The sequence below is a fragment of the Cervus elaphus genome, chromosome 20 (assembly GCF_910594005.1).
Source record: "Cervus elaphus chromosome 20, mCerEla1.1, whole genome shotgun sequence".
In the NCBI taxonomy this organism is placed as follows: Eukaryota; Metazoa; Chordata; class Mammalia; order Artiodactyla; family Cervidae; genus Cervus; species Cervus elaphus.
The window spans coordinates 125,854,200-125,974,994 of NC_057834.1; the positions used below are offsets into that span (position 1 = coordinate 125,854,200).

Below are 120,795 nucleotides of genomic sequence, written 5' to 3' on the forward strand. Positions count from 1 at the left end.
TCCATATAGCCAAAGCTATGGTTTTTCCAATAGTCATTATGGGTGTGAGAGTTGGACCATAAAAAAGGCTGAGAGCCGAAGAATTGATGCTTTCCAACTGTGGCGCTGGATAAGACTCTTGAGAGTCCCTTGAACAGCGAGGAGATCAAACCAGTCAATCTTAAAGGAAATCAACCCTGAGTATTCATTGGAAGGACTGATGTCATGAAGTTGAAGCGCCAATACTTCGGTCATGTGATGCAAAGAGCTGACTTATTGGAAAAGATCCTGATGCTGGGTAAGATTGAGGGCAGGAGGAGAAGGGAGTGACGGAGGATGAGATGGTTGAATGGCGTCACCAACTCGTTGGCCATGAGTTCAAGCAAACTCCTGGAGATGGTGAAAGGGAAGCTTGGCGTGCTGCAGCCCATGGGGTCACAAAGAGTCGGACACGATATAGTGACTGAATAACAACAACCTCTTAACACAGAATAAAGGAACATCAATCACAACCTCCCCCAAATTTTCAGAGGATTCTGGTTACCTCTTACTTGGTATGCCTGCTCTTTCTGAATTCGGGGTTTCTCTGTTCATTAGGTCCCCTCTTATGATTATTGACATCTTTGGACATTGTTTTGCTTAAACGCTTTCTTGTTTAATTCCTCAGTTCTCCCAAAATGTGCAGTTTTGTGCAGAAGACCTTTACTGAAAGTTATTTGGAGAGGTGAAGTGGAGAGGAGGGGTGATTACAGTAAAACACAAGAATAGATAACTAATTAAAATGATTATTAAGCATCATTGTCTATAACCACCCTTACTACAGAGTGGAGTAAGTACAGAATTTCTCAGTGGCTGTCCTTTTCTTTAGGGACCCATCTGCCATCTGGCAAATGTTTTTATTCACTCATTCATTCTTTCAATCACCTAATAAATTGTTACTGAGAAACTTCTAAGTATGAGGCACTGTCCTGGGGTGGGCTGAGAGGGAACAATGTGATTCAATTAGTGGTTTTAAGAGGTCAGTCTGGTTGCTATGGGAAGAGTGGATTTGGGAAGCTGGTAAGACCAGATGTTCAGAATTATCTCTAGTCAAATTCTCCTCCATCTCTTTGCTTCCCTGATGGCTCATCGGTAAAGAATCCACTTGCAATCCAGGAGACACAGTTTCAGTCCCTGGGTTGGGGAGATTCTCTGGAGAAGGAAATAGCAACCCACTCCAATATTCTTGCCCAGGAAATCCCAGGAAAGCCCATGGGTGGGCTACAGTCCATGGGGTTGCAAGAGTCAGACACAACTTAGTGACTAAACTACCATACCATCTCATCACTTTCCCCCCAAAGCAAAACTTTCATCAGAAAAAAACTAAAATTTTCTACTACTGTATTAATCAAACAATCTGATTCTCTGTCTAAATGCCTTTCCTTCTAAACCACTAAGGAGATTTGACTTTCATAAACACATAAGTTTATTAAGGTATTTTTCCTAAATAAATTCTCAGTTCTTTCTCTAGAAGAAATTCTGCCTTCCTCTGAAACTAATATTCTCAACCTATATCCCATTTGTAATCATTTTTCTTCCATTAATTTACTTAGATTTTCTTATTTTAACACTTATTTTACTAATGAGCAAACTGAGACTTAGAATAATAAACTCCTTCATCTAGGGAGTAGTAGAGCTGGGATTTTTAACCTAGATCTCCATGATCCCACAGCCTTAGTACTGTCAGAGTTTTTGCTTATGTTATCTATCTTAATCCAGAGAAAGCCCCAACAGGATAGGTAATAATATTAACATAACAATTTTTCCAAAAAAATGATGAAACAGAGTCTCAAATAGATGAAAGAAAGGCTCAGGATTACCTAGTAAATTGTGATCACTGTGCCTTAGTTCAAGTTCTCATTTTCATCCCAACACTATGCAAATAGACTTTTTGCTTTAGTCTCATTTTAGTCAACCCACTCCAGTATTCTTGCCTGGAGAGTCCCAGGGATGGGGGAGCCTGGTGGGCTGCCGTCTATGGGGTCACACAGAGTCGGACACAACTGAAGTGACTTAGCAGCAGCATTTTAGTTAATTTGATCCTTCCCTGTACTCTTTGGAGTAGTTGTTGTTCAGTCACTAAGTCGTGATCACTCTTTGTGACTCTATGGACTGCAGCCCAAGAAAAGAAAATCTGTCACTGCTTCTACTTTCCCCCTTCTATTTGCCATGAAGTGATGGGACCGAATGCCATGATCTTAGTTTTTTGAACGTTGAGTTTTAAGCCAGCTTTTTCTCTCTCCTCTTTTACCCTCAAGAGTCTCTTTAGTTCCTCTTCACTTTCTGCCATTAGAGTGGAATCATCTTCGTATCTGAGGTTGGTGAGATTTCTCCTAGCAGTCTTGATTCCAACTTGTGATTCATCCAGTCTGGCATTTCGCTTGGTGTACTCTGCATATAAGTTAAATAAGTAGGCTGACTCTATGGAGAGAGGTTTCTAAATGGCAAATCTGGTTGACTGTCTCCTGCTTAAAAACCCTTTAGCGCCTCTCCATGACTTATGGCAACACTTCTCAAAATTTCCCATCTTGAGAGAGATTGTCTAGTCTAGTAGTTAAGCACATAGATTATGGGACCAGAATGACTGGGTTTAAATCCTGAGCTTTACCGCTTACTATCTATATGACTTCCACCAGGTAACCTAACCTCTCTGTGCCTCGATTGTTTCATATACAAACTGTGAACGACAGTGATATTAAACACCTCTTTCACAGGATTTTTGTGAAGCTTAACTGAGATAATGCCTGTAGTATACTTAGAATAGCTCTTGGCACACAGTGAGTGATAGACAATCAATGCTCTTCACTAAATATTTCTGGCCTTCTGCCTTCTGGGCACATGGTAGGATTTTATTTCCTGGCTCTCTTACCGTTGGGTGTGGCCAATGAGTTTGAGCAGAAAGGTTATGTGTCCTTTCATGCCTTAAGCATTTAATCACTGCTTTCAGACTCCTCAGATTCTCTTTCCCTCTGACATGGAAACCATCAACATTCAAGATGGCGTTTGTCTTAGTACCATAACAGAATACCATAGACTGGGAGGCTTATAAATAGAAATGTATTTCTCATAGCTCTGGAGACTGGGAAGTAAAAGATCAAGGTGCTGAAAGTTTCTGAGAGCCCACTTCCTGGTTCACAGCAGGGGATTTAACACTGAGTTCTCATAAGGTGGAGGGCTTCCCTGGTGACTCAGAGGTTACAGTGTCTGCCTGCAATGTGGGAGACCTGGGTTCGATCCCTGGGTTGGGAAGATCCCCTGGAGAAGGAAATGGCAACCCACTCCAGTATTATTGCCTGGAGAATCCCATGGACGGAGGAGCCTGGTGGGTCCACGGGGTGGCAAAGAGCCGGACACGACTTCACTTTCACTTTCAGGAAACTAAAATCCCAGGCGATGCAGTCAAAAAAAGAAAAAAAAAAATGCAGAGGGAAAGTGAATGCATATTCCAGGGTCTCAGAATACAGCCAAAGCAAACTTCTTCTCTTCCCAAGTACACATATTTGTTTTGAAGTCTTGAATTTTTCCTTGACAATTCTTGCAAAAATGTTCCCTCTATTACATACTGTGACTGTGTTATCTTGTCATTAAACTGTTTCACATTAGCTACCACCAGAGAGGAGTTTCTAATCTGTCTCAGTGGCTACTGGACACAGTTTGGTTGCATTATACCTATGGAGTTCAGAAAACTGGGATAAATTGAAGAGACCTGACACCACATATACTCAACTTCCAGGTGATTTCTCCTCTTGGTCTTTATATCAGAATATTTTGAAACCCCAACTCACATAAATACAAGTACAAAATAGAAACTTGTTTTTAAACTGTTATATTAGAACAGTCACTGTGGTAAACTGCCCAGAATACTACGCCCAAAAAAATGATATGGTGAATATTTGGGGATTGTTGTTATTGGAAACTATCATTAGTGTATCTTCTTGCTAAGAGATCAGATCTCCTGAGTCATATACTGAAATAAAGCAGTTTCTAATCTGCTGGTCAGACACTTTGCCTATTCAAGGTAATACTCAATAAAATGACCTTAGTCAAGAAAACTGAGATAACCAACCAGGACCCACAGTATAGGTGGGAACCTGGAACTCTACTCGGTACTCTGTAATAACCTATATGGTAAAAGAATTTGAAAAAGAATAGAAATATGTGTATGTAAAACTATATCACTTTCCTATATACCTGAAACTAACACAACATTATAAATTAATTATACTCCATTATAAAATGGTGGTTTAGTCAGTAAGTTGTGTCTGACACTTGGAGCCCCATGAATTGTAGCCTGCCAGGCTCCTCTGTCCATGGGATTCTCCAGGCAAGAATACTGGAGTGGGTTGCCATTTCCTTCTCCAGGGGGTCTCCCCGATCCAGGAATCGAACTCAGGTCTCTGCACTGCAGGCAGATTCTTTACCAACTGAGCTACAAGGGAAGCCCTCCAATATAAAATAAAAATTGAAAATGAAGCTGGATAATTAGGTTTCCCACTTTATTACCATGTTATCACATGTAAATGAACTCAGTGTCTCAAGTGAACTCATAATCTATTCAATAGCTTTCTTCAGTCAACTCTCAATTTTTTCTCAGTATAGAGAACTTGTGATTATTTAAAAGCTTCCGCTGCCTTGCAGACATATGTCTGCTCTGTAGGCCAACTCTTTGAGCTCTGAGGCTGAGGTGTGTGCCCTCTTCTGTTGCTCCAGTTCCCATTTGTCTATTTCCACAGCCTGAGACTCTAAGAAGAGTCTCCATTTTCTGTTGTTCATGGGATGCTCTGTGAGAAAGCCATGTCTCTGTCAACAGCACTATTTCTTGCTGTTCACAGCACTTTTCAGGACTCCAGGTGATCAGCTGTAGTCCCCTGCAAGGACAGAGAGATGGCTCCTCTCCAACTCCTTCACACGTTGTCATCTGGGCCCAAGTGACTGGTGTGAGTCCTACAAGGTCTTGCTTAAAGGCAGCTTAGCTGGTGTTTGAACCTCTCCCTCTCACCTAGGGGCTCAGGCCCACTGTCCAGAGATCCAAGGAGTCTGAGGGGCACAGACTTCAATGCTGTGTATCAACCCACCATTTTTCTCAAGACAGCTTGAGCTTCTGACCTCTGCTAAACGTCTCAACCGCTCTTCTCTCTCTAGATGATGGTGGTGGTTTAGTTGCTAAGTCGTGTCCAACACTTGTGACCCCATGAACTATAGGGCTCATCTATCCATGGGATTTCCCTGGCAAGAATACTGGAGAGGGTTGCCATTTCCTTCTCCAGGGGATCTTCCCGACTCAGAGATCAAACTCGCATCTCTTGCATCTCCTGTAGGCGGATTCGTTACTGACTGAGCCACAAGGGAAGCCTCTTCTCTTTCTTAGTTTCACAAGAAAACTTCCCATGACTATCATCAACCACTAATAATCTGGGAGAGGAGGCAGAGCCCTCTGTACCAGCAGTGTCTGAATCCCTGCCTAATTCACCATCACAGCCTTCTTGCTATGTTGCTCGCAGGTGCATAATGGTGACCAGACATCACATGTGAGCAGTTGGATTTGCAGCTATGGAATGATGCAGGAGAGTGGGCACCGATATTTGTATTTCTTGCATTTTCAGGGCCTAGGAGGAATTGAGCAAGTATGCCTAACCTTGCCTGGCCTACTCTGGGGACCCTGTTGTATGATAACAGAAACTTAACCCTCATCAAAGAGCAGAACACTGGGGGGAAGAGAGGATCCTAAGTTTCCAGAAAGGAAAAACGAGTCATACAAAAAGAATTCAAGAATCAGAATGGCACAGAGTTCTCAAGAGCAACTCTGGAGGCCTGGGGACAATGGAAATTGCCTCCAAAATCCCAAAGGAAAAAGAAATGCCAGCTCAGAATTCTATACTAGCAAAACTATTGCTCTAAAGGCAGCACTGAGTAAAGACACTTTCAGATACTCTAAATTTAAAAATTTTGCTTCCTATGCTGGCTGTGCCTCATTGCCTCCTCCTGCCCCCACTCTCCACCCTTCACACTGCATTGTGCCCCAAGAAGCTCTGTGCCCAGTATCAGCTCTTCTGCACACTGACTTCTGGTTGGATTCAGCCAACTGGAGGCATGAGTAGAATATCAGAGGGCAGGAGCAAATAGAAGCTGAGTCATTCGGGGAATTCCCTGGTGGTCCAGTGGTTCAGACCCCACATTGTCAACACAGGGTGCATGGGTTAGATCCCTGGTCAGGGAACTAAGATCCCACATGACATTGCAACATGGCCGGAAAATTGAAAAAAGAAGATGATGAGTTATTTACTTTCTCTGCTTTCTCCCTGCTGACAGAACTACCACGTTCCTAAGTGACGGCCAGAGTGCCTATGAGACAGCCCTCTCCTGTAGCTGTGGTTCTCGCCATGTTCTGGGAACACCTGCTCCCAGGGTAAGAGCTTCCGGTTGTTGCTAACCCCAGGGTACATCATGCCCCTTGATTTTTTTTTTTCTAAACCCTGCCCACATTTTGTAAAATGATTCCTTCTTTAAATTCTCTTCAGTTGCCCTCTTTGTGTTGGCCATATGCTTCCTGTTGGAACCCTAACTAATTCATCTCTCAGAACCCTTACTGATGCATACTTTGTCCAAAATGACAGAGTAAATCAAGAAAAATGAAAACACTAAGTCCAAAAAGGAGAATATTTAGGAGGACAAGGACAGAGGCTATTCCCACGGTGATGGTGAAGGGAAATTCCAAGGTGACAGTGATACAACAGAATGGCCACCCTAGACTGCAGCACTGAATGGCCAGGGCCAAGAAAAGTGAAATTCAGAGATTAGCTGGAGTGAATCTATCATAGATTCATAGAAAATTAAACAAATAAAAATGGAGCAGTTATTGACTCCAGAGGGGAAAAATTAGCCAGAAAAATGTAATCAATGAATACAAGACTCAACTGTCAATAATATTTAGTCATAATATGAGAGAGATTGAGTATTAACTGAACAAAACATTGTTATTTAACTACACTGGGGAAATGTTGGACAGGAAGCATGTGGCGTGGAGTAGGGAAGGATATAAAGAAAGAAATCTAAGTGCTCATCTTCCACAGCAGGACATGAATAAACAAAGCCCAAAAGGTATATAATTGTAGTATAAGCATGTCATTTAGGTAAACTTGTAAATTCCAGAAGAAACAAGAAGAATTGAAAATGGTTGCCTCAAAGGAGTAGGGACAGGATGGGTAGGGGTGGAGCAGGGCATTCTCCTCTGTCATTATAAGCTTCATAAAATCAGATTTTTTAAATTCTATACATGTTTTATTTTGATAAGAACATTTTTAGTTAACATAATATTTTTAAAAACCCACAGTCTTTCTATGATCAATACCCATGAACTCTGAGAGATGTTTCAAAACATTTCCTGTTGAAGCGGTTTTTACTCCATGCTAAATTAGCCTCAGATAAGCATCCGCCTGGATTTTTCTCTCCATCTGCCCTCCTCACAGAGTTCCGCTCTCTGTAAATTCAGAATGCTTTTGAATGTGAGTCACAAGAAATCCAAATAACCATGGCTTAAACAAATAGTGGTTTATTTTCTCACAGAACAAGAAATCCAGAGGCAGGGCAATTATTTACATTGATTCAGCTGCCTGACAAGGCCATCAGCACCCACACTCTATCTTTCTGCTGTGCCCTCATCAGGCTATTGAATTTTCACCTTCATGTTCAGTGGTTCTCAAGGGTGGTCCCCAGCTCAGTAGCATCAGCATCACGTGAAAACTTACTAACCATGCAAATTCCCAGGCTCATTCCAGACCTAGGAATAGGTCTGGGATAGGTTCCAGCAGTCTGTGTTTTAAGAAGTCCTCTGGGACTTGCCTGGTGGCCCAGTGGTTAAGAATCCGCCTGCCAATGCAAGGGACACAGGTTCAATCCCTGGTCCAGGAAGAGTCTACATGCCTCGGGTAAACCAAGCCTATAAACCACAACTAATAGACCTGTGCTATAGCACCTGTGAGCCACAACTACTGAAGCCCGTGGGCTCTAGAGCCTGTGCTCCACAACAAGAAGTCACTGCAGTGCACCTCAGGTAAAGATCAGCCCCCAGCCACCACGACTAGAGAAAGCCCACGTGCAGCAGTGAAGACCCAGCATGGCCAAAAACTAATTAATTAATTAAAAATTAAAACAAAAGAAGCCCTCTGGGTGATTCTGGTGCACAGTCAAGTTTGAGAACCACTCTCATGTTCATCACCTCATGGTCACAAAAGGGTTGTCACAGTGCCAAACATCACATTATCTTTGAAGATGGAAAGAGGGGGAAAGAATGCTTTAAATTCCTTTTATCAGGAAAGCAAAAAATTTCCCAGAACTTTCCAGCATACTTTCCCTTAAGACTCCTTAGCCAGAATCAGGCTACATGACTCAACCCCTAACTACAAAGATGATGGGGAAGGCATGTATAGTTTTCTAGGCCCTAGACTTGAAGGCAGCAGTAGAGAAGAGGGCTGGGAATGGCTGTGTACAGGAAGCAGACAGCATCTGCCACAGGGTTTATGATGGTCAGGGCGATAGACAGCATCATTCCTGACCCCATTATGGAAAAGCAGCAGAAGATCTTGTCACTCTTCTGCAAAAATAGCTTTCTGTGTGTGCTCACTCAGTCATGTCCCGCTCTTTGCAGTCCCCTGGACTGTAACCCACCAGGCTCCTCAGTCCATGGAATTTTCAAGGCAGGAATACTGGACTGGGGTGCCTTTTCCTTCTCCAGGGGATCTTCCCCACCTAGAGATGGAACCTGCATCTCTTGCATCTCCTACATTGGCAGGAGGATTGTTTACCACTAGTGCCACCTAAGAAGTCCCCAAAATGGCCTTAGAACTTGGCAAATTCTTCAGATGGGAGAATCTACAAGACATAGAAATTGAATTCTTATTAATATTATCTGCTTCTCATGGCATGGTGTTTCTTACCATAATTATGCAGAAAGGATCCCTGCCCAGGGGAAAGAGGGGACAGAAAATCCTGTCCTGCCACACTGGCTGAAAGAAACACTGTTTTTACATGTCAACATGGAGATTTGACAAAGTGACTCCTTTGATACCAATGATCAAACAGCCCATCAAGATGCCCTATTTTGGTACACATAACATACAAAAAGGAGTGCTTAACTCTATCTTAATAGAGTTAGTTTCCAGGCAATCAAGCAGAACAGTCCAGGCAGGAAAAAAAAAAAGAGTATTCCTGAAAGAGCAGAGGTGGGAAAGGAGAACAGTGAATTGTTAGAAAGAGTCCAGGTGATGAGCATTAGGAGAAGCTGGAGAAAGAGCAAAGGGCCATATTATAAAGGGCCTTGTGTGCTGTGCTGAGGAGGTTGAGCTCTACACTGTTCCTAATATCGTTAAAGCTTGGAGGATGTCTTAACCTGGGCCCACAGATGGACTTTAAACCTTGTCAATCCTGTGAAATTAGAACACGGATTTCATTAGAACATGGCTGTGCAGGATGTGTTCACTTTTCTGAGCAGTGGGCCCTAAATTTTGCTAAGATATACACAACCCAAATGAGGTTAAGAATCACTCCTTTGAGGAATCAAAGAATTAGTCATTAGATTTTGTATTTATCACCAGAATAAATTCAGACTCCAACCAGATTCGAGGTCCAGGTTAACTAGAGAAGGACAGAGCTCAGACTAGCACCAGAGTTCCATTTTCCTGTCCAGAGTCCTTTCCTGTGAAATCTCTGAAATGAGCACTCTCCAACAGATACCCAGAGAGATGGGTATTCCTCCAGTGTGGGAGAAACACCTGCTAGGTCCTACAGTTCCTCCTCTTTCCACAAACCTCTCAGTCCTGCCCTCTATTGCCTCTTTCAAATGATGAGAAAGGAGGAGATGGAACATCTACAATGTAAGAACCACTGCTATCCATCAAGGCTAGGACAATCCAGAATGGCACCCTTTGCACCAAGAAGTCACCAGAAAAATAGAACAGGAGTGAATGTTTCCAAGGCGAGTGGAATAAGTGCAAAAGAACTTGTCACCTGTGACTTGTCCCTGTGATTCCCCATAAACAGTAGGCTTAACTGGGGACTTGCATGGTGGTGCAGTGGGCTGAGACTCCATGCCCCTAATGCATGTGCTGCAGGTTCCATCCCTGGTCAGAGAACTAAGATCACACATGCTACAATGAAGATTGAAGATCCTGGGTGCTGCAACTAAGACCTGGTGTGGCCAAATAAATATATGTACTTTTATTTTTTTTAAAGAGTAGGATCAGTTGGATCTCTCCCCTCCCTTGTGTCTTCAGAAGTCTTTCAACTCTGGCAGTTTACAACCATTACTTAGGATGAATGAACCAGCATAGTAGGGCAGAATATTATTACTTATGTTTCTTAACTCAGAGAAATTACTTTATAAAAAATGTTTTAGAAGATTATACAGAAACATTCTTCACAGGACTAAACTGTTTGACAATGGTGTTCTTTTGGTTCTTTTCAATCAGTTCCTGAGTTTAAGCAGGCTTTTAGGTTCTTAGCCCTCAAGTACCACATCCTTAAAACATTCATCCAGTAAACTCAACAGACCTCCAGGTAACTGTCAGCACCCTTGAGCCGGGTGGGAATCTCCCTTGATCTAGCAAGGCGGGGTCCTATTACCCAAATATATTGCACAACTAGTGCCTAAACAGGAAGTAGCCCAGATTTGCGAATTGCCACACAAGTTCAGTTTTGCACCAGTAAAACAATCTTCCTCTTGGTTTTGTCTCTTGCCAGTAAACAGATGTATCACCCTTTGTTGAACTTTGGTCTGCTCTTGAAGTGCTCACTGATTCCTGGACCTCATCTGGCCAAGCTCTTATGGTGTCATAGGCAGGGATCTCAGATTTGTGTGTTGCCTTCTGTGCCTTTTGCTGATCTTCAAAACAGTGTGATGGGTCTGACCCGATTCCTATATACCCAGTGCTGAGGTAGCCTGAGGTTCAGCTGGTTCTGTTTGGGTACCCTGCTGAAGGTCATGGCTGGGGGATCTCATGACTTTTCTTCTGGCTCCTCTGGCCTGGTCTCTGGTACTGGATCCAGCCGGGCAGCTATTCCCTGACTTCTTGAGACGGGAATCTCATGACCAGACACCTGCTCCCCCTTACTGGTGGGGAATTTACCCCCACATCCTCTGAGAGGACCTGTGGGGAGTACTGTCCCCCCCACCAACCTGGACTCTCTGGAAAGGTTGGAGAAAATTCTTGCTGTCTGTCTGACTCACCAGTCCTCTTCTATTTCCAACAAGTGCCTGTGAGATGCCGTAATGGAAAAGGTGCTCCTGTGAGTGACCTTAGAAAGGATGGAAAATGGGTGTTTGAATTGCAGAGAAAATAACACTGCACATGTTGTCATGAGGATGAGAAATAATGAAGAGCTTTCCACTTACTTTTTGCTTGACTGCAGGCAATCTACTTAACCTCTATGTGCCTTGGTGTCCTCATCTCTAACATGGGATAAAAGGATGATTATGGGACTTTCCAAATTAGAGATACCAAGGGAAAATTTCATGCAAAGATGGGCTCAATAAAGGACAGAAATGGTATGGACCTAACAGAAGCAGAAGATATTAAGAATAGGTGGCAAGAATACACGGAAGAACTGTACAATAAAGATCTTCACAACCCAGATAATCTCGATGGTGTGATCACTCACCTAGAGGCAGACATCCTGGAATGCAAAGTCAAGTGGGCCTTAGGAAGCATCACTATGAACAAAGCTAGTGTAGGTGATGGAATTCCAGTTGAACTATTTCAAATCCTAAAAGATGATGCTGCGAAAGTGCTGCACTCAAGACGCCAGCAAATATGGAAAACTCAGCAGTGGCCACAGGACTGAAAAAGGTCAGTTTTCATTCCAATCCCGAAGAAATGCAATCCCAAAGAATGCTCAAACTACCTCACAATTGCACTCATCTCACACGCTAGTAAAGTAATGCTCAAAATTTTCCAAGCCAGGCTTCAACAATATGTGAACCATGAACTTCCAGTTGTTCAAGCTGGTTTTAGAAAAGGAAGAGGAACCAGAGATCAAATTGCCAACATCCGCTGGATCATCAAAAAAGGAAGAGAGTTCCAGAAAAACATCTATTTCTGCTTTATTGACTATGCCAAAGCCTTTGGCTGTGTGGATCACAGTAAACTGTGGAAAATTCTGAAAGAGATCAGAATATCAAACCACCCGACCTGCCTCTTGAGAAATCTGTATGCAGGTCAGGAAGCAACAGTTAGAAGTGGACATGGAACAACAGACTGGTTCCAAATTGGAAAAGGAGTACATCAAGGCTGTATATTGTCACCCTGCTTATTTAACTTCTATGCAGAGTACATCATGAGAAATGCTGGACTGGATGAAGCACAAGCTGGATTCAAGATTGCCAGGGGAAATATCAAAAACCTCAGATATGCAGATGACACCACCCTTATGGCAGAAGGTGAAGAAGAACTAAAGAGCCTCTTGATGAAGATGAAAGAGGAGAGTGACAAAGTTGGCTTAAAGCTCAACATTCAGAAAACTAAGATCATGGCATCTGGCCCCATCACTTCATGGCAAATAGATGGGGAAACAATGAAACAGTGGCAGACTTTATTTTCTTGGGCTCCAAAATCACTGTGGACAGTGACTGTAGACATGAAATTAAAAGATGCTTGCTCCTTGGAAGAAAAGCAATGACAAGCCTAGACAGCGTTTTAAAAAGCAGAGACATTACTTTGTCTCCAAAGGTCCATATATTCAAAGTTATGGTTTTTCCAGTATGTGGAGATGTGAGAGCTAGACAATAAAATAGGCTGACCGCCAAAGAACTGATGCCTTCAAATTGTGGTGCTGGAGAAGACTCTTGAGAGTCACTTGGACAGCAAGGAGATCAAATCAGTCAATCCTAAAGGAAATCAGTACTGAATATTCACTGGAAGGACTGATGCTGAAGCTGAAGCTCCAATACTTTGGCCACCTGATGCCAAGGGCCAACTCATTGGAAAAGACCCTGATGCTGGGAAAGACTGAAAGCAGGAGGAGAAGGGGACAACAGAGGATGAGATGGTTGGATGGCATCAGTGGGACATGAGTTTGAGCAAACTCCAGGATACTGTGAAGGAGAGGGGAGCCTGGTGTGCTGCCATCCATGGGGTTGCAAAGAGCTGGACATGTCTGAGTGACTGAACAACACAGTATTCCACTGTATGTATGTACCACACCTACTTTATCCATTCATCTGTTAGCAGACATTTAGGTTGCTTCCATGTCTTGGTTATTGTAAACAGTGCTGCTATGAACATTGAGGTGTATGTATCTTTTTGAATTAGAGTTTATGAGAGCTGATTTCTAAGCCTATTTCTGCCATTTATGGTACAATTTTGGATAACTCATTGGAACTCTGGAGGAATTGAAAGTATTAGCTCTGTAAAACCCTGGGTACAATTCTGATTAAAACATTCATATTCATAAACATAGAGTGAAAATGTCAACTTCATCAAAATTGTGTCATTGAAATGTCTGGCACAACCTCCCTACTAATAAAAAGAAAAGCAATTACTTGGCTAGAGCATGTTTTTCCTATCACAGTAGCAAACACATGAAAGATAGATAAGGTCTGGTGTTGGTGAGGGTGTAGAAAAATGGCCAGGCTCACAAACCATGGTGGGAGCATAAAAGGGGCTACAAACTTTTTGGAAAGTGGTTTGATACCTTTTTTGGAGTGATATTTAAATGCACATACTACTGAACAAGGGAGTCCTCATCTGGTGATGGATCCTACAGAAATAATAGTAAAAACACCTTAAGAAGCACATTCAATGGTATCCACTGCAGTATTGTTTGGTAATCCTCACACATCCAAACAGGCCAGTCTTTACATGGAGTCACATTCAAAGATGCTCAGCAATCATGGATGAACCTGGAAATCATCATACTTATGAAGTCAGACACAGACAAATATTATATGATATCACTTATAGGCAGAATCTAAATATGATGCAAATGAATCTATATACAAAACAGAAACAGACTCACAGACATAGAAAACAAATTTATGGTTACTAAAGGGAAAGGGGAATGGGGGATAAATTAGGACTATAGGATTAACAGATGCACACTGCTATATATAAAACAGATAGACAACAAGGATTTACTGTATAGCACAAGGACTATACCCAATATCTTGTAACAAACTCTATTGGAAAAGAATATAGGAAAAAGAATACAGATATATACATATTAATGCATGTGTATAACTGAATCACTTTACTGTGCACCTGAAGCTAACACAAGATTGTAAATCAACTATATTTCAGAAAAAATGCTCAGCAATCCAAATTAAGTGCCAGTTCATGAAAAGATGTTCAACATCACTAATTATTAGAGAAATGCAAATCAAAACTACAATGAGATATCATCTCACACCAGCCAAAATGCCTATATCTAAAAAATCCATGAACAATAAATCCTGGAGAGGGTGTGGAGAGAAGGGAACCCTCCTGCACTGTCGGTGGGAATGTAGATTGGTGCAGCCACTATGTAGAACAGCATAGATATTCCTTAAAAAACTCAAAATAGAGCTACCACATGACCCTGCAATCCCACTGGCATATATCTAGAGAAAAACATGATCTGAAAAGACACATGCACCTCAGTGTTCATTGCAGCACTGCTTACAATAGCTAAGACATGGAAGTAACCTAACCTAAATGTCCATCAACAGAGGAATGGATAAAGAAGATTTGGTACTTAGATACAATGGAACATTACTCAGCTGTTAAAAAAAAAAATGAAATAATGCCATATGCAGCAACATGGATGGACCCAGAGATTGTCATACTGAGTGAAGTAAATCATACAGAGAAGGAGGAATATCGTATCACATTTCTTATATATGTGGAATCTGAAAAGAAATAATATAAATGAACTTACTTATAAAACAGAACCAGGCTCACAGACTTAGAAAACAAACAGGGCTGCCAGGGAGAAGAATGGGGGTAAGGGATAATTAGGGAGTTTGGGATGAACATATACACGCTGCTATATTTAACATGAATAACTGACAAGGGCTTCCTCTATAGCACATGGAACTCTGCTCAATGTTATGTGGTAGCCTGACTGGGAGGAGAGATTGAGGGACGATGGAGACACGCACATGTACACCATGTCCTTGGCTGTACACCAGAAACTATCACAACATTGTTAATTGGCTATACCCCACTACAAAATAAAAAGGTTTTTTTTAATTAAGAAAATTAAAAAAAATCAAGTTCCAGTAGAAAAAAATTTCAATGCTTTATTTCCCAAAGGGCGCTGAAGGGAAGCCGCAGCCACACTTCATCCCCTATTCTCCAGGCCTCTCACTGGCCAAACCTCCAAAAGCCTCGAGGCTTCAACCTTTTTCTCTGACCTCTTCAACTTCCTCTCTCTACCTGTACCTGGTTTGGAATAAAAAACCTGGGAAAGGACAGAAATTTGTGTAGAAGGCAAGATAGAGGCAGGGTAAGAGGAGAAGCTGAGCAAAAACAGATTTGAATTTGGTTGGGGATGGATTGTTCCTAAGGTTCAGATTGAAGAACAACATTGGTAACTGCAAAAAACAATAATTGGAATCCACAATAGTGTCCTTCATTTGTGGAATATGGTTTTAACATTACATGATTGCATACAATAGATGCAGGCATTAAAAAAAGAGTATGTACTGATCAATGAAATCCATGATATGTTGATATGTTGAAGAAAAGCAGATTACATTTGTGTGTCTGTGTATGTGGAGAGAGAGAGCTTAAGAAAGAAAGAATTTTTAAGAGGTGGGAATCTGGATGTTACTTACTATTTTGTTTTTCACAAAAAACAAAATTAAAACAAATAAATGGGAACTTTTAGAGTTGAGAAGTCTCCATTCCATCAGCAGAAAGGAAACTCCTTGAATATTCTGGGGTGCGACAGCTGGGGCTGGAAGTGTTGCCTTCTGAGCTGGGAATCAGCAGCAATCATTAAAGAGGCAACAGTCTGGCCACCCAACACTCTCACTTCTGCCTCTGTCATTCAAAGCTCACATCACTCCCACAAGCACGGTGACTGCCTTGGACACCTCTGCCAAAATCCTCCAGCATACCCTGCAGTGGAGTTCACAGAACAGAATGTGTGAGCTGGAAGGAATCGTGTCCATCACTTCTCAAAGAAAACTCAGGAAGAGCCTACTTCACAATGAACCTTAGCGGGACCACGCAGAGAGGACACGGCAGCCGGGCAGGCACAGTCCCTGCCCTCACAGACTTACAATCTAGAGGGAGACACTGAAAAGTCCACGGGTCACTCCAATGCCATAAAACACATCCTGCCTTGGGAAAAGTGCTGGAGGGTGTTGCAGGGGGACACCTAGCCCAGGGAAGGTCCAGAAGAGGATGATGCTCAACTGGACCTGACACTGAACTCGATGAACAGTGACCGCGGTCATGGAACTGTGTAGCCGCAACAGCCCAGTGTAGCTGTCTAGTGGGGTGCTTGAGGCTGGACAGAGGGGGAAGGTGAGAGTATCCAGGAGATACGGATGAACAGATTGCAAAACGTTGCTTTATAACAGCTACAGTAGGAATCTGATCAGTAACCCGAAGTCTGTGCTCAGTCCCTCAGTTGTGTCTGACTCCTTGTGCCCCATGGTCCTGCCAGGCTCCTCTGTCCATGGGTTCTCCAGCCAAGAATACTGGAGTGGGTTGCCATTGCCTCCTCCAGAGGATCTTCCTGATCCACGGATCGAACCCACGTCTCCTGCCTTGCAGGCAGGTTCTTTACCACTAGCACCACCTGGAAAGTCCATCCCAAAGTCTACAGGGAGCCACCTAAGAGGTTTTTTCTATTGTTGGTTTTGGGTTTTTAAATTGGGGGTATAATTGACATATAACGTATTAGTTTCAGGTTTACAGCATGTTTTGATATTTATATATATCATGGAATGATCACCGAAATAAGTCTACTTAGCATCCATCACCATACAAAGTTTCAATTTTTTTTTCTTGTGATAAACAATATTTAAGATTTAGTCTCCTAGCAACTTTCACTTATGTAATACAGTATTATTAACTATCACCATCATGCTGAACTCTACATTTCCAAGGATTACTTATTTTACAACTGGAAGTTTATAACTTTTGACTGCCTTCACCTATTTTACCCACCCCACCATCACCAGTCCCTGCCTCTGGCCACCACCAATCTGTTCTCTGTATCCATGAGATTTTTTGCTTTTCATTTTTTGGTTCCACATATAAGTGAGATCATATGGTTGTTTTCTTTCTCAGTCTGGCTTCTTTCACTCAGCATCATGCCCCCAAGGCAAAACTCATTTTAAGAATTTTAAACAGGAGACTAACATGATCGAATTTGTCTGGGGAGGCCATGCTGGCTAAAATTTGCATGGGTGTGGTGGTAGGCAGAATAATGACCTCCCAAACATGTTCACATCCTAATCTCTGGAATTTATGAATATGTTACATTATGTGACCAAAGGGATTTTGCAGGCATGATTAAATTAATGCTCCTGAGATGTGGAGACTATCCTAGATTAAGCAGATGAGTTCAATGTAATCACAAACATTCTTAAAAGTGAAAGTGTGGGGTGAGGAGCAGAAGACAGAGGGAGAGGAGTTTTTGCTATGGAAGAATGGTAAGAAAGATGTAACACTACTGGCTGTGAGAAATGGAAGGAAGAGACTGTGAGCCAAGGAATGTGGGAAGCCCTTAGAAGGTAGAAAAAGGAGACTTCCCTGGCGGTCCAGTGGTTAAGACTCTGTGCTCCCAATGTAGGGAGCACAGGTTTGATCCCTGGTCAGGGAACTAGGATTTCACATGCCTCATGGCGTGGCCAAAATAAAAAAAAAGAGAGAGAGAAGGTAGAAAAGGAAAGGAAAGGAAATAGACTCTCCGCTAGAGTCTCCAGAAAGGAAAGCAGCTATGCTCAGCTCTTGATTTTAGCCCAGTGTTGGACTTCTGACCCACAGAATTTTGACATAACAAACTTGTGTTGTTCTAGGCCACTAAATTTTGGGTAATTTTTTACAACAGCAATAAGAACTAATAACATCTGCTGTAACAGATACCTAAACAAGTGGAAGTGACTTTGGAGTTGGACAGTGGGAAGAGGCAGGAAAAACTCTGAGAGACATGAAACAAAAAACCCTGGATCACCTTGGACAGACCTTAGGAGAAATATGGGTGGACTGCCGGTGAGGACTCAGAAAAAAGCACGGCCAAGAAAACATAAACGACTGGAAGAATACCTAAAGCACATGAATATACTTGTAGCAATACGGGTGCTGGAGGCGCTGCCTCTGAGAGCTCCCGCTCCGCTTGGAGGAGATGAGGGACATGTCACTGGAAACTGGAGGAAAGGGTGATACTCAGGAGCTCCCCACCCTTCCGCCCAAATTAGAACTGTGTGCCTGAGTTCTGTGGAAAGCAGAACTTAATCAACAATGAACTCGGATATTTAGCTGTGGAGATTTCCAGGCAAAGAGTTGAAGGGTGTGGCCTGGTTTCTTGTTACTTTTGGTAAAATGAGAGAGGAAACAGATAAATTGAGGGAAGAACTGACCAACAAATAAGAACCAGGACTTGATTTGGGGAGTTCTCAGCCTATCTAGATTGCATATGATGTTAACATGAAAAGATTCACTGCCAGGAAAGCTCCTGGAGGGGAAAAGCTGAGGATGTATTTGACAATCTCTTATTAATTTCTCTGAAAGATCAAAAGACTGGAGTATTCAGTCACACAAGGTGTTCTGGAGAGATAAAGTATGTAACCCACAGATTCCCCTCAGGTATCTCAACAGAAGCCAAAAATAGAAATGAAATTATCTAGGGAAGATCTATGGATCTTCTTGTCTAGTGGAGTGCATTCTTGGGACGTACATGAGAGATCTATAAAGTTCTTGAGAATTTTACACCAGGAGAAACAGTGGAACTTGGGCTGAAAGGGACAGAGAGAATGAAATAAAAGACTACACAACTCCCAAAATTCTATAGGCAAGAAACGGGCTGATAAAACTAGCCTTGAGGGACTTCCCTGGTGGTGCACTGGATAAGAATCCGCCTAACAATGCAGGGTATCTGGGTTCAACCTCTGATCTGGGAAGAGTTCACATGCTGCGGAGCAACTGAGGCCATCTGCCACAACTACTGAACCTTTGGGCTGCAACTACTGAATCACATGCACCTCGAGAATGCGCTCCACAAGAGACACAACCGCAATGAGAAGCCCACGCGCCACAATGAAGAGTAGTCTCTGCTCGCTGCAACTAGAGAAAGCCTACACACAGCAACAAAGACCCAGTGCAGCTTCACATAATAAATAAATAAATATTCAGTTCAGTTCAGTCTCTCAGTAATGTCTGACCCTTTGCGACCCCATGAACCCCAGCAGGCCAGGCTTCCCTGTCCATCACCAACTCCCAGAGCTTACTCAAACTCAAGTCCATCAAGTCGGTGATGCCATCCAGCCATCTCATCCTCTATCGTCCCCTTCTCCTCGCACCTTCAATCCTTCCCAGCATCAGGGTCTTTTCTAATGAGTCAGTTCTTCACATCAGGTGGCCAAAATATTGGAGTTTCAGCTTCAGCATCAGTCCCGCCAATGAACATTCAGGACAGATCTCCTTTAGGATGGACTGGTTAGACCTCCTTGCAGTCCAAGGGACTCTCAAGAGTCTTGTCCAACACCACAGTTCAAAAGCATCAATTCTTCAGTGCTCAGCTTTCTTTATAGTCCAACTCTCACATCCATACACGACCACTGGAAAAACCATAGCTTTGACTAGGTGGATCTTTGTCGGCAAAGTAATGTCTCTGCTTTTCAATATGCTGTCTAGGTTGGTCAGAGCTTTTCTTCTAAGGAGCAAGCGTCTTTTAATTTCATGGTTGCAGTCACCATCTGCAGTGATTTTGGAGCCAAAAAAAATAAAATCTCTCACTTTTTTCCATTGTTTCCCTATCTATTTGCCATGAAGTGATGGGACCGGATGCCATGATCTTAGTTTTCTGAATGTTGAGTTTTAAGCCCACTTTTTCACTCTCCTCTTTCATTTTCATCAAGAGGCTCTTTAGTTCTTCTTCGCTTTCTGTCATAATGGTGGTGTCATCTGCTATCTGAGGTTATTGATATTTCTCCCAGCAATCTTGATTCCAGCTTATGCTTCATCTAACCCAGCATTTCGCATGATGTACTCTGCATATAAGTTAAATAAAGAGGGTGACAACATACAGCCTTTTCATACTCCTTTCCTGACAAAATGTGGTCCACTGGAGAAGGGAATGGCAAACCACTTCAGCATTCTTGCCTTGAGAACCCCATGAACAGTATGAAAAGACAAAAATAAATGTTAAAATATATATATAATAAAATCTTAAAAAAAAAAAAGTCTAGCCTGAAAAGTGAAAGTGAAGTCTCTCAGCCGTCTGACTCTTTGCGACCCCATGGACTGAAGCCTACCAGGCTCCTCCATCCATGGGATTTCCAAGGCAAAAGTACTGGAGTGGGTTACTATTTCCTTCTCCAGGGGATCTTCCCAACCCAGGATCAAACCCGAGTCTCCTGAGTTGTAGGCAGATGCTTTTACTGTCTGAGCCACCAGGGAAGTCTGAAACAGGTGCTATCTTTAAAGAAAAAGGAAAAATGACTCAGAAGGCAAAGCTGTAGGCCCAGAGGGCTGAACCTTGAGCTTCCTAAGCCTTGAAATCTAATGGAGTTTGTCCAACTTAATTTTGAAATTGCTTGGGACTGGTGATTCCTTTATCTTTTCTTTTTCTCTTGTTTTGCATGCAAATGTCTATAACTATTGCCTTATGCCAGCACCACCATTCTATTTTGGGAGCAGAAAACTTGTTTTCTCGTTTCACAAGTCCACAGATGGAGAGAAACTTTGCCTCAGGATAGATTATACTGAGTGTCATCCAATTTCTAACACAGATAATTTCAATGATGAGATTTGAGACTTTTGAGCTTGAGAGATTTGGATGAGATTTTTGGACTTTGAGTTGATAATTTAAAAGACTGAGACTTTGAAGGAACTTTTGAATAGGTGAATGTATTTTTCATGTAGGACAGACACAAATGTTTCAAGAGCAGAGAGAAGACTATGGTAGGTTGAATAATAGCCCTCCAAATATGTCCATTGGAAGGACTGATGTTGAAGTTGAAACTCCAATACTTTGGCCACCTGATGCGAAGAGCTGACTCATTTGAAAAGACCCTGATGCTGGGAAAGACTGAGGGTAGGAGGAGAGGGGGATGACAGAGGATGAGATGGTTGGATGGCTTCAACGACTCAATGGACATGGGTTTGGGTGCACTCTGGAAGTTGGTGATGGACAAGGAGGCCTGGCGTGCTGCGGTTCATGGGGTCACAAAGAGTCAGACACGACTCAGCAACTGAACTGAACTGAAAGATGTCCACATCCCAATCCCCAGAGTCTGTGAATCTGTTAAACTACATGGCAAGAGGGTCTTTGTAGGTATCATGAAGGTAAGGATCTTGAGATGGAGAGATTACCCTAGATTACACCAGTGGGTCCAATGTAATCACAAGGAAATGTGATTTAAAAAAGAAAAGTAGAAGAAGAAAACAGAAGACAGAAGCAGAGAGGAATCTATGAAAGAATGGTAAGAGAGATGTAAGTCTTCTGGCTTTGAAGATGGAGGAAAGGGGTTATGAACCACGGAATCGGGGAAGCCTCAAGAAGCTGGAGAAGACTAGGAAATAGACTCTGCCCTGGAGCTTCCAGAAGAAAACACAAGAAACAAACAAGGGGCCAAACCTAGGCAAAGAGTCAAATTCAGACAAATTCAAACAAAAAACTCAAATTCAAGCAAAAGAGAATGGAGTCTAGGGTTGCAGCGGGAATGGACTGATAAACATATAGTCCATGGGGTCGCAAAGAGTCGGACACAACTGAGCGACTTTCACTTCACTTCATAGCTCAGGGAAATCCAGCACTGCAGTTTATCAATGTCATACCAGAACTGAGAAAGACTCAGATGGAAAAAAATAGGGGGAGACATGGAACCAGAACCAGAATTTGGCAGGTCGCAGGAATTTGGAGGAGATTTGTTGAAGCTTGACAAGGAAGTATGATGGTTGGCATTTTCTGTCCAGTTATATGTGAGGACTGCCAGAGTCCAGGGGAGCAAACCTGCTTAAGACGGGGGCTCAGCTTAGAATACACAGCTGATTCCAGGAAGGGCTTCCAGCTCCCCCCATTTGCTGTGGCTGAGAGACCTGTGCCCCCCACCCCCACCCCACTCCAGCAGGGAAGAGGGATCATGTCATCTACCTGGTATTCTGAACATTCATCCGGTTCCCTGCCTTTGCTTACAAAGTTCCTTCTACCTAAAATAACCATCCAAAGCTTGCTGGGCGCTATGCTAAGCACTTCTTGGCCATCAAGAGGCAATGAGTGTTCCCTGCATTTACAAATGAGGAAACAGGCTCAAAGAGGCGACATGACTTGCCCAAGGTCACACAGTTTGTGGTAGAATCACGACCCAAGTCTAGCTGAATACAAATTCTAAGTCGCAGTTCCCCAGAAGTCGTGGTCTTTCCCGTGTTTTATCTTCTCTCTCCTTTCCATCTCCCTAGAATTCTTCTGCCTGAGAAAAAGGCTTTCCATTCACCTTGTTTTCAGCATGGTGTGATGCGGCCGATAACCACTAGGTGGCGGCAGAGTACCAGAAGCCTGATGCCGGCAGGCCAGGAGCGCGGAAGAATTGATGCTTTTGAGCTGTGGTGTTGGAGAACTCTTGACAGTTCCTTGGACTGCAAGGAGATCAAACCAGTCAACCCTAAAGAAAATCAATCCTGAGTATTCATTGGAAGGACTGATGCTGAAGCTGAAGCTCCAATACTTTGGCCACCTAATGCGAAGAGCCGACTCATCGGAAAAGACCCTGATGCTGGGAAAGATTGAAGGCAGGAGGAGAAGGGGATGACAGAGGATGAGATGGTTGGATGGCATCACTGACTGAATGAACGTGAGTCTGAGCATGCTCCGGGAGATGGTGAAGGACAGGGAACCCTGGCCTGCTGCAGTCCCTGGGGTCGCAGAGTCAGGACTGAGCCACTGAACAACAACGAAGGAGTTGGGCTCTCCCAGGGAGGGAGGAATGGGTGGGGAAGGGAGCCTGCCTTTTCTTCTGGACCTCCTCCCCATAAAAATGCAGAGAAAGGATCAGGAGATTGGAAGCTTAGAGGTAAGAGGTCTGAGGATTGTAAACTTGAGTGCTCCAGGCCTTAACTCAAAAAGAGTTAAGAATTTGCCTCTAAGGAGAGCAGTGCTGAAGCTGTCTCTCAGTCATGTCCGACTCTTTGCGACCCCAAGGACTGTAGCCTGCCAGGCTTCTCTGTCCATGGGATTCTTCAGACCAGAATACCGGAGTGGATTGCTATTCCCTTCTCCCAGGTATCTTCCCAATCCCAACCCAGGGACTGAACCCACGTCTCTTGCATCTCCTGCATTGGCAGGAGGATTCTTTACCACTAGCGCCATAAGGACTGGGAGGAGCAGTGAAAGCAATGTCAGGCTTGTGGCAGGGACGGATTTCATTCCACACCTTGTTCTGTCATCCACTTTTGTGCGGAGCTCAAATTGCACAGCCATACACTGTGATCTCAATGGAAAAGGGAGAAAATGCACATTCCTGGTACCTACCATAAGGCAGAAACTGTGGGAACCCAGCTGAGCATTCTTGGGCAAATCACTTCTCCAAGCCTCAGTCTTCTTTTCATGAAATGGGAGTAATCAAGGGACCTATCTCATTGAGGGGTTCTGGAGACTTAACCAAATGCACATAACACACGAGTGCAATGTCTGTCTTATAGCAAGTGCTTTGTATATTCTTATAAATATATATTATTATAATACAAATATATACATGATGAATGTTGTTCTTAATAGTCATTTCTAGCTACCATTTTTATGATTTTTGTCATTTAATTAATTCCTCACACTTCAGGCCTGACACATAGTAAGAAGGTCCTTGGGAAATATTAGTGAAATGAACATTTTTTAAAACAATGTTCATGTTCTCTGGGCTAATCCAGGTTGTAGAGGCTTAGTTTCTGGGGGTGGAGTCTTTAAAGACCAGCTAAAGATAACCACACCCTCTGTAGCGTACAGAACAGTGTCTGTGTACAGAGATAACATGCTGTGAATATTTTATTTTACTTTTAAACATTTATTTATTTATTTATTTTTGGATGCATCAAGTCTTAGTTGTGGTGCACAAGCTCCTTTATGTGGCACACGGACTCTTGTAATTTGCAGAGCACAGGCTTAATTGCCCTGGGGCATGTGGGGCCTTAGTTTCCATCCAGGGACTGGAACCTATATCCTCATTTTGGAAGGCAGATTCTTAACCACTGGACCACCAGGGAAGTTAGTATTTTAGAACAGTGAAAGTTGCTCAGTCATGTCCGACTGTTTGAGCTCTCCAGGCCAGAATACTGGAGTGGGTAGCCTTTCCCTTTTCCAGGGTATCTTCCCAACCTAGGGATTGAACTCAGGTCTCCCACATTGCAGGTGGATTCTTAACCAGCTGAGCCACAAGAGAAGTCCAAGAATACTGGAGTGGGTAGCCTATCCCTTCTCCAGATCTTCCCGACCCAGGAATCGAACCAGAGTCTTCTGCACGGCAGGAGGATTCTTTACCAGTATTTTAGAAAGAAGAAAGTAAAAGAGGATGAAAGGAAGGAAGGAAAAGAGGAAGAGCATAATGAAAAACGCAAGGAACTTTTTTGGTTGTGCTAAGCACATCTGAGAAGGAGCTATAAATAGGATCCCTAGTAAAGTCTCCACTAGAGTTGACATCAATAGTCCGTGGGCCTCCAGAGGCCTCCAAGTTTCCCTCACACCGCCTCCAGTAGGCTTCCTTTTTATCTGAGCTCCCAGCCCCAGGTGTGAGCTCTGTGAAGTGTCTACCTTGTTCAGTTATACCTACCCAGTATAAAGCAGGTGTTCACTAAATAGTTGTTAAATTCCTAAAATGGGCTGAGTTTCAGTTCTGGTAACAGTGGATGCCAAAATATTTAACATAAAAACTGAACTATGTAACAGGAAAGTGACCAGAAGCAGGCATAAACTGAAGGAAAAGTTTAGCATTTAAAATAAGGGAGGGACTTCCCTGGTGGTACAGTGGATAAGAGTCTGCCTGCCAATGCAGGGGACATGGGTTCGAGCCCTGGTTCGGGAAGATCCTACCTGCTGAGGAACAACTAAGCCCACAAGTCGCAACTACTGAGCCCACAGGTTACAACTACTGAAGCTTGCACACCTGGAGCCTTCGCTTCACAGGAGAAACCGCTGCAATGAGAAGCCCATGCACTGCAGTACAGAGTACAGAGTACTCCCTGCTCTTGACAACTAGAGAAAGCCCATGAGCAGCAATGAAGACCCAACACAACCAAAAATAAAATAAATAAATAAATTTAAAAATAAAATAAAGGAGCTACACTGAATATGGATTTTCTGCTGAAGGTATTCCCCAATCTTCACAGCAAAGCGAAGCTAAATTTCAGGCAGAAATCCAGAAATCTATTGTTCGATAAATCAGAGGACAAAGTTAGGATTATCACAGTGTCTAAAATTGAGGGGAAAACTCCAAAACCGAAAGAGCCAAAAGGAGAGACGGCCAAAACTCTATGCATAAACTCCCCTCTAATCCTTCATTGCTGTTCAGTCTGTCAGTCTTGTCCTACTCTTTCCAACCCCATGAACTGCAGCACTCCAGGTCTCCAGGTCCTTCACCATCTCCCAGAGCTCGCTCAAACTCATGTCCATTAAGTTGATGATGCCATCCAAAACATCTTGTCCTCTGTCATCCCCTTCTGATCCCGCCTTCGATCTTTCCCAGCATCAGGTCTTTTCCAATGAGTCAGCTCTTCGCATCAGGTGGCCAAAATATTGGAGCTTCAGCTTCAGCATCAGTCCTTCCAATGAATAGTCAGGGTTGATTTCCTTTAGGATTGACTGGTTTGATCTCCTTGCAGTCCAAGGAACTCTCAAGAGTCTTCTCCAATACCACAGTTCAAAAGCATCAATTCTTTGGCGCTCAGCGTTAAGATCAAACTCTCATATCCGTACGTGACTACTAGAAAAACCATAGCTTTGACTATACAGACCTTTGTCAGCGAAGTGATGTCTCTGCTTTTTAATATGCTATGTAGGTTTGTCATAGCTTTTCTTCCAAGGAGCAAGCATCTTTTAGTTTCATGGCTGCAGTCACCGTCTGCAGTGATTTTGCAGCCCAAGAAAATAAAAGTGTTACTGTTTTCATTGTTTCCCCAACTATTTTCCATGAAGTGATTGAAACGAGATGCCATGATTTTAACCTTTTGAATGTTGAGTTCTAATCCTTAGCTAACGAATAGCACACGCATGAACAAGACTCCAAGTACCCCACGGGGAAATCAATAATGAAGGATGAGAGAACTGAGCAAAGATTTCAGCTACTGCCCAAAGTAAGAATGACAGTTTGGAGTTAAATTATGCCAAGTTAGAAATCCTTAGTAAATACCCAGGACATTCTATTAAGGTCTCAAAAGGACCACACCTTAGGAAAAAGCTATATATCCTATAACTAAGAGTTAGACCCTAGAACTAGGAGCAAAACCAAAAGTAGACTTATTTTAACAAAGAGTAAAACTAAACATCCAAAATTCAAGATGATCTTCTGGTAATTTAACTGTTGGCCGAAAAATATTTGACATTCTTTGGAGGAATATTACAAAATTCAGAGTCTCTATAACACATCACTCATATTCAGTATATGTACATATACAACAAAATCAAGAAAATGTGGCTCATAGTCAAATAGAAAAATAAATCAATAGGAACAGAGCCATAGGCAACTCATATACTGGAATTAGCAGCCAAGGACTTTAAAATAACCATGAGAAATACGTTTAAGAGTCCACAAGAAAGGATGATTACTTACATTAGGTTAAAAAATGAGGAAGTTTGGGGAGACTTGGAAACAGTTAAAAAAAAAAAAAAAGAAGAACCACATGGAAAGCCTAGAAATGAAAAAATAACATCTGAAATTTTAAAATGTATTGGATATATTAATAACAGATTTGACACAAAGACATAATCCATAAATATAAAACAAAATAATAGGAATCAAGCAACCTGAATCACAAAGGAAAATAAAAGATTGTAGAAAAGTAATCACAAACTTCATGACCTATGGGACACTATTGAAAGCTCTAATATGTGTATAATTGGAATTTCAGAAAAATTTGAGAGAGATTATGAGGAATAGCAAAATTTTGAGGAAATATTGCTGACAAGCTTCTAAATTTAATTTTTTAAAAATGCAGCAATCTATAAACTGGAAAATTCTGAAAGAGATGGGAATACCAGACCACCTGACCTGCCTTTTGAGAAATCTGTATGCAGGTAGTCAGGAAGCAACAGTTAGAACTGGACATGAAACAATAGACTGGTTCCAAATAGGAAAAGGAGTACGTCAAGGCTGTATATTGTCACCTTGCTTATTTAACTTATATGCAGGGTACATCATGAGAAACGCTGGGCTGGAAGAAGCACAAGCTGGAATCAAGATTGCCAGGAGAAATATCAATAACCTCAGATATGCCGATGACACCAGCCTTATGGCAGAAAGTGAAGAAGAACTAAAGAGCCTCTTGATGAAAGTGAAAGAGGAGAGTGAAAAAGTTGGCTTAAAGCTCAACATTCAGAAAACTAAGATCATGGCATCCGGTCCCATCAATTCATGGCAAATAGATGGGGAGCCCAGATATTTCTGGGCTCCAAAATCACTGCAGATGGTGACTGCAGCCATGAAATTAAAAGACGTTTACTCCTTGTAAGGAAAGTTATGACCAACCTAGACAGCATATTAAAAAGCAGAGATGTTATTTTGTCAACAAAGGTCGGTCTAGTCAAGGCTATGATTTTTCCAGTAGTCATGTATGGATGTGAGAGTTGAACCATAAAGAAAGCTGAGTGCCGAAAAATTGATGCTTTTGAACTGTGGTGTTGGAGAAGACTCTTGAGAGTCCCTTGGACTGCAAGGAGATCCAACCAGTCCATCCTAAAGGAGATCAGTCCTGGGTGTTCATTGGAAGGACTGATGCTGAAGCTGAAGCTCCAATACTTTGGCCACGTGATGCGAAGAGTTGACTCATTGGAAAAGACCCTGATGCTGGGAGGGATTGGGGGCAGGAGGAGAAGGGGACGACAGAGGATGAGATGGTTGGATGGCATCACCGACTCAATGGACATGAGTTTGGGTAAACTCCAGGAGTTGGTGATGGACAGGGAGGCATGGTGTCCTGCGGTTCATGGGGTCGCAAAGAGTTGGATACGACTGAGTGACTGAACGGAACTGATAGATCCAAATTGTGTTTGGAGGTTGAAGCAAAAATTGTAAGACTTTTTGATGTGGTTCTAGGTGTATGTCAAAAAAACGTTTAGGATAATTAAGGAGGATAAATGAGGGAGGCTAAAAGGACATAAAGGGAGATAAGTTTTATATATTTCCCTGAAACTGATAAAATATGATGTTATTTATTTATAATGTAATATCTCTATAGTTTTGCTTTCAGACCAATGGTAGCTTCCTAAAGTGAACTGAAAAGTGTTTTCTCCTATTTTCTGGAGAAGATTGTTGAGTTCTTCCATATTCTTGCTGATTTTCTAGCTGTTGTATCAGTTGTTGAGAGAAGGATGTTGAAGTCTTCAACTCAAACTGTGCATTTGTCTATTTCTGTTTTTCAATTCTATAAGTTTTTTAAATAACAGTTTTGTTGAGATAGAATCCACATTCACACACCTCATCTACTTAAAGCATATAATTTAACAATATCTAGTATTTTCACAAAGTTGTACCATCATCACCACAGTTAATTTTAGAATGTTTTCATCATCTCAGAAAAAGAAACCCTGTACCTATAAGAGTCACAACCCATTTCTCCTCAACCACTTCTTTCTCTCAGCTCTAGTCAATCGTTGATCTGCTTTCCGCCTTTACAGATTCACCTATCAATCAGGAACATTTTGTATAAATAAAATAATAGAATATGAGGTCCTTTGTGACTGGCTTCCTTTACTTAGGATGTCTTCATGGTTCATTCATGTTGTAGCATGTATCAGTACTTCCTTTAATTGCCAGTTAATATTACATTATATGTATATGCCATTGTATGTATATATTACATTGTACTTTATTTATTCATTCATTAGTTGATGGACACTGGGGTTGTTTCCACTTTTTGACCATCGTGAGTAATGCTATAATGGACATTTATGAACAAGGAACTGCCAGGCTGTTTCCAAATTGGCAGTACCATTTTACATTCCTCTTAGCAGTGTATGAGGGTTCCAATTTCTCCTCATCCTTGCTAACATTTTCATTATCTGATTTTATATTATAGCCACACCAGTGAGTGTGATGTAGCAGCCCATTACTAGTGGTTTTGATTTGCATTTCCCTAACTGCAACCCACTCCAGTATTCTTGCCTGGAAAATCCCGTGGACCGAGGAGCCTGGTCGGCTACAGTCCATGGGGTCGCAAAGAGTCGGACACGACTGAGTGACTTCACTAATGACTAATGATGCTGTGTCCAGGCTCTGCGCACCCACTGGGAGAGATGAGGGTGAAAGGGTGTGATGTCATTGTTTCCCTCTGGTCTGGTATCTGGCTTCTTGGGCCCCCGTTTTCAGGTTATTCTTGCAGAGGTAATGACTATGGCAGGTGGAAAGACAAGAGCAGACATTTGAGTTTCTTTTTTTGGCATTTTGAAATAATCTTAACTTCTTTAATAATGTGGTGAATCACATTAATAGGTTTTCTAATTTTACACCCGGTATAAAACCAACTTGGTCATGATGTTTCCTTTAATAGATTGCTATACTCAATGTGCTAATATTTTAAATAGGATTTTTCCATCTGTATTCATACAACAGATTGGCCTCCAATATTCCTTTCTGTTACAGTCCATCACTGCTTTGGATATTAAGGTTTTATTAGCCCCATAAAATGAGCTTAAGAGTATTACTTATTTTTCCATTCTCTAAATAGCTTGTATAAGATTCGAATTAGATAATCCTTTGAAGTGTTTGTCAGGGTTTGTTTTATTGACTTGTAAGAATCTTTTGCATGTTATTCAAATTAAGTCTTTGATAATGTACATGATGAATATTTCCTTTTTTGTTTTTAATTTTATCTAAACATGTTTAATATAAAGACATTTATTTACTTATTTATTTATTTTTATTTAAATTATTTATTTATTTTACTTTACAACATCGTATTGGTTTTGCCATACATTGACTTGAATCCGCCATAGGTGTACATGTGTTCCCCATCCTGAACCCTCCTCCCAACTCCCTCCCCATCCCATCCCTCTGGGTCATCCCAGTGCACCAGCCCCGAGCATCCTGTATCATGCATCGAACCTGGACTGGTGATTTGTTTCACATATGATAGTTTACATGTTTCAACTTAAAAAGTGTTATGAAGTCAAATTTAAACATCTTTTCATGGTTTTGTCTATTGCTCAGAAAAGTATTCCTTACTATAAAACTGACTTTTTTTCTGACTATATATCCAATTGCTTCAAAAATTTTTGACTAATCTACCCTTTCCTCAATGACCTTAAATTTAACATTTATCATAAACTAAATATATAGGCCTTTATCATAGATTAAATGTGTGTGATGAGTGTGAATATGTGTTCTCTCTCTTTCTTCTATCCTTGGGCTGATAAAACTCTACTTGCTATGGAGTATGTTTTGATCTCTGGTGGTAAAGGTGTTTCTCATTTACTTTAAAACTTTTTTTTGGCTATTTTCATGCCACTTCTCTCCTAGAATCTCTTTAGAATCAGTTTGTCAAATTTCATAAAGACTACATTCCAGGGTTTCCCTGGTGACTCCATGGTAAAGAATCCACCTGACACGGATTTGAACCCTGGTCTGGGAAGATGCCACATGCCACAGAGCAACTAAGCCTGGAAATCACAACTCCTGAGGCCATGTGCTGCAGCTACTGAGGCCTGCACGCTGGAGAAGCCATAGCAATGAGAAGCCCCTGCACCACAATGAAGAGTAGCTGCAGCTCGCTGCAACTAGAGAAAAGCCCGCACAGCCAAAAAGAAATAAATAAAATTATTTTTTATAAACCACATTCCAATTTTGATTGGGATGGCATGGAATTCATAGACTAAGCTGACCTCTTTGCAACGTTGAGTCTTCCTATCCAGGAATGTCAAAATATGACTCTCCATTTATTCCCTGCTCCTTAATAGCTATATGAGATTGGCTGGAACCTCTGGTTCATGACTTGTGTCTAAGATTTCTCTTGATTAGCTCCTGCTTGGAGCTTAAGCTTCCACTGAATTGGTTCATTTTATAAGCCCAAGTATGGTAGATTGTATTTTCCAAAAATAGCTGAACCAATATATGTTCTATCTTCCATGCTTTTTTTTTTTTTTTTTTTGCTTAAACAACAGAAGTTCATTTTCTCACAGTTCTGGAGATTGGTAATTCAAGGTCAGGGTGCTGGCAGGACTGGTTTCTCTCGAGACCTCTCCTTTCTCATGTTGCAGTGGCTGCCTCATCACTGTGTCTTCACGTGGCCTTTTATGTATGTGCATTCCTCGTGTCTCTGCTTCTTCCTGTTGGTCTTGGAGGGTCTCCTGAGGAGGCTGCGGCTCTCTCTTGAGACATAAAAGCTGGTGGCGAGCATACCCAGGAATACTCACCCAAAGGCTAAGATCTTGCTTGGGCCCCCATGCTCTTGAAATGTGTCAGTGACACTCTGTCAAGAGGTGGGAGTCCCTGTTCTCTCCCCTTGAAACTGGGCAAATCTTTGTAATTGCCTGGACCAAAAAAATGCAGTGAAGCTGACGCTGTGTGACTTCCAAAACTAGCTCCTGGGTGGCAATTCTGCTACAGTCTGGTATCGTCCCACTATCTCTGAGCTGCTATGTAAGAAGTTCAGATACACACATGTAAATCCATGGCTGATTCATGTCAATGTATGGCAAAAACCACCACAATATTGTAAAGTAATTAGCCTCCAACTAATAAAAATAAATGGGGAAAAAAGAAAAAGAAGTTCAGATACACTGAAGCTGCCACGTGGGAGACACCCTGTGGCAAGCCCACCAAAGGATCAAGGAGACAGCCACCCAAGAAATTCCACTTATTCCAGCCCCAGCTATTGAAGGATTCCCAGTACAGATACCAGACACGTGAGTGAAAAAGCCTTCTAGTGACCCCAGCTCCAGCCACCATCTGACTGCAACCTCAAGTCAGACCTCAAGTCAAAAACCAACCAACAGAGCCATTCCTGAATTTCCACGCTAAGCAGTGGTTGTTTTAAGCCACTCAGTTTTTAGATGGTTTGTTATGCTGCAATAGACAATGAATACACTCATGTGTGCTGTTCAAAGATGAAGCTCCATCATTTCCACACACAGGAAAAAAATAGTACTTACTTTTGTGTGTTCAGCCCACAAAGAGAGGAAGAAATGAACAACATGAAACCAATAACTTTGGACATCTTGTCACTTAGACATCCTTTACATATAACTCCATGCACCCAGGCAGTGCCCATCAGCTCTCTCTCTCCTCCTCTCATCTTTCTTCCTACAAACTCCAAATTCCCCATCACTCTGTTAGGCAGAACAATTCAGTTCTCTCAAACCCTTTCTCCCAAACTCAGGAACACTTTTCAAAATCCACGGCCCTTTGCCAACATGCCCAATGGAGTTGAACTTTCCCGGGTTCCAGACAGTATTCTCCTTCACTATTTTAGCTGACCTGCTTGTGATCATCTTCCTCACACAACAGGACTGATACAGAGAGTCCTGAATAAATCATAATGAAAGCAAAAATGTAGCAAGCACCTACTATGTGCTGCTTGTTAGGTTAAATACTTCACATGCATCATCTCATTCAATCTTCACAAAACCCCATAAGATAGGAACTACTATTGTCCCCTTTTACAGAAGAGCAATCTGAGACTTACCAAGTGGCTCAATGGTAAAGAATCTGCCTGCCAATGCAGGAGACACAAGTTTGATCCCTGGGTCAGAAAGATCCCCTGGAGAAGGAAATGGCAACCCACTCCAGTATTCTTGCCTAGAGAATCCTATGAACTGAGGAGCCTGGCAGGCTACAGTCTATGGAGCTGCGAAAGAGTCAGACACAACTTAGTGACTAAATAACAGCAGCAGCAAAGACTTCATACAGTTTTAGGGCCCGTGGTCATACTTAGTGACAGAGTCAGATACCAAAGCATTAAACCAACATTGCTTACGTGAATGAAAGAGAAGGCAGGAGGCTGGAGAGAGGCTATACTTGACAAGTAGGTTTTGGAAACTCTGGTAAATAAGGTGTGGGTTGTTTCTGTGAACATGGAGGATATCACCTGGAGGTAGAGGCATGGTCAGTCCTACAGACCCTGGTGTTTAAGGGAGCTGCAGAGAAAGAAAAGCAATAGAAGAAGAAGGGCTTGGGATTTGCCTGGTGATCCAGTGGCTAAGACTCAGCGCTCCCAATTCAGGGGACCTTGGTTCAATACCTGGTCAGGGAGCTAGATTCCACACAATTCAACTAAAGATTCCACACACTCCAGCAAAGATCAAAGATCCGGAGTACTACAACCAAGACCCAGAGCAGCCAAAAAAAAAATTTTTTTTTCTTTAAGAAAGATGAGTAAGCCGAAGGAGGAGGAGGAGGGTTGAATGGTGGACACCTGGGCAGTGAAGACTTCAAGGATAGAATGGCCAAGGCAGACCCAGGTGCCAACAGCTTCATGACTGGAGGACTAAAGAGCCTCACTGGTCTCCCAGCTGGGGTGGAAGCAAAGAGATGAGAGGGAGATGAGGAAGTTTAGAAATGGGGTGCAGACAGGTTGGCTAGTATTAGCAGTGAAGCCAGGGGGAGAGGGTGAAGGAGTATTCATAGCATGGCTGATCCAGGAAGGGCCTTAGTTGTTGTTCAGTCGCTCAGTCTTGTCCAGCTCTTTGCTGACCCCATGGACTACAGCACACCAGGCTTCCCTGTCCTTCACTATCTCCTAGAATTTGCCCAGACTCACGGCCATTAAGTGGATGATGCCATCCAAACATCTCATCCTCTACGGTATGTTTTAATAGGGACGAGGCCTGATTGATCGTACCTGGAGAGAAACGAGGTGGATGGAGAGCTGGGCAAAGCCTGCTACAAGGTCGGCAGAACCTGCGGTGTCCTCGGCCTGGGCCCTGGAGTAGGGCACCCAGGCCCGGGCTCTCAGGCTGAAGTGGCTGAGGACAGGCGCAAGTGATGGAAGGCAGACTGCGGGTCGGGAAAACGGGCTCCCGGACCCGGAAAACTGGGTCCCGGAGATCAGGCTGGACAGGCAACGCGGACGGCCCTCTTCCTCTTCATAGAGGAACGGAGCTGTGGTCCCGGTCCCGCATCCTGGCCACTCTTCGGATCACCCGGCCGAGGCCTCCGGGGCCCAGGGAGAGGATGGAGGGTGGGCGCTGGAGGCTGGACAGAGCGGGGCGGAGCTGGGCCGGGAACGCCAGCCTCCTTCCCCGGGTCCTCTCAGGTGACAGACCCCGCGGGCCCCCCGCCCCGCCCCGCCGCATATTCAGGAGGCCCGGCCCGCGGGGTCCGAGAGCAGCCGGAGCCGTCGCGCCGGGAGCTTCAGCCGTCGGTGCGTGCGTGGTGCCCGCCTCAGTCCACCTCGAGCCCGACACCCGCCATGGCCCCCGCGGCCGCCCCCCGCAACCTCCTGGTTCTCCTGCAGGTGCTGGGGCTCGCCCTGGCGCAGATCGTAAGTCCTGCGGCCACTCCCGAGCAGGGCTCCGGAGTGCGGGGTCTGGGCCTGGGGTTCCGGATCCTGGGGTCTGGGGGAGTGTTCGGCCTGACCCCCACCCTCTATTGACACCCCCTAGCCTGAGGGGCAGCCGCTCACGTCCCTTCAGTAGGGGCACAAGTGGGGGTAAGAGGTTGGATCTCGGCACCGTGCTTAAAGAGGCGGACGAGCCGGAGAGCCGGAGGGACCCTGTCCGGAGATGCTCGGCCTTGCCCGGGCCCGGCGGCGTGGGGCAGGAGCTGGCGCCGGGTCCTGGCAGCCTGGAGAGCCCAGGTGGCGGGGGAGACAATGGTGCCCATTCACGGGGCTCCGGATCCTCCGCCCCCGCCGCCTCCCAGGGGGCGCCGGCTCCAGCCAGACGCCGCTCCTGCTCGGCTGACGCTCTCCGTCGGGCTCGCGCGCCTGCGTCTCACTTCCGAGGGCCGGCTGGAGGCAGGGGGCTTCACGGGATGCGGGCGCGGACGGGCAGGGCCGGGGCGCCGTCTGGGGCCTTGGGCGGTTCGCAGCTCGCCCGTGGGGCGCCAACCTGGCACTTCTCGGTCTGGAGGTGGGGGTGGGAGCGCGGGCACCTGGCAAACGCCGGACCCCTGCCTGGGTCTAGGATGGATCACATAAGAGCGCCATGCAACCGAGGACGGAGGAGGGGTGCTGGGAGAAGGGTGCTCTGAGTAGGAGAAGAGAACAGGCTTGCCCTCCCTAGACACCTCGCCCCCTAACGGCCCCATCTCTCTGCGCCTCCCCAACTTTCCCGTCGGGCTTTATCCGCACCAGGGGGAGAAGTAGGGGGTACCTATCCATCTTCAATATCTGTCGTCCATCTAAAAATAATCCAAGCAACCAGTCATTGAGGATCAAGCATCTCTAGGTACCATCTTCCTTAGCCATCCGTTATTTGAGTCATCATCATCTCCTATTCTCCACCCACGACCGCGCAGCGGCAGCGCGGTACAGTGGAAGGAGCTGGGCAAACCTAGGACGGAATTGCAGCTCCACAGTTTACCTCCTGTGATCATGGACCCCTGAATCTTACGGAGCCTGTTTCCTCACCTGCAAACTGGGGCTCCTTAGTTTCGGCTCACAGTTCTGAGCCAATCAATAAGATAATATATGTAAAGGTCCACAGTGTGTTCTCAGTGAAGGGGAGTTCACGGCTCCTCAGGGGGGAGGTGCGCCTCTGGATGCCCAGTTCCCTGCAATGTCTGAGGGCTGCCCTCTTTGTGTTTTCAGAGAGGTCCGCCAGGAGAGCCGGGGCCTCCGGGTCCCCCAGGGCCACCGGGAGTGCCTGGATCCGACGGAATCGACGTGAGCTCTCTAACCCGGGATCGGGGTTGTGGGGGGTGGGGCGCGGGGGGCGAGAGGCTGCGGACAAAGGGGAACTTTGTGAGCTCTGGGAGTGGAGGCAGGGGGTGGCGGCGGTGAGGTCGGTGCCTGGAGCTGCAGTGCCCCCTGTTGCCAGTAGGCAGCGCCGGCCCGCCCCACAAGGAGCCCGTTTGTTCTACAAAAACCTCAAACCAGCTTGGAGCGGCAGCGCCCGTTATAGCTGCCGGTTGACAAGGAGCTGCTGTTCGGTCTACCTGCCACAGCTCACAGCGATTCCTCACCCCCCGCCCCCTCCTCCCTTTTTTGGGGTGGGAGACGCCTTAACTCCTCCGGGCACGTCTGGATGCTTCTTCAGGGTAGCTTGGGAGGCTTGGCCAGACCGCTGTCCGGCCGGGGCCAGACTCCAGTCTCTTCCGTTTACATTTTTCTTCCCGATTTAGAAGCAGCTGGGCTGGTTCCGTGCTCTCCCCACCGTGGTGAGAGTTAAATACCTCATTCTGGATGCTCCCCCATATTTACGGGTCAGCCCCATATTTACCCATCTCCACAGCTTTCTATTCAGTTTGGTGCCCCCACCCTCCAAACAGGGGCGCTGGGACCCTGCCAGGTTCTCTGGCCGCCTTGGGCCCTGAAATGCCTGGAGGCCTCTCTGGGGCAGAATGTGATTCCACAGGCCACGTCTGTTCTACACCGGGGATCCTTTGTCACAGGGGAAGGAGGTCCTTCCTGCCTTGGGGACACATTGAAGCTGCCCCCTTGGTCCCTGCCCCTGCCCAATCTCATTCTCCTGACCCCAATCCACCACTGCCCCCTTCGCTTACCTCCTCTTCGTGTTTTCCTAAAAGCCCCAGAGTTTCTTCCCACACTTGCTTAAATCCAAGAGGCACCGCTCTCCAAGGCAACCCATTCACAGATCTCATGACTGGCACCATCCAATGCTGGCATATCTAGAACTCACTTGTATGTTGATATCACCCTCTCCAGCCTGCATGGGGTTGGTCTCAATCCACCTATGGTTTTCTTGAAGGAAAGGGAGCTATTTTCCTAAAAAACACGAGGTTTGAGAGGACCCAGGACAGAAGAGGAGAGGAGCAAGTGGGCAGGTCAACCGGGGCTTGTGTGTGCCCATCTGGAGTAGCACAAGCCATGGTAAGCTTTCTCAACAACTTATATCTTGCAGGGTGACAAAGGGCCCCCTGGGAAAGCTGGCCCTCCGGTAAGTGCTTTTTCCCCGTTGACCTTTGATGCTTCTAGGTCTCTCCTACCTGTGGCTAATATTTGCTCCACCTCTGTTTTCAAGGGACCTAAGGGAGAGCCTGGCAAAGCGGGGACAGATGGACCAGACGGGAAGCCCGGGATTGATGTGAGTACCTACTGAGCGTCAGGTAGAGTAGGCTAGGGCTCCAGCCCCTGACTTCCGAAACCTAGTTTAGGCATCTTCCCTGATCTGCTGTGCAGAGCAGGATGGAGACTGTACAGCTGTGAGCTCCCCTTACTTTCATGTGACTTGTGACCTCACACCCACGCCAAGAACACTGAATCAAGGGCAGATGGGGGTCCAGAGGGCTCAGCAGCAGTCAGAATTTAGCCGCACATTTCTGGCCTCCAAGTATGACACTTAATTCCCTGGGCCGAGTTGTCCTTTTGCATCCTCTCCTTTCCTCCCCTTTTCCCTTCCCCACCCCACCCCCTTACAGCCCCAAGCACTACTCAGGAGAAGAACATCGTTTGGCTGAGAGCATGCAGTTCCAGGGGTTCATGGGCTCAAGGTCACAGGCTCCTGGACACAGGCTCCAAGGTCACTGGCTCCTGGACAGGGTCACTGGGAAGTCATCTGGTTGGGGAGACACTTGAGTCAATCACTAAAAGATGGGAGGAAAAAGTGGCCCCCCATGAATGGCCTGCTGGCTCAAGAAGTGCCCATTAGGGCTGTGAGTAGCCACAGGGTCACTCCAACTCATCCACACCCTGCAAAGATTACAAAGCATATTGCCTTACACATCGATTTTCATAACCACCCAGAGAAGCAAGCACTGATTATTAGTCCATATTGCAGATGAGAAAACCAAGGCTCAGAAAAAGTTGTCAAGGGCAGACATTAAGAAAATGGCTAATCCAGACCCATATCTATCTAGGTTTTCTAGACTTCTAGACTGGAGATGTGAGGTCTGGGCTGACAAATCATTGGGCCTTGGTTTCTCATCTTTCAAAAGAGGATAATCATCAAGGGCTAGTGTGGGAACTGGAAGAAAGGAAAGTGAGGTGTTGATGCCCATAGGCCCTCCCAGAGTGTGGTGAAAAGCAGCCTGGGCACAACGAGGAGAGACCTCTGGACCCACCCTGCCCCATGGGTCAGGGAGCAGGTTTGCCCCTCACAGATGTATCTTCTCTTTCTTCCCCAGGGTCTAACTGGAGCCAAGGGTGAGCCCGGTCCCTCAGGGATCCCTGGAGTCAAGGTAAGTGGCCTGCTAGAGGGTCAGCATGGGCAATCTAGGCACCAGAGTCTGGGAGGGGCTGTGGCAGAGAGGAGCAGAAATGTAGGAGACCCCGGCCTCTGAGCCTCTCCCATTGCTTTTGCAGGGCCAGCCTGGGCTCCCAGGGCCCCCCGGCCTGCCAGTGAGTATAACCTGTAATGGCTTTAAGGGACCCTTTGTAGGTAGGGGGACTTGTAAAAGGAGCCATGAACTTAATCTTTCCTTCTGTTTCAGGGCCCTGGCTTTGCTGGACCTCCTGTAAGTCCTCAGGGATGGGGCAGGGTCCCTGGGACTCTCAGAGGAGGAGGGTAGAGAAGGGCTTCCAGGGGACTGGCCAGTGTGGGGAGGGGCCAGCATACTGTGATGGTGTCAGAAGTGGGCAGACTTGTCAGAGAATCCTGGGCCTATCCACTGGCTCTGAGATTCTCTGGTCCTTAAAGCCCTAATTTGTCCTAATTTGTCAGCTTCTCTGGGGCTGGTTGCAAGGTGAAAGTGGGGAAAGGGGCTCTGGGCCCCTGTTCCTATCTTTGTGGCAGGGCTGGGCTAACCCTCTGAGGCATCCTAGCCACTGATGTCTCTGCTCCTAGGGACCACCTGGACCTGTCGGCCTCCCGGGTGAGATTGGACTCACAGGCCCCAAGGTGAGCCCCAGACACCCCTCTGCTCACTCTGTCTCCTGCCCTCTGCCTTCAAGCGCAAGCTGAGCACCTCTCCAGGAGTTCCTGGGCCTGCTTCTGGCCACCAGGAATCTCCTCCAGGTCTGGGCAGAAACCCCTCCTGCTGAGCACACACCAACCGCAGGGCGTCCTCTGTAGATCAGGCTTTGATCTCCCCAGATCTCAGGAGGGGACCTGGAGGGCAGGATGGACAGGGCAGTAGCAGGAACAGGAGCAGGGGGCAAGGGTGACCTAGCCAAGGATGGACAAGGGTATGATTTGGGCCTCTCTTGCTTCCAGGGGGATCCTGGACCAGAAGGACCATCAGGGCCCCCAGGACCCCCTGGGAAACCGGTAAGTGTCCTCAGTCTTCCCACATGGCAGGGTGTGGCTGGGGAAGGATAAGGGTCTTCGGCACAAGCCTGGGGTGGGGACGGTTCGAGTCAGGTGCCATCTCCATACATCTTTTCTCAGGGTCGCCCTGGAACCATTCAGGGCCTGGAAGGCAGCGCGGATTTCCTGGTGAGAGGCGGGGCCTGGGGCGGGGCTAGTCCGGGGAAGGGGCGGGTCATCTTGAGAGGGGCGGGCAAGGAGACAGGTTCCTTCGGAAGGTAGGGTCCCTGGGAGAAAGGAGCGTCTGCAGCGGAGAGGGGCAGCCAGGTACGGGCGGAGAAGCGGTCTTAGGAAGCACTGCCCTGTTGGCCTGGGGCAGGCCAGTGACACAGAACCCTGCGGAATTTCTCTTCCAGTGTCCAACCAACTGTCCAGCGGGCGTGAAAGGGCCCCCAGGGCTGCAGGGCGTGAAGGTGAGCTTCTGGCCCAAGTCTTGGGGGGTGGAGCAGGGGAGCGGGGGACAGGACGTACGCTAAGCTCTCTCCTCCCCCGCAGGGGCATCCAGGCAGACGCGGGCTTCTGGGAGATTCCGGCCGCCAGGGGAAGCCGGTGAGTGCGAGGGCGGAGGGCCCTACTGGAGCCACCCCGCATCCTTCTCCCTTCCCTTCCCCTCCCCTGTGGGGCTCCGGGAATGAAGCCTTGAGCTGGGAGGCAGGAGGCCTAGGCTCTAAGTCAGTGTGTCCCTGGGCAAGCTCCTTCCCTTGCTGTGCCCTCATTTCCCTATCTGTCATCCCTGGGACGCTATGCTTTCCAGGACGCCTTCCTGTCTGCTCTTGCTGAGAAGAGGATGTTGTCTTTGGTTGTTTGAATATTTGTCTCTCGATCTGCCTGCCTATCTGATCTCTCTTTCCTGGCCCTTAGGGTCCCAAGGGAGATGTGGGTGTCTCTGGAGAGCAAGGCATCCCTGGACCACCGGTAAGGAACACTTTCCCCGCCCCCCCCCCCCCCCCACCTCCGTCCGCCTAGGAGACCTCAGTGGAGTTATTTCCTTGCTCTGGCCTCTAACTGGTGGAAGAGATACCTGTGTCCAGCTGGTGAGGCTCTGGATGAGGCTGGCTGTGAGACACTGGGGGACTGGAACCAAGGCTGCTGCCAGCCAAAAGGCTCAGCTGAGGGCCTTGTTCTGCCACTGTTCCTTTGAGTGACCCTGGTGAGTCCCTGGCATCTCTGAGCCTCACTGACCATCTGTGACAGGGACTCTGTGCCTGCCTCAGGAAGACATCAAGAAGGCTGGGCTGGGGTTCAGGGAAGGTGTCATGACGTGGGCCTTCTAGTTGCCATCACTGTCATTCTTCTGTCTTGACAGGGTCCCCAGGGCATCAGGGGCTATCCAGGCATGGCGGGACCCAAAGGAGAGACGGTGAGTGGGTCTGGGGGGTGTCCTGCAAGAAAGAGCTGCCGGGACCAGCCCTCTGGCCCTGGGGTCCAACCAGGACTGACCCACAATCTCTCCTCTCCCTAGGGCCCTCAGGGGTACAAAGGCATGGTGGGCTCCATCGGCGCTGCTGGGTCACCTGTGAGTCTGCTCCTATTCCCTGCCCCCACCTTCCTCCCCTGGACGCAGCTTCTGGAGCTGCAAAAGGTGTGACTTCCCCGAGCCCATGTAACTTGGATTTCTGTCTGTCCTTCTTGCCAGGGTGAGGAAGGTCCACGGGGACCACCGGGCCGAGCTGGAGAGAAGGGTGATGTGGTGAGTCCTCAGTCATCCCTATTGCAGTCAGGGCCCTGGGGGGAGAACTGGGTAGACTCAGCTCCACCCAAGGCTCAGGTGTGTATATTGAGGTGCACACGTGTGTCTGAGTGTGTGCACATGTAGACGCCCGTGCCCATGTGTTATTCTGTGTGTCTCTGCATGTGGGTGGCTGATATGAGGGCAGAACATCTGTTCCCGTAGCCCAGCTAGCTCCAGCAGCTCCTTCCTCCAGGCCCCGCCTACTGCTGGTCAAATTCAGGCTTAGGGAGAAGCTGTAGGATCCAGTCCCACGGTCACCAGGCCAGACAATGAAATTCCAGCAAATCAGTCATGGGGCTAATGGGATTTGGCTCAGATCCCAGTTCTCTTAACTCTCTCCTTTTTGAAATTAATAAGAGAAAAAAAATAAAATAAATAAAATTAATAAGAGTATTTCTTTTGAGCAATTTTGAGTTTACAGAAAAATTGAGCAGAAAGTAAAGTTAGGGGTTTTGTTGTTATTGTTAGTTTTTTTTTAATTATGCAAGTTTTTCAGTTCAGTTCAGTTCAGTTCAGTCGCTCAGTCGTGTCTTACTCTTTGCAACCCCATGAATCGCAGCACGCCAGGCCTCCCTGTCCATTACCAAGTCCCTGAGTTTACTCAAACTCAGGCCCATCGAGTCGGTGATGCCATCCAGCCATCTCATCCTCTGTTGTCCCCTTCTCCTCCTGCCCCCAATCCCTCCCAGCAACAGGGTCTTTTCCAATGAGTCATCTCTTCGCATGAGGTGGCCAAAGTATTGGAGTTTCAGCTTTAGCATCAGTCCTTCCAATGAACACGTAAAGGGCTCACTATATTATTCTCCCTACTTTTGAATATGTTTAAAAACTTTTGAATATGTTTAAAAATGCAAGTTTTTAAACATATTCAAAAGTAGGGAGAATAATATAGTGAGCCCTTATGTCCCTCTCTCCCCAAATTAATCTTTTGCCACACTCACTTCATCCATCTCCTTCTCCCCTTCTTTCCTTCATTGCTTTGCTCTGATATTTTCAAGCAAATTCTTAACATTATGTCATGTTACCCATTTCACTTCTCAATGTATCTCTTAAAAATAAGGTTCCTCACATAGCCACAATATCACTATCACACCAGCAAAATTATCCAGTTACTCCTGAACGTAATCTAATCATCAGCTTGTGCTCAATTTTTCCTAATGATTTCAACAATGTCTTTTCAGGGTTCTTGTTCAAATCAAGACCCACACCAAGTCCACACATTGTCTTTGCTTGCTGGGTTTCTTCACATCAGTGTTGCTCAGGGCCTTGGTGGGTCACACTGGCTCCTCCCCTGTCCTGCCGCTGCTCCTGCCCATCTTGCTTGGTGCCCAACTCTACTCCCTCCCACAGGGTCCAGGGCAAAGTCACACAACTGGAACCCTCTCCACCAGCCCCTGCCCAGCATGGCCTGTGCCACGGGGACCCTGGGACTCGGAGGTCACTGTTCTCAGCAGTTCTCTGAATAGCCAGACCGGGGTTCAGCCTGCTGAGGGTGGTGTGCTCTCTGTCTACTTTGCAGGGGAGCCAAGGAGTTCGAGGACCCCAGGGAATAACAGGCCCAAAAGGAGTAACCGTAAGTGGGCAGAGGGCAGGGTCCAGGGGGGTCTCCAAGCCCCCAGAGGAGCAGGAGCCTGGGGTTCCAGACTGCACTCTGTTGCCAGTGGGCTGGCTCTGTCACCTCGGGAAGTGCCCTCTTTCTGTGCCTCAGTTTTTTTCACCTGTAAATAGAGTGGTGATGTAGGAGGGGTCTTGGGACACTCATCACCCACACAAGGGAAGGACTGTCATCCATCCCATGAAATCCCTTCCTACTTCCATTCCCCTCCCCCAGTTAGCTGCTGGGGCTTCCCAAGATGACCAGGCCCACTTCCCACCTGCATACTGCCCCCCACAGAGGGACATGGGTGGGGGCCCTGACCCCAGGCATCTCCCCATTGTGAATCTCCCTTCAATTTTCCTGCTGAGCAGGGACCCCCAGGCATTGACGGCAAGGACGGGACCCCAGGCATGCCTGGAGTGAAGGTAGGAGTGGGGACGGCCCCCGGGATGGGGGTGAGGGTTAGGGGTCCTCCCAGCTGAGGCTCTGGGTCCCATTGCACTGAGCCTGGAGGCCTTGGAGCCTGGGATCCTCAGGTGTGTCACCAACACGTTCCTGCTTGCTTCGGGGCCTCCGTTTCCCTGCCTGCACTCGGGTGGGGCCCATGGACCCCCGGCTGGAGCTCTCATTTGTGCCTCTGCTTCTGTCTCTCGCAGGGCAGTGCAGGACAGGCGGGGCGGCCGGGAAACCCAGGCCACCAGGGCCTAGCGGTGAGTACAGGGTGGAGCCGTGGGGGCCGCCACAGGGCACGTCGCTTCTCCTCCACCGAGAGGCCAGGCACTCTGCGGCCCACTTCCCCAAAGTGGTGTGAGTGGCTGATGAGGTGGAAGTCATACCCAGGACTCGTCCTCTGGACCTTGTCCCTGCTCAGCTCAGGCCTTCTCACCAACTCTGGCCTGGCTTAGGCCTCATCATTTGGACAGCTGCCCCAGCCTTCTCTTAGATTTTACCAACCCTCCATGTTTGCTAAGTGGAATCTGACCATTTCCCTGCTAAATACCTTCCATGGTGCTCCACCCTCCCTGTTCCCCAACCCCCCACCCCCACACCACTGCCTCCAGGAAAATGTCCTTCTGTCCAGTCATTCGGCAGAGTCACTGAGGTACAGAAAGTGGCAGGGGAACAGTATGACCAGGATAGCTACATTCCTCATCCTCACAGCTCATCTCAGCATCCAAGGACCACCGTAATCTGACCCGTCGGCCACTGCCCCTCTTCACCCTCTCCCTTCTCAACAGAGCCTCAGCCTTTCTACCGCCGCACCTTCAGGCCTTTACTGGTCCCCCTTACTGGGATGCCCTTCCCATATCTGAGTCTTCTCACAGTCCAGGCCCACCTCCATCCCCCACCTTCTGGGAACCCCCATCCTTCCCTGCCAGGGATACTTAAGTTGAGGACTGCTAACATATCCAGGTGCAGACTGTGTTCCTGTGTGTACTCGCGTGTGCTCCGCTTCTCCCCGTGGACCACAGGCCTTGGAAAGCAGGTCCTTCTGTCTCTGTGTCCTGTCTCACCAGGGATTCAGGGCTGGGCACAGTCAAGTTCATGGCTGGGCCTTTTGCTCTTCAGCTCCCAGAAGGCGAGGGAGGAATCTGGGAGGCAAAGTAGCAGATGCTCGGGGCTCCCCACTGCCAGGGGAGAAACTGACATCAGCTTCCTTCTACAGGGAGTGCCTGGTATGCCTGGGACAAAAGGAGGCCCTGGAGACAAGGTAAGGTGACCCCAGGTTGGGGGCAGAGAGTTGGCTTCATCTGAGCAAGGGAGCCTGAGGGCAGGGACCAGGGGCATGGCTTAAAGACTGCAAGGTCCAGGCCTTCTCAGGCTCAGAGACTGGGTCACTGGGCCAATGACCCAGTGAACACAGGTTCATTGGGCCTAACCACCTCCCTCCGGTCGCCTCCCTTCCACCTCTCATCCTGGCTAAGAGAACAGGATGGCATGGCTGCAAATCAGTGGAGTCCAGAGAACCTGACTAAGAACCCACTCTGCTTCTCAACTCATTTGCTTCCAGAGTCTGTTTAGCGTTCACCTGGCTTCTCCAAGGCCAAGCAAGGGCCTAACTAGGCTACACAGACTGACCTTAGAACTCTTTTCCTGCAGGGTGAGCCGGGCAGGCAGGGCTTCCCTGGAGTCTCTGGTCCCCCCGGGAAGGAGGTAAGTTCCCCCTCCTCTGACTCAAGGGCTCTTCTTGCTTTCCTTCCTCCCCATCCCTCTCTCCAGGCCTGAGGACTCTGCTTTCAGCATACGGGGCAGAGTGAGACTGTGGGGTGGAGCCCTAGCCGCAGAGTGCCCTTGGGGCCACTCAGGGCTCTGCTGCTGACCCAGGAAAGCTCTCATCTCTCCCTGCCCCCATTTCCCTTTGTACAGTGCAGAGAGGATGGGGCTGCTTCTGTCCTGGGGTATGACCTCTCCAGATGACTGGGGCTGACAATCCAGCAGACAGAATCATTCACTCATTGCATAAACATTCACCAAATATCTGCAACCCACTAGACACTGAGATAGACAGTCTCCTATTTACATAGAGCTTACAGATTCATGAGAGAGACATTGAATTAAATAAAGACCCCAAATGTATTGGGTCTTATGAAAGAAAAGGACAGGGACCCAAAGAAAGAAGGTGAAGGAAGTCTTCCCTGATGAAGCAAATTAGCTGAGCCCCAGGGGTGGGTAGAGGTTGGTCAGGTGTGGAAAGGAGGGACCCTCCAGGCTACTGCTCACCTCCGGATTTCTCTGTCCTCCAGGGAGAGCCAGGGCCTCGAGGAGAAATCGGTCCCCAGGGCATCATGGGGCAGAAGGTAAGTGCCTGGCACAGTGGTCCCTCCCTGGGGGTCTCTGCAGCAGCTGGCACTGCTGGACCCAGAATCTGGGTCCTCTCAAGGCTCCATTGTGAGGCCTCCCCAGCCAGGGCCTCAGTTTGCTGGTCTGTGAAGTGGAGCCAAGGACCTCCATGGTGGTGACAGCAGGAACAGAGGGCACTCTGACCATGCAGGGTCTGGGATCTGGCAGGGAGATGCTGCCCTGGCTGGTGGCTGGGGTGTGACCTTCACTTTCCATTTCAGGGTGACCATGGTGAGAGGGGGCCAGTGGGGCAGCCAGGCCCTCAAGGCCGGCAGGTAAGTACAGGGCAGCTGAGATGGGCTCTGGGAGTATGTCTGGGCACCTTGTCTGACTTATTCCTCTGGTTTCTTTTCTCCTCAGGGCCCCAAAGGGGAACAGGGTCCCCCTGGAATTCCAGGGCCCCAAGGCTTGCCAGGCATCAAGGGAGACAAGGTACTAACTGGGACTGAAAAATACCAGGGAAAGAGGGCTTCAGATTTGAGGGAGGGGTCAGTGGAGCTCCAGTGCCTCAAATCCACCTGGAAAAATGACCCCCTGCGGGTCCCCAGGAGCCCTGGGGGGCGAGGTGGAGCCTGGGAGGGCGCTGTGGCTGGGAGTCCGGGTTGGGGGAACCTGTGGGCCCAGCCTGCCCTGGATCGGAGCTCACCAGGCTCTGGACTCCCCAATTTCAACAGGGCTCCCCAGGGAAGACCGGGCCCCGCGGTGGAGTGGTGAGTGCCAGCAACCTGCCTTCCCGGCACCACCCCCTGTACCTGCACCCCCCACCCCACGTCATCAGGGCATCTCTCTCATCGCATCGGGGTGGGGGGGCGCGGGTGTCACAGGCCAGTGCAGCCTCTGTTCCCATGCCATGCGGGGCCACCGCGATCTGACTGTGTCTCAATCTGCAGGGCGACCCGGGGGTGGCTGGCCTCCCAGGAGAAAAAGGCGAGAAGGTGAGCGGGCTGCGCGGGGTGGAGGAGGGGAGCAGCGGGCGGGCCCGGGTACCCCACCGCCTCGGGACAGCACCTTCTTGTGCCTACAGGGAGAGTCGGGCGAACCAGGACCCAAGGGACAGGTGAGTCCTGCAGCTGTGACGCCACCTTCCCCCGCTCCTGCCGCCCCCCCGCCCCCACTTGTTGCCTCGGCGCCGCTGGGGACTAGGACCGCGACTCCCCCGGCTTCCCTGCACCCCACCCCATCCTTCCCCTACTCCTGCATAACCCCCCAACCCCCACCCCTGCGCTTGCGTCCCCTGATTCCCACTGGGAACCCAACCCGCCCCGCAGCAAGGAGTCCGCGGAGAACCTGGCTACCCTGGCCCCAGCGGAGATGCGGGCGCCCCGGGGGTGCAGGGCTATCCGGGGCCCCCTGGCCCTCGAGGACTGGTTGGAGACCGAGGCTTGCCCGGACAGCCCGGGAGGCAGGGCGTGGCGGTGAGTTGGCCTCCAGGGGAGGAGGAGTCGTCTCTTTGGATTGGTTGCTGCTTATCCTCTCAAAGGCTGGGAGTTCCTTCCCTGAGGCTGGTACCAAGCCCCGAGATCAGAGGGGATGGGTGTGGGTGCCGGAGGGGTTTCAGTCAGATGCTGAAAATACCTCGGGTGAGAAAATGGGAAAAGGAAGGGGTCATAGCACCGGAGCAGTCAGACCTGGCAGCCAGGGGCTTCTTCCTGAAAGACCTCCTCTGCTTTCAGGGCCGAGATGCCAGTGACCAGCACATCGAGGACGTGGTTCTGAAGATGCTGCAAGGTGAGGGGGCACCAACTCCTCCTCCTCACCTCCAGGGCATCGCCACCCTTCAGAAGACTCTCCATGTGGCCTTGTGGGAGAGTCACAAGTCGTGGGTGGCCATTCCAGCTCTGCCTCCAAGGGGCTGGGGGTCTTACCTATGTCCTCACCCACTCAGGACCTTTGATGTCTGCAGAACAGCCTGAGGAAGGGGGAGTTGACCCCCTGTTGTTCTGTGTGCACACCTAGTGGCCAGAGGCCAGGATGCTCTGCCTTCCCGGTTTTACTGAGCCACACCCATCTTACAGACTTCTCTGTCTCCTCCCTCCCTCCAGAGCAACTGGCAGAAATGGCTGTGAGTGCCAAGCGGGAGGCCCTGGGTGCGACTGGGATGATGGGTCCCCCAGGACCCCCTGGGCCTCCTGGGTACCCAGGCAAACAGGGACCCCATGGGCACCCTGGCCCTCGGGGCATTCCTGGCATCGTGGGAGCCGTGGGTCAGATTGGCAACACCGGGCCCAAGGGTAAGTGCTGTTCTGTGCTGGTCGGGAGGTGGGACCACTGTGCTCAGTTACACCAGCTGATGGCTCAGCCTCCTGTTTTTATCTTTCATCATTCCCCTTCCTAGGATGAGGCTCTCCCATATAACTCCTGGGCTTGCTTTTTCAGTAGCAAATTGATAGAAACAAATGTACTAATTTATAGCCTGGGTTTTTTTTGGGGGGATGGGGGGAATGTTGTTTCTGTTTTAAATTGACTTAGTGGTACTCCATAAACATCCCTCCATGTCTCTAGAAGTGGGGAGGCAGATGAATAAAACAGTAAAGAAGGCAAGCTCGAGTCAGAGCAGGTGTTGAGTCCAGACTGTGCCACTTTCTCATTGTGGCTCTTGGACAAGTTACCCATTAATATTCCTGGGTCTTAGATTTATCATCTGTGAAATGGAGTTATTTATAGTAATCTCATAATTGCCAGGAGGATTACATTTAGAGGTAATTTACATGGAGTTGGTAAATGCCGACTATTGACATTACCAGACACTTTCCTGTAATGAACTTTATCAGCTTTATAGTCTTCCATCCTTTGGACTTGCCTTTACTTAATCAGTTCTGCAGTCATTTCCAACTGTCTCCTATTATAAACTAGCACAAAATAGAAATAATTGTGTGTGAAATAGAAATTAAATATCAAGCCAGGAAGAAAAAAAATTTCCTATTCTTAAAAACTAAGGCTCGGTTCTTTCTCTGCAGGAAAACGTGGAGAGAAGGGCGATCAGGGAGAAGTTGGCCGCGGGCACCCCGGGATGCCTGGGCCCCCCGGGATCCCAGGTAAGACCTTGGCCCTGCCCAGTAGCAGTCCTGTCCCTCAGTCCTGGGATTAATGACCTGAGACAACTCGGTCTCTTCCATGGAGGCCTCCCTCGTGCTCTCACAACATGAGGCCAGCTCAGTCCCACGCATCCAATTTTTGCATCCCTTTGGAGCAGCCAGGAGCCTCTGGGTCAGGTCTGGCTGGGAATTGGACGGCTGGGATTCCGAGGGTTTCCTGGGTTCCACAAAAATCTGCTTCATGGAGGGAAGGGAAGGGGCATTTATTCCCCCGACTCACTGGGAGTAATGGACCATGAGACATGACTCTCTTAGAACCTGTGTCTGGGGCAGAGTCCCTTCTTTCTCTGGTGTCCTTGACTTCAGTTTCCCTGAGAGACTGAGGAATTCAAAGGCCGAGATAGAAGGAGGCCTTGATGTCTTGACCTCTTTCCTTGCATAGGACTGCCTGGCCGGCCTGGTCAGGCAATCAACGGCAAAGACGGAGATCGAGGGGCTCCAGGGGCCCCAGGAGAGGCAGGTCGACCTGGCCTGCCAGGCCCCATGGGGCTGCCAGGCTTCTGTGAGCCTGCGGCCTGCCTTGGAGCCTCAGCCTACGCCTCTGCACGCCTCACGGAGCCTGGATCCATCAAGGGGCCATGAGCCAAGACAGAGCCCAGTGGGCATCCTGGGGGGGAAAGGACTCGGGCCCCTCTGGGTGGACATGCACCCCATGCCTCAGTCCAGGAAACTAGCTTTTCCAGGACCTTCCATCTGGGATCCAGGAGTCCTGAGGAAAAGGAAATTCTAAAACATGGGGGAAGGGAAGGGAAGGGAGGGCATCAGATGAAAAGGTGACGCCAAGAGGGCACGTGGCACTGGAGAGTCCATGGTCCAGAGAGGATGAGGTGGCCTTTGTTCCTGGAGCACCACTCAGATGTCATCAAAACAAACGTGTCCTTAATCTGCATCATCCTCCACTGGCCATCTTGTCCTTGGGGCAAGTGGACTGAGGCCTTTGCTAGTTCCTGATCCCATTTTCACCCCCAGGCTTACTGGGTGACTGCCCAGAGGGGGCCATCCTTAAGCCAGTCCTCTACTTCCTACCTGCCTTCCTCCCATCTGAGTATTTAAACACCCATCTCCCTTCCCTTCCTGGCATCACCCTTTCCCATCAAACCCTAGATCCACCCAGGCCTTTCTGTAAATAAAAACCCTCAACTTGGGTACAAGCCAAGATGTGAGTGCTGAGCTTAATTTCTCATGGGTTAGGGGTGGGCCCCCACGACCTGAGCAGGATGGTCAGGGGTTCTAGAAGGGGGAGGGTGGAAGGTGGGGTACTTTCCCCTGGGCACATCCTGAACTGTGAGAGTGGCCTGGCCTATTTTAGGAACGCCTGTGCGATAAACCTGCAGGTAGAGTCAGGATGGTGACCTGCTGTCAAGGTGTGGGCAGATCCCTTCCCAGCCTTTGTACAGCTGGGCAAGGACCCAGCTCGCCTCATTTATCCTGTAGAGAGTACCCAGTGTCTCGCCAGAGCCCGGCCCACAGGAGGTACTCTGTGAGTTTTGGCACTCAGCGTGTGCTGGCCTTGGGGCAGGAGCTGGCAGCCAAAGATGGGAGGACCTGGCTCTTGCCTTCCAGGGGTTACCAGGTCCGTGAGACAAACAGACCTGAACCTGGATGATGAGAACAGAAGTGACATTCAGTCACGCCACTTTCACTGAGGGGACATCCAGGGGAGACTGGCTCGGATGTGTCCGTCTGGGGGCTCCCAGCCTCATTAGCTGTGTAGGCCAGCAAGGCTGCTCCAAGCAGCAGGAGCAGGAAAGGGTGTGGCTGGTGCCTCTGGCCCATGTGACGGTGGGAGCTGTTGAAATTCAGTGAGTGACCAACCCCTTGGCTCCATTATTGATCTGGGCATTTATTCCCCAAATGAAGAGTTCTGCTGGCTCCCTCCAGGAGACATAAGAACTCCAGCCTGAGGTCCCAGCATCTGATGAAGTCTGGGCCCTCCTACACCTCACCCTAAACTTGGCTGTATGTCCCCATTTGTACTGAAGCAGCTTTCTCTTCCCCTGGCCAGCAGAGGCCGGGACTCCCCTAAACAGCCTTCCCTGCCTGCATGCACACACACACCATGGGTGACTTCTCAGCTCCATTACCCCTCCAGGGACAGAGGGCTACTCCTAGGTAGCCCTAGGGCCCACAGAGGTGGCTTTACCCCCAGTGCTTTTGCAAATCCTGAATCACAGCATCCCAGGCCCCATGGAAGGCCCTGGTGCTGCCGTAGGCTGCTGGGGGAATGCTTGGAATGCAGAGAGAATCAAGCGTTCAGTGCAGGGGAAGCGGATGAGGGCTGCAGGAGGCAGTGAAGACTGGCCCCGAGCTGGCTCCCAGGTCTATCATACCTGATGGGGAAGTGTTCTCCTTTCCAAAGCCATGGCTCTTTACTTGTCCTGGTGCCTGAGACTTTGGACTTAAACAGCCAGTCTACTTAGTCCTTGAGGTTTCCTGGCCTCCTTTCTTGTCCCTCTCTGTGACTTTCTCTGAGTAGGTCCACTGGAGGATTTGAATTACATGATTCACAGGTCTTAAGCAGGGTTACACTTCATTCCTTATGACTCAGAGGCATTTGAAGGAGCCAAAAGGAGGCTGACTCCCAGGGACTAGTGGCAGGGAACCTTTCTGATACTTCCTGGAGGGTGGTTCACTCAGGAAAAACCCACATCCTTACTGTGATCTACAAGCCTCTCTGATCTCATGTCCGTGCTTGGACCCTGGTCCGTTTCCTTCCAGCCACTCGAGCCCCTGTGCTGCTCCTCAAACATGCTGTACCACATGCTTGCTATTTACACTCTGAACCTGGAAAGCTCTTTTCCAAAATATAGTCCACGATCTCAGGTCAGGTCTTTACTCAAAAGTGACCTTCTCATCCCTACCCCAGTGTTGATACTCATCTTGGATTTTACTATTTTTCCTTAGCACTTACCCCTATTCAACATACAACATATAACATATACAGGCAGAAACTCTCGTCTCATTGGCCACTCCATTCCCCACCACATAGAACAGTGCCTGGTAGGGAGCTTATGTAAAACATAAGTGACTATATAGTTGATAAGACTATATAATGGAAATTTGCTGAGAGTAGAATTCAAATGTTTCACCAAAGATACATATATGCATACATACTCTATACATATGAAAAAAATCATGTGTAAAGAGAAAAATAAGAGTTTCAAAGACTAAAACAGTGCCTGGCACATATCACTTACTCAGTAAAATAGTGATTAAGTGAAGCATAATTATGTTCAGGATGCTCAGAGAGGACTCCACCAATCATCAAGCCAGGAAGGGATTTGGTCTCAGCTTGTGTGTGGCTGAGGCATTTCTTAAGATGGTCCAGAGCAGCAGTCACCAACCTTTTTGGCACCAGGGACTGGTTTCTTGGAAGACAATTTTTCCACAGACTGGGGGGATTATGGGGGGTGGTTTTGAGATGATTCTCATAAGGAGCGAGCAATCTAGATCCTTCACATGTGCAGTTCACAGAAGGGTTCATGCTCCTGTGAGACTATAATACCACTGCTGATCTGACAGGAGGCGGAGCTCAGGGGGTAATGTGAGTGATGAGCTTGCATTTAGTCTCTCAGTCGTGTCTGATTCTTTGTGACCCCATGGACTGTAGCCCGCCAGGCTCCTCTGTCCATGGGGATTCTCCAGGCAAGAATACTGGAGTGGGTTGCCATGCCCTCCTCCAGGGGATCTTCCCAACCCAGGGATTGATCTCAGGTCTCCTGCAGTGTAGGCGGATTCTTTACCAACTGAGACACCAGGGAAGCCCGACTGATGAGCAGCAGCTGCAAATACAAATGAAGCTTTGCTTGCTGGCTCACCGCTCACTGCCTGCTGTACTTCTGTGGGTGGAGGACCCCTGGCCTAGAGCATCCAGGTTATTCCCTCCACCACCAAGAGTGGGTCTCAGTATGATGGCATTGGGTGGGCTCAGAAGCTAACAAAGACTTCTGTCGGGTAAGCACTGGCAAGAGCAGTAGAGCAGCAGTAGAAAGGCTACCCTGTTTCTGGTAGGGGCAGAATTAGTTCAGTTTGTTCAGTTCAGTTCAGTCGCTCAGTCATGTCCGACTCTTTGTGACTTCATGAACTGCAGCACACCAGGCCTCCCTGTCCATCACCAACTCCCAGAGTCTACCTAAACCCATGTCCATTGAGTTGGTGATGCCGTCCAACCATCTCATCCTCTGTCATCCCCTTCTCCTCCTGCCCTCAATCTTTCCCAGCATCAGGGTCTATTCCAATGAGTCAGCTCTTCCCATCAGGTGGCCAAAATATTGGAGTTTCAGCTTCAACATCAGTCCTTCCAATGAACACCCAGGACTGATCTCCTTTAGGATGGACTGGTTGGATCTCCTTGCAGTCCAAGGGACCCTCAAGAGTCTTCTCCAACACCACAGTTCAAAAGCATCAATTCTTTGGCGCTCAGCTTTCTTTATAGTCCAACTCTCATATCCATACATGACTACTGGAAAAACCATATCCTTGACTAGATGGACTTTTGTTAGCAAAGTAATGTCTCTGCTTTTTAATATGCTGTCTAGGTTGGTCATAACTTTCCTTCCAAGGAGCAAGTGTCTTTTAATTTCATGGCTGCAGTCACCATCTGCAGTGATTTTGGAGCCACCACTCTCATGCTGTTCATGAGGTTACAATCAACTATAGTGGATGAAGAGAAATGTGTCCTGTGCCCCTTTGAATACCTTTCTGCTAAGCACCTCAAACTCAACTCATCCAAAACTGGTCTCCCCCTGCCCCTAACCAGCTCCTCAGGGTCCCTTATCTTAGTATCTAGTTCTACCATCCACCTAGTACCCAGGACTGTGAAACCTGCATCATCTTTAACTCTATCTGCCTTCACCTTGTCTTGCAAATTCATCTCCAACCCCGTTGACCACCTTTTCACTCATTTGTTTAGCAAATATTTATTCATTCATTCTTTGAGTGCTGTTCTTTGTCTCCTCAACAAGAATATAAGCTACGTGAAACAAGGGATCTTGTCCTATTCCCTGATGTACCCTCAGAGCCTACAACAATGTATGGCATTTGGCAGGGATTTAATACATATCAGCTAAATGCCTGATTGTATTATTCAGGATAATATCCATTTGCTTTATTATGGCACACAGGTCTTTACACGTGGCCCTCTTCCTCTCCAGCCTCGCTTCCCACTCTAACATCTCATAGTCCCCCAAGTGCCCCATGTTCTCATAGTTTTGTACCCCCTTGCCCTTGTCTACCCGATTCCTTCTCTTTGAAAACTTAATCATGTCCTCTAGTAATCCTCTCCTCACCCCAACTGCCAGCTGCATTAGGCACTTCTGTTTTTGTGCTTATTTACACCATAGCAATTATGATGAAATTAATATCATTATCACCATTATTAATCAGCTGTTGAGCTCTTATCATCTGTTGTGCTAAACATCCTGCAAATGTGATCTCGTTCAACCCTTAAGACAGCTCCGAAAACCAGGTATTATCCCCATTTGTCATGTTAAAAAATGAATCTCTCTCAATCCCATGTCTCCTTACAGCTACATCCCATATTGTTGCTCCTTTGTATGGGAATAAAAAGTTGTTTGAAAAAAGTCAAAACAAACTTTGGCTGCTAGCTCACCACCTGTCCTACTCAGATTCCTCTGCTGGATCTCTCGTCTCCCCAGCATGTGAAAGTCAGAGGACCACATGGCTGGGACACATCTTTTTCTCTCACTCCTCTTGTGGTCTCATTCAGTTTAGTGGCTTTAAATTCCGCCTGTAACTCCCAAGGTTGAATCTCTCCCCTTAATTCATTTATTGGACTGCCCACTCAACATCCCCCCTTAGATGTCTAGTAGATATCTCAATTTTTTTTTTTTTAATTTTTCCCCGCCCCCCACGCCGACCAGATATCTCAATTTTAACATGAGGAAAATGTTAAGATGCTCTGCCCCTCCAAAATCCCCCTCCTCGCCATCGCAGTTACTGGCAACGCCATTCTCTCTGTGACTTAAGCTAAACATGCTGGAGGCATTCTCTCCTCCACTCTTTCTTGTACCTCGGTCTGATCCATCAGCAAATCCTGTTGGCTCAGCCTTCAAAATATTTCCAGAATCCAACCACTTCTCATCACTTCCCTACCACCCTAGTATCCATTTTTACTTTTTGCTGTTAGTATTCCAAGAGCTTCCCAACTAGTCCCCGGCTTGTACCTTTGCTCCTCAACCTAGTAGCCAGCGATCCTGTTAACACTTAGATCATGTCATTCCCTGACCGCAAGCCCTCCAATGGCTTCCCCTCTGCAGTCTAATCAAAGTCCGAGTCCCTCCAGTGGCCTACAAGACCCTCTAAATCTGCTGCTTTTCTAACCCTCAGACTTTATCTCCTACCATATCTTCTTAGAACACCCCATCCCAGCCTCTCCGGCCTTGTGGTGTCTCTTAAACGCCAGGCTCAGTCCCACATCAAGGCTTTTACACTTGCTGTTCATGTTCACTCTTCCTGGAATGCTCTTCCTCCAAACACCTGTAGCGAGCGATCACTCCCTTACTCCAAACACCTGTAGCAAGCGATCACTCCCTTCCTCCATGCCTTTGTTCAAACATTACCTTCAGTGACACTTTTTTCAACCATCCTGTTTAAAATGACAACTGTCACAAATTCCCTCCTACTCCACAAACACCTCAGGCCTTCCTTTTTCTCTAAGACATGTATCACTATTGAATTTCTATTTTGACTGTCTGTTTCTCCACCCTAGAATGTAAACTCCACGAGGTGGGGCTCTTTCTATGGTTTATCTGCTCATGCATCTTGCAGCACCTAGAGCAGAGCTTGGTACAGCGTGGGGGCCCCATATGTGCTGACTGAAAACAGACGAGAGACATAAAAGCTCAGTCAGTTTCTTACCCAAGGTCTTCCTAGTAAGTGGTGTGTTACATTCTAGAGCCCTGCCCTGGATCTTAAGCCTAAGTGAAGCTTCCCTGTTTGTCACTCATCAGGCAGAGAGCCAGAGGGGAGCTCTCTCCTGAAGGTGCAGGCTTCATCCTCCTCACCAGGTGGGAACAGTCCTGGCTTCACAGGGTTTTTAGGACACATGGAGGTATCTTCCTATCTGTTCAAATTGTTTGGGAAACCCTCCTCCCTGGAAACCACCCTGGATAATAAGAGAAGAGCAGAGGTCTTCCTATCCATATCGTCTGAATAGGGCTATACCATCCCACTGTGAATTGTTCCAGCTCATCCACCAAACTGTACAGAGCCTGGCACAGAAGTTACTTGCTCACATCATCATGATCCTGAATCAGGAGTTTTAAGGAAGGGGTTCTCTGTACTTTTTCTTTGCATGGCATCTAAGACAGAACTTAAGGCCTTCAAGGTAAGCTTTCTGCTCTGGGAAAACTTTTCTGCAAACGATGGTAGAACTCTCGAAACAATCAAAACTACATGAAGTACATATGCACAAAAGAATCCAAAAGATGGATGACAAAGACCAAGTGGAAGAAGCAGTCCTCAGGGAGCGGAGTTACCACACAAAGGATTGGGGTGACCATGAGGATATACAGGTTAGAGGGCAAGCTGGGACCAGCATTGCTATTAAAATCACTAACTTGATCCCAGCTCCTGTCCTAAACAGAGGTATCATTTACTAGTAGCTCTCAGACTTAGGCAGAGGACCAAGTCAGACAAAGGCAGTATATACACACAACAAGGACTCTGCCTCAGATTCAGAAATCAACCCCGCTGAGGTCATGCCATTTTATCGGAGGCCTTGATCTACTTCATTCTGTCCACCAAGTATTAGGGTATATAGTGTAACCTCCTTCCCTTCATGGCTGGCCTTTCTCCCTCCCTTGATTGGCCAATACCTCAGGAACTACCCGTAGTATCCTCTGGCCATCCCTAGGCCTCCCATAAACTGTAGGGGACCAGGTCAAAACAATCACATATTAAAAAGCTAGTTATTGCTGCCACATGAAAGGAAGACCGAAGAGGCAGCTGGAGTAGACCAAACAGACCAAGACAATGAAAGGTTATGGGAATGGAGAAGGAATGGTTCTGAACGACGCGTCTGAGGAGACATCAGCAAGAACTGGTGATGCTCTGGAGTGGCGCAGGAGGAAGGCAGTGAAGAGGGCTCTGAGTGAGGTACAGCCATGGCCTGCCACCACGCAGCACTGCGGCTGTTCCTTCACCTGCTCGTCACCAGTGGCGCTCAGCTCCCCGAGGGTAACACACACATCCTAGGTAACAAGTGACAGGCAGATGTTGTCAAATCAAAGACAAAGTACACAATCTGCATCAGCAATTTTTAATGTTTCACTGGTGTAGAACTGAAATTTGTACTTAAAGGCAAGGAAAGAAGGAAAGGCAGTTATCATGAATTCATACATAAAAGAAGCTGGATAAAATCATAGGACTGTTCCTTAGGAAAATAAATAATGTGGTACTAAACTAGAGGTTTATTTTTATTATGTTTCCATGTAGAGACATCATCCAAATATCAGCTGAGCAAAAGACTTTCTGGCCAGAGGCCAAGCGCACACAGTTGATCCCACTTTGGAATAAATGCCTAGAAGGTACACATCACCAGTGAGTGGGACTCTGGGCACAAAGTTGGGTCTCATTCAGAAAGTGAACAGAGGTGTGAGTCAAACATGCAGCTTCAAAAACTGTAAATCTTTCATGACATTTGTTTTGAAAATAAAAATTGCCTGCATATCAAGAACTATAATTTTCTAAAATGGAATTAGGCCTGATTAAATAAAATAGTACTCATGACTTACTAATAAAAATTAGAAAAATAAAAACAGAAACTCTGCTGTCCAAAGAGATAGAAAATTATATTTCTTCCTGAAACGTCATAAGAGAATGATCAATATTTCACCATTAGGTCTCTTAAAATGTCATTTCTTCTTCTTTCCACATTCTCCCACTTTTAACAGCAAAACCTGTTCAATATGGCAATTTCTGCTAAGTAAAAGGATGCACTATTTATTGAATACTTAAGAGTATGAATGAAAAAAGCTGAATGTTTGGGAAAATACTATATTACCCCTAATGGGATCATACCCACCAGGTGGAAAGAAAGATAAAGACTGAGATTTTCTAAAAAAGAAAAACAAAACCCAAATACTCTGTACATAATTTCTAATTTTAAAACATTATTAGAAATTCCTGATCAGTGTATAATAAGAGAGGGAACAGAGAAATTTGGTAGAATAGTAGACAGCGTATTTCTAACTACTTTTAGTTATATAACATCAGCCTTATGAATTATTATCTTTCTTCCTTATTTAAAACACTGATTGGCCAGCTTAAATCATAACAGCTTAAAAGTAGAAATAAGTTTCAACTTAGGTATGAGCACAGTGATTCGGGACCAGTTTCTGCCTTACACAGAGAATTCAGAGGTGGTGTTCCCTTTTAAACATATGCCCCCAAATACCTTATATGCAGGTTCCATATAAGCATGTAAATAAAACAAGTTCTGTATTTCCTCAATTTTACAAGTTGATGGTAAACTAGATTTTAAAGATAAAACTATGCCTTTAAAAACATTAAGCCTCAAAATTTCATCCAGTGTTTTCTTTAAGAAATGGAATATTAAAATCATTTTTGAAATGAGATATTAAATGTATTTAAATCTTGGCTTTTCTGTACTTAATCATTTTTCCTAAAAAAAGAAAAAAAAAAGTTAAAAACATCAAGAGCCAGAACATGCTGCCAGGATGGAAAATAATCAGAAATGTCTTCAGTTGCAGATCCTGGGCAACTCAGTCTTGTTTTGAATTTTTCAGAGCTTGAAGTCTCTCTAGTAGTGGAGGATGAGAATAATGCCACATGGAAAACAACCAGTCAGAAACAGGGAATCCCAAATTGTCTTTGTTTAGTTTGATTAAAGCAGAATATAAGTCTTTGGCCTTCCCAAGTTTCTTTGCAAATGCATCGGCTTGAAACTCAAATCTGCGGCTGAGGACTGTTAGGCAAAAAGAAAGAACCTGAAAAAGGAAATAAAAGCATTTTAACCACTTCCCCTCTTTGTTGTCACTAAAGCTTTCATGAGCCAATACTGCAGGGGAAGTTCAGCTCAGGATAAGAGAAACAGCAAGCCAAAAGAAACATCACTTGTATTTTGGAGACCCTAGGGTGGAGGAATTATTAAAAATTGAGCCTTTCCCCCTCTAAGCAAATAGATCAGAAACAGATATATATCCAAAGACATGTCAATCTTAATGAAGAGATACTGACTTCTGAGAACCTGTCATGGGCCAGGCACTGAGTTGGCATTTTACATTCTCCAGCAATCCTACAAGGTGATTACTCTTACTCCTGTTTTACAGATGAAGAAGGCTATCTCAGGAGTGAGACAACTTGTTCGTAGTCACACAACTAGAAGGCGGTAGTGCTGACATTCTTGATGACTCCAAAGCCCATGACACCATCTTTCTCAGAGGTAAGATGTGGGGATTTATATTCAGACTCTTTTTTTCATTTAAAAAAAATACTTGCTCACTTACCCACCTTTAGATGTTAACAACAGTCTTCACTGAGAATATTCTAATATATATATATATATACAAGTATACATGTATAGGTGTATATACATGTATACACACACACTATAGCCTCTAATGATGGCCTCAAAATAGAATTTTCTAGAGTGTTCTGAGCTATGGTAGCTTCATTAGAATATTCAGTCTCCAAGGGTGACTACTATGAAAGGGACAAGTTTCATTTGAAAATAGAAATTTCTGAGGGAAAAATAATTTGTTTGCATACTGACGTATTAATATTACAGGTTGGATGACATGATGTCTATCTCTTACCTTAAAATACATCAAGCAATAAAGCAAAAAAAGGTTTAAGTCTCTCAACTGTACCTCATATTGCCGTCAGCAAATCCAGAGCTTCAACATAAAGTCTGGGAGCTCCTGATATCTTCTTAGACATGTTCAAAGCTAATATCTGGCTCCTACCTGAAATTTCTTTCCAAATCTTGCATGTACTTTTTGGGTTATAATCATTAACTAATCTCTCTGTCTATGTGTCTCCTGATTTCAAGTGTCTCAGGGCAGCTGTCCCTTGAACCTCACCGTGACACAAATAAACCCTGAGCAGACACTAGCCCGCATTCATCTGCTCCACTGTAGGTTTTCAAACCCTTCTCAATAAGGCATGTTTCCCATTTCCCAGGAAAATATCTCTTTCTCATTATGACCTCTTAAATGCAGACATTAAACGTACAGTTCTCTGTTTAAATACTTCAGTTCAGTTCAGTCACTCAGTCTTGTCCGACTCTTTGCGACCCCATGAACCGCAGCACGCCAGGCCTCCCTGTCCATCACCAACTCCCAGAGTCCACCCAAACCCATGTCCATTGAGTCAGTGATGCCATCCAACCATCTCATCCTCTGTCGTCCCCTTCTCCTCCTGCCCTCAATCTTTCGTTTAAATACTTAGTCTTTTTGAAATGAGTACCCTGGGCTCATTGAGGTTTTTAAAACTGTTGCTAATATCTCTAAATTAATTATATTTCAAATCACTCTAATATCCCTAAGTAAATATCTAATTTACTTAGCTATTTTTTGAAGTGAACTCAACTACTCAAAATAGAAGGAGATAAAACCAAAAACTGAGAGGCCAAATTAGATGCCCAAAGCAGACTAACATTACTGGTGCCTTATTTATCAGAGGACACTTACACTCAGTCAGAATCCAGTAACTTTTACCTAATGAGTTTGATTATCTGATTTCCCAGTCTATAGTTGGTTGAAGAAGAAAATTAGAAAAAAATAATGACCATATCAGAAAGTTACACTGACATTAGCAAGGATTATCAGCCTGGCAGTCAACGAAGAGATTATAAGAAAATTAGTTATATAAATAAATAGCATGACTGCATAAAGAGCAGAGGATTCTGGGGCATTTCATACACACAGCTCAGTGTCTTTAAGGCATTCCTGAATTGTGACTGAAGACAGAAATGACAATATCATTATGATGGTAGTTTAGCTGCTAAGTTACGTCCCATGGACTGTAGCCTGCCAGGTTCCTCTGTCCATCGGATTCTCCAAGCAAGAATACTGGAGTGGGTTGCTATTTCCTTCTCCACGATACCATTACAAGTGGTTCTATAACCTCTTTAAGAAGTAACAATCAGCATACAGCACTTTATAAATATTCTCAACAAAAGTTAAAAAATTAAAACATTTAGAGTTTAATGATAATAAATCTTATTTCTCTGGAAAATGAATGTAGATTCTGTGGACAATGCTATACAAACATGATCTCTTCCTCCCCGTTTTTCTTTCCTGGTGCCTTATACCTCATCCTACCCCCACCTTTTAAGGAGAAAGTTAAAACCTAAACTCTACAACTTGACCCAAAGAAGAATTCTTCTGAATGGAGATATCTCAAGATCCCTGATCTCTTGGCTTACTCTGGAAGCCTAATCAAGTAGTATGTTGCCATCACTGGATTTATTCAGACATAGTCTCAATCCATGTCTTATCACATATATGGCATTCCCCTACTGACCAGTCATGGAGCAGTGGTTCTCAAACTTTGCTTGCCATAAAACATGCAACTTTGCTTCAGAGGGTCTGGAGTGGGATGCTAAGTCTGTTATGAAGCAGGTGGTCAGGAAATGCAACCAGAGGAACAGTCTTACAATCTCTCTTATCCAGTCATACACACACTCAATTATCAGTAGTTTTGTCCCCTCACACACAGATTTTCACCAGTACTTGGAGAAATGTGGTCTAGGACATAGTGTTCCAATAGTTAATTTCCATCTACCAAGTCTCTGAGGTACATGCTACATTGAGGTTTTCACCACTAAAGTCTCATTCTCCACTTTTTTTCCCCTAACAATATAGAAGCACTTATTATTTGGGGCTGGGTTTTTCTGCCACATTCTTATACTGGCCAGTAAATAAAGGGACTAAAACTTTGTTTTATCTGCTTGTTAAAACTATAGTTTTGTTTCTTTTTTCACTACTCTCAAGGTACTAGATTTGAAATAGACAAGAGCATAGGTGAGATAATTTTAAAGATTATACATTACCTCGTTATAAGGTGAAAAAATAAACTGGAAGATGATCAACAGTCCAATTAGAGTGGGCTGGCTGTCATTAAAACCAAATGCAACAAAAAGCTCCTTTCGACCAATTAACACAGCAAACAAGAAAAAACACAGGAAAGAATTCATCTAGAAAGAAGGACACAAAATTTCTAAGTTATTACTAAGCTAACTTCATTGTGGGATCAGTAGAACAAGACATCATGATGTGATTTTAAGAATGATGTTAGCGTGACCACAGAAAAAGTTACTTAGGTGGTTTTACGGTTTTGCTTTTATTCTAGAAGTAGAGAGGGCCTGAGTTGAGGATATACATATATACTAATTCATTATTAGTGAGCAAATAATGGTTTAGCTGGATGATTAGGGCCTTGGAACAAACTAGAGGATGGCTAACAAGGAGATTTGGAAAAGAGGTATGTGGGAAAACTTCCAAAACTAGCCCAGAGTATGATAATACTTAGGTCTAATGTGAACCTTCACCGAAACTATTCCACAGCAGAGGCGGCTCTCTCAATGCTCAGATGGAGAAGATACCTGCTCTGTGGATGTAAGCCAGCTTCTTTTCCCAGCCACTCTAGGACCTGGTCAATTGCTCATGAAAAGAGTGGCCATAGTGACAGGGATGGAGTCAATGCATTAATCAGCAACACAGACATTCCCCACTGGCTCTAGCTGAAGTGCCCAATCTATTAGAAGAGGCAATCAACTCCAGGCCCGATGAGGCACCTCAGGGATCAGCCACTACCCTCACAGTAGGCTACTGGACCCCTTCTTTCATGAATGGACCAGTGATTTTCCTTATTAAACTGAGTACTTAAATAAACTTGGATTTGGACTTATTTAATGTCTTACTCACTGCCATGTATCCATACAACATAGCTTCCAGCCAAGGCACTAATTTTTATACCTACAGATGTAAGGCAACAAAGAAGTGCCTATAGGAGCAGGTACATAACTCTTCCCATGCAATCCACCACCCAGAACCAGCTGACCTTTTAGAAAGCTACAAAGACCATTAAAGATGCAACTGAGACCATACATGCTCAGAACCAGTCAAAAAAACAGAGTGCTATTTCACTCAGAGCCTGAAAACTATGGTCATTCTGTTGGTTTAGTGGTATTAATACCCAGAAGAGGAATGTTACCGAAAGTATTTTCTTCTTTATATTTACTACTTTTTGCAATTTCTTTTCAATGGTTGTACAATGACTTTTTTAAAAGAGAAAAAATGGTTTTTAAAAAGCATTTTAATGTCCAACTTATCTAGGCTCACTCCTTTTGATCTTCATAGCTCCTACAGCTGAGCAACTGATAACAACAATAAATATTTATGTTTTAAAAAGCATTTTAATGTCCAACTTATCTAGGCTCACTCCTTTTGATCTTCATAGCTCCTACAGCTGAGCAACTGATAACAACAATAAATATTTATGTAGTATTTACCACATTTCAGGTACTACTCCAAACTCTTTACATGTATTAACTCATTTAATTCTTTCAGTCTTATGAGGTATCATCACTCAACAAGGGAATGGAGGCAGAGGGAGGCTCAGGAACTTCAAGTCAGCAAGCTGTGATGTGAAGCCTGGCTACAGAGTTTGTCTTCACTTCTCTACTATGTGAACTCTCATGCCTGCTATACTTATTATTTGACTCTCCTGCCATAAAAAGAGAATTGTTGGGACTTCCCTAGTGGTCCAGTGGTCAAGACTCAGTGCTTCTACTGCAGGGGGCATGGATTCAATCCCTGGTTGGAGAAGCTAGCGGTGTGGCCAAGAAAAAGGGGTAGAGAGAGAATTACTCCAGACTTACCTGGCTAATAATGATATTTTTGACTGTGTGTCCCAACTTCCAGTGCCCCAGTTCATGGCCTAGTACAGCAAGCACCTCTTCATTTTTACATCCTTGTTTCTTATTCTGAATCAAAAAACAAATTGAAAATAAACCATCAAGAAGCTTCAAAAAGTTTATACCTTTTAACCAAGTAACAGCCCTTCTTAGATTCTAACTTAAGGAAACAATCAGACTTTTGTGCAAAATTGTTCATTCACTGAACAAAACATTATTCCCCCAGCCACTCCACATTAGATACTGGGTTAAGCTCAAACATAGAATCATGAAGAAGACACACATATTCTGATTACATGAGTCTAATTTAGGTTAGAAAACATATAAATCTTTATCAATAGGAAAAGAGTTAAATAAATCATGACAAAGTCATGTAACAGTCATACTATAAACCCACTAGAAATTTTGCTTTTAAAGATTATGTTATAACATGGGAAACTGCTCATGATAGTGCCAAACAACATTTATATTATACATCCATTAGAAATGTTTTGAAAGATTATGTTCTGACAAAGGGAAAATGGTTCATTAGATGAAGAAAGCAGGAAACAAAACTAAAAATAAATAGTATGATTCCAATTATGAAAAGAGACCAATGTGTATTTAAGAATACACAAATAAAGAAAACAGACTGAAGTATATCAAAATGTTAACAGTTTTTTCTGTATGGTAGAAATACAGTGATGTTTAACTATCTCAGATCATTCCTATTTTCCAAATGATCTACAAATAAGTACATGTCACTTGTGACCTCCAAAAACATCATGAATTGCCGTTTTAAAAACTGAGACCTCCAAGTTAAAATGGCAGAAGGAACATTCACATCTAATTTTATTCCCTCCAAAAACCCCAGTAAAACTACAATCAAGAGTTTTTTTGTTTTTTTTTTTTAAAGACATAAACAGGATAGAGAAAAGGATAGGGAAAACAGGAGAGCTGGCAATAGTAACAGGATTTTGGAAGCAGAAAAGCAGACAGACAAATAAAAATGGACTAGGCAGGTCAAGAAGAATCATAAGCCAGCAGTGGAGAAAATATATAGAACCAGTCTGATTTACACTACAGTGTCTTCAAAGGACTCGAATACTAACAGTAACCAGGTATTTCTGAAATGGGCGGAACAGGAAGGAGGTTGTGGCAAATATAAGAATTGGGTGAGAGCTGTTTGAGAAATGGTAGATTCCTCTCCAACTCCACACTTGAGCAAAAGGCAATTGCTCCTCCCTCATCCTGGCAAAAGCCTGAAAGCTCATTTTGGACAGGGCAAAGAAAAGGACACTTCACCTGGAAGTTCGGCATAGTTGAAGGCCTGGGTACACCAGCAACAGACCATGGATTTGCTTACCTAATGGTATGGTGCACTGACTACTGAGCACTCCCTCTCCCAAGCTAGCCCTCTCCCCATACCTGGCTCCCAAAACACTCCCCTCCAGGCAAAAGACTGGAAGAGTACTCCCCGGGAACTCTGATCCCTCTACCAGGAAAGACCAGGAGATACTAACGCAGGAATCCCCCAACTGCAAGCACCCCTAGGACACACCACAGTGAAGCTCAAAGTTGGTAAGCCTTATCTACAGGCTCAGAGAATCAACCAGGTTTTTAGTCCCATTCTCTTACTAAAATGAAAAAAAGTGAAAGTTGCACAGTCGTGTCTGACTCTTTGCTATCCATGGACTGTAGCCTGCCTGGCTCCTCTGTCCATGAAATTCTCCAGGCAAGAGTATTGGAGTGGGTTGCCATTTCCTTCTCCAGGGAATCTTCCCAACCCAGGGATTGAACCCAGGTCTCCTGCATTGCAGGCAGATTCCTTCCCAACTGAGCCACTAGGGAAGCCCATTCTCTTACTAAGGAGTAGACAAACAATTATATATATTATAAGATATACAAGGTAAGGGTCAAGATGGAAGACCAGATACAGAAAAAATGCAATATGGAAGAAACAAATTACCTAAGGAGAAAATTGAGAGACACACTGCTTTCATGGGAAAATTGAAGATACTACAAAAAAAGGGAAATTCAGGACTTCCCTGGTGGTTCAGCAGTTAAGAATCCAACTGCCAATGCAGAGGACACAGGTTTGGTCCTGGGAAGATTCCACACATCTCAGGGCAACTAAGTCTGTACACCACAGCTACTGAGCCTGTGCTTTAAAGCTCATGCTCTGCCGTAAGAGAAGCCACTGCAGTGAGAAGCCGGTGCACCACAACCAGAGAGGAGCCCCCGCTGGTCACAACTAGAGAAAGCCTGCGTGCAGCAACAAAGACTTAGAGCAGCCAAAAAAAAAAAAAAAAAATCTAAAAATAAATTATAAAAAAAAGGACATTCAGAAAAAAATAATTCTTAGAAATTTAAGCTTAATAGAATGATTGGAAGATGATGGTATCACCCAGAAAATAGAAGAAAGAGATAAACAAATGGAAAAGCAGGGAAGAAAAGGTAAGAAAGTTCAGTATAAGGAAGCCAACATTCAAATAACAGGAACTCTGAAAAGAAAGAATAGAAAAAATAGAGAGGAGAAAACCATCAACAAAACAATAAGTCTCCTAGAACCAATGAACCTCAATTTCCAAATTAAAAGGGCCAAATACATACCCAGCACAACGGGTAAAAACAGACTCACAAGGTTGTACACTGGTAACTAGTATAATATTGTATTATCAACTATACTTCAATTTTAAAAAACAAAAGGCACACACCAAGGTATGTGAAATTTCAGAACACAGAGAAAGGATTCAACAATTTTCCAAAAAGAGGAAACTTTAGAAAAAACACAAAACAATTTTCCAGAAGAATAAAATTAAGGTAACATATTAAGGATCAGGAATTTGAATGGTTTCAGACACCTCACCAGCAATGTTGGAATCAAGATGGTGATGAAACAGTGCCTTCACAATCCTGAAGAAAAAGTATTTTCAATCTAGAAATCTAAACCCTAGTCAAAGTGACAGGAAAAACATGTGACAGAAAAATGAAGGCATTTTGATGCAAGAACTCAAAAACTTTACTATGCAACCTTTCTCAGGAAGGTGCTGGAGGATGTTCTTTACTAAAATGAAGGAGTAAATTAAGAACAAAAAGTCATGGAACACAGAACACAGGAGACCCAGTGAAGGAGAGAAGTGAAGGGAATCTCTAATGGTAAAGGACAACCACAGAACGACAAGTGTACACCAGATAAAAGAGGAAAACCCATTCAGATTTGAACAATGTGGCCCAAAAGACAAATCTGCTGAGGACTGCCATGATCGCATTCTTTCAGTCACCATAGCATCTTTTTAACCTGAAGAAATCTGTAGAAGATGTACACTACTGAGGGAACACAGTAGATCAACATGGATTTCAACCTAAAGAAAAGGAAAAGAAATATCAAGAATGACCTGGTGGTCCTGCAGCTGAGACTCCGTGTTCCCAAAGCAGGGGGCCTGGGTTTGACTCCTGGTAAGGGAACTAGACCCCACATGCCACCCCATACGCCACAACTAAGACCTGGCTCAGCCAAATATAAAAGAATAACCACAGGGGAAGTCTACTGTGAGAGCCGGAGAGCAGGACTTCAGAGAAACGCCCCAAAGAAAGAGAACAGAAATCTCTCCCAGGTGTAAGAGGGATGAGGGGGACTAAAGCTAATAAGGTTAATCATGCAATTAACCTTGTAGGAAGTTATATTGAGAGATAGCAAAAGTTGTGAGAAGAATTAGCAAAAAGAAAAAGGAACACTAAGCACATTTTTTTTAAAAAAAAAGCAATTATTAAGCAAGAGGGGAAAAAAAGGTAACATTCTCAGCAGTGAAAAGGTACAATATTGTTTAACAATAATGTTTTCAATAATGTTTTGATACTGGTTGAGAGACAGACAGAGAACAGACTTATGGACGGGGTGGGGGGTGGGGTGTGTGGGGAGGGGTGGAAGGAAAGAGTGGGATGAATGGAGAGAGTAGCATGGAAACAGTACACTACCGCATATAAAATCAGACAGCCAGTGGGAACGTGCTGTATGGCTCAGGGAACTCACACTGGGGCTCTGTGACAACCAGAGGGATAGGATGGGGCGGGAGGTGGGAGGGAGGTTCAAGAGAAAGGGGACATACGTATACCTACAGCTGATTCATGTTGATATAGGGCAGAAACCAACACAATATTGTAAAGCAATTATCCCTCAATTAAAACTAAATAAAATTTTAAAAACCCACAAGAACTGTAACTGGACTATACTGGAGGAATTGGGGGAAGGTAGGAGCAGAGCACATGTTAGGCAAGAACTAAATCCTCATCTACCATAACTAAAAGTCAAGATACTGTCAGTAGATAATAGTATACATATATTGTATATATAAATGATATGCATAAATGTCAGAAGAAGCTAACAGAGCTGAAATATGTAGGGAGAGGAGCCTGACGGGGTGAGAGGCATAGAGAAGGGAGGAACATGAAACTACTATATTTCATTATATGCTTTTTTGTACTCTTAACTTTTAAACAATATGTTTACATTACTTCAATTAAGTTAAATTTAATGTTAAAATTTATTGGCGTTCTACTTCCCTAATTTTATCATAGCTCCTCAAACCAACATTAAAAATACATATATGTAAATACATATATATGTATACACAAAAATACATATACACACATGCATACATATATTTTTTCTTTCAACATACATGAAGAATAGGCCAGGAAAGATTTAAAAAATAACAACAAAAGTTGCTAACATGTATTAAACACTGACCATGTACCAGGCCCTCTGTGCTATATACTGTATTATTTATACATCATAATCATGATATGAAATAAGTATACTTATTACCATTTTACAGATGAGAAAATCTAGGTACAGAGAGATTAGCTAATTTTCCTATGGCCACACAGCCAATAAATAGAAAACCTGGGATTTGAAGCCAAGTAGTCTGATGCCAGAGACCTGTGCTTTCAACTTTCACACAACTATAGATAGAAAAATAAATTATTCAACATTTATTAAATAAACAATTTTTAGTTAACAGATATGTAATCATTTGTATATTGTTATAGTACTGCTTTTAAAATAAACATAAATGGTAGGTGGTCATATGAATGATACAACATAATGTTTACAAAACCAAATAAAACTCTCATTGTTTATAAACTTTCCAGGTTCAATTTAAATAGTGCAAGACACAATGAACAATTTCTTGTACACACACTCACATGTGCCTACCCACATTCACTCACCAATACACACACACTCTGAAAAACATCTAAAAAATGCTTAATAAGGTAAAACAAATATCCTTTTAAACATACAGTTTAGTTCATTCTAAAGTAAGGAAAAGCTGAGGAGGTGAAATTAACATTCCTTGTATAAAACTATGAACAGCTATACTCTGAGTCAAAGAGTGAGCTAGGGGGAAAAATGCTGGCAAAATAACCCAATTGTGTCAAGCTCACCTGAAGTGGAGAAAAAGAAAAGTCTCTTATTGAAATTAAAAAACACGGGACTTCCCTAGTGGTCCAGTGGTTAAGACTCCACACTTCCACTGCAGGGGGCATAGATTCGATCCCTGGATGGGGAACTAACATACTGCATGCCCAATGGCATGCACGGCAAAAAAAAAAAGAAAAAAAAATTCAAAAACATTATCTGCCTGGACCAGAAAATGCCAAGCTGGCTTGCTGGCACTAGGGGCAACTGATAGAAGCAAATGCATATGCTCTATTGAGGAATGTACCTTAAACCCAGACCCTTCAAGATTCCTGAAGATTAAGATTACTGAACTATTATGAATTTACAGTAAAAATTATCAAATACTTCAGAAAACAAGCCACAGTAAATAAGAGTTAGCAGAAACAATACAGAATTGCAGTAGTTCCTTAAGACTTCAGATAACGGAACCATCAGATATAGAATATGAAATAAACATGTTTTATACAAAGAAGGGTGGGCTTCCCAGGTAGCACTAGTAGTAAAGAACCTGCCTGCTGATGCAGGAGATGTAAGAGATGCGGGTTCAATCCCTGGGTCGGGAAGATCCCCTGGAGAAGGGAATGACTACCCACTCCAGTATTCTTGCCTGGAGAATTCCATGGAGAGAGAAGCCTGGCAGGCTGCAGTCCACGGGGTCGCAAAGAGTCGGACACGACTGAAGCGACTTAGCACACACACATACAAACAAGGAACTAAAACCACGAGGAAGGAAAAGAGGCTACCAGAAATGACTGATTTGAAAAAGAACCAAACAGATCTTTAAAACACAATGGACTGGTCAGAAAACAGACTAAACATAGCTAAAGAAAGAACCTATGAACTGGAATGTGGAGCTCCAAGAAACAAATTTAAAAGTGTCAGTACCTGTGGGAGACAGAATGAGATGGTATAACATTCATCTAACTAGAATTCCAGAAAGATAAACTGGGGAGAATGGGAAAGAAGCAATACTCAAAGATATAATGGAAAAAGTTTTTTAAACTTCAGGAAAAGACATGAGTCCTTATAGGGGCCAAAATATATCCCAAGCAGGACTGGGATAAAGTTCATACTTGCACAACACAAAAATCAAAGAGAAATCTTAAGAATAACCAGAAAGAACTAAAAAATAAATAAGTAAAACACAACTAAGCTTAGAGCAGACTTTTTCAACAGGAACAAAGGAAACCAGGACAAAATAGAATAGTATCTTTAAAGTGCTAGGATGAATAGTTGTTAATCTTGAATTGACATCAAGAATGAGAGCAAAATAAAAACAAAACCAGAAATTCCCAAAGAAATTTCTAAAGCATATACTTCTGGAAGAACCAAAGTAATTTCTAAAAGGAAGGTGTGAGGGACTTCCCTAGTGATCCAGTGGTTAAGACTCCATGTTTCTGCTGCAGGGGACGTGGGTTTGATTCTCAGTTGGGGAGCTATGATCACACATGCTGCATGCAGCCAAAAAAAAAAAAAAAGAAAAGAAAAATAAACAAGATAAAACTAAAATATAACATGAAAGGAGTAATTAGATCAACTGTTTATTAAGGTTCCTGGATTGTTTAGGAAGCAGTGAAGATACTGTATATTTTAAGATTTTAGGCTTTGTGGGCATGATTTATTTTTAACAGCAACCATAAAAGAATAGTCACATATGAACCTTCAAACCTAAATGAAAACTCAAATATACTTTTTTAAAAACCTTCCATCAGTTCTAAAAATAAAGCAGAAGGAGGTATGTGTATGTTTAGGGTAGTGGTGGGGTGGGGGGATATAAAAAGGATAAAGGGGAAAAAGGCCATAAAATAATATGGCAGAAATAATTCCAAATATGTCAGTAATCACAATATATATGAACAAACAAAGCTCATCAAAAAAAAGATAGTGTCAGTTTGGATTTAAAAGCAATCATAAGAACAAAGTATACCTGTGTATGAGACAAAGATACATGGTAAGGTTAAAAGTAAAAGGATGAAAGTGATATGGTGATATCCATATCACCATATTATGGTGCAGCCATAAAGTGATATGGCTGCACATTAAGAATATACTTTAAAAAACACTAAATTGTACACTTTAAAATGGTTACAATGGTAAATTCTATCTCAATACTATTATTAAAAAGTTAAAGGATGACATCCAGCAAATATTAACCGATAGGCATCTGGTGTCACTGTATTAACACCAGACAAAATCAACTTAAAGGCAAAAAGGATTACTAAAGAAAGTCACAAAAGAATGATAAAAGATTCAATTTACCAGGAGGACACATAATTCTAAATTTGTATGTTCCTAATACTAACACCTCAGGATATAGTCATTCAAAATTATCAGATATACAAAGAAAATCTGACAAATGTATCATAATAGAGAATGTTAACACATCATTATCAATTAAGACATCAAACAAATAAAATGTCAACAAAGATATAAAGATTTAAACAAAATAATAAAAAAGCTTAAAAAAAAGCTTCATCTATGGGAGACATATCAGTTCTGCAGCAAACAATGAGAGAATATATATCCTAGAAAGTGAAGGCTAATGGTTTTGAAATAAACTCCAGCTACTTAAAAAAGTGAAGTACAAACAGATGAACATGGAACTGATTTTGTTTTATACACCTTAGAAAAACACAACCTAATGGGAACACAGGCAGCAAAATACTGGAATCTAGATATTCTACCAGTTTTCCATTTCTTCACCAATTCCTAATTTTTAAGGAAAATGATCACTTAAAAACGAGGCTGGGTAGATGCATGAAAAAGAGGGATAGATTAGAAGTGATTGGCAAGACAGCTTTTACATTCACTATCTCTTTTCCTTTTAAACATGAGAATCTAGGTCAGAATACATTTGGTAGAGAAAGTAAAGAATGAGCTAACTCACACAAAAAAAAAAACAAAAAAAACAAACAAACAAAAAAGAATGAGCTAACTAGCCTAGTTTCTTAAATGGCTCAGAGACACGTGTACCTGTACCTTCAGGCAATGGCCATCAAGAGGGGAGAACAAAGCACTAATTAACAGACATCTATTCTAAGGGGGGAATTAAGAGATGCAACTGAAGATTTCCATACAAAAATATTCATTACAAGAATATTTTTAACAGCAAAAAACTGGAAACCCATATACCCAATAAGAGGAAAAGTGATTTTTAATTAAAAAAACAGAAATACATATAGCAAGATGTTTATGGCTAGTTGGATTATTCATGTTTTCTAATTTATCTATTACTTTAGTAATAAGCAAAATAGGCTGCTATGTTTAATAATAATGGTTAACAGTTTCCATTCATTAAAAGACCTATGTACCAGACATTGTATTATTAGATATTTTACAGTTAATCTCCACTACTGCAAGGCAGCTATCATCAGCCTTAATCTGAACTATGAATTAATTCTTTTATAAAACAAGCAGGTCTCTATTAGAAAACATAGGTTCTTGTATCTTGGTTTGACGTCTGCATTTAGGAAGCTATTCAGAACTCCACGGAGTCATGTTCAAAGATATGGAATAACAAGAGCTTAAATAAGGGTCATTTTTTGCAAAAATGAAACCTGTTTATTTGGGGTAGATTCTTAGATAAAATTGGATTTTCTTTTCCCATGTTAATTTCACATATAAGAAAAAAAAATAAGTATCTTTCTTTTTTCTATAGCACTTTCCTTTTCATAAAATAAAATTCACATGCTGATTCATTTGATCGTCACAACAGCAAGCTGGGCAAGATGGGAAGTATTATCTTCATTTTAGAGATGATGGATGCCAGGAAGTTAAAATATCTTAAGATTATCATGCTGATAAGCAGTGGGTAAAACCCAAACTCATACCTCTGGATCTTGTCCTTTTTCTATTATACTTATCACCTGGGAAGACATCCACATGACCCTAGCTCTTGCTGGGGAAATACTTGTTTTCTTCTATAAAAGGACAGTTTTTATATATTTAAAATTTTCCTTTCACTTAAAATGCTTTTGAGACAGGTTGTTCTAATTACTGAATTTGTCTTCTGAAGGACAAACTGCTGGGAGAAAGTTTCCTAGACATCTTTTAAAATGTGAATAGCCAGTATGGAGATACTCATTGAATTGTTAATAATAGTTATCTCTAAGAAGAGGGATTTATTTTTTTTCTTTAAACATCTGCTCAAATTGAAACACTTCATCTTCTCTACACTATCCAGACTTAAAACCATTTCTGCATTCCCCACTGTGTTGTATCAATACGTAGTAGGTATACAGTAGCAAGTGCTGAATAAACCACCATGTCCTAAACTTCTGCCACACTTGTGTATTTGCTGTGTAATTATTTAATATCTTTTAAAAAATAAATTCACTTTTTAAAACTTAGCCTTATCCCAAACGACAACTTTCATGAAATCATGATACACTAGTTTGATCTTTTTCCTAATATACATTAATACACATATAGCCATTCAAATTTCAAATATTGATATCCTACCAAAATCACCTCACCTGTATACATGCAATGAAAAGCAATACATGAGATTTGGGTCAATCTTTGACTTTCTCCTTCAGTCTCCATAATAGCAATCACCGTAAGTCCATCTTTTATTACGACTTCTCACTTATTCTGACCTCTCACTCTGGTGTAGGCCTTTATTTCATGCCTATCTGGGTTATCTTGATGCAGTAAGTCCCTAGCAGTCCCCTTTGCCTCTAATCTTTGCTCTATCATATATGTTGCCATCAAATCTTAAACTTCCTAAAACAAACTTTGGACTCTTTTTCCCAAGGGATCTTCCTGACCCAGGAATCGAACCTGGGTCTCCCGCATTGCAGGCAGATTCTTTACCATTTGAAACACCAGAGAAGCCCCTTGGCCTTTACCCAAATCAGTTGAAACTTTCCAGGTCACTGAAAACAACCACTAGAATGTCTTCAGGAAGAAGTACTTTACAAACTGGTCTTGGCCTACCTTTCTATCCCCTTCTACAAGAATCCATTTATTCATTAGTCTTAGAGTAGCCATTGTGCAGTTGTTTTTATAGCTTTATTCATTATATATCTTCATCCTGAAAAGCTCCAGCCCCAAATCAAAATTCTGCCTACTTCAAATATCCTCTCTTTTAAGAAATCTGTCTGACCATTAGAATCTGCATTCATTTCTGAATTTCTAAAAGTCACACAATTTCAGCCACTTATTTACCACCCCCTGCCTTAAACTATGAGCCAAATCTAGTCTCCTCTACTACAGGTTCTCTGGGGTAGGACTATGTAATTTATATATAGACGCTAAAACATTTGCATCTGGACTTCCTTGTGGTACAGTGGATAAAAATCCGCCTGCCAAAGCAGGGGACACCGGTTCAATCCCTGCTCTGGGAAGATTCCACATCCTGAGGTGCAGTTAAGCCTGTATGCCATAACTACTGAACCCACGTGCCACAACTACTGAAGCCTGTGCTCCACAACGAGAGAAGCAATGAGAAGGTCGCACACCACAGCAAAGAGTAGCCTCCACTCACCACAACTAGAGAAAGCCTGCATGCAGCAATGAAGACCCAGCACAACCGCAAATAAAATGATTTTTTTTAATTTAAAAAATAAAATTTTTGCAGGTATCAATGAAATAAAGCAGGCTCTTCAAGAAGCTAACAAAATAATTCAAACTCCATTCAACACAGTTCAAAAGACTAACCTTTTCTAAGATCTAAACCAAAGAATACTGTTCTCATAGATACTGTGTTATGCACGTAAGTCACTTCAGTCATGTCTGACTCTTTGTGACCCCATGGACTGTAGCCCACCAGGCTCCTCTGCCCATGGGATTCTCCAGGCAAGAATACTGGAGTGGGTTGTCATTTCTTCCTCCAGAGTCTCATAGATACTAAAGGTCAGTAATTTCATTAGATTGCTTGAAACCAGCAGACCACTATCTAACACCCAGGTCGACTATAGTCATCTACCCTGTATGTAGATACCACTTCAGCAGGTTGACTTGCTGAACGTGCATGATTCCCCAGTGTTCTTACTTGGTTACTCTTTCTGGGCTTCAGTTTTCCTATCTATAAGATGACCTTAAGAGCTCTTCCTAGCTTAAAATCCTATGATGTTGGTCAGATCAAAATGACTTTTATCACAGTAGCCTGATAAAATAAATCTACTTAAAAAAAAAATACAATCCAAAGAGTTAACCCTCATCCAGTGCTATTTAACCCCTTCACATTTTGTGATATTTATAACAGTCTAGATATTTATAACAGTCCAGGCACTCTATTAGACTGTCTCTTTAAAATCAAAACAGATGCTCAATGATAATAGTTTTTTCCACTGGTACTCAGAGTACACAGGTTTTTCACATATATTATTTCATTGAATCTCCACAACCCTAAAAGGTAGGCATCTTTATCTCAGTGTTTTTCAATTAGCAGTGATCTTGCCTCTTCTCTCCCAACCCTGGGGACATCTAGGAATATCTAGTGACATTTTCCATGGTCACAATTGCTGGGAAAGGAGGGACTGATACCCGCACCTGGTAGGGAGAGGCCAAGGATGCTGCTAAACATCTCATGAGGCACAAGACAGCCTCCCACAGTGAAAAACTATTTGGTCCAAGATGTCAATAGTTTCAAGATGAGAGACCCTGCTGGCATTGTCTATCAGTTAAGAAATCAAAGCTTTAGACAGCTTAACTTATTTGCACAGTTACACAGATCTCAAATCATTTCTGAATGCCATCAAAGCCAATGGCACATCCCATCACATATGCAACTACTAGAGACTGTTTCTGATTAAACATGTATTGTTTTCTTATCACTGTCTCCCCTTCCCCATTTAGTCTTGGTATACTTTAGATTTTGCTAATTACCATCAGTTGACCTCATCTAGGAGAAGATTCAGAAGAAGCTTTCTCAGACTATAAGGTCAGATTAAAGAAATGTCTTCTCTTAGGCTCTCACTGCATTTCTTATGCTCTCACAAGTATATATAGCTTCGCTGCAGCACCCACCATATGGAGCTGTGCTTGTATGATTTTCTCCCCTTTAGACTATAAGCTCCTTGACAGCAAGGTTTCCCTCTTCGTTTTTGAATTCCAAAGAAAGTATCTCAGCAGAGTTTACAATTCATAAATGTTTGTTAAGCAAACAAAAGAAAACTGACCAAGTTACACAGTATACACTCCAAAATGCACAGCTACTAAATGACAACCAGGATTCAGATTTAAGTCTCCATCACCAAAGACTATAATTACTACATCTCAGTGAAGTTAAAAATGAGATGATTATTATCTCCTCTTTGTCTTGTCTGTGGGAATTCTTCAATCATAAACATATCAGGAATTATATATAAAGTCCCTGTTTTTAGACAGTTTATAATCATACAAATTTTCCTGTCTTATACTTGTGCACATTCTGTGAAAACTTGAAAGCTAGTTAACATGTAACAACAGTGATATTCTTTCCCAAATACCACAATTATAAAGGGGCAGTTATATTTTTATTTGATAGTCTCCCTGAGTTCAACACTCACTACATAGAAATTAATATTATTTTGAGTTGTCATAGAAACTGTTTATAAAAACTAAGCCAGGGTCTCTTAGGAAAAGAAGAACTCACTTTAACTTTAGCTTTTATTTCTTCACTGTCCCCTTCTCCATCATTGCGGGGTTCCATGCCAGACTCCTCCTGGATGTCTTTGTTTAGTACAGAATACTCTTCTAGTAGAGTGTCAAACAAAACTATTCGCTTGTTCTTGAAGAAGCCATAAAAATAAGCATTGCTGTGGGAAGAGCGTTTAGATCCTGAGGAAAAGACAGTTCAAAGCACGGAAAATAATTAAAAAGCCTGGGGTCTTTTGGAGAGATGCCTAGAAACTGAATTACTAGCACGGACGTTAACATTTTCAAATTGTTTAATACCTGAAGAATATTATATCAGCGTAAATCACCACCAGCAGTGGAGAGTGTCTGTTTCTCTTCAGTCTTAACAACAAATATTTAAGCTCATTGCAGCTTTCTAACAACAAATAAATAAATAAAGCCTAAATATCCAATGGTCATGGAATGATTCAATTATGATAAAGCTATGAGTTGGAATTTTAGGCAGCCAGAAAAAAACTATACTATTGAAATATTTTAACAAGATTGGAAAAGCTCACCAACATACTGAAAAGGATATAAAACCTCATGTATACAAAGTCCCATTACTGTTGTGAAAAAATGTACATGTAAATAGAAAAGCCTAACACAAGCCTATTAAGAAATATATTAAAATACTGAAGTGTTTATCACTGGCTTATAGAAACATGGGTTTTTGCTCCCTCCTTTATACTTTCTTCTCTTCCAAAGCTTTTAAAGTATACTTATTTAATCAGAAAAAATTAAAACTATCTTAAAATCAACTGGAAAAAAAAAAGCTCTAAATTTTTAGCAGTGGCTAACAATAGCTAAACTATGGTTGATATTTATTTTCTTCTTTATATTTTTCTTTATTTTCATTATATTTTATGTCCTGCCATGTGCAGTGAATTAATTGGTTAATGATAAACTTTAAGTTCAAATCTTGACTCTGCCATGTATTATTCATATAAATGCAAGAAATTTTCTTAATTTCTTTAAGCTTTATTTTCATGTTTATGATATGAGGCTAGGACTTTTTGGTTTGATTGCCTGGAAGTTAAGAGCCAAACATGTGGTCCAATTTTATCAATGATATAGGATCTTAGCATCTGCAAAGTTGTGTATCTGCAAAGTTGTGTATCTGCATCTTATATTTCTATCTCATTCCTATTTTTTCAAAATTTTTAATTAATTTAAAAATATTTCTTAGAAGTTACCTGAAGTTATCTATGGAAGTAGGCAGATAAGCAAAACGAAATTAATGTCTTAGTATCTCCCACTGGCCCAAGGATCTCAAAGTATGGCCCAAAGAATGCCTACACCAAAACCACCTACAGGTACTTGTTAGATGTAAACAGCAGAAATATCCAATAAGTCAAAATGTCTGGGAATGGGGCCAAGGAATCTTTTAACAGATTTTCCAGGGAATTGTTATACTCACTAAAGTTTAAGACAATAAGCTCTTGTATCACTGTGCCTTGCATGTAGCATTTACTCAATAATGCTTGTTTACTGAATAGATTTATCGTACCATTTGAGGTATGAAGTAATGTATCTGAGAATTCTGAACACCAAAATGTCCTATGTGACTGTACGGCACTGCCGGCTGTCTCTTCATCTTTTTTTAATGATGTCTTATCTTAATCAACCTCTCAGCAGCATCTGACACAGTTGGCCATTCCCTCCTTGAAACACTTTTTTCTCTTATCCCAAAAGAAATACCATCTTCTCCTCATTTTCTTCCTACCTCAGTGGTCTCTCCTCCTCAGCCTCCTTTGCCTGCTCTTTCCCCCTCTGCTGACCCTGACCTGAGCCCCCTTCTCCTCTCTGAACGCCCTCATCCATGGAAGTATCTACATGTCAGATACTTTTCAGACCACTATGTCCAGCCCTGGCCTCTCCCTAGAACTCTGGAGTCATATATCCAGCTGCCTATTTGACATGCTTACATCTCCACAAGAATGTCTATAGTACATCTTTCCTGTTTATATTCTCACATGTCATTTTTTCCCTGACCAGTATTCAAACCCCCTTGCAGAGTTTAGGGAATTTAGCATCATGCAAGACTTGTGAGAGACTGCTTCTCATTTAAGAAATCGAAAAAAGCTAGATATCTGCTTCCCCAGCACTCCTGACAGTTAGTCCAGTGCCCTGGCTCAGTCCATCAGATGCACCCACTGGGGACTCTGAATAGTAGCTAATTACATGAGGAAGCAAGGCAGTGAGAAATTAATTCTGCAGGTACTAGTGGGAGGGATGTTAGAGATGTAAACTGCTAAATTCCAACAGCAGTGTCCTCACCAGACTGGTTCTTCAGGGTGATTCTGAGTTCCTAGTCTCCCGGGGAAGAGCCCATTTCCCAAGTTTGGCAAATTTAACTTTCCTGTGACCTTGTGAGTTATAAAATATTGTTTCAAAAGGAATTTTTCATGTTAAATTAGCCATAGTTGGTTTCTATGGCTGACTTACAACTAATTATTGCTTGTTGAACTCCAGTATGATATTCAATAGGTATCTCAAATTATAACACACCTAACAGAACTCCAACTCTCACACACTTGTTCTTCTCCCAGTTTTCTCCCATCTCAGTAGCCTACCATTTATCCAACTGCTTAGGCCAAAAATCTAAGTCATTATCTTTAAGGTCTCTAGCTCCCTTATTCTTTTACATGTCATCTATTATCAAATTCCATCAACCCTACCTCTAAAACACATCCTTGATACACCCACTTCTCTCCATCAATTACTACTGTTGTGGTTCAGTCGCTAAATTGTGTCCAATTCTTTGCAACTCCATGGACTGTAGCCCACCAGGCTCCTCTGTCCATGGGATTTCCGAGGCAAGCATACTGGAGTGGGCTGCTACTTCTTCCTCCAGGGAATCTTTCTGATCCAGGGATGGAACCCAGGTCTCCCAGGCTGGCAGGTGGATTCTCTACCACTGAGCCCTCAGGATAGACTGCTCTGGCCTAATTAACCTTCTCTCCTGAATGGCACCAGCCTCTAACTGCTCACCCTGCTTCTGCCCTCGCCTCCCTACCACCTTCTCTGTATGGCAACCTGAGATAGGTTAAAAAGTAAAAACCCAGGCCATGTCACTTTCCTGCCTAAAACCTTCCACAGCTTATCTGTGGACTGAAAATTCAAGATTCTCACCCTGATTTATAAAGGCCTGTGTGGTCTGACTCTGGCCTATGTCTCAGATTTTATGTCAAAACACTTTTCCTGCCATGCGGCAGCCACACTCAACTTTTTTCTGTTTCTTGAAGATACCAAGCTCTGGATAGTCTCCCCATGGATGTCTCCTTCCTTCAGATCTCAGTTTAAATTCATTTGCTTGGAGAAGTCTTGTCTAATGACCTAATCTAAAGTATCTACTCAGTCATTCTTCGTCACTTCACACCAGTTTAATTCTCTGTGCAGTACTTGCTCCCTGATATTTTCTAAGATCAAGACTATTAGTTTTTCACTTGGTTTTTCCTTTCAGTTTACAAATCCATTATATGTGTTGCTGTTAGTGACAACATTCATTCACTCAAAATATTTTTGAGGACTGTTACCATTATTAACAACAACAAAAATATGCATTACAGATGAGTAACTTCTGTTTAGCAGAGGTAAGTTCCCCAAAGTCAAAAAGGGACTGTGTGATAGAACTAGAATTTAAATCCAAGCCTATTGGCTCTACAACCTGACCTCTGAAATGCTATCCCCACCTACTCAAATCTTGATTTTCCCACAAAGTCCCAAATAACCTTCCATAAAGCCTTCTCTATTTCAGCTAACATCATATAGTACTGATAGTATATTTCACATATCTTCTCAATTACCTCTATTGTCATAGTATTAGCATTTACATTTTCTGATTATAACTTAAGTGGCCAGCAACTTAGGTTGCTCCCTCAGTAAAAGTGCCTCAGAGATTGTTCTACTACACTCATCATTGTGCTACTGGTTTAATATTAATTAAAAGAATAATAATCTCAGAGGCTAAAGAAGTAGTATGCATTGGCTTATTTTTCTACCATTTCCCCAAAGACACGTTCCAATTGTGCCTTCAGTTGGCCACCAAATGTCTAAGATTTCTTTACTCTTCTGGTTACTGTTAACTCATCTTTCCTTGATGAAAGACTCCTTGAGAATTTAGTAGTCTTACACAAGCTAACATAGATAGCTTAACTCTCAAAAGTAATCATCAGAAAAGCAGAATATAACTAACATAAAGTATTCAGTGGTACCAGCCTTGGGTAATTTACAGGTGAAATCAGAGTCTAGCAGAACATTGGAAGTCTTCTTGGGGGAGATAAAGCCAATAACACTGGTTTTGTTTCCAAGCCCCCAAACCAGTGCCAAATGGAATCTGACAAAGCAAGAGTCCAGTTCAATTACCTAAAGAAGCCAGGTAGGTAACAGAAGTGAATAAATCAGTCTAGTATCATGACATAACAAGGACTGAAAAAGGCCTTGACCCAGAATTAACAATACTGTAAAGCCAAACAAATGCAGCTAGAGGCAAGAGCAGGATTTGGCATCAGGCCACCAGTTTCTATCCCTGGACTATGTTATCAATTCTCATAAATCTTCAAAAGCCAAAATGGAAAATCCTACTCTTGAAAGGACAAAAACAAACACCCACCCCCCAAAACCAACTGATGTGCTCTTTTATTAAAGTTTTAAGAATAAAGTACTCAACTAAAACAAATTACTCAAATAAAACCTTCTTACCCCAGGGAGCCTTACCTTCAACAACATACACCTTAGTCAAAGGGAAGTCAATACTCTTCGCCATGACTTCGATTTCTTGTTTCAGCTTTCCCTCAGGAAGCGGGGTGAATTTGTCAAATAAAGGGGCAATGTAATCAGCATAGATGGTGACAAGCACCTGAAAAGCAAATGTTAGATCAACCTGATTATGTCCTTAAAGAGAAACAACTCACTATACAAATTCAATACAAAAACAATTATGTAATTCCAAGCCCTGAAAGCAGGGACCTTATCTTATTTGTTCTGGTATTCCCAGCCCCAAATAGTATCAGACAGTAAGCATTTAATATGTGTTTGATGAAACAAATCAAAATGAGTAGTCCCTAGATGATAATAATTAAGAAGCCAAGTGGTCTGCTCAAAACTATCTTGGGTATTTCTGACACTTCATAAGCCCATCATAACTTGGAATTCTTTCAGGGTAATCATAATAGACTTGAAGTGTTTGCTAAAAAAAGAACTACTAGAGCTTAATTTGCCTGCTAACACTAATGACCTGCAGCTCACAAGCGTACACACTGGCTGAAACAGCACTTCTTTAAGCATCTTGGGAGCATTTCTTGTGCTCTCTCTCCTCTCATTTCAATTAGCCATACAACATATATTTGTAAGTCCAACTAACACCCGTTTTGTAGTTATAATCCACTGGCTGGAAGTAAAGCAATGAGCACCATAGTAACCTCATCATGAGTGCAGCTGATAGGTGGCATTTTCTGGGGGCTGTTAATAGACCATTTTGATTCTGTTGTAGTAGTGTTTGTACCATGAAGCAGTTTAGAATTTGAGAAAGAGAAGAGGAAAAGAAGAGGTGAGGCAGGGATCATGGGGGAGAGGAGAGGAAGAAGGGGAGGGAGGAGGATGAGAAGGAAGAAAAGGGAGCTGCAGGGGAGAGAAGGGAGGAGACAGGGAGAAGGGATGGGCACAGGGGACGGGGAAGAAGAGGTAACAGGAAAAGGGAAGGAGGAGGAAGGGAAAGGCGGGGAAGGAGGGCAGAAGAAAGCAAATGCAGTTATGCTTTCTTCTTCTCATCCCACTTACATCTGTTCTCTCTTCAAAATATCCACAGTGTTTAGACACTGGAGCTCAGTCAAGGGTCATCAAAATTGTCAGTCATCACTCTGGTGGCAACTCACAAATGCACAGCCCCAAACTGCCTGACAACTGGATAATTAAAACTAACTAACAACTAGCTTCTAGAATCTGTAAGAGTCAGTATAAGGAGAAGAAAATCTATGGTCAGAGTCAGCTCTCCTATTTCTATAGCTAAAAGCAGAAAATAAAAGGGGAATTTATATGAGCACCTATTTATATTTCTTCTGCTTCTTAAGGACCGTATAGATGCTAACAAAGATTAAGTCACAGTTTTCTCACCAAGGTACGCTTTGTAAAAGAAAATCAAAACAAAGATTTCACTCACCAGAGATACAACTAGCGTAAACAGCCAGGCATAAATAAAAAAATAGTCTCCCCCAATTTTAATAATGTAAAGTAGAAGTGAAGATACAGGTAATAAAATGCACTGAGTCACAACAAATTTCTTGATCGCATCTTTCATGAAGAACCCCAAAGTCTGAAAAAATAAAAAGTCATCATAAGAGACTAAGAAACTGCTTTTAAAATAATGAGTGAATAGCAAAGGATATATCATTAAAGCAAGTTTAAAAATGAAAAGGCAGTCATATAAAGCCTATATGACAACAGGTAGCCTAAGACAATAAGTCAATGCCTTGCATTTTACAGTTTAAAATAAACTTATTTAAACGTTATTAGCTGAAAAACACTAGACGTTAGTAGTAGAAGAATTTATGGCAAGACCTTAAACTATGATCTTTACCATATCTGCAGTTCCTTTTTTCTAGATTAATTCATGCTCTAAAATAGCAAATTATTGTTGTTGTTAGTCACTCAGTCGTGTCCGACTCTTTGTGACCCCATGGACTGTAGCCTGGCAGGTTCCTCTGTCCATGGGATTCTTCAGGTAAGAATACTGGAGTGGGTTGTCATTTCCTTCTCCAAAATAGCAAATTACGTTTTAATTATTACTAGCAGAGGACAAAAGCACAAAAGATCTTCGCACTGAAAAGACAACATTTGCATTCTCTATTTTACCTGTTGATTGAAACCATGTTTTTCTTCTATCACGAAAGTATTATAAAGACTCCATGGCAAACCAGTCAACGCACTGAAAAGTGTAGCCAACAGCAGAAACACCAAGGATTGAGTGATCTAAACACAAGAGAAAAAAAGGCAGTTTTTAAATATTAATTCGTTCTTCAAACAAATTACTAGGGAACAAATCAATGAGTATACACTAAGTACTTACTATAACTCAAGCAATGTGCTTGATTCTATGGGTAACACAAGGTCTAAAACATCACCTCCACCCTCAGGACTTATTTGTAAGATAGGGAGGCAATAAAATACTTCTTTAATTACACAAGCACCATATGAAAGTTAACTTGAAGTCATACAGACAAAATGGTTAAAAGAACTTAAAAATGAGACACAGCCACATACGCTAATGAATTCAAGAGGTTTATAAAGCTGATGAGACTTGGAGTGCTACTCTCAAGAAAGAGATAAATTAGTGGAACAGAAAAGACAAAGAGGAATTCCACACAATTTGAAAAAGCAAGGAGAAAGAAAACAGCATCCTGAAAGTGAAAGATGACAAGATGATGGGCCTGGTTGTGACCAGGTGGAGAAACATAATGGAGCATCAGAAAAGCTGGGCCAGGGCAGGTGGGGCAGAGTGTGCTGAAACTTTCACAGAGCCCAAATCCAATAGAGACAATTGCTCTCAAGGATTCCTTTCATTGCTTTTACAACAGATCCTTAGGAAAGAAAAAGCTAAGAACTGCCTCATTTTTCTTCACAAACATTTTCCTATGATAGTGGAGAACAAGGACTAATTAGCATAAAGGGACTTGTAGGGAGGGGGAAAGGGCAATGGAGCAAACAGAACCCTCTCCTTCCCTCCCACCACATTATCACTCTCCCTCTTACTCCGCAGTGGACAACTGAATTCTTTCTTTTTTTTAAAAAAATCAATTAACTTTTTGCTGTGCTGGGTCTTCACTGATGTATGGGTTTTTCTCTAGTTGCCGTGAGCACGGGCTACTCTCCAGTTGCAGTGTGTGGGCCTCTCAGTGCAGTGGCTTCTCTTGTGGAGCACAGGCTATAGGACTCGCAGGCTTCAGCAGCCGCGGCAGGTAAATCAGTAGTTGCAGCTCACTGGCTCTAGGGTACAGGCTCAATAGTTGCAGTATATGGGCTTAGTCACCCCAAGGCATGTGGGATCTTCCTGGACTAGGATCAAACCTGGGTCTCCTACACTGGCAGGCAGATTCTTATCCAATGTGCCACCAGGGAAGCCCCTAAAACTGAATTCTTTTAAATGGGAGCATACCACCAAAGCATATTTGATTTGGTAGTAAAGATGCAGCCACTATGTTTCTAAACGTAGAAAAAGGGAGAAGGGAATAGGAAGAAAGGAGATTTGGCTACAACATGCAGGTGATTTATTTTAGTATTTGTCCCCAAATGGAAAATGAGATATTTTTTAAAACAAACAAACAAACAAAAAAAACAGATTCCAGGACCTTCTTCAAAACTACTGAGTCAGAATCCCATCTTCAAAAAATATAACCATATTATGGAATTTAGAAAGATGGTAATGATAACCCTATATGCAAAACAGAAAAAGAGACACAGATGTACAGAACAGACTTTTGGACTCTGTGGGAGAAGGCGAGGGTGGGATGTTTCGAGAGAACAGCATTGAAACATGTATATTATTTAGGGTGAAACAGCTCATCAGCCCAGGTTGGATGCATGAGACAAGTGCTCGGGCCTGGTGCACTGGGAAGACCCAGAGGGAGCGGGTGGAGAGGGAGGTGGGAGGGGGGATCGGGATGGGGAATACATGTAACTCCATGGCTGATTCACGTCAATGTATGACAAAAACCACTATAATACTGTAAAGTAATTAGCCTCCAACTAATAAAGATAAATGAAAAAAATTAATAAATAAATTAAAACCAAATTGCAAGTTAAATATTAAAATGTAAAAACACCCCCCCAAAAAAAAAAATATATATAACCATATTAAATAACAGAGCATAATGTAATGTTGGTATAGGATATGCTTGCTGCAACTTCTGAAGCCCACAAGCTCCAGAGTCCATGTGCCACAACTAGAGTCTGGGTGCTGCAACAAAGATCCCACGTGTGATGTAGTCAAATAATTAATTAATTAATAAGTCTAATTCCCTAATCACTGAGCTTATATCCCCCTTAAACACTAAGATTCCAAGGGTGTTTTAAATTATTTTGCCTTAAACACTAAAACAGCCAGCATCATTCCCTGCCAATATCAATCCCTCCCCTTCCAATCCATCCTACATGCACACCAGATGAATCTAAAACGCCACTTCTCTACTTGAAAAACTTGTAATGGCTCTAAAAGACTGCAAACTCATTACGCTTTTAACGATTTTCATAATCCAATCCCAAAGTGCTACTTTTCACTACTCTTTTCTAAGACCCTTCTACTTCTAACAGATAACTGTAAGCTAATATTTAAGGAAGATGATTGAGTTAAGGGAGATATTAATACTCTAGTTGAAAAAAGGAGGTGTGACAGTCACATTGGGAAAACTGGAGAATACACAAACGCCCAGGACCTTTTCTCAGAAGAACCCTAATTCTAACTCAGAAAGGAGAAAATATCTTAGAAACAAGATCTACTGGGCAGTGAGGGGAAAGGGTTTTGACTTATAGCCTCTCAAAGGCAAAAAGATCTGGGCTCTAGCCCCATAAGTGAATAACTTAAGGTTCCAGACACAGAGTATTATAAAGTCCTGCGCCATGAGGGTGGAGTGATCCAGACCAAAATGGCCTGATGGCACACTTCACCTCTTGTCTGAGATGAACCTACTCATTCCAGCTCATATTCATAATGTGGCAACAGAACTCTGGAGCATTCTGAGTCTTTAAGTTGAGCACTTGCTGGAAAAGGCTGGGCCAAATCTCACTGTCAAAAAGTAAGGACACTAATTATGAGACCACTTGTTGGTATTCTGGAAAGCAGAAAAGTGAATGCAAGTCACTGAGTCGTGTCTGACTCTTTGCAACCCCCTGGACTATACAGTCCATGGAATTCTCTAGGCCAGTTTACTGGAGTGGATAACCTTTCCCTTCTCCAGGGGATCTTCCCATCCCAGGGATCGAACCCAGGTCTCCCACAATGCAGGTGGATTCTTTACCAACTGAGCTATCAGGGAATCCTGGAAAGCAAAAAGTCCTGCAGAAAAACACACTACCTATGCCTAAGGATAGGTTGAGGTCCACTTTGTTCTCTTCTTTTTTTAGTGAAGAAATTGGTTTTCATTATATAAGAAGTACATGCTCATTACTGAATTTTCTTAAGAGATAGGCAAAAATAAGGCAATAAAAATTGCCAAAATTCTCTCCAGAGGAAACTACTTTTCTAATTTTGGTATGTACTAGTTCAGGTTTCTTATAGATTTGAAACCTGTCTACAACAATGGACACCTCTATATGCAATCAAGAAAAATTGAACTAACTTAAATATTCATCACTAGGACACTAGTTATATGAAAAATCTGTATGGATATTCACACATACTTTTATTTTCATATGCTGCTTCATTACTGACTTTTCCATTCCACAATAAGTTATATGAAATAATAGTACAATAATATTTTCTCCCTGTCCAAATGGCAAAAATAAGAATATCATGTATATAATAAGTACTGTCGGGACCCAAGAAAGAGGCATTTTAGTACTTCATACACTATGAAAAAACATAAACCAAGAAGAGCTGTTTCAGGTAGAAATTTGGTCAGCTATTTCCTCTATACCATGTACATTAGATGTGAATTTCAATACCAATGTTATCATCTTTCATTTCTTTACTTTCTTTTTTTTTTTTAAGTATTTATTCATTTGGCTGCATTGGGTCTTAGCTGCGGTACACAGGCTCTTTGTTGCAGCCTGCAGGCTCCTCTCCAGCTGTAGCACATGGGCTTCAGAACACGCGGGCTCTCCAGTCATGTCACGCACAGGCTTAGTTGCTTTGCGGCACGTGAGATGTTCCCGGAGCAGGGATGGAACCCACGTCCCCTGCATTGGAAGGCAGACTCTTAACCACTGGGCCACCAGGGAAGTCCCTATGCTTTCATCTTTGTTGGCCAATTCCCTCTTTCAATGATCCATCTTTGTAAAATGTCATGTGGGTTTATAGCTGGGAGACAGGAGACAACACAACTGCACACTCTGAACCACTGAGCAGCAGTTGGGCAGTGACCAGTCACTGGCAGAATTTGAAGAGTGATGTGATCAGTCACTGTGTGAGCATCTGTTATTTGCACAGCGATTTATGAACTGAAGAGCTAGCAGGGAACTTGTACTTTATGCAGTTACACATATAACATATTTTGGTAAGTGAAATTTGAAACTGCTGAGGGGCTGGTGTTATTACCTAAACCAGGGAAACTGAAATGTGTGTCTATCAGAATGGCGCAGAGTGAGGACTGCTGCCAGTACCATGCACCCATCAAAGAAAATGAAGATCTACATACACAGAAAGAGAGCTCTAAAACATTGTTAAATGCAAAGATAACATCTAAGAACATTATATAAAAAACTTCCTGTTAAGGTAAGGAATATTCTTATATGTATGTATATAGATTGGGTTCATTAACTCAACAAATATTTATGAAGTACCTACTCTGTAACTAGCATTGTTCTAGGCACAAGTCACAGCAGTGAAGAAAATATGTAAGATCTCTGTCCCCTTATAACCTAAAAGTTTTGTCAGGGTGATAGATCAAAAGTAAACAAATAAACAACAAGATAAATGGAGGGCTTCCCTAGTGGCTCAGACAGTAAAGATAAATGCAGACAGTGGTAAATGCATTTGTAAAGAAAATAAAATAAGGTGATGTGCTTCACTAAAGAGTGATAGAGGGATGCTATTTTAGCTGATATTGGTCAAAGAAGGCCTCTTAGGAACCAGTTATGTTTACAGAAAACCACCTTAAACTGTTTACAAAACAATGCAGAGAACAAGCAAGTAAACAGCAATAGTGCAATGGCAGGTCAGGACATGTCTACAAAGATACAGAGATATCACAAGAAGAAGAGGTCTTAAGAGTTTGGCTTCCTTAGAAAATGGTATACAAAAAGTGACTCAGTATGAGCTGAATTAAAGCCCAAGGTACCTACACATGTCATGTTGAAGAGATGCATCATTTCAAATAAACAGGAAGGAGAGAACAGACTAATTACTGAGAAAAAAAGTCAAAAACAGTGTCCCAGCATCCACTACAGGCAAAGTCTCAGGTCTAAGGCTTTGATTCCAACACCGTTCCTAGAATTCCCAGAAGAGTGGGCCGCCAACTCAAGGAGCTCAGTGGAGATACTAGGAGATATATTTTGTCTCTGTTCAAAGTATCTGCTACACATGTGTATCACAGGGATCTGCTTAGCATTAAGTTCAACAAAATTCATGCTTCACTTTTCACTGATTGCACAGAGTGGTTTCTAAGAATCAGATGCCTACCCAGAGGCTACATTACCTAGCTCCCTTGCATCTGAGACTAAATGACTGGTTCACCAGTGAAACGTGAATGCCAAGGACAGGTATCACTTCAGAGCCAAGGGAGTTAAGAAGGGGATGCACTTTCTCCACCCTCTCATCCCTTTTGCCTGTTGGATGCAGAGAACATAGGGGAACTTAGGGAATGGCAGAGCCATATAAGAAAAGACTGGGTCTCTGGCTTACCACATAAAAGGATGTCACCTGTTGACTCCCAAAATACTCACACTGGACTATTATGTGATTGAGAAATAAACTACTGTGATAAGCCATTGAAATTCAGGAGTTTACTACAGTAATGTGCATTATCTTAACATAAGTGGATGAGAACTACACAGAGAAGCCTTCATTAGGTAGATGCCAAAAAATTAACTTGAGCAGAAAGCTGGCCAAGGAAGAAGAAAAGACTGACAAATATATGCTAATGAATGACATACCTCATACTCTGGTCCAAAGCCAGCATAACCACAGAAGCACCCAGAGAGTCTCCAGAGGTACGGAATTCCTCCAAAGAGAAGAATAAGCTGTAAAACAAAGCATATGTTGGTCACATTTAAGCAGTACTAGAAACTACCATATGAGAGATGTTAAAAAAAAAGAGAGAGAGATCTATCTTATTTAGGATAAAATACACATTTAGACAAATACAAACCAACTGATATACTAAGGTTAGACTGTTAAGCAAAAGTTTTTTGCCTATACATTTTATATGGATGAATTGTATATGTTATTTTATCTCAATAAAGCTGTTTAGAGAGAGAGAAAAAAAAAAAAAAACTGTTGTCAAAAGACCACAAAAGACCTTAAGAATCAGGAACTAAGCTTAGAATGACTGAGTCAACTTATCAAAAATCCTATGAGTGACAGAAATGGGATTTAAGCCAGGCTCTATGGCTCCATAACTGGCTTCTCCTTGAAAGGAAACAGCTCTCTTGGTTAGGACAAAGTATTAGTATAGGTGTAACTAAACATGTCCACCTACCAAACCTGGGGACAGAATAGGCTATCAGAGTCATCTTTCGATAAGGAAAAAGTGAATCCTGAGGTGGGAATCAGGGTTTCACAGGAGTAGGCCCCTTTCTCAGCACCGCCCTTTGTCTTGAGCAGATAAAGTGAACAGAGATATCCACCAAACCAACAGGACATATGAATGAGGGAGCAGCTCTTAAAATGTGAAAAGGATATATGCTTACGAAACACGACTTCTCACAACAAATACCAAGTCTGTGGAAGCACTTTGGCCAGAGTCGTCAGTATATTGTTTCTTCACCCATGGATGCTTGGAAACACAATGATCACACTCCTTGGTTAGAAGCACAATATTCCCATCCATTCAGACATGGTTCCTTGTGGCTTTGAGAGTTTGGGGCATTATTATATATTGCACAGGTGTCCTTCCAACCCACTTTCCATTTATATATCCATAAATAACACAGTGGTTTGGCGCTACTGGTATCGTTTTGTTGCTAAGTCATGTCCGACTCTGTCTGACCCCATGGACTGTAGCCTGCCAAGCTACTCTGTCCATGGGATTTCCCAAGCAAGAATACTAGAGTGGGTTGCCATTTCCTTCTCCAGGGGATCTTCCCAACCCGGGGATCAAACCTGCATCTCCTGCTTGGCAGGAGGATTCTTTACCACTGGAGCCACCAGGAAAGCCTAACATAATGGTTTACCTATGCCTTTTAAGAATATATATAAATGAGATCATATTGTATTTATTACTCTACAACTTACTTTTTACACTCTACATCTTTTTAGATACATACATGGTGAGTTTTAACTTTATTTGGCATCATCAGCCTGTTCTCTAAAGTGTTTATACCAAATTACACTCCCATTAGAGCATTCCTGTTTTCCCCACTATCTCACTCATACTTGATCTATTCATCTTTCAGATTTTTAAAAATATTTATTTGGCTACCTCAGGTCTTAGTTGCTGCACGTGGGATCTTTCGTTGCGGCACATAGGCTCAGTAGTTATACTGTGTGGACTTAGCTGCCCAGCAGCATGTGAGATCTTAGTTCCCCAACCAGGGATCGAACTCACATTCCCTGCACTGCAAGGCAGATTCTTAACCGCTGGACCATGAGAGAAGTCCCCATCTTTTGGAGTTTTACCAGTATGCAGGGGATTGATATAATACCACAGGTTTCAAATATGGTCTCTGGACAGCAGCATCAGCCTTGCCTGGGAATCTGTTAGAAATACGTCTCCAGCTCCACCCTAGAACCAGAATCAGAAACTGGGAGAGGGGCCCGAGAGTCAGTCTCCAGTTATATGTGATGTACAACCAAAGTCTGAAAATCACTATTTTAATAAACTGCTTTTTAAAAGTAAGGCCCCCCCAAAAAAATAATAATAATAAATAAAAGTAAGGCCCCCTTAACTCTACATCCAGTCATTTCCACTTTGACTAACTCAATCTTGGATATAAACTATTTTCCCAGAGGACATGCTTTGGCAACATTTTATATGGTATATGCTCCACTTGTTGAACTAATTGACTTGGAATGGCATTTCCTTCATCCTATTCTCAATACTAATAAATAATGCAGAATTAAGAATTTATAATGCTTTGGGGGAAAGGCTGGAACACCTATGATTAAAAGTCCAGCTTTTAAGTAAGTATCAAGGGTAGCTTTAATATGAACTCTGAATGCATTTGGAAACAGCTATTGCTAATGTTGTTTAGCATGCTTTGGGGAATGAAAAACCAAACACAGCCAACGGTAATGTTTCTCTGTATAGATAGGATGTCCTTTAAAAAGAACTAATGATGCCAAGAAAAACAAGTCACCTGCTTTCACATATATTATTTCACTAAAGTCTTGAAAAGCAGCCAGGCTAGGGAGCACAGTAATCTCTATCTTATAGATAAGGCGACTGACACTCAGAAATGTTAAAGTAACCTGCCCAGAGAAACCCAATGACTAAGTCATTGCTTTGTGTTGAGTACTGTACTAATTGCTTCATTTATATTACCTTACTCAGTCCTTGCCACAAACCATATGAAACACGATATTAATCAATCTGCTTCTCATCTTAAAAGAGGAGGAAAAATGAGACTCAAAGAGGATGAATTGCTCACTCAGAAGTGATCAGAAATTAGAGAAGCTACAGTTTGAAATTCTTCCACTCTACCCTACTCTACTCCCCAACCATTCCATTTCTTGAGAGGACTCTTTAGTGACACCTATGAGATATCAGGAAAAGTTTGTCTCAGAGAGGGGGGACATTTTATATCTGGGTGCTCTGTCACATTTATGTGAACAGCGGCATCTGTAACTGGTCACACGTGCCTCTTACGTTCCCTTGGGTAGAAAGTAGCACAGCAAAAAAAAGTCTAATTTAATCTTTGTACTTTTTCTTTGTGACCAAAGCTTACAAACCAATTAATTTTAATCAACACAAAATGGGAACTAATGAATTTGCTTTCAAACAGAACAGGATTTCAAAGTAACACAAAACGCTTCTTATCTAATGGCAAATATAGTTTGCTAATTTCCCAAGGGTAAATTTACTATATCCATGTTGCAGTCCCAGGAGTTTCAAGAATGGTTTTTTCTTTAGATTCAGAAGAATAGAGTCTGAAACTCCATTCTCTCATTTGGCAGTGAGTGTCACCTGGCCATTATATGGTCAAGCTGTTTAATTTCTCTGAGCCTTTGCTTTCTCATCCATAAAAAGAGAATAATAACGTCTATATACTTTCAACCTCAATGTGTGTGTGGCTAACTCGCTTCAGTCATGTCCAACTCTGTGCGGCCCTATGGACTGTACCCCTAGGCTCCTCTGTGCAGGGGATTCTCCAGGCAAGAATACTGGAGTGGGTTGCCATGCCCTCCTCCAGGGGACCTTCCTGACCAAGGGACTGAACGTGTGTCTTTTACGTCTGCTGCAATGACAGGCCAGTTCTTTACTAGTGCCACCTGGGAAGCCCTTCTAGAACCTCAGAGCACTGTTGTAAACATCAAACAAAACAATAAATATAAAAGCAATATATGAAGTGAAAATCACAACCCATACAATTATCATGAAGATGACTGTTACTGTTCCCAGCTTTAGCCCATCAGTACAGCTTCTAGTTTGAGCCGTAGCACGTTACAAAGGTCTCTCCTTCTATATATGGATTTTCCCTACCTCTGTCATCTCCTAGAACAAACTGAGCCATTCTCTTGGCCACTAAGCATAATAAACAAGCTACCACGCATCTTTCCTAGAACCGTTTATGTGACAGCTAAGGAGACTGAAAATATTTTTCCTGTCATTGTATAATGGCCTTGTAGGGGATAAGTGAATGAATTTCAAAGAATCAAACATCAATGAGGGAAGAGGACAGTGTCTAAATTCTGCCCCTCTACTTCCATCTGAAGGCAGATTTCCTACTTGGACCATGTCTCTAATAGAAGAAATGCTTCAGTTAAATTAGCCAAAACCAGATACAATCCACATATATCACACATGTATACCTTTCCTGGCTTAGCTGGAAGGGACTGAGTTTTAATATTAATCCTCAATATCTCAGTAAATAAACGTGGCTTGGACTAGTAAAAATATAATAAAAAGTCAATTCTGAAAAGACTAATTACTAGCAATCACTCTGTACCCTAAAAGGCAATATAATTTTATTTTTCAGACCATTTATTAATTTTTCTAAAATGCCAAGATTTAACTTTTCCAGAATCTTTGCCATTTTCCATACTCTTAAGGAAATTAGAGAGGTTCCTAACAACTTGGTTCTAACCATACTAGTCTTAACAATACATACTTGTCAATGCAAATTTTGTGACTTACTAGGCAATTCCATAATCATTTAACAAAGCCACAAACAGCTGGTTTCTTTAACTGATGAAACAATTATGGTAGCCAATCTCAATTACTTTCCCATGTCTGTATTTTTGCCGTAAGCTTCTTTGCCTTAAAAATGTTGCTGCAAACATTTTCACTGCATAACCAACTGGCTGTAAGTGAAATTTCTTGTGAAAGATTAAACAACTGGTTGACAGTTTGGTTTCAACTGCCTAAAATTAGTTAGCATAACCTGAAGTTAGTGATGTTATTGATGGTTTTACTGAATTGGCTTCTTACTTTGAAACACACTACTTCACAGGAGAAAGAGGTATTGAGCGTCTCAAAGGTGCACAGTTGAACCCATATTTTCCATAGAATTTTGGAACATCTATCAGTGGACATATTACAATACACCAGATAAAATACAGTATAGAGGCTTTAACAAAGCAATACAGGGCTCAATTACAAATATGCATCCTAGTATTTGTAAACCAATACTTCTCTTAACAAAGGAATAAGTTTTAGTGAAAAAGTGCGATACTAAACAATGAAACAAATCAACAAGAAAAAAATGTATACAATACTATGAACAAAAGACTTAGAAGACAAAAATGCTTATGTACAATTCACAGAATAATATTAGTTCTTACACAGTATTGACATGAATTCACACACATTTTAAATGCATTCAAATGTTCTACATTTTGCAATAATGTCTTCTTAATTTTGGTATTAATTTTACATGCTTCGTTATGTCTTTTTTAATGTCTCTCTTATTTTTCATTATTTTATATTTTATGGCAAAAATGCCTTACAGTCAATTGGTTATGTGAAGAAAATGTTTGCAGCAAAGATGCTTACAGTGAAAGTACCTAAAACCTTATTTTCAATTTAGGAATCTTTCTCTTAGTGATACTGAGGGATCTAAAAGAGTTCTGGAGAAATTATAACAGAGTATTCTCTCAAAAAGAATATAAAATCAAGCCATGAAAAGACACAGGAGACTTAGTAATAGGCACTCAAGTAATAGGCACTCAATCTGAAAAGGTTATAAGCTATAAGATTCCAATTACATGACATTCTGGAAAACGCAGAACTATGGGAATAATAAAAAGATCAGTTGTCGCTGAGGATGAGAGGGCAGGCAGGGACGAACAGGCAGAGCACAGGCCAGTGAAACTATTCTGTATGGTACAGTAATGGTGAATATTTGTCATTATACTTTTGTCCAAACCTACAGAATGGAAAACACCAAGGGCAATGGTAATGTAATGATGGATTCTGAGTGATAGCGATGTGTCAGTGTAGGTTAATCCATTGAAACAAACATGTCATTGTGACTCAGGATGTGGACAGTGGGAGAGTTCTGCACATATGTGGGGGCTTGGGGTGTATGGGGATGTCTGTACTTTTCACTCAGTTTTGCTGTCAACCTAAAACTGCTCTAAAAAATAGTCTAGTCTATTTTTTAAAAAAGAATATGTATCCTTTTTTCATGAATATAAACTTGTGGATTCTATTCATGCATGTATCACTCTATATTGTACTATTTATCAATAGTAGCTCTTAAAAACATCAACAAAATTTAAGTTTTATAACTTAATTTTGTGCCTAATGAAATAAGTAGAGTATGGTGTTTTGGCTCAGTTAAATATATGATAGATACATAGAATGAGTCACATTTCAGAATAACAGAATGGTGCTGAGTTTTAAACTAAGTTTTATAAATGGATAAAGAGTCGCAGATCTGTCTTTAAAAAAAAATAAATAAAAATAATAAAAATGTACATAAAAGAGCTCTGGGGGCACAGTGATAACCATGACTATGATGATAAAAAACACAATAGACAACACTTATGGAGCACCTTACAGTGGATCTGGAATTGTTCTAAGCATCCTACATATATTAAATAATTTTCAATCCTCTCAACAACATATGAATGAGGAACTATTATTACCATACGATTTTAATGGAAAATTTTAGGCACATAAATGCTGAATGACTTGCTTGAGGTCACAAAGCTAGTGTGATTGAGCTGAGATTCAAACTCAAGCCACTGCAGTTCAGTCAGCTCTTAACCTCAACAGCATGCACTTTCCATTGTTCCTACTGTTTACTTGCTCAGACATGTCCAACTCTTTGTGATCCCATGGACATAACCTGTCAGGCTCCTCTGTCCATGGGATTTTCCAGGCAAGAATACTGCAGTGGGCTGCCATTTCCTTCTCCAGGGTGCATGGTTCTCAGGGGTGGAAAACCAAGAATCAGTCTTAGGATGCGGTCGTGAAAAAATCTTACTCATTTTATGTGTAAAGCACAGTTTTATATACACAGACAGTACAGAAACAGACACACAGATATCTGTGGAGGGGCAGTTAGGAAAACTGGCTAATAAAGTACCAGGGTCAGGGGCCAGGAAAGATCATAAGAAGAAGACAGAGAAACGGCTCGGTACTGTATAGCCTCTCTTCTTTTGGTATGGGGAAAGACTGGCCCTGTTTTACTAAGTAAAAACTATCTGTCACTCATTACTTTACTCAGTAAATATGAATTATATGCTTACTATATGTCAGATACTAGGTATAAAATGATGAACAAGACTTTAAAGTACCCTGTCTTTAAGGAACTACCAGTCTGTAATCGAAACAGGCAAATTCAATACAATGTGCCAAGTAAGTACTCTGATGGGAATAATAATGGGATGCTGCCTAACCCAGACTTGAGGGATGGGGAAATTTCAAAGAATTTCTTAGAAGAGATGATGTCTCAGCTGGATTCTAGTGAAAGAATAGGGATTAATCAGGCCCCAGTGCAACAGTAGAGATGAACGGGGACAGGAAGGGCAACCCAGACAGAGATAACAGCATGTGAAAAGACTCAGGGTCATAAGAAATCAATCTGGGTGTGAGATGGACAATAAAGAAGTGGGAAGAATTTGGGGGAAGGAATAAAAAGCCGAGGCTCAAGTAAGCAATGCCCCAGTCAAAAGGACCTCTTAAATCATGCCAGGAAATTTAGACTTTACTCTGAAGGAAACAGTGGGCCAGCAAAAGGTTTTATGTAGAATAACATAATCAGAATTGTGCTTCAGGATTCCTTAGGCTGCAATGTGGAGAACAGGTTAGAGTTATGAGTGAAGCAAGAAGACAAGCTGAAATTGTTACAAAAATAACTTACAATGTAAGGTTCTTTTTCATACATGGCCTCAGGGTGACAGTTACCATATTCCACAATTTTCAACTGTCTATAGACAGTTATGTTTCTGCCTCTTTTGCTCCCACTCATTACTATCAACAATAAAGGTTAAGAAAGTATTCTGGGATTTGTAGGTGTGGTACCTACCCTCTTTTGTGTCACAAAACACAAAAATGAAAATAAACATTACAAGGTATTAAATAATTTGAGAGACTGTCTCTCCAAGAAGTAAGGTACTCACAGTGCCTTCAACCTCTGAATAGAGTCCTGACCAGAAGCTGAAAGTACTTTTATCCAGCTGATACAGTCGAGATTTCTCAAATGTTTCTGAATCCATGATCTGTCCTAACTCCAGCGGTACATGAGTTGTAGTTTTATATACCCGTCTCTGAAATATTTTGAAGAAAACACCTTAAGGAAACAGTCAAGCCAACTTGTTACTTTTACAATAGTTGTTTACAATGAAACATTGACTGGCTTATAACATTAACTTGCCACTTAAGCCTGATGAATTTGCTCTCAGTTCAGTTCGGTTCAGTTCAGTTGCTCAGTCGTGTTCGACTCTTTGCAACCTCATGAATCACAGGATGCCACAGGCCTCCCTGTCTATCACCAACTCCCAGAGTTTACCCAAACTCATGTCCATCGAGTCGGTGATGCCATCCAGCCATCTCAGCCTCTGTTGTCCCCTTCTCCTCCTGCCCCCAGTCCCTCCCAGCATCAGGGTCTTTTCCAGTGAGTCAGCTCTTCGCATGAGGTGGCCAAAGTATTGGAGTTTCAGAATTTGCTCTATACGTGCACAAATACTGCATTTGGTCAAATACACTGACCACTAAAACAACTGGTAGAAGAAAGTATAAGGAGAAAACCTGAAACTAGTTGACTAGGTGAAATTAAAATCAAAGCTGTCATCACACTTATGTTTGCACAGGTAAACCAAAACTGTAACATTACAAAGGCTACCAGTCATTCCAGGAATAACATATATCCTATAACACAGAAAACAAATCTCTGGATAGAAGAATGTAAATATGCTAACCATGGGTATTAACGGCTACTGGGACTAGTCATTAAATTTGATTCTAGAAGCCCAATGAAGGGAAATTTGAGAAATGACAAAAACAGATCAGGTCTTCAAGGAAGAAACTCATACCAAACTCTAAAAAGTAATTTCAGCCCATGGTACATAATAGAGGGAACAGATTCCAAATAATATAATGGGCAGCATTTTCTACAATGGTTTTATAACAAATGGCTTTTCTATTTATTATTGGACACCTTAACAAACCCTTGATAACTGGCATTACATTAAAGCATAATTGAATAAAGAAGACTACCAAAAAGTAGTTACTATAACTAGGCTTATTATTAAAGATAGGTAGATGTTCAATACCCCATCTTCAATTTAGACACTAGATTCTGTGTGCTTACTTTCTGCAAAGGTACTTCTCTAGGCCTAAAGATTCTGTACTAATGAAGCTATCCTAAGAGCTTAGTCAGAGAACCTAGTGCTATACAGTTTAACACCTCTTTGAATATCGCAGACTAAAAAAAAGAAATCTAGATAGAATCCAGACATGACATTGAAAAATTAAAATTTTGATTTAAAGATTCATATAGAATGCAATCTGAGAGGAAAAAAATTACAGAGGAAAAAGAATGTAATGCTCAAGAAAAGGGTTCCAACAGTTAAAAAAGGAAAGGTCTTCCTAACCATCACAGTTGACAATTCAGTGCCAACACAGAAGAAAACCAGACTGGTCAATTAAAATGGTCAGTTACACTTAAAAATCTATCTTACTTAAAAGTTCACATTTCAGGAATTCCCTGGCGTTTGAGTGGTTAGGACTTCTGCCCTTCCACTGCCAGGGTGAGTAGGGAAACTAAGATCCCTCAAGCAGTACCGTGCTGCCAGAAAAAGAAAAGTTCAGATCTGTAATCCATCAAACTGTTAATTCTGATTATCTCCAGGGAACTGTTACTAGGTAACTTTCACTTTCTACTTTACTGTTTGTTTGAACAAAAACAATAAACATGCTTTTAAGAAAATACTGCTCTTTGGGAAAAAACCAACATACTTGTTTCTTTTTTTAAGGGAAAAGAGTTCAGGTCCTTGGAAGGACTGAGAAATCTTTATTTTCAGAAAACGGCTTCCTAGTCCTACGGTTAAGCGAGACACAAATGTCATGGGGAAGCTGTGATTCTAAACTTTCAGCACCTTCCTTCTAAAGGCTTATGGGTTGCTGCCAAACATAAAGGAGGTAAGTCTGGGTCCGAGAATCTTCAGGAAGCTGTGGGGCAGGTACGAGAGCTCAGGCCTGACAAGGCGGAAGCCCTGATTCCCCTTTCACCAGGCCCTAAACGGCCTGGGGCCCATGACCACGTTGCGGAAAACATCCTGAAGCACCAGATTCCCTCAAGGCCTACCCCGCCATCGGGCCAAGCTAGGAGGCTCATAGGGACCCATCAGGTCAAGGCTGCTGCTGTGACCGCAGCAATCATCCAGGGACTTGGATGGAGAACGAGGCTGGCCTAGGGCAGGCCGGGTGTCGGGGTCAGGTGGGCCCTGTCTAGGCTCACCTGCCGCTGTGCTAGGAAGGTCTCCCAGAGATACACTGTCCAGGAGAAGAGCAGCACGGCCCCGAAGATACGCTTCTCGGCCGGCATCTCCCACATCGCGTCCAGCAATGCCCACATCCCCATGGCCACCCGGTTCCGCCGGCTCCTTCAGCGTGCACTGGTGCCACACCGACACACGTCCCCTCAGAGAGTCCCCGCAGTGTCACAGCAATACGCGTCCCTCCCGAACGCCTCTATACCGACACCCCGCCCATCCCATTCTCTCCGCTCAGCCCGCAGTGTTACACAGACACTCTTCCCCATACTGACGCTCCCTAGGGCCGCCTAGTGTCTGCTGGAGCAGGACAAGCCCCGCCTTTCTCACTTCCGGCCCGAAGAAGGTCCAGATGCCGATTTCCGGCCCCCGCCAGCCCCAGCGTCCCTGTTGCTGCGTTGCACCAACATTCCCACCCTCCACTTCACGCCGAGTGCCTGCTAAGTGTTCCGGTTTCCCTTCTATCCGAGGCAGTGAGGTGGAATCTCCGCTTTCTAGCCTCCAGAGGGGAAATTACTTCTTGTTTCGGGTCTTGTCCTGGTTGGGCTACAACCTCTGCTGTACTTTCCGCGGCCAGGACCAGTCCACTGTATTCGGGGCTAAGGGGGAACGAACAGAGTGGACCGCTGCTCCAGCCCTGAGGAAAAACGGAAGACGAGCCGGCTTCCCAGGCTCTAGGAATCATTCCTCTAAACTGGTGCTTCGCAGAGCATGGTGTGCATCCCGGGGAAATTTTAAGACTAAAGGAATAGTTAAGAGCGGGAGTAGACATTGTAAGTGTAGTATTTTTACTTTATTGAGCTGTTCTGAATTTAGGCATGTTAGAGGGTGGGCGGTAGTAAGGAATTTTTTGTTTTCTTTCGCCACTTTGTACCAGTTAGGTTCACAAATTTTCTAGAACGTCCCACAGAACTAAGGAAAACACCTCACTTTACAGGTTTGTTATAAGAATACAACTGAGGAATAGCCAAATGGAAGAGGTAAGGCACGGTATGGGCTACCGGGTGGCTTAGTGGTAAAGAATCCACCTGCCAATGTAGGAGACACAGGAGTTGCAGGCTCAATGGCTGGGTCTGGAAGATCCCTTGGAGGAGGAAATGGCAACCCACTCCAGTATGTTCACCTGGGAAATTACATGGACAGAGGAGTCTGGGGGCGAGGGGCCCGGGGGGGGGGAAGGGGGGGGCTAATGTCTATGGGGTCTCAAAAGAGTTGGACAACACTTAGCGACGAAACAGCAACCTCTTAGAAGATCTTAGTTCCTCACCAGGAATTGAACCCAGGCAACAGCAGTGAAAGTCTTGAGTCCTAACGGGGGGCTTTGCTAGTTGCAGCAGGCTGGTTCAGTAGTTGCAGCATACGGGAATTTTCATTTAAAAATCTCAAGGCTCCCATCCCAAGTGAAGTCAGAGGTGGCATTTTGCCAAAGAGAGTGTGCCCTGGATTAAAGCAAGGAGCTAGGTTAGACGTATCTGAAGTGAAGGAACTCTCCTATACCGTTTAAACTTAAATTGAGAATTTAAATTGATACAGCCACTATGGAGAACAGTATGGAGTTTCCTTTAAAAACAGCTACCATATCCTGCAGTCCCATTCCTGGGCAGATATCCAGAGAAAAACACAGTCTGAAAGGATACATACACCCAATGTTCACTGGAGCACTGTTTACAATAGCCAGTGCAGGGAAGCAACCTAAATATCAACCAACAGAGGAATGGATAAAGAAGACATGGTATATATATATAGTATATATATAATGGGATATTGCTCCTCCATTAAAAAGAATGAAATAATGCCATTTGCAGTAACAAGCATGAACCTAGAGATTGTCATACTGAGTGAAGTCACAGAAAGAGGAGTATCATATGATATTGTTTATATGCAAAACCTGAAAAGAAATGATACAAATGAACTTATTTGCAAGACAGAAGCAGACTCACAGACTTGGAGAACAAATGATAATTGGTTCCAGGGGAGGGGGAGAATATATACATACACATAGCTGAGTGCTTTGCTCTGCTCCTGAAAGTGTCAACAACAGTGTCCGTCAGTTACACTCCAACATAAATGAAAAGTTAAAAAAATTATCTAAAGTGAAAGAGCTTTACTCCTTATCTAAGAACAGATTTCTATCAAAACTCCGTGCCATGTGTGTCTTGAAATTTACAAATGACTTGTGGTCACAATAATACCTGTTAGCACATTGATTTGACTTGAAAATTTTTCTGACTGAAGTCTGATTTAACTAGTTTGACAAAGGAACTGGCCTTGCTAATTTGCATGATTCTTATTTACAATAAATTGAGCTAAAGCTGCAGCTGCAGCTAAGATATATTTAAAGTGATATTTTAATGCTAAAGATGTGTTGCAATTAACAGTATCTCGAATTTCACATCTCTTCCTAAATGCCTCTCAGTGAGAGTGATCAGTATAATTAAAGGTCCCTTGAGAAAGTTAATGAATCTAATGACAGAATAACAAATTTTTTTGCATGTCAAATGGTTATAAGTTCTTTGCTTTCAACAAAATTAGTAGTGGAGCTAATTAACCTGTCAGCTGATGAAGGAACACTATTGGATTTTTGACATAAAGTCCGAAGGAAACTGTCCAGTGAAAAAAATGGAAAACCTAAAAGCTGAGAATTATCTCTTTTTTTTTGAGGACATTGCTGAAGACTATAACCTGGGAAGGCCTCTCAGAACTCTGAGGGATTGTTTCAAAGAAGTAAGGGGTAAGCCAGGATAAGTGAGTTTTTGCTGGGGAAAAAAGCAAAACAAAACATGTAAAACATGAAAAGATTACTGCTCAGCACAAAAAACAGGCATCTCAAGTTAATGGTTTCAGTGCTTCTCTATGAATCAGTTCAGTTCAGTCACTCAGTTGTGTCCAACTCTGCGACTCCATGGACTAGCACTCGAGGCTTCCCTGTCCATCTCCAACTCCCAGAGCTTACTCAAACTCATGTTCATAGAGTTGGTGATGCCATCCATCTCATCCTCTGTCGTCCCATTCTCCTCCTGCCTTCAATGTTTCCCCCATCAGGGTCTTTTCCAGTGAATCAGTTCTTCACATCAGGTGGCCAAAGTATTGGAGTTTCAGCTTCAGCATCTGTCCTTTCAGTGAATATTTAGGACTGATTTCCTTTAGAATGGACTGGTTGGATCTCCTTGCAGTCCAAGGGACTCTCAAGAGTCTTCTCCAACACCACAGTTCAAAAGCATCAATTATCTATGAATGGGAAGATGTAAGATTCTGGGCTCATTGAAATTATTCCCTTTGATATAATGTCTTACTATCTAGGGCCAGTATGCTCATTTTCTCCATCCTAAATTCCTTTCAGGGTGCAGTGTTGGGGCGGCTGCAGTAGCTGATGACTTGATGGCAGGCAACAGTCTCTCTTTTTGCTGTTGTTTTCTCGTTTTTTGACCACTTGCAGCCTTCAGGATCTTAGTTCCCTGGCCAGGATTTGAACCCAGCGCCACTGTAGTGAAAGCACAAATCCCTAACCACAGGGGCAGCAGGGAATTCTTGCAGGCAACATTCTTTGTTTACTGAAATAGCAGGCAGTGTTTTTTGTCCATAAAACCAAAGAACTGATTAATAATCTTCTAACAAAACTACCAGCATTATTATATATTTTTGTGAGTAATATTCCTCAGCACTGTATCAGCTAAAATAAAGAAGAAATAAAACTGAAAGGGAAACCTTTTATCTAACAGCATGAAGTAGTCATTCAGATACATGAATTAATTGGTAGAGAGGCCCCATCTATCTCACTGAGAGTTGCATTTCCAGTAGAATTTTACCTTTTTTGTTTATGTATTATCAAATTTGTAATCATGTCATTTTGAGCAGCTACATGTTAAAGATGACTATAATAATTAGTTCAGAAGGATTCTAATACAGTCATACAATTACAGAAAATATTTTAAAATTTTACCTATATACATATTTTTATTGCAAAGATGTGATCAGTAAAATGTTTTTCAAACATAAAACATTACATTTGGATACCATTCTATGGGGAAATAGAACATAAATATAAGTTATAAAAGAACAGTGTAGAATTACAGAATGTTGAAGACCTCATTTATGTAATTTTAAATGATTGATGGTTATTCAGTTGTTATGTCGATCCTGTTGGAGATATGATGAATGATTTAAGTTTTATCTTAAATTGTCATTGTTTACAATTCACAATTACATCAAAAAAGCAAGAGAGTTCCAGAAAAACATCTATTTCTGCTTCATTGACTATGCCAAAGCCTTTGACAGTGTGGATCACAGCAAACTGTGGAAAATTCTGAAAGAGATTGAAATACCAGACCACCTGAGCTGCCTCCTGAGAAATCTATATGCAGGTCAAGAAGCAACAGTTAGAACTGGACATGGAAGAACAGACTGGTTCCAAATTGGGAAAGGAGTACATCAAGGCTGTATATTGTCACCCTGCTTATTTAACTTTTATGCAGAGTACATCATGAGAAATACTGGGCTGAATGAAGCACAAGCTGGAATAAAGATTGCTGGGAGAAATATCAATAACCTCAGATATGCAGATGACACCACCCTTATGGCAGAAAGTGAAGAAGAACTAAAGAGCCTCTTGATGAAAATGAAAGAGGAGGGTGAAAAAGTTGGCTTAAAATTCAACATTCAGAAAACTAAGATCATGACATCTGGTCCTATCAGTTCAGTCGCTCAGTCATGCCGACTCTTTGTGACCCCATGGACTGCAGCATGCCAGGCCTCCCTGTCCATCACCAGCTCCCGGAGTTTCCCCAAACTCATGTCCATCGAGTCGGTGATGCCATCACTTCGTGGCAAATAGGTGGGGAAACAATGGAAACAGTGACAGACTTGATTTTGGGGGGCTCCAAAATCACTGCAGATGGTGATTGCAGCCATTAAATTAAAAGATGCTTGTTCCTTGGAAGAAAAGTTATGACCAACCTAGGCAGCATATTAAAAAGCAGAGATATTACTTTGCCAACAAAGGTCCGTCAAAGCTATGGTATTTCCAGTAGTCATGTATGGATGTGAGAGTTGGACCATGAAGAAGACTGAGTGCCAAAGAATTGATGCTTTTGAACTGTGGTGTTGGAGAAGACTCTTGAGAGTCCCTTGGACTACAAGGAGATCCAACCAGTCCATCCTAAAGGAAATCAGTCCTGAATATTTATTGGAAGGACTGATGCTGAAGCTGAAACTCCCAATACTTTGGCCACCTGATGTGAAGCACTGACTCACTGGAAAAGACCCTGATGGGGGAAAGATTGAAGGCAGGAGGAGAGTGGGACGACAGAGGATGAGATGCTTGGATGGCATCACCAACTCTATGGACATGAGTTTGAGTAAGTTCCGGGAATTGGTGATGGACAGGGAAGCCTGGTGTGCTGCAGTCCATGGGGTCGCAGAGTTGGACATGAGTGAGCAGCTGAACTGACTTGACAATTTTCCAGGATTTACATACATTGCAATTATTCCAGTTTATGATGAAAACTTTTAGATGTTGTTCAGTCACCAAGTCATGTCTGACTCTTTGTATCTGCATCAACTGCAGCACACCAGGGGGTGTGCTCTCCCTCCCTGTCCTTCACTATCTCCCATAGTTTGCTCAAATTCATGACCCTTGAGTTAGTGATGCTGTCTAACCATCTCATCCTCTGCCACCCTCTTCTTTTGCCTTCAGTCTTTCCCAGCATCAAGGTCTTTCCTAATGAGTCTGCTCTTCAAGGTTAGGTGGCCAAAGCATTGGAACTTCAGCTTCATCATCAGTCCTTCCAATGAATATTCAGGTTAGGTTTCCTTTAGGATTGATCTCCTTTCAGTCCAAGGGACTTTCAAGAGTCTTCTCCAGCACCACAGTTTGAAAGCATCAATTGTTCAGTCCTCAGCCTTCTTTTAGAAGACAAATTAGATATCAACTTAAAAATGCAAGGAGATAAACATTTTCTCAAAATGCTCTCTTGGACTTTCATTGCTGTGTCCTCTTCAATCTTGTCTCCTCTCTCTGAGTCCATCCAGCCTGCTGCATTTAGTTCAGAGCCTCACAGAAGCCCCTGCCACCTAGGCTAAGGGTACAGATGTAGAGTCACTGCTTGCATGCTAGGACTTCACAGCTACACCACATATTAGTAACATAACACCTCTGTGCATCATTTCCTTATCAGTAAAATGAGAATAATAGTATTACCCCGTCATTTTGTGAGGATTAAATGAGGAAAATCATGTAAAGCACTTAATCATGTGTCTGGCTCTGAGTAAGTGTCCAATAAGGATTAACTACTAGCTCACCGTACTTCGGAGAATCGCACCTTAGTTGATCTGTCACCATTAGTCTGAGGAGACGGGATCAGAAAGCTGGTATGAAATTTCTAAAAGTCAAAACTGGAATTCAATCATTTATTTAACAAATATATGTCTGCTAAGGTGATGGACAGGGAGACCTGGCGTGCTGCGGTTCATGGGGTCACAAAGAGTCAGGCACGACTGAGCAACTGAACTGAAGTACTAGACAGTGTTCTAGGTGCTGAGGATATTACAATGAACCAAACAAAGCCCCTTCCTCTCCTGAAACTTAACTTTTGTAGTGGGCTGAAATGGATGAGGAGTTGATAGCTAAGAAGCATATATACAGCAATAAAAGCTGAGGCTGTGATAAGTTCTATGAAGAAAAAGTAGGGAAAGAGGGAGGCAGTGTGTTGGGATAGGCACTATTTCATATTAGATGGTCAAGGAAAACCTCTCAGGTTGTTATGCAAAAAACTGGGTCACCAGTCTTTATGGTGGGTATCGAGCCAAAGAACACAACCGATGGGAATGCCCTGACAGTCCAGATGAAACTGTCCGTGTCAGATTGAGACTTGAACCCTGGCAAAACCCATGGTCTTCCATCTAAGATCACACACCTGATTTCAGAACTTAGTGAAGCTCAAGTTCTTGATGTCTCCTCACAGAAAGAATTCCTTGAGAGACAAACTGGTAGGCAAGAAGTAGATTTATTAATATAGGAAGCTTGCAAGAGATGAAAGTGGGCAGGTGAGGTACCTCTGCCCCAAGGATTAAGTGGGCTACAGTTTTATAATCAAAGGAAAGTTTTGGAGTAGGAAAGACCCCCTTTTCTGAGTAGACATCAGGCTTACATCATTATCTCCTCCTTAATATTGGGAAGACAGTGTCTGACCATATGAGGTCAAACTAGGGTTATCATAGTGCTTATTCAAATCAGTAGAAGGGTAGTGACATTTTTCTTTCACCTAATGACCTGGAGGCATATCTTGTGCTCTTATTGGCTTTATAGTTAAGCAAGACTACTTAGTTTCATGACCTTGTTCTGTTAGCTTTCTTGAGTGATCATTGACATACAGTGGTCTCCCAAAATTTCCAGGTTTCCCTCTATATATCAGTCCTAAAGGAAATCAACCCTGGATATTCATTGGAGGTGGCTTCAATACTTTGACCACCTGATGCAAAGAGCCAACTCATTGGAAAAGACCCTGATGATGAAACGGAGCAGGACCATATGGTCCTTGACCCCACACCATGTCCTCTGCCTGTCTTTTGCCTGTGGAAAACCTTAGTCAAAGAATAAGTTTAATCAGAGAAGTGAGAAATGCTGAAACGAAAACAAAGGAGACTAAATGATACTAATGTAGTCATTAAGCATAGTCTTTAAGTGTAGTCAAGGACCGTTAGTTCTTTCTCAAGAGCTATAGATAATGTTCTGAGCCATACCCTGTGAGCTGTCTTACAGATACCAAAACACCAGGTGGAGAAGTTAACTACATGCTGACCAGACTGTACCCAGGACTTGAGCTGCCACAGTTCTGAGAACTGACCTCAAAGAAATGGGAGCAAGTGTACCCTGGAACTGAAGATTTAACTGTACCTAAAACAACCAAGATGATGCTGGTCAGACCACTGATGACCAATTGAACATGACTGTTAGAGATGACTGTGCTGTTTCTGCATGTAACCCACTGCCCCTCAACCCACTCTATTTATAAAAACTCTCACCCCCTCCTTATTGGCAGGGAGCTGGGAGGAATTGGCCTTTGGACAGATGTCTGCCACCCTCCTCCCAAGTTGCCAGCATCTGAAATAAAGCGAACTTTCCTTTCCACCAACCTGGTCTGCTTATTGGCTTTTGAGCGCTGAGCAGCTGGACGCCCTCCCCCGCCCCCGCCCCGCCCCCACACACACACCTCCTTTGGGTAACAATGCTGGGAAATATTGAAGGCAAAAGGAGAAGGGAGTTGCAGAGGATGAGATGGTTAGATGGCGTCACCAACTCACTGGACATGAATTTGGGCAAACTCTAGGAGACAGTGAAGGACAAGGAAGCCTGGCATGCTGCAATCCATGGGGGTCACAAAGAGTTGGACATGACTTAGCAACTGAACAACAAAAACTGGAACTTTCACAGCTACCTGTATAACTATTCTATTCTGTTCCTATTCCCAGGTGGCACTAGTGGTAAAGAATCCATCTGCCAGTGCAGGAGACATAAGAGATAGGGGTTTGATCCCTGGATGAGAAAGATCCCCCAGCAGAGGGCATGGCAACCCACTCCAGTATTCTTTTGTTTATTTGTTTGTTTTTACACTCCAGTATTCTTGCCTGGAAAACCCAATGGACAGAGGAGCCTAGCAGGCTTCACTGTATAAGTTCGAAAGGAGGCAGACACGACTGAAATGACATCACACACACATTTCCTATCACAGTAGTCAAGACTCTTTGCATTCACTGCTGAGGATCCAGGTTCAATCCCTAGTCAGAGAACTAAGATCTTGCAAGCCATGTGGTGCAGCCAAAAACAAAAACAACAAAAAAGACACAAGCAAGCCAAAGAGTGGAAGAAGGAATGATTTATTTCTTGCAGCAAGTAAGGAGAACACCATGGATTTTTCCTGCAGCAGTATCTCCCCAAACAGCAAAATTGGGGAAGTTTTGAACTATGGGAACATGCATATTCATGAAGGGACTCAAGCTAAAGAGAATTCAGCATAGAATTGGGGCAAAACTTGCCAGAACCCAAGCTTTAGTTGATTGAGGGTCTTGGCATGTATTGACAGTTACCATCCTCCACCTGGGTGGAGACCTTGTGTGTTAGTTGCTCAGTTGTGTCCAACTCTTTGCCACCCCATAGACTGTAGCCCACCAGGCTCCTCTATCCATGAACTTCTCCAGGCAAGAATACAGGAGTGGGTAGCCATTACCTTCTTCAGGGGATCTTCCCAGCTCAGGGATCGACCCCAGCTCTCCCGCATTGCAGGCAGATTCTTTACTATCTGAGCCACGAGGGAAGCCACTAAGGTGGAGACCTTAGTTCCTGAAGAACAGCTCAAAGATATACATCAGATTGTTAAAAGACGCTGTTTTAGCCCTGAACTATTGTTTCTTGACTGCTTTTCCTGTGTTGCTGCCTTTTTTTTCCCCCTTGTTGTTGCTGTTCTGTCGCTAAGTCCTGTCCCACTCTTTGTGACCCCATGAACTGCAGCATGTCAGGCTTCCCTGTCCTTAACTATTTCCTGGAGTTTGCTCAAACTCATGTCCATTGAGTCAGTGATGCCATCCAACCATCTCATCCTCTGTCACCCACTTCTCTTGCCCTCAATCTTTCCCAGCATCAGGGTCTTTTCCACTGAGTTGACTCTTTGCATCAGGTGGCCAAAGTATTGGAGCTTCAGCTTCAGCATCAGTCCTTCCAGTGAATATTCAGGGTTGATTTGCTTTAGGATTGACTGGTTTCATCTCCTTGCTGTCCAAGGGACTCTCAAATTCAGGGGACTCTCCATAGTTCAAAAGCATCAATAATTTGCGTTTCGCCTTCTTTATGGTCCAGATCTGACATCTGAACATGACTTAAGCCCATTAATTACTCAGGCCTGTTCAAGGGCAACCATTTTTGCCAGGCTTAGATCACAAAATGGCTTAGGCCAAAAATGGATGCTCTTATGTCAAGAAAGCCATGCCTGGTTCTTTTTCTCTGAGGCCCTCATATGTTATCTGTTTACAAGATTAGCTGACATTTGAGTACAGACAGACCCAAAGAAAGTAAGAGAAAAACTGGGGGTCCAGGAAAAGTGTGCCATGCACAGTGAACAGCAAGAGCAAAGGCCCTGAGGTCTGACAATGTTCAGCATGTTTGAGGAGGAAGGAACTGGGAAAGAGTGGGAAAAGTAAGGAGAGGGCAATGTGGGTCATGCCGTAATGCACAGTCTTTTACTTAGGAATTTGACCTTTACACAGAAGGAAACAATAGGCTATTAAAAAGTTTTGATAAAAGGAGTAATATGATGTTTTCAGCTACTCTGTAAAGAATAAATTGAAAGGGGACAAAGATGAAAGTAGAGAGTCCCATTAGAAGCCCAATTCATAGAAGATCCAGATGAGAAATGTTTGTGACTGGGACTTGGGTGGTAGGGGTGTAGCTCTAGAGAAGTAAATCATGGAAAATGAGTAATAACTTGTTCCCCTTTGCAGAAAAATAGTATTGATAGATGGGCTGCAGATCTCCATGAGGCAGCCCCTATTCATCCTTTGTAACTTTAGCCCTGACCCTGGAACAAGAAAGGGGCTCCATAAATGTCAATTCATCAGTGAAAAAAAAAATAGTACTTTTTTTTCTTTTTGCCACTGCAGCTGCAGCCATGAGTATACTCAGACTTCAGGAGAGGCTTGCCTCCAGGGTCCTCCGCTGTGGCAAAAAGAAGGTCCAGTTGGATCCCAGTGAGGCTAATGAAATTGCCAGTGCCACCTCCCATCAGCAGATCTGGAAGCTGATCAAAGATAGGCTGATCATGGGGAAGCCTGTGACTGTCCATTCCTGGGGTTGATGCCCGAAAACACATTGGCTTGCCAGAAGGGCAGGCATATAGGCATAGGTAAGCAAAAGGGTACTGCTGCTGCTGCTAAGTCACTTCAGTCGTGTCCGACTCTGTGTGATCCCATAGACGGCAGCCCACCAGGCTCTGCTGTCCCCGGGATTCTCCAGGCAAGAACACTGGAGTGGGCTGCCACTTCCTTCTCCAATGTGTAAAAGTGAAAAGTGAAAGTGAAGTCGGTCAGTCGTGTCCGACTCTCAGCGACCCCATGGACCACAGCCCACCAGGCTCCTCCATCCATGGGACTTTCCAGGCAAGAGTACTGGAGTGGGGTGCCATTGCCTTGTACTACTAGTGCTCAAATGCCTGGGAAGGTAACCTGGATGAGGAGATTGATAATTCTGTGCCAGCTGCTCAGCTGGTACCGTGAATCTAAGATTGACCGCCACGTATATCACAGCCTGTACCTGAAGGTGAAGGATAACGTGTTCAAAAACAAGCAGATCCCCATGGAACATATCCGCAAGCTGAAGGCAGACTCATAAGAAACTTCTGGTGGACCAGGCTGAGGCCCGTAGGTCTAAGACCAAGGAAGCCTGCAAGCCCCATGAAGAGCATCTCCAGGCCAAAAAGGAGGAAATCATCAAGACTCTGTCCAAGAAGGAAGAGACCAAGAAATAAAGTTCTCCCCTTCTTCTCTGTACATAGTGGCTTCAGCAATTGCATAGATCACTCATTCAATAAAAAACAAGCCTTCATCTACCAAAAAAATAAAAAAAGATGGGCTTGCCTGCGTGGAGACTGACACGGAAGCCTCAAAACAGGCTATTGTCTGGGTTTTGCCAAAGAAGAGAGACTGAATTTGGTGGGTAAGGATTCTCCTCCTTAGAGTGGTAGGCACTGGTATAAGGTAGTTCATGTACCCCATCTAACCTGAGTGATAAAGTAGCTCTCAAACCTTTTCCCTATTTTGCCTTGATTCTCCGCTTGCCAAGCATCCAAGATCTCTTAATTGATGTATTTTACATAAGTGATTTGATCTCAAGAAAAGAATGACCCTCCCCCACTAGGAATGAGTTGTTTGGTATCAATCTCTTATGATTGTAGTGTGAATCACCTATCTTTTCTGGAACTGAGAGCTAGGAACAAGGTGACAACCATCAGTTTCTTTTGCATCTAGCTCATTGTATCCTCTGTCTCCCTCACAGACTACCAAATCTATGTTACTCCCCTGTTTAAAAACCTATACTGGGCCATTTCCAAGAGTAATGGTATGAACTTTAAGGCCCTTCATTACCTGACATTGAAACGGTGCACCTCTGATTGAAACTTGCATCCATAGTTTTTTCATTAGAATCACTCACCTGGTGTCTAGACTTACTGAGGATCAGGTTCTCTGTGTCTCAGAGCAGAAAAAATTCAGTGAAAGACAAAGTGATAGGTAAGAAATGGATTTGTTTAGAGAGAAGCATGCCCCACAGACAGTGACTGGGCCATCTCAGAAAGCAAGAGACCCTGAAATATGACACGGTTATTTTTTATGGGCTGGGTAATTTCATAGGCTCATGAGTGGGAGAATTATTCCAATTATTTTGGAAAGGGGTGGGGAGTTCCAGGAATTGGGCCAATACCCACTTTTTGATCTTTGATGGTCAGTCTCAGAACTCTCATGATGCCTGTGGGTGTTCATTTAGCTTTCTGATGTGTTAAAATGAGTGTATACTGAGGCACCAGGTCTAGTGGAAGTTGACTTGTCCACTATCTTGGACCTATTTGGGTCTAATCAGTTTATGTCATGTCCTCAGGCCATTCTTTTAAAATTTGTGCCCTGTTTCAACATCATTCTACTCTTCTAGGTCCTTTTGATATAGCCCAGATCGGTAACCAAGACAAGAAAACTAGAAATTTGCAGGAAGGCACTGAAAATTAGCACAAAAATTGAGACACTGACTTTAAAAGATTGATTGGCACTCCTTCAGCAGCACAATTAAAAACCTTCCCACCTACACTGTCAGCTAATGTACATTATTGATAAACCCCATCTGTTCTGTTCACATCATGAATTAAAGCTGATTTGAGGATGTGTCCTTGCCTGAAGCCAAAATCCTTCATGGTAGCTCTGGAAATAGCCAGTTCTCAGTCATCCCGAAATTCTCTTTGTCCACTAGGTCAGTTCAGTTCAGTTCAGTTCAGTCGCTCAGTCATGTCCGACTCTTTGCGACCCCATGAATCACAGCACGCCAGGCCTCCCTGTCCATCACAAACTCCTGGAGTTTACTCAAACTCATGCCCATCGAGTCGGTGATGCCATCCAGCCATCTCATCCTCTGTCGTCCCCTTCTCCTCCTGCCCCCAATCCCTCCCAGCATCAGGGTCTTTTCCAATGAGTCAACTCTTCGCATGAGGTGGCCAAAGTATTGGAGTTTCAGCTTCAGTATCAGTCCTTCCAGTGAACACCCAGGACTGATCTCCTTTAGGATGGACTGGTTGGATCTCCTTGCAGTCCAAGGGACTCTCAAGAGTCTTCTCCAACACCACAGTTCAAAAGCATCAATTTTTCAGCGCTCAGCTTTCTTCACAGTCCAACTCTCACATCCATACATGACCCGTGGAAAAACCATAGCCTTGACTAGACGGACCTTTGTTGGCAAAGTAATGTCTCTGCTTTGTAATATGCTATCTAGGTTGGTCATAACTTTCCTTCCAAGGAGTAAGCGTCTTTTAATTTCATGGCTGCAGTCACCATCTGCAGTGTTTGAAGATGGTGCCACCACTGCAGATTTTGAAGCCCCAAAAAATAAGGTCTGACACTGTTTCCACTGTCTCCCCATCTATTTCCCATGAGGTAATGGGGCCAGATGCCATGGTCTTAGTTTTCTGTCCACCAGGTCAGCCATCCTCTTTTGTCTATGGCTGTGTGATAACCCCATGTTATTCCAAGTAGGAATACTTTCCATGTCATTGTCTGCCTATGTAACCCTTTATGGGATAACTCTGCAAAGTTTCTCTGCAGAGTTTCACTTTCTCTGCAAAGCCTTTCCTGGCCCCCACCCTGTATTCACTAGCCAGTTTTTGCATGGTCTCATCTTTATTCAGCAGTTGCATTTTAATTCCTGTGCACTAGGCAAAAGTTATGATCAGAGTTACCTGCAGAAATCCCTTAGGAAGACGCCACTTGGAAGACTGCTCTATTGTCTCCTGTGGAACAAGGCAGCCAGTTTTTCTTGAGTATGGCAACAAGTCACTGTTTATTTGCACATAAAATATTTCATTTAGGTGTTAAAGTGTTTCAATGACTGTAATCACACTTGTTGTGGCAAAAAGCACACACAAAAGCTATGACAAACATAGACAGAGACATCACCTTGTCGACAAAAGTACATATAGTCAAAGCTATGGTTTTTCCAGTAGTCATGTACAGATGTGAGAGTTGGACCATAAAGAAGGTTGAGTGCCCAAGAATCGATACTTTTGAATTATGGTGCTAGAGAAAACTCTTGAGAGTCCCTTGGACATCAAGGAGATCAAACCAGTCAATCCTAAAGGAAATCAAGCCTGAATATTCATTGGAAGGACTGATGCTGAAGTGCCAATACTCTGGTCAGCTGATGTAAAGAGCCAGTTCACTGGAAAAGATCCTAATGCTGGGAAAGATTTAGGGCAGGAGAAGAAGGAGGCAACAGAGGATGAGACGGTTGGATGGCATCATTGACTCAATGGACATGAGTTTGAACAAACTCCAGGAGATAGTGAAGGACAGGGAAGCCTGTCATGCTGGGATCCATGGGCTCTCAAAGACTGGTGTACATGGGGTCTCCAAGAGTTAGACACGTCTAAGTGACTGAACAACAAACAAAGTTTGTGGAATCTGAGACTCACTGAGACGACCACCTACCACCGTCTCTCCAGGAAGCTATCTGTCTCATCAGGGACACACTCATTGCATGGAACAGTAGGTAGGTGTCTCCTTCCCTTCTTCCCTCCCTACTAAGCCAGGATTCACATGTGGAAAATTCACATAAGTCGAGATTATATGACCATATGACCCTTGTTCAGTATTATCTTATCTTTTCTTTTTTTTTTTTTTTTACCACACGGCTTGCAGGATTTTAGTTCCTCAACCAGGGATCTGATGCCAAAACCTCAGCCTCTCTGTACACTGGTGCCTAATTGAATCTGGGAAACAGAGTTTTGGGTAAAGCCGAAAAGGATAGCTTTATTGCTTTGCCAGACTAAGAGGGACACAGTGGGCTAATGCCCTCAAAATCATGTGTCCCACTTGGGGACGATAGCAAGAAGTTTTATAGTACTGTTCAAAGATGTCATGATCAATTCCTGGACATTCTTCTGATGGGTTGGTGGTGCATAAGTAGGAGTCAGCATCAACAACCTTCAGGTCCAACTGGTGTAGGGTCTCCATGCTGTGGGCAGCATACCATCATTAATCATTAACTTGCCCACCGGAAATTTCAGGATCTGGAAAATAGCTCAAAAATCTTATTGTGCTGTTGATGGGGAAACAGGACCTTGCCCCAAGGCTGCTCTTGACTGTTTCTCCCTAATCTTCTATCTCCTCCATCCTTAATTATGGGCTTCCCTGGTGACCCCGCTGATTAAAAAAACCTGCCTGCCAATGCAGGAGACAAGGGTTCGATCTCTGGGTCAGGAAGATACCCTGGAGTAGGAAATGGCAACCCACTCTGGTATTATTGCCATGAAATCCCATGGGCAGAGGAACCTGGCAGGCTACAGTTCATGGGGTTGCAGAGAGTCATCGGACAAGACCAAGCACTCGTGAATGCACACAGGTACCGCCCTTCCCTAATTAACAACAGCTTGACTCTACCCACTGGAACTTGGAAGGTCATGGAGGCTAAATGAAGGTCATTTCCTATAATCAAAGAAATAGGGGACACAGAAAGACCTTGTGCCTAGGAGCCCCACGGGGCCCTGCACGGTATCAGATTGAATCCATGCCCTTGGCAGTGAAAGTGTAGGCTCCTAACCACTGGGCCTCCATTGAATTCCCTGTATTGTTTTTGTAATTCCTTGTTCTGAAATTTCCCATCCAACCAGCAAAATTGAGTGCCCCAGAAGCATTCAGGACAGTTTCCCAAGAATTACCATAATGCTCTTACTCTTAGCACAGAGTAGGAATTAGTAAAAGTTGGATAAAATCAAACAATCTCCTTTATGTCCAGCCCCATCCTTGCCCACCTCTGAATAATTAATTCAAGGAGATTCCAGGCCACATATTTTAGACCAAAAACAAGGACAAAAGTCAGCCTCCCTCTCTATAGGGAGGGAGCATCACCCTTAACAGTACTCTCCTGTTTTCACTGTATCTAATCCAACCTCTTCAGCATGGAACTCAAGGTCACATCCCTGACCATTCTCCTTTCTGTTCCCTCCCCGACGGTTCCTTTTCTATATGGCTGCTTATGGTCTCCAGCCTGTCAAGCCGGCCCCACAATCTCAGCCATTTTTAGCCACCATGATCCCCCTTGTGACCCCACCACACACAAGTGGAAACAGCCCTGCTAAAGAGAGAACCAGTCCTGGCCAGGTAATTTCAATATAGTTCTCTGTCTTTATTGATACACCGCCGCACACATGAGGAAAACAGCGCTTTTCTAGAAACAGCGGGAGCCCATCACATTTCAGACGTGGATGTAAACCCTGATGTAGGCAAGGGACTCTGGCAGTCGGAGCAGCTGCAGTAGTGCTCAGAGGAGTAATCCCTCTTTGTGGCAGGTTTTTGGGAAATGATCATCCCTTCCAAGTCCTTCACTTTGTTTTCCACTGTCTGAAGCTTTTTCAGAATCTTCTCTTGCAGACCCAAAGACAGGAAAATATTATTGTCTTGAAGTGTGAGATCACTCCCTTCTGGGTTGACCAGCAAAGCCTGAAAAAAATCTGAGCCTTTCTTGTAAAGTTTGTAGAGTGTGATTGCAAACAACAGTATTTTCTAAAATAAAACAACAGAAGTTGAACGTTACTTGTTTATTCACGTGAAATGCCACAGTCTACTGTAGATGCAAAAAAAACCTCTAATAGTAATAATAATCCCTCATTCCTAACAAAACATCCTCACAGCTATTTTGTCCTTTGATCTTTACTTACCACAAAGTGGAGAGGTACGCAGGTCAGAGATTATTATTTGCATCTAATTAATAAAGATTATAATAGTAGATAATGTTTGCTGAAAGCTTGCTTCATGCAAGGCTCTTTGCTAGGAGTTTCCTTGCCTGTGCATGACCTATTTATGTAGGGAAAAAAAAAAAACAGGTAATCATTTAGATACCTTCCATTTGGTACCCTGTCATAGTCCATGTCCAGGCTAGGAGTTTCCTTGCCTGTGCATGACCTATTTATGTAGGGGAAAAAAAAACACCAGGTAATCACTTAGATACCTTCCAGTTGGTACCCTGTCATTGTCATATACTTGGAAATGGTAGAGCCATGACTGGAATCCAGGAATTCTGATTTCCATGTACATTCTTTTAGGACACAGCAGTCTGAAAGGCTGGATTTCTTGGACATGGAAATTTTTTTTTTAAGGTGCTAGGACAGAGTCTAACTAGGAAAAGAAAAAAAATCACCTTTTTTCCTTATAATAACTAGCATTGCTTATTGAGCACTGTTACGTGCTAAGTTTTATACATACAATAAATACCTCCTTTAATCCTCACAAAAACCCCAAGGGGGCACTGTTATCAAACCCATTTCACAGATAAGGAAACTGGGGTTTAGAGCCTAAGTGATTGCTCTCAGCTCACTCAGGAAGTGGCAAAACCAAGAGACCCCTGTAGTCTGACTCCAGAGTTTATTAACCACTCTTGTTATACACCTCTTTTTCTTGGATGAAGTGCCTGGAGGGCAGCGAACTCATCTGATTGAATTAAGCAATAACCAAACAACAGCAGAACCGAGTAGCATAGATAGAGTTTGGTGTTTTGGCTTCTCTTCTTTTATTAGCTAATTGAAATGCAGAATATGAATATGTAGACACACAAATCCTGGTTAAGGATTTCAATCAGTTGGACTATAGTAAATGAGATTTTGGAGAATGTAATTTGGAATGCTAAAAATCGGGTTTGAATCTCAGCTTGGCCAGCATTTGCAATCTATGTCACCTTGGGTAGGTGATAACCAAATTCCCTCACCTACAAAATGGAGTCAATAATCCCTGCCCTGCCTACTATGCAAGGTTTTCGAAGGTTGAGAGAAATGCAGGTGAGTGATTTCTCAAGAGGAGTGGCATGAAAATAAGTGAATGCTACAAAATAATCCAATAATAACTTCTTTCAACATTTACCAAGTAAACCAGTCACTTCTTAACAAAGCCCTCTTTAAAGCCCATCTTCTTAAATTTAGGCTGAATGTCAATGCACCTCTTTCCTTGTTTGTCACATGAAAAGAAACTCTATCCATTTCATGGAATTGTTGAGATTCTCAAAAGATTTTAACTATATTATAAATATAGCTGTTATTATTGGTAAATTAAACAGAAGTATATAAAATCCTAAATGTTTCTTGTAATTCCAGCCAGTTATACTCCTAATCCCCCAAAGAGCCCCTGTATATTCATTGCAATGACTAAATAAACATATACATGCTTCCTCATCAGTTACAGAGCAAAGGCACAGTAAGAACAGAAAGGCAAAACCCAAGATCCCAGTTATACTTGTGGTGCTATTCTCTAAGAAGTACTCTACATGGTGTCCGGCACACGGTTAGACACTCAAAGATGAATACAAATACGTGATCAAAGAAATCTGGAGATAAGGCTGCCTTCTCATGTTATAAGCTTCTTTAATCTATTTTATTATAAGCAAGCCAAAGATCATTGTGAGAAAGCTTTTTTATGTCAAAAACCTAATTGAAGGAAAAATTTTAAGGCTAACCTAATTTCAACCAACTTCAGAGACAAAAGGTGCACTCTGGCTCATCTGCATGGTCTTAAAACTGGGTGGCAGCAATATGGGAGAGAACTGACGAAATTTCACAATGCTTAACTATTTAAATTTCTCCATAACAAAAGAGTATAACCTGAATTGACTGAACACTTCGTTTCCATAAGGCATACATTCCCACTCCCAACAAAATCAAAAAGGAAATTCCCAGGATAACTTGCACAGCCGGAGCAAGGTTATCTAGTGGCCCCAAATTTGTTTGCTGAGGCGCACTAGTCTCTCCCAGAAGAGTTGCTTGTAGATAATTCCATATCGTGCTCAGAGAGAGATAATCTATGATGGTGTCCCAGATAGAAGATGAAGATGACATTTTAATATACCAGCAGCTCCAGGAACGACATGTGCAGAGGCTTCAGGAACCTAGATATGAGTTAGGAAGAGTGGTCTGGGAGTCCAGGTGTTCCAGAGCCACTGTGAGCTGTTCTTTGTGATGTCACTGTTCTGAAGGTCAGCTTGCTTCCCACCCACCCACTGAACCTTCTCACTCAAAACCAACCAGGCAAAGGCCTGAGTTTTCAGTTCAATCATATCACTTTCTCTGGTCTTTGACCAGTCCTAGCGCTGACACAGCACTGTTCAATAGAACTTTCGGTAATGATATATCTGCTGTTTCCAACGTGGAAGCCACTAGTCACTTGAAATGTGGCGAGTGTGGCTGAGGAAGTGAATTTTACATTTTATTCAACTTTAATTAAATTTAAGTAGCCACATGTGGTTACCTCTTAGTGTATAGTGCATTTCCAACAATCCACGGGATGGAGAACAGTTATTTTCACATTTCAAATGAGAAAAGTGAGGTTAAGTGGAGATTTGAGGAGATAGGATTTAAAGAGGGACTTTCTAAAGAGCTGGGCTTCCCTGGTGGCTCAGTGGTAAAGAATCTGCCTGCCAACACAGGAGACATGGGTTTGATCTCTGGACTGGAAAGATCCCCTGGAGAAGGAAATGGCAACCCACTCCAGTATTCTTGCCTGGGAAGATCCCAGGAACAGAGAAGCCTGAGAGGTTACAGTCCACAGGGTCGCTAAGAGTCGAACATGACTAAACACACACACACACCCCCCCCAAGCTAATAGTTTACTTGGGAAATGTGGAGGGAGGTTATTACTGGATCATTTTGTAGCATTTCCTTTTTTGTATGTCACTATGGCATCTGGTCCCATCACGTCCTGGGAAATGGACGGGGAAACAGTAGGAACAGTGGCAAGAGTTTATTTTTTGGGTGGGGCTCCAAAATCACTGCAGATGGTGATTGCAGCCATGAAATTAAAAGACGCTTACTCCTTGGAAGGAAAGTTATGACCAACCTGGACAACATATTAAAAAGCAGAGACATTACTTTGCCAATAAAGGTCTGTCTAGTCAAGGCTATGGTTTTTCCAGGGGTCATGTATGGATGTGAGAGTTGGACTGTGAAGAAAGCTGAGCGCCGAAAAATTGATGCTTTTGAACTATGGTGTTGGAGAAGACTCTTGAGAGTCCCTTGGACTCCAAGGAGATCCAACCAGTCCATCCTAAAGAAGAATCAATCCTGGGTGTTCATTGGAAGGACTGATGTTGAAGCTGAAACTCCAATACTTTGGCCACCTCATGCAAAGAGTTGACTCATTGGAAAAGACCCTGATGCTGGGAGGGATTGGGGGCAGGAGCAGAAGGGGACGACAGAGGATGAGATGGTTGGATGGCATCACCGACTCGATGGACATGAGTTTGAATAAACTCCGGGAGTTGGTGATGGACAGGGAGGCCTGGCATGCTGTGGTTCATGGGGTCGCAAAGAGTCGGACACGACTGAGCGACTGAACTGAACTGAACTGATTGCTTAGAAATTGTATCTTTGGGAAAGCTTTTGACATATTTGAGCCTCACTGTGCTCATCTATTTACCTCTGCTTCATAAGATTGATATAGGAACAAATGGTATAATTGCCTAAGCACTTTGTAAAGAGTAGCACGCTGTCCCATAACCTATATGCCATGTTATCAAATCCATTATTTACTGACTAGTCCCTATGCACTTGACAAGGAGGTATGAAAAGATAAAATACAAGGTCTGTTCCCAAAAGTCTTACATGAAAAAA

General features: G+C 43.3%; 3 protein-coding genes and 1 pseudogene across 3 annotated transcripts; 2 read left to right on the forward strand and 2 right to left on the reverse strand.

Annotated features, from left to right (window-relative positions):
* The first annotated feature begins 34,650 nt into the window (after nucleotides 1-34,650).
* Nucleotides 34,651-50,144, forward strand: COL9A2 (collagen type IX alpha 2 chain). The gene is made up of 32 exons (XM_043877671.1): nucleotides 34,651-34,838; nucleotides 36,108-36,182; nucleotides 37,381-37,416; nucleotides 37,501-37,563; nucleotides 38,603-38,656; nucleotides 38,781-38,816; nucleotides 38,909-38,932; nucleotides 39,262-39,315; nucleotides 39,631-39,684; nucleotides 39,805-39,852; nucleotides 40,080-40,136; nucleotides 40,219-40,272; nucleotides 40,585-40,638; nucleotides 41,030-41,083; nucleotides 41,186-41,239; nucleotides 41,360-41,413; nucleotides 42,975-43,028; nucleotides 43,424-43,477; nucleotides 43,709-43,762; nucleotides 44,719-44,763; nucleotides 45,153-45,206; nucleotides 45,797-45,850; nucleotides 46,115-46,168; nucleotides 46,254-46,325; nucleotides 46,568-46,603; nucleotides 46,784-46,828; nucleotides 46,918-46,950; nucleotides 47,162-47,308; nucleotides 47,567-47,621; nucleotides 47,936-48,124; nucleotides 48,851-48,928; nucleotides 49,371-50,144. The coding sequence occupies exons 1-32, from the start codon at nucleotides 34,767-34,769 to the stop codon at nucleotides 49,568-49,570; spliced, it is 2,067 nt and encodes a 688-aa protein (XP_043733606.1). The 5' UTR covers nucleotides 34,651-34,766; the 3' UTR covers nucleotides 49,571-50,144.
* Nucleotides 50,145-57,255: 7,111 nt separating this feature from the next.
* Nucleotides 57,256-100,162, reverse strand: ZMPSTE24 (zinc metallopeptidase STE24). The gene is made up of 10 exons (XM_043877428.1): nucleotides 99,877-100,162; nucleotides 97,538-97,684; nucleotides 89,743-89,829; nucleotides 83,791-83,907; nucleotides 83,099-83,251; nucleotides 81,658-81,799; nucleotides 76,916-77,100; nucleotides 63,858-63,962; nucleotides 62,028-62,171; nucleotides 57,256-58,959 (listed from the first exon to the last, which is right to left on the reverse strand). The coding sequence occupies exons 1-10, from the start codon at nucleotides 99,997-99,999 to the stop codon at nucleotides 58,735-58,737; spliced, it is 1,428 nt and encodes a 475-aa protein (XP_043733363.1). The 5' UTR covers nucleotides 100,000-100,162; the 3' UTR covers nucleotides 57,256-58,734.
* Nucleotides 100,163-100,271: 109 nt separating this feature from the next.
* LOC122676516 lies at nucleotides 100,272-112,453 on the forward strand (annotated as a pseudogene).
* A 3,856-nt stretch (nucleotides 112,454-116,309) lies between these two features.
* Nucleotides 116,310-120,046, reverse strand: TMCO2 (transmembrane and coiled-coil domains 2). The gene is made up of 2 exons (XM_043875809.1): nucleotides 118,792-120,046; nucleotides 116,310-116,707 (listed from the first exon to the last, which is right to left on the reverse strand). Exons 1-2 carry the CDS (start codon nucleotides 119,023-119,025, stop codon nucleotides 116,393-116,395), a joined length of 549 nt encoding a protein of 182 aa, XP_043731744.1. The 5' UTR covers nucleotides 119,026-120,046; the 3' UTR covers nucleotides 116,310-116,392.
* Between the last annotated feature and the right edge of the window lie 749 nt (nucleotides 120,047-120,795).

Bases quoted from the DNA above. Each gene is read 5' to 3' on its own strand.
- COL9A2 (XM_043877671.1), top strand. From the start codon at position 34,767: ATGGCCCCCGCGGCCGCCCCCCGCAACCTCCTGGTTCTCCTGCAGGTG. The intron at 41,084-41,185 runs GTGAGTGGGTCT...TCCTCTCCCTAG, and splicing joins CGGGACCCAAAGGAGAGACG to GGCCCTCAGGGGTACAAAGG. The intron at 46,951-47,161 runs GTGAGTCCTGCA...CCCGCCCCGCAG, and splicing joins AACCAGGACCCAAGGGACAG to CAAGGAGTCCGCGGAGAACC.
- TMCO2 (XM_043875809.1), bottom strand. From the start codon at position 119,025: ATGTCATCTTCATCTTCTATCTGGGACACCATCATAGATTATCTCTCT. The intron at 116,708-118,791 runs GTTATACTCTTT...GTTTTATTTTAG, and splicing joins GAAGTGTTCAGTCAATTCAG to AAAATACTGTTGTTTGCAAT.
- ZMPSTE24 (XM_043877428.1), bottom strand. From the start codon at position 99,999: ATGGGGATGTGGGCATTGCTGGACGCGATGTGGGAGATGCCGGCCGAG. The intron at 83,908-89,742 runs GTATGTCATTCA...TCTTGTGTTTAG, and splicing joins GCTTTGGACCAGAGTATGAG to ATCACTCAATCCTTGGTGTT. The intron at 62,172-63,857 runs GTAAGTCTGGAG...CCTTCTTTCTAG, and splicing joins AAAATATCATTATTAGCCAG to ATGAATTCTTTCCTGTGTTT.